Raw genomic sequence first — 125,463 nt, 5'->3', positions numbered from 1 at the left:
AGAGACACAGACACAGACACACAAAACCCCAGACAGAGACACACAAACACACAGACAGAGACACACAAACACACAGGCAGAGACAACCACATTACATAGGGATTGTTGAAGGCATTCCTTCACATTATTACTATATAATTCACTTTAAAGATTCTTCATCTTTAGTCTATAATGTCCTCCTATGCCTGACTATTGTTGAGTCACGTGTCTCGATCTCCTGCATGCCATTTCACTGACTCCTGAACACATATCCCAGTGACATCACAACCACCGAGGGACATCATAACATCTCAGCGATATCACGCCCAAACCAGTGACATCACATCCTCCCAGCAGGATCAGATGGTGTGTCCCAACTGCTACTTGGCAATCAGTGTAAGGGTGGCAGGGTGGCATCCACCTCTTTCTCCCTCTCTCTTGTTCTCTTTCCATCTCTACAGACAGAACCGTTATTGACTCATCCTTTTCCTTCTGCCGCAAATACAAATGTTTTTTTAAAGACACACACACACACACGTGTACACACACGCATAACTGGTGTACTTGTTTGGGTGTGTCCTAGTTTATGTTGACTAAACTATTGTATTATCACACATGCACGCCTACTGTAAAAGATAAGAGGTAATCATCGAAATGTAGGTCTGTTGTCCATGTGTTGATATGAAACCCATTAACCTGGATTGCAGAGCCAAGAGTCAAAGCTAGAAGGAGGAGACAATGCAGACATCTCAAAACAGAACCAGTTGATGGGTGATTTAAAAAGATCTACGTCCGCAGTGCGTTGTGTGTAGTAGTTGATAGAGTCAAGCTAAAGACAGTCAGACAATGAGACACCACAGAGCTGAACTGTGAGGTAACACCACTATAATATTAATGTATAGTGTGTTCATACATCAGAATGCATCATGGGGATCTTTGTTTCTTTCTTTTTTGTTTGGTGATTCTACGTCATTTTACGCAACGACTGGAGAGTTATAGTCATGTTATTTTGCCACATCTCACATGAGAAATGCTGTGTCAGTTTTAAACACAACACAGTCACCCAATAATGAAAAAATACTTGAGGAGGTAACAAGGCTAAAGCTAGAGGGGTTGAAAAAGGCTTAATCTATAGTAGTTGAACAAGGCTAAAGCTAGAGTTAAACTAGGCTAAATCTAGAGGAGTTAAACAAGGCTAAATCTAGAGGAGTTAAACTAGGCTAAATCTGGAGGAGTTGACCAAGGCTAAATCTGGAAGAGTTAAACAAGGCTAAAGATAGAATAATTAAACAAGGCTAAATCCAGAAGAGTTAAACAAGGCTAAATCTAGAGGAGTTAAGCAAGGCTAAATCTAGAGGAGTTAAACAAGGCTAAATCTAGAGGAGTTAAACTAGGCTAAATCTGGAGGAGTTAAACAAGGCTAAATCTAGAGGAGTTGACCAAGGCTAAATCTGGAGGAGTTGACCAAGGCTAAATCTGGAAGAGTTAAACAAGGCTAAATCTGGAAGAGTTAAACAAGGCTAAATCCGGAAGAGTTAAACAAGACTAAAGCTAGAGGAGTTGAACAAGACTCAGACGGAAAGATTGAATTCTGACTGTAGCGGAAAGGGAATTCAAGCGACCACTTATTGGCCTACCACGGCTCAGTTCGAAGCATTCTCTTTAGCTGAATGCCACCTTCTATTAGTCTCTGGGATCAGTAGCAACAGGAGGAGGTACCAAATCCTAGGAGAGGGAGACGGTATGCCGGAAAGTCTTCAAACGACTTGCTGGCACTGGTAGTTGGAGGCCAAGCTGTGATGTAACCATCAGACATGTTCTCAGAGCAGGGGGAGATGGGGAAGTCCACCCAGAGAACCGCAGTGCCAGCACAAAGACAAACAAGAAGCACTCAGACTGGAAAAGATACTCTGAGCTTTAGCGTTTGCACATTCAGTGCTTTTGCTTGAATAACTGTTCTGTAGTTCTGTTTAATGTTGACAGACACATTATGGTCTTATAATAGTGTTATAGTGTTTTACATTTCAAAGCCCAAAACTGAACAATATCAAGGGGAAATTGTTTTAAATTCAACTGTAAGCATGTGCCTTCTGATTTCCTTTTCATATTAAAGATACATATAGCTTTTAAGTTTTGCTTTAATCATAAGGAAGATATTTCATCCCAACTTGATATAGAAAGAAATCACAGTCAGCCATTAAGGAACTCAAAACCAGTATTAGCTAGAACCTGTGAAAAGGGAAGAGACACTGTCCACATATTCCACAGAGACAAGCGCATGCAGTCAACAAGAGAGTGATGTTAATGAGCTAATATTGAAGGAATACCTACCAATCCAACATCTCATATTGACAGTGACTAAAGGACATCAATAGAGACATGACATCCCACGTTATAAATCCCTCCTGGTTGAGTTTCCAAGACATAAACAAACCTAGTTACCCTGGAGACACCGAGGCCTACCTGTTCTGCATGCGTTCAGCAAGCATCTCAAACAATCAGCAAGGCAACAGAGAGATTGTATTGTCTGCTTAGTGATGGAGAACCCTGACCTAAAGGAGCTTTGTCCAGCAGTCAGCAAGCCTGAGGCTGGCCGGTACCCCCGTCTCCAGTCTGGCCACATGGGGGGGGGGGGGTGGACTGTACCATTGGTGGTTGAATACAGGGGATGCTAGGTCTGGGCCATGCAGCAATAATCATCATATTATATGGTTAAATACTGGCAACAATTTCAACCTTTGACTCAGATTTTGTGTCAAAATGTTTTCAAAATGCTGTTGCAACATGTGATTCAATTTTATTTGATTAAAAGATGTGAAGAACTTAGGCAGATAACCGGGCAATGGTTTCTAAAAAAGAATTGTCTTATATATACCCTTAGATACCTACGTAGTATACTGTACACTTATATACCTAATCATTTATAGTACGACTAGTCTATACCACTAGACACCTAATCTCCTATACCACTAGATACCTAGTCTTATTTAGCATTAAATACCTTGTCTATGGCACCATTAGACATCATGTCTATGGCACCATCAGACAGCTTGTCTATTATACCACTAGGTACATAATCTACAATACCACTACACACCTAGGTAACTATAGCACTAGCTACCTATAGCACCATTAGACACCTAGTCTATTATGACACAAGATACTTAGACTCTCTTGAACAAAAAAAAGTACTTAGCTGTGTAGCATCTCATCCTAGCTAGCTTTGTTGTATACAGGGAATGGGTTAACCTAGCGATTGTTAGTGCTTTGACCTTGGTTCTAAGAACCTCCTTACTGTTCCAACAGTGACATGTTGTTTGTCCTTCTTCTGACAAATATACTTATTGTAAGTCGCTTTGGATAAAAGCGTCTGCTATATGCCATAAATGTAAATGTAGTGTCTCCTCTACCACAAGATACCTAGTCAACTATATTACCACCATATACCTAGGCTACTATACCACTAGATACCTAGTCTACAATATTACCACTAGATACCTAGTCTACTGTACCCCAAGATATCTAGTCTACTATACCACCTATTCTACCTATTCTAGTATACGTCGATACGATATAGATTTATATTTGGGGCATAAAGCAGACACTTTTATACAGCGACTTACAATAAGTAAATTAATCAGAAGAAAGAGAAACAACAATATATTGCATACTTTACCACTAGAAACCTAGTCCATGATATCACTAGATACCTACAATACCACCATAACATACAATTCAACTAGATAGCAAGTATATTTATCCACTAGAACCTACCATACAACTAGATTTTTTGTATACTTTAACACTAGATACCTACCATACCACTAGATACCTAGGATACTTACAACTAGACACACAGTTAGTGAGTTTAGTCTATACCACTAGATACCTATGCTATACCACAAAAGTAGACAACAATACCACTAGTAGAGACCTAGTATATTGTACACTTAGATATCTAATCTACTATAGTACGACTAGACACCTAGTCTATACCTCTAGACATCTAGTCTACTATACCACTAGTATAATACATCTCTTATACCACTAGATACCTAGTCTACTTAAGCGCTACCAAGTGTATTTTCCCACTAGAACCAATAATACAACTACAATCCTTGTGTACTATAACACTAGATATCTATAATACAACTAGACACCTACTATACCAATAGATACCTACCATATATATGCATCTAGTGGCAGTCAGTTTACCTTAGATCTTGCAGAAATTGCCAGAGGTGAGAGTTTTACGCATGACTGCTGTGTGCCATCTCTTCAGGTCCACAGGCTAACAGTAGGCTAACAGCAGCGTAACCGCAGCTAGGCTAGATGAAAAGGAAGGTAGCCACAGCACTAGCTGCAGCGCTAGCTAGGTACGAGCTTATCGATACAGACAGCCACATAATATATATATGGTCTACCAATGTACACGGCCACATATTGCATTCAAACGCTGTAAAGTGATCACTGATTCATAGCATCAGTGGTATTCATTATAATATTATTGCAGGCTAACAGCAGCGGCTACGTGGCTAGATTAAAAGAGACATCGCTAGCTAGGTATACACAATATAGACAAATACTCGAATAAATACTCACTGGTGTGTATATATTATCATAGTAGTATTATAGTATACGATCCTACCGCTTAAAAAGGCCAATGACTCAAATTAAATGCTAACAAATATACATATTTATAGACAACATCATGAGAGTATGATGATCTTACAAAAATAGACTAATACTTAATACTCTTGGAAATACTGGTGATATATATTCTGTATTAGAGTCTGAGTTCACCAATATGCCAGTCAAACGACACTAAATACGTAGATGATCATAACAGTGTTGGACTAACGTTGCGATTCTACAGCCAGATGCAGCAGTCAGACACTAAGGAACATGAACCGATAGGGTATTACAATAACCATATTCCAGTATATTCTTACCAATAAAGACCAACGATAGGTGTTAATCCCCGAGTGTGTCCTTAATGTCGTCGTTGTCTTCTCCTTTATCCATAAGTCACTAATGTGTTCCTCCTCCGTGTTTTGCCAGTGGCCATCTTAACCATCAGCATCCCAACAAGCAGACTGGTCCCGTGTTGACGCTCCCAGCATCCTCCCATCGTCACATTTCATACTGTTTATGTTTCGTAGTTTAGTTCAATGTGCAATATCGCAGCCTTTTAGACACTTTATAGATATGGTTAAAATATTTGTATTAATATGGATATTTTATGTCCGTGTGTGCGTGTGTGCGTGTGTGCGAGTGCATTTGTTTCTACATCTCATGTTGGTTCCTGACTGCATTTTGGTGTTCATTATAATACTTCTATCTTCAGCAGAGCGGTTCCATATATACCATATATTCCCCTCTGGTTTATTACAGTGTGCAACCCTGCGGATCACTTTTTTTTTCAGGAGAGATTGAAATAAACCGATCAATATATCACACACACACACACACACGCACACACACACACACACACACACACACACACACACACACACACACTAACAAATATATATATATACATATATATATATATATATATATATATATATATATATATATATATATATATATATATATATATATATATATATATATATATATATATATATATATATAACTATCTAGAAACGAAAACTGAAGTGAGGGGGAAGAGTGACTATACAACTGTAATATCAAATGTCAAACACCAGAGAGCAGCAGTTATTTTCTGTTTTAATCATAAACAAGGCAATACACACACTGAACTAGAAGGATATGCATAGTTAGTTAATTGTGTTTACTGTACTGTATTTAATCACAGTGTCCTGGCCTAGGCAAGCATCAGCAGTCAACAACATGTTTCAACATTTAATTTTGCACAGTAAATAATAATTGATAAGTTTGTAAATCCATGTAACCACAGAGTACCGTTTAAGGATGGACAGGGCAGAAAGGCTACCTCTCGTTACTTCACAATTTATTTAAAGACATTCACTGACACTAGTTTAAGTTCAGACTGCAAAGTGTTCCTGGTGGAAGGGTCAATAAAGCGAAATGCCTTTTTTAACGCTTCAGAGTATAAATTGCGGCGGCACCTTTGAGCCGTTTGATTGGTGATAAAATGTAGTGCACCAGTTTATCACGCACGTAGTGCGTGATAAACAGTTTCAATTGACTCAAGATATTTAAAAGACACATCAACACAATCTTAAACTTGCATGAAGGTTGCCGTCACAAGTGTTTTCCTTGCCTCAAAGAAATAAATATTGATTTACCTTATAATGCTAGCATCATCACCTAAGAGTTTCAGCAGACATCTTTCTCGATCACTTGTAGGGTCCGTTGAAAGAATCAAGGGCCACCATTTATTCCTGGGAAGCAACAATAATTTAGTTTTACCCTCAGTCAGAAGATCCAGCCTATCTTAAATTCAGTTTGAGTGTATTGAAACCAGTTTGAATGGTCTCATTTGACACAGAAAGAGAAGCAGACCTTTAAAATAGATCCAAGGAAAAAACAAGACAAAAGTCAGACCGGTGACATTTGACCACTGAGTTCTTCCTGACAAGTCGTTCTCAAACTAAGCCATGGCCTGATCTGAGAATCCAATGCGAGTCGATCTCTGTTTCAGAATAGAATGTTCACTATATCAAAGGGTTTCGAAAGATCAATACAGAGTGCAACCCAATGTTCTTCTGTTCAGCGCTTCAGTTATTATCATTGATTACGTACATTTGTGGTGACAGCAGATGGTACATCTTTCTTGCAAAAACCTAATTGGGCGGGAGATAAGATGGAATTAAAGTTAAAAATTCCGTTAGGTTGGGAAATTAGGAAATTGAAGATATTATTAATTACAGTTTACCACCTTTTAGCAGTTACAGTTTTTGCCCATTGCTTGAAGACTATAGACACATGCTTAGAGCAACGTAACACAACTTGAAGTTTGTGTTACTATACCTTAAATACATGTACCCATACCTTAGACAAAAGCGCTGCTTTGCACTTTAGTTGCAATTCTAGAACACACTTGCTCCTTTCTGCAACACACTTCGCTCCTGCACACTATTTCATACATTAGTGTGTAGTGTACAAACACTTGGTTAAAAAACTGAAATCTCAGCATACCATTGGGAAAACATATCTATTCAAAATACAAAACACATTGGGTAATTGAAAATGCTTTGATACACACCTGAAAACACTTACTTACAAAACTGAACACCAATCAGCCAGCTACAAAAAGGCCTAAGGGCAATTGTGTACGTCCCGGGGCAGCGCAGGGGAAGTATATATCATTGTGTGCCGCCATAAGCCTTCGAGGGTAACTGCACCATCATGCAAAAATAGGTCCCTACAATATCCAGCATATCAACACACTTCTAGATGCACTTCATGATGCAGCTGAACAGGACAGATGAGAGCAGCCCAGGTTTGTTGTTGTCTGTAAGGGCGTAGGAACCGGGGGGGACGGAGGGGACGTGTCCCCTCCAATATCGGAGACAGGCGCACCTTAAAATTATACCGGATCTGTCAGGTTTCCGATATGTGTCCCCCCCAATGTTAAACTCATTCCTACGCCCCTGGTTGTCTGGGATAATGTTTGTTTCCATCGGGCTGTTTTGGTCCGGAACTGGTACACCAACCATAAACAATTTGAAGTCGTAGGCCTATACTCGCCATTTCTAAAACCTATAGAAGGTTTTTTTTCGGCTTGAGGATGTAGTGTATATGACCGCCAACCACATGCTCGCATGCCTCTTCTGCAGGCAATGGAATTGGCCTGCGGAGAAATTGAGGTAAGGTCAATCCATGGATGGATTCAGCACACAAGGCGAGGATCCATAAGCCAACCAACGAACAATTGCAGTGTTTTTCTGTGTTTACAGTTGTGTATTTTTGGTTAATTTTTGTTATATTATAGCTTAAACTGAATTTACTGAACTGTAAAGTACTGTACTGCAATGTACAGTATTGAGTATTTGATTCTGTGGAACTGAATAAAAACAGTGAACATGGAAGACTGCAGTGTTTTATATAAAGTAGACTAGTGTGTTGCTGCTGATCTGAAAGTGTATTCATATGATGCAAGTGTGTATCATTTTGTGATCAGAAGGACATTTTGACAAAGGATTGTTAAGTTTCGATAGCAGAGTTTAAATTTGACATAGATGTGAATGGTACATTTCCCAGTGTTGTGTCTTATTTGCTTGTGTGTTTTGTTTTGACACAATGACCCAAGTTTTGCAAAACATGTTCAAGCAACGGGCAAAAACTGTAAAGAACAAATGCTGACTCCCAAATCTTCGGGATTTTACTATGTTCGAGGGAGAGATTATGGACGAACAGTAGGTCAGTGGCTCAGCAATGAACACAGCTGCTGAGTTCATTCAGCTTTCTGTTTCAGTTATATGAAGCTAGGCTCAAGAACATCAGCACCACATTTTTTTCTAGCACATGGTTTTTAATTGCATCATAAACATCCTGAAGAGTGACAAATACACCTGTTTAGTCAGTGTTTGTGTGTGTGTGTGTGTGTGTGTGTGTGTGTGTGTGTGTGTGGGTGTGTGTGTGTGTGTGTGTGTATGGGTCTGTATGTGTGTTTGTCCATGTGTGTTTCTGTGTGTGTGTGTGTGTCTGTCTGTATGCAGTGCCTCAGTGTGTTGTGTGTGTGTGTGTGTGTGTGTGTGTGTGTGTGTGTGTGTGTGTGTGTGTGTGTGTGTGAGTGTGTGAGTGTGTGTGTGTGTGTGAGTATGTTTGTTTCAGTTCCTACAACAGGTTTTTTACAGGAGTCAGATAATTGCCCAATACCCAACAGATCACACTTCACATTAGGAGTTGCTCTCTTTCTACACAGTGTGAATAGATGTTTTCAGACCATTAACTAATTAATTTCAACTGCTGGGGTTGGAGAGCCTTGAACCATTGTTCCATGTGTAAAGAGGGACACTGGCAGGCTGTAAGTGATGGAGTGGCTATAACTATGACGTGCTTTAAGTACTGGGGTGTTGTGGCTTTGCCCTGGTTTAGATAAGAGCGATAAGATTAGATTCATGGCCATAATCACAAAAGGGAAATTCCAGTGTTACAGCAGGAATGAAAGTCAGAGCAAAACAAAAAGCCTGCATTTGCCAAGGCACTGTGGTGTGATGATGAGGCAAGTCCTTCAGTTAGGAAAGGAAATGGGATTAAATCAAAAGATACCATTTATTTATTATTTAAATACAATGAGGGAATGCATGTAGGTTGGGTTTACAGGAAAAGCAAAGCTTCTACCTCTTCCCAGAAAGTGTCCCAGAAAGTGAAACTAGGAGTGCATGGAGCAGGAGGTGTGGCAGTCTGTGTGCATAAATACAGCCTCTAGCTATTGACTCTTGCAGATCTAGAGACTCAACTGAAGACTTCCACAGCAGAATGGCAACCACACACCTCGTGCTTCTTTTGGTGGCTCTCATCTCCAGCCACTGGACTTCAGGTAAGCACCAAACACACACACACACACACACACACACACACACACACACACACACACACACACACACACACACACACATACACACACACACAGACCCCTGCCTGTGCTCAGCCGTACCTATGTGTGTCTGGTTCAGGAGAGATCCCAGTGGACTGCTGTCCGGGGGTGACCGACAGAGCGTTACCTTGCCACCGAGTGAAGTCTTACCTGGTGAAGGATGCTTCTACAGGCTGCCACCTCGACGCCACTGTGTAGGTGATGACCACCCGTGTAGGGTTAACCCTCACCATGTCAGCCTTGTCTTCTTTGTGTTAGGATTGTACTAGTTGTACTAGTACTAAATATCTCTCTTCTACCTTTCTTACAGTTATATAACAAGGAGAGGTAAGCAGCTCTGCGTGCCACATCCCACTCAGAGACTCTGGGTGAAAGCATGTATATCTGCTGTGGATGCCAGAGCAGCTCGGCACTAAGGTAGGGTATTTCACGCTATGCCTACAGCATTATTGTATATAACACCATATTCTATATTTATATTTGAATATTACATCAACTTGGAATCCAGGTTATTCTCCCAGGTTCTTTGTGTTGAGTTTATCAAGAAGTGTTTGTAATGATACAACTAAATAAAAGTCCTAAACTTTTTTATAGACATAATGTAAATAATTATATGATTGACTAGAAACTAGAAGAGTAGGGCACAAAACAACCACAATCAACTATCAAAGCCATGAATAACTTTTCTGAATTTCTAGAACATATCTGTTATTAGGGGTCCGAGCAGCAAAGCTGCTTGGTCCCCTATTGTTTCTGTACCATTCATTTTTTCCCCAACATTCTGTAAAAGTCATACTGCAGCCTATACTGTGAGTCAGAAAGCTTTTATTCAGGTATAGTTAACAATAACCCCCACTACCCATAAACCCAAATTGTGGTACTGCAGCCAAAGGTGGCGCTATTTAAAAAAAAATATGAACTAGCCTTATTTCTCTAAAATCAGATGCATCTTTTTCACCCTGGTCTTCTGCTCTAAACATGTTTACTTTTCCCACAATTTCATAGAAAGGCCAATCATTAGGTGGATACCATTAACAGTGCAAATGTTCATGTAGTGGCTAAAACTCCCTTCTTGTGCATTTGTAAATTGCTCTAAACATATTCAGTCGATTAACCACTCTTTGACAGAAAGAACGAGATCTACGCGTGTTTACGGTTGAAACGACGGTCGAAAAAACAGCAAAACTATGCAAAACAATTAGTTAATCAATGTAATAAACAATCACTAAATATTAATCTAAATATATAATGTCTAAATCCTAATAATATCTAAGTCTAAATTACAATATGGCAAAATGGCACTAACAGTTCAGATCTGTACTCTTTTAAGATATCCCTTAATTATCTTTTGAAATGTGTGCTTGGAGTTGTCTAGATGTTGTGTACATATCAATAGACATTTTGACCATGTGAAAGAGGCTACAGTTCAGCTTTGTCAGTCTCTCAATGGGATAATGCCTTGTACTGGTGATCTTTAGGTTGAGAGTTTGAATCCTGATTAGAGCATTATGAACAAGCTCAACATGACATTCAGCAATTGCTCTGCAGCAGTGACATTTCATTTTGCTCGGACCCCGTTAATCACCGCTTGCGATTATATTTTAATTATTTTTGTACCTTGATATAGTTTTTATTTTCTGTTCTTCCACATCCTGTATGGATGCTTCCAGAAGTTACAGCAGGGTGATGATGACGATGGCAATAATGATGAAAGAAATTACCATGATGGCGATGACAATGAGGATGACGATGCAGAAGATGAGGATGTTGATGATTGACGTGAATGCTAAACTACATCAATTTACCTACCATGCTGTAACAGTGTCAAATATTTTGTAAATGTGCACCCTGTCTAGTATATGCTTGTATTTCTGAACCATGGGACCAACACAACAAGTGTGGGGTTGAAGATGTTCATCTTCTCTCTGATTCAGCTAAAATAAGGTTTTGTCATATTTCAATATATTTTAAATATTGTCAGTCTCTCTAAGGTCTCTGATTCAAGACTCTCCTGTTAACTATATCATAAAATGGTTTTCCCCTTACTTCCCTCCTTAAATTAAATCTACATTTCTCCTGTTGTATACGTACAGTTTTTTCATTGTTATTTACACTTTTTTTATTATTATTACTGTTTTTACTTTGTACTGTGAATTTCCTGTCTGGGAATAATAAAGTGTATTCAATTCAATTCAAGGATTTAATGACCACACAGCCAAGGCTGGTGGAGTTCCAAACGGTACATCAGCTTATTGTAAGAACAACATAACAGAACAGGAGAAGACAACTGTGGGAGTGGATGATGGCTGGTTTAAGCAGCCTCACCTGGCCCAGTTTGACTGGACTCTGGGGCTGGCTAAGGCTGCACACCTGTTGGGGTGCGCATAACTGGTACGCAAGTACCAGTTATGCGCACCAACCATGGTGCGTATAACCATGCACCCTGTTTATAAACCATATTTATAATTGTCTTCAGCTGTCTGAGGTAGAAGAGTCATTGATTGTTTGTTGTAATGATGATGTCTGTGTTGGTGGTCCATTTGTGGGTGTTGTTTGTCTGGACCCACTGGCCCTGTCTGGCCTTGGTTTATGGGTGGAAAGATAATTTAGCTTGGCTGCTCTGGAAATCTCTTCTCAGACAGATTAGGGAGGCCACCTCCACCACCTCACTTAAATAATTTAACTTCCATGTGAGGGAGGATGATGCCTTCAATTAGCTTCAAGACCACCGAGGGCTACTAGTCTGTAGTGGAAGAGGCAGCAGGTCTATGTGGTGCTATCATCGAACGGGGGGGAACCCAAGACACAGACATGGAGGTTTATTGTAGGGAGGATGTGAGCAGTAGGAAATAAACAGGAGGTGGACAGGTGAGGGGGGATGACAGGCAGGCAACACTAGTGGGAGGTAGAAAAGCAAACAGGGTGGATGGCAGGCAGGTACGGAGTTGGTGATCCTGGTACGGGGTTGGTGATCCTGGTACGGGGTTGGTGATCCTGGTACGGGGTTGGTGATCCTGGTACGGGGTTGGTGATCCTGGGGCAAGGAGAAGGAGATTAAGAACAGGAGGTAATATGGAACACAAAGTGTATTTAGAAAAACAAAATTCACTAGTGCTGAGACTGGTTAACTAGCACTGTGGTTGAATCAACAATCTAGTGATGAGTTGCTGAGGAACCAGGCTTTAAGTAAGGCATAGACAATGACTGGAGATGGAGGGCAGGTGTGCAAGTCGAACAGGTGTAGAGCCGGGGAAAACGAGGGAACACCTTTCCCAAGAGTGGGAGACGGAGCAGAGCATCTGCTGGGTACGGCCATGGCCGTAACAGGGGGTTTTTGGGGACAGGGATGGTGGTGGTGAATACTGTGAAGCATTCTAGAAGGGAGCATTGCTGAAGGGAGCTGTTGGTTAAAGATGTTGGTGAGTACATGCGCCAGATCAGCAGCACTGAACCGAGTGGTGGATCACAGCGGGGCTGATTCTGTCAAGGCCTGTGACTTCTTGACCTCTTCTATGTATCGTCATGGTAGAAAGGGGGAGGGAGTGCGAACAGGCAAAGGCTCAAACAGGTTTCATTTGTCTGGGAGATCAGTGTAATTACCGAGGAGGTGTGTGGAGTTCTGCTTATGAGATTTGTTTGAGTTTTTGCCTAGTAGTTTGTAGGTCCTTGGATGGGATTTGTTGCTCCTGTTTTTTTTAATACATAGTAGTTATAACCTCCTTATTGAAGATCTTAACTAATTATTAGAAGCTATTATTAGAAACATGTTCACTGTTGCCATTATTGTAGGTATCATTTTTTTCTGATTCGGTATAGTGGAGAAAAAACAATCACTGGGAGGTCAACATGTTGCATCCACTTCTACTTATTGCAATGATCTGGTCTGCTGCCTTGCCTGAGGGCCCCTTGATTCTTACATAATCCATGATATGCCCTCAGGTTTCACAGACTTGTTGTGCTGTTTGTGGACAATGATTTCCTTGATCTGAAGAGCAAGATTCATGCTGGCTCTTGTTTCTTAGTAAACCGTTGCTTCCTGCAGTGGAGGGGGCGTGAAAACGAAAGAATATTTTATAAGAAGGTGAAACCAGATCTATATACAATATGTGAACTTTTAAAAAGTCTGCTGCTTAAGCTCAGTTTACAGTTTAATTTAGCTCATCAGTCATAGGATCGCATGAACCAATGAGGATGACCCTGGTGAAATGTTTTCTGCTTACTGAGTATAAAAGACAATGAAATGGCTTTTCAAAAACACACTGTACACTGCATTTCAACACTGCTTCCCAAACTGTCCTGATAACTAAAATTGTTGACCAGCCTGCTTGATTTTGCACTTCTCCGGGTGAAATATCTCCATATCCCCCTTCTCTCCTCTAAACCTCCTCTCCTCTGAACCTCCAAGCCTCCTTTCCTCTAAACCTCCAGGCCTCCTCTCCTCTAAACCTCCAGGCCTCCTCTCCTCTAAACCTCCTCTCCTCTGAACCTCCAGGCCTCCTCTCCTCTGAACCTCCAGGCCTCCTCTCCTCTAAACCTCCTCTCCTCTGAACCTCCAGGCCTCCTTTCCTCTAAACCTCCAGGCCTCCTCTCTTCTAAACCTACTCTCCTCTGAACCTCCAGGCCTCCTCTCCTCTGAACCTCCAGGCCTCCTCTCCTCTAAACCTCCTCTCATCTGAACCTCCAGGCCTCCTTTCCTCTAAACCTCCAGGCCTCCTCTCCTCTTAATCTCCAGGCCTCCTCTCCTCTAAACCTCCCCAATAGACCCAAGTCAAACAAGACTTGTTTGACTTAAATCAATCAAAACTCCACTCGTTCTAAAAGCTGGACCAACATGGACACATAGTGGCTGGGAAGAAAACAAAAATTCCCACAAAGCATGCACCCTAAGACAATCCTTTACATCTGTCAACACTGTACCTCATACATTTATTGGTGTCTGAGTCTCTCTGCAGGTGGGGTGTGTGCTCTGCAAGAAACAACAACATATATGTATCAGACCCATGAATCAAACTTGACATTCCAAAGAAACAAAGTAAATATATAAACCAACATGTTTCAGGAAAAACCCATGGGGCAACTCGACAAACATTGTCCTACATACTGGAATAGCATTTGACCTATCCGAGGTGGTGTAATGAATTACCCAGGGTGTGGTGTCCAAAGTAACCTTTCTTTGTTTGAGACCAATAACTTTTTGGGTGTGTAAGACTAGCTATGGAGACTCGGATATAAATCGATATTAATTTGCATCAGAAATATGTTCAATTCCCCTTTTGTTTTGGTGTTTTGTTTTCTGTTATCAACAACTCAAAATTCCGCCTTTTGCGCAAACGTTGCAATCCTGGATTTTGCAATATCTTCGGTTGAATTCCAAAATAAAATAAAAATATAGCTGTGAGCAGCAATGTGGGGGTCAGGTAGAATAGGACTCCGTAAACTAATTTTGCTGGACAGACGTAATCGGTTAGGTGGCTACATGATGACCGTCTCGGTGATTTCACCTACAAATATAGCTGCGAGCAGCAAACAGGTTTCATTTGTCTGGGAGATCAGTGTAATTACCTAGGAGGTGTGTGGAGTTCTGCTTATGTGATTTGTTTGAGTTTTTGCCAAGTAGTTTGTAGGTCCTTGGATGGGATTTGTTGCTCCTGTTTCTTTTAATACATAGTAGTTATAACCGCCTTATTGAAGATCTTAACTAATTATTAGAAGCTATTATTAGAAACATTTTCACTGTTGCCATTATTGTAGGTATCATTTTTTTCTGATTTGGTATAGTGGAGAAAAAATAATCACTGGGAGGTGAACATGTTGCATCCACTTCTACTTATTGCAATGATCTGATCTGCTGCCTTGCCTGAGGGCCCCTTGATTCTTACATAATCCATGATATGCCCTCAGGTTTCACAGAATTGTTGTGCTGTTTGTGGACAATGATTTCCTTGATCTGAAGAACAAGATTCATGCTGGCTCTTGTTTCCCAGTAAACCGTTGCTTCCTGCAGTGGAGGGGGCGTAAAATGAAAGAATAGTTCATAAGAAGGTGTAACCAGATCTATATACAATATGAGAACTTTGTGAATAACTCAAAATCCCGCCTTTTGCGCTAACCTTGCGATCCTGGATTTCGCAATATCTTCGGTTGAATTACAAAATAAGATAAAATTATAGCTGCGAGCAGCAATGTGGGGGTCTGCCACGACTCAGAGCGGGAATCAATTGCAGATCAAAAAGGATTTATTTCCAAACAGTCCAGCAGGTAAATCCGATTCCAGGTACAGGCAGGGTTCGTAAACAGGCAGGCAGGCAGACAGATACAGACGGACAGGTACGGGCCAGAGATCCAAAACCGATAGGCAGAAGACTTAGTCCATAACAGGCAGGGTTCAAAACCAGGAAGAACAGTAAACTATAGCTTCTCCTTAAAAAGCTTCACGCTAGTCTCACTCACGTGGCAGTCAGGTAGCAAACAGTACATACCGTGACGATCTGACAAACTGAACAGAAAGGACAGTGTTTAAATACTCCACCAATCAATACCCAATGAGAGACAGGTGAACAGAGAAACAACAGGTAGGGGGAGACAAAAACAACAGTCCATGCGAGAATCCTGACAGGGTCAGGCAGAACAGGACTCCCTAAACTAATTTTGCTGGACAGACGTAATCGGTTAGGTGGCTACATGATGACCGTCTCGGTGATTTCACCTACAAATATAGCTGCGAGCAGCAGTGTGGGGGTCAAGCAGAATAGGACCCCATAAACTAATTTTGATGGACAGACGTAATCGGCTAGGTGCAGGGCCGGAGCTAGGCATAGGCGAACTAGGCGGTCGCCTAGGGAGGCAAATGCGTTGGGGGCGACAAAAGCGTTGGGGGCACCCCCTGGTGGCAGCCTTAATTAATTAATTAATTTTAATGAAACAAGCGAAATAAAACATGCTGTCCAAACACGTTTCAAAATAGAACGGAGAATGGGGTGAACGGGGGAACAACAGCTATTGAATTGTTATTGAAACCATCACTGAAGGTTACAAAATGGAAAAATTACCCCACCTAGTTGCAAGGGCGCATTATCGTCTGCCTGACAGAACAAATCACACAAATACATAGGAGTATTTGGAACAATATCCCTAACAGAGACACAATGAAAACAAGCATCCGTTCTGGAGGTGGTTCATGAAGCATCTAATCCAGTAAGAATTGCAGTTTATATTGTAAGTGGGCGAAATGGCAAACCAAGTCATTGTTGCATTATACATGCAGTACCGCTTGTCGCCACACTAGTGCGGTGTCTACCTTTTAATGAGCGCTGTTTAGCGCAACTAACATGTATATAAATGGAGTAGTGTTCTGATTGTATGCTGTATGTCAGATTGACATGATGATTTAATATGATTGATATGTTATCAGTTTTATATTACACAGTATATGATGACCATGACAAAATGCATATGATTACATATAATTTTACTGACAATGAAAGCTAATCTCAACGAAAATATATTGAAGTTGCTTTCTAAGGGCTGGAATAGACATGCTGCTAACAACGCCCCCCTAGGCGTTGATGATGCCCAATTATTTATTATTGGATACTTGAATGCCTTGCAGATGTAGCGGGGTTGGTGCTTCCCACTTGCCATTGCCAGTAGGACCCTTGCGCGGCTGTGGTCGTGGGAGTGCTAAAGCTCCCTCTAGTGGAATGCGGGGGTTATTAACTGGGCACGCGTGACTCTCCTCAGTCGACGTGTACCCCGGCTGGGAGAGGCTGCTATTTTAAAGTTTCTCATCCGTGATTTTCTCCTGTTGAAAATATAACCAGGTATGCCACTATGTTCATTCAGATACATATTTTGTGGGTCGTTATGTTAGTGTAACGTTTAGTGTTTTGTGTGATGCATTTATTTTCATGCAAATGGTCAGTCGACGTGTACCCCGGCTGGGAGAGGCTGCCATTTTAAAGTTTCTCATCCGTGACTTTCCCCTGTTGAAAATATAACCAGATATAACCAAGAACCAGAATAAACGGCTGGCTGCCAAAGGTTTCATCGTGTCATTCACACAACGCAACGAGAGAAGTACCCAACCGCTACACAGAGATATGAGCTCACTTCCTCTTCGACGTTCCCCTGAAGTCAAAGGTCACCAAATTGTTTGGGTGTCCCCAGAATGATGTCATGAGTCTATGTACCAAGTTTGGCTATGATATGTTAAAGAGTTGCTGAGAACAGGCTTACTTCCTGTTTGGCGGCTTTGCCGTCAAGTTTGATTGGCTGTCACGGTCAGACGGTTTTGAATTTGAAAAAGCTCTTTGACATATTTGTTCAGCTTGGTACGAAGATCATATACGGCAAGTTTCATGAAGGTTGGACAGAATTTGTGGATATGTACTATTGATTTTGACGACTTTCAACATGTGCGGCCAAATTCTGATGTTGCCATGAGAAATAATTTATTAGCAATATGAAGAGGTCTGAGTATCACCAGACATTGAAAATTAGTTTGAAATATACTCATGTGAAGAGAGAGGAGATAAAACACATCTTCATTAATTACAGCGCCCCCTAGAGGTCCACGGTCACCAAATTGAGTGTCCCCATGATGATGTCATGGGTCTATGTACCAAAGCCGTTTGTCAATACCAAGTACGCGGACTGCGGACTCGTGGACTTGGAAGTTCGCACTTGGCAAGTCCGGACTTCCAAGTACAAACCTCCGAGGCCGGGAGTACGCACCTGCAATTGGAACAGCAGTGGACTCGATGACGTCACCACCTCAGCTCGTCTGCTAACTGTGCTACGGCCTCATGTATATGGAAGTAAATCTGTGCCTTCGGATTTTGAAAATAAAAAGCCATTGAATTCTAAGCACTGAATATTTATGCATTGAAATAACGTATCTGGATTGTTTGCCTCTGAATTTAACTCAATAAATCATATTCAACTTTATTTTTCAATGTTAAAAATTCAAAATCAAATATTCAACGTTAAAAAATTAAAAGTAAATCCCCAAAATCAACATGCCAAATTGAGCATCAAAATTCAATGTTGTAAAATTCAGTGCTAACATCCGGGGACCCAAGGAAGAGCAATCGATCCTAGATAGATCGCTGGTTCTTTTTTCTTGATACAAACGTTAATTTTAAACAGCATTGGGGAGAGAAGCAACGGTGGTGGACCTTACTAAACGCCCTATCCATTGTATCGGTCCGTAAAATGCTAATCATATCAAAGCAAATGTATTTATTAAACACATTTAATAACAAGGTGAGGGGGATCTTATGTTTTATTTATGTTATTGTTATAATGCACACCGTTTTTTGTTTTTTTTTACTGCAGTATGAAGTAAACGCTGAACTGTATGTGAAGTGTGTGTGATTGCAGTGACTTGGCTGGATTTACATGCAACGTAAGAGCAATTGTAGTGGGTCAAGGAGCCCAATTTATTAGGGCACCAATTTGGGGCAATCCGCCGAGGTCACTTTGCCTACGTTTGTTGTGATGCTTGGTCGATCTGTGATGTGATGCTGAAGCCCGCTGCCCACTGTGGAACAAGAGCGCAGAGCCGACAGTATTGCGCAACTGAAGCGGCAGCAGCCTGTAGTTCCAGTGGAAGCACGGCGTGCCTCGGGAAGAGGCGCCCGACAGCAACCTGCTTTTAATTTGTCATCCTCATATCTGTATCATGTCACTCGGTGCGGAATAGTGTTGGCTCTGCGCGCTCGTTACGCTCTTGTTATGCCACCACAGAGGCATATCAACCGTTTTGCTCCAGCCACTTAACGTGCATTCGGTGTCATAAAAAGAATACCCCCAATCCAAGTGATCGATGACGATACAAACGTTAAGTTTTAAGCTTGGGCATGTTTCCGCACGTGAACGACTTCATGCCTGTCTACGCTTCAAACTCGTGATTGTTGCAGAAAATGTGCAACAGCGCCCCCTAGGGTCACACTTCGGTAGCTTCTCCACATAAAAAGCTACAGTCAGTGTTTAATGATGTTCATTTACCTTTGAGCATTTACTATTATAGGCTACTGTGTAAAATGCTGTTTAGAATTAATGTTTGCATCAAGAAAGAAAGAACCAGCGAGTGACGCTCTTATTCCCGCTCTCCTTGCTTGACCACGATCTAGCATCTAGGATCGATTGCTCTTTCTTGGCTCCCAGGATGTTAACACTGAATTTTCAGACATCGAATTTTGAAGCTGAATTTGGCATGTTGAATTTGGGGACGTTGAAAATATTTACATTTAATTTTTTAATGTTGAATATTTATAATTCATTTATATTCATAATTTTTGAACATTGAAAAATAAAGCTGAATATGATTTATTGAGTAAAATTGAGATGCAAAAATCCAGATACGTTATTTTAATGCATCAAGAATTCAGTGCTTAGAATTCAATGGCTTTTTATTTTCAAAATCCGATGGCACAGATTTACTTCCATACATGTAGGCATATACTACTGAACAATATAAACAAATTATATAAAACAACACCAGCCTCTTTCGTTTTAAAATAGTATGTTAATATTTTTAATGAATATAAATGAAAAGTTATGCGTATTCACACGGCACGCTAGCAGTACCCTACATATAAACAATCAGTGGCTTGAAAAAGATTGTGTGAGATTGCCGTTTCTCAATGTTCCTATATAGCCTATTATTATATTATTGGAGAGTTGGCTATTGATATAAGAATTACGAACGAGCGAGAATATAATAGAAACACACACACAAACGATCGGATGGACGACTTACACATATGTTGTTTGTGGACTCAAATGATAATTTTTCATGCAAAGAAAACAACATTTTCGTGAAGAAGTTTGATAATGTTAGTTTTTTTCCAAGGGGAGGATAAAAGCATCGAAAGAGGTGAAGACCATTATAAGTTGGGGCATGTGGAGAGTTTCAGTTATGCCGATGGGGAGATTGTCGGTCTTGTCCACGCCAGTCGCAGGGAGCGTGACGGCACATACGAGACGTGTAGTCTTTCTCATTGTGGTTTTGCTACAGCCTTTAACTGAACAAATGCACAATAAACGGTCAAACTCTTGGCATGAAAAATTATCATTTAAATCCACAAACAACATATGTGTAATCCGGGGCATAAGACTGAGACCAGAAAATAATAACTTTCTCTCCATTGAAACACATTCATATTTTTCGATCTCATAGGTCCCATGGGCTCTACCGAAAGGGGCGTGACTTCGCCGATCTATAGCTTTTCAATTTGAATAAAGGAACTCAAAAAAATTGACAAAATGTTATTCTATTTTTATTGTTATAACTTTTTCACATTTAATGGAGGATATTATAGTCACTTTGCAGATTAAAATACAATTTTTATTACTTATTTACAAATTGCATTATTAAATGCATAATGAATTGTCAATTGCATAACGTAAAGCCTATTGAATTGCAAATTGCATTTCCATTTGAATTTTGATACATATATACTTTCATAACATAGGGTGCGTTGAACTCGGCCTGGCCCAAGGATTAAACGATACCTTCTTTATGAATATTGGATGATTGGGTCAAAAGTTATAAACATGAATGCATGTCCAACTTTGACCTGATGGTGGCGCTCATGGGCTAGCGACCACAAATTTGCTGTAAGGGATCATGGGACTGTCCTGAATCAGTGTGCCGAATTTCACAACTTTTGACCATGATGTTCTATGGGCTGCCTGCCATAGACTCCCATGGCAGGAAAATAATAATAGGAAAACGTACAATAACAATGGTTGTTTTTGTACGTTTCGCTGCTTGACCCCAAAAAAAGTTAACCGATGCCACACACAAAGGAACTGAATACCAAGAAAGAGTCCAGCTGCAGGGATGCATGCAGCTGTAGAGAGTGACCATGTGACCCTCACCAGGAAGGAGCGGACAGTGAGTCAGAGATCCGAGCTGCAGCGCAATGTCTTGCAGACTTCTCACTCTGTGTCAGTACGAGACAAACAAACTGGTCCGAATAAACAGCGTGAGACTCGGTTCGCTGAAATGGACGCTGAACGTGGTGATCTTGATGTTCATCTGGTGAGTAAAGTAAGAGATAAAATCATATATAATATATATCATGTATAACGGAACGCCTCCGCTGCTGCTCTCCAGACTCCAGGAATGCCACTTCTCCGCCACATGCTACTACCAGTTTCCTTTTGGTGTTACGGAATGTGTTGATATTCGGTTGTTATAACTTTAACATATTGACACTTTCCGTAAAATAACTTTTATGAAGTAAAAAATATACACAGCATTTATTGAATAGTCCATTCAGAGAGCCAGCAACAAATGTCGTTAACCACTGTATTGGTTGACTAATTATTTATATATGTATATATATCCACTCCTTTTCTTTACCTAGACAAACAAACAGTGATGTGCTGAATTACAAAATTAAAATAAAATAAACTACACAGCGAGACACAAAACCTTTGATGTGTGTGTGTTCTTGTGTGTGTGTTCTAGTATCATGATGCTGTGGAACAAGCAGTACCAGGAGTTGGACCCTGTGGTGAGCTCCGTCACGGCAAAGCTGAAGGGGGTGGCGCTGACCCAGGTTCCCGGGCTGGGGGATGTAGTCTGGGACGTGGTGGACTACAGCGGTCCAGCTCAGGTGGGTCTTTGTCCTGGACCCCACCCCTTGCCACTGGACTGTTTAAAACTGTTTTTTAACAATATTTTTTTTCTCTTTAGGAAAAGAATTCATTCTTCGTGGTGACGAATGTGATAATTACAAAGAACCAGAAGCAAGGGAAATGTGCTGAGGTGCTCAGAATTATTCATATAATTTTATAATATAACATCATATTCATTATTTCATTATTTTTGATATTGTGATTATTGATGACATTAAAATGATATTGTATTTATAAAATAACAAAAACAATAATAAGCAATTACTTTTATTATTCTAAATAGTTCTAGACATAGTATAGTATATCAGTATTACATATCTAGCTATAATGTTACTTATTATGATGTTCTGGTAGGTTCCTAGGGAGGACAAGGTCTGCCGGATGGATAAAGATTGTTCGAAAGGAGCCTGGGACCAGCATAGCCACGGTACTCCGCTCACTCCTCCTTCTCTGCTCCGCTCACTCCTCCTCCTCTGCTCCGCTCGCTCCTCCTTCTCTGCTCCGCTCGCTCCTCCTTCTCTGCTCCGCTCACTCCTCCTTCTCTGCTCCGCTCGCTCCTCCTTCTCTGCTCCCTTCACTTCTCCTTCCCCCTCCTTTCACTTCTTCCCTCCTCCTCTCACTTCTCTTTCTATCCTCCTCTCACTTCTCCGTATCTGCCACTCTTATGTCATTACAACTCGTCCTCTCTGTCCTTCTCACCCCTCCTCTCTTATCCCCTGTATTCTCCTCTTTTAGTTTCTATTCTCCAGCCTCCTGGCTCCTCTTCCCTCTCTCTTCCCCTCAGTCTCCCCCTCTCGCCCCTCCTCACCTAGGCGATCTCCGTACCAGTTGTTTTTGTATTCCAGGGGTGCAGACGGGCGCCTGCGTGAAGTTTGACATGAGGAGGAAGACCTGTGAGGTATCGGCATGGTGTCCTGTCGAGACTAGGAGCAAACCTCCTAGGTAGAGACCTCCCATCACCTCACCTTTCATACTCACATCCCCTCATCCAAACTCCCTCACTAAACAAACATCCCTACATCTCGCCTTACATCACCTCCCCAGCCTTTCCCCATCCAAATCACCCTCACTCCCCTCTCCTCCCTCCAACTGCCTCACTTCAGCTCTCCTCCCTACAGCTCACCTAACATACATACCCCTCACCTTGACTCCATCGACCCCTCCCTTCCCTCACCTGATTTCCTCCCTTCATGTTCTCTACTTCCTGTCCTCAGGCCAGCTCTCCTGGCAGCAGCAGAGAACTTCACCGTCCTCATCAAGAACAACATCCGCTTCCCCGCCTTCAACTACGTCAGGTACGGCCATGTCTCTTCATTCACACTGTGGTGACAGCAGCACCAGCGCTGGAACTCAATAGTACAACAAAATGTGACCCTCTGTCCAAGGTTGTTGTTGTTCAGGGGGCACTGGCTTCCCTCAGAACCACCAATGCAGAGCTAATATGCAGCTCTGTGGCGTGGACAGAAGTGCTTTCATGAAAACGCATGAGGAAATGACCATTCAATTACCATCGGATAAAATTAGCAATGTTCCAGCAAAATGCTAGCCTGGAAATCCAGAACCACATCTAGAAAGCTGTACGGTCTGTATGGAAGTAAATCTGTCTAATCTGGTTTGGAAAATAAAAAGCCATTGAATTTTAAGCACTGAATATTTATGTATTGAAATAACGTGTCTGGATTTTTTGCCACTGAATTTAACTATTTTTTCAACAAATAATTTCACCACTTTTATTTTTAAATGTTCAAAAATTCAAAATCAAATATTCAACGTAAAAAAAAAAAAAGTGCAAAATTCAGATGCAAAATTCAATGTATAAAATTTGGCCTGAATATTTTCAACGTCCCCAAATTCAACATGCCAAATTCAGCTGCAAAATTCAATGTACGAAATTTGGTGTTAACATCCCAAGGAAGAGCAATCGATCCTAGATCGTAGATCGTGGTTAAGCAAGCGTGAATAAGAGCGTCACTCCTTGGATACCTGTCTCTGATACTGGAAGGCATGTGCAAAGCAGGTTTTAGCCATGTCCAACGGCAACAGCTGTGATGATGAGTCTTTCTTTCTTGATGCAAACATTGATTCTACACAGCATTTTACACAGTAGCCTATGATTGGAAATGCTCAAAGGTAAATCAACGTCATTAAACACTGACTGTAGCTTTTAATGGGTAAAGAAGCAACAATGGTGGACTGTACTAAACGCCCTATCCATTGTATGGGTCTGTAAAATGCTAATCAAATCAAATGTATTTATTAAGCACGTTTAATAACAAGGTGAGGGGCGGGGATCTTATGTTTTATTTATGTTTTTGTTATAATGGACACCGTTTTTTTACCCTTTTACTGCAGTTTATGAAATAAACGATGAACTAATGCCTGTATGTGAAGTGTGTGTGTGATTGCAGCGACTTGGCTGGATTCGCATGCAGCGTAAGAGTAAGTGTAGTGGGTTAAGAGCCCAATATAATAGGGCACCAATTTGGGGCGCTCCAAGGTCCCTTTGCCTACGTTTGGTGTGCTGCTGGGGCGATCTGAAGCCCGCTGCACACTGTGGAACGAGCGCGTAGAGCCGACAGTATTGAGCACTGAGTGGCACTGGCCACTGAAGCGGCAGCAGCCTGTAGTTCCAGTTGAAGCACGGCGTGCCTCGGGAAGAAGCGCCCGACAGCAACCTGATTTTTATTTGTCATCCTCATATCTGTATCATGCCACTCGGTGCGCAATACTGTCGGCTCTGCCCGCTCATTGCGCTCTCGTTATGCCACCGCAGTGGCATATCAACCATTTTAATTCAGCCACTTAACCTGCGCCAGGTGTAACAAAACGAATGCAACCATTCCGAGTGATCGATGATGATACAAACGTTAGGTTTTAAGCTTGTGCATGTTTACGCACGTGAACGACTTCATGCCTGTCTACGCTTCAAACTCGTGCATGTTGCAGAAAATGTGCCAAAAATTGAAACGGAACTATTTAGATAGCAGCACCTTGTGATTGACGGTGTCGAAAGCTCTTTTTAAATCTAGAAATACGGCACCAACACATCTTTTTCTAACTGACATTTGATTTTTTCCATGAACATGGCCAATGCAGTCTCGGTTGAGTGGTGTGGCCGAAACCCCAAACTGCATGGGATGTAAAGATGTTTGGCTATTGCTGAGGAATTCAATGATTTGTTTAGTGATCCATTTTTCAATTATTTTGGAAGTCATAGGTAGAATGCTGATTGGTCTATAGCAGTCACCTTTTTTGAGCAAACGCCCCCCTGAAGTTACCCTGATCCTCTGCCCCCCCCCCCCCCCAAAAAAAATAATTAAATAAACTAACAACCCCACTCACACTCGTGTTATATTGCTTAAAGCTGTCGTTTTTCATTGATTTTGCGGTGGTCACTAATACAATGAATGCCCTTTGAGTCGGTTTTGGTGAAAAAAATATTTTAAAATATTAATGAATATTCATGACATGCAAGAGAGAGAGAGAGGGGGGGGGGGAGGGGGAGAGAGAGAGAGAGAAAGAAGAGGTGATGTAGAAATGGTTGGATTGAACATTAATTCACCGTGACCGCGGCGCAGGCACTACAGAGAACAAATTTCAGCTGAGCCCCCCCCCCCCAATTTTCTTTTCTAAATCCCTGTTTTGAAAGATCTTTTAATTATTTTACACATTTTAAACATCTCTGATCATATTTTAAACATCGCTGATCATATTTTACACATTTTAAACATATTTTTGAAACATTCTAAACATCTTTGTGTGTTTTTAAACACATTTCTTAAAACATTTTAACATCTTTATCTAAGCATGTTTTTGCTTAACGTTTTTGAAATACATTTTAACATCTTAATCTGTAAACTGCCAGTTTAGCCTCCTTTTTAGCTCACCTCAACTTTAGTGGGAGCAATGAGTGTGTCTTTAGCTGTGTTCGAAATCGTTCCCTATCACGGATATAGTGCACTATATAGGGTGCTCGCCATTTTGTAGTGGTGTTCAAATTCTCAGTGGTAAATTTCACGCACTATAAAGTGGACTTAAAACACCCAAAATTTGAGTGAACATACGATGTTCCCTACATGTTACTCCCGTATACCACAATGTAATGCAGTCGTGTTTTTCCGGAGGAGAAGAAGCTGATTAATAACGAAAACGAATACATTTAATGATGAGTCTCCGTCTTTCGTTTAGAAATGTCAACAATTTATTTGGGATTTAACATAGAAAATGTAACATTCAAAATTAATAAAAAAAAAACCTTGATCAACGTCGATTTAACATCAATACGACCTCCAGCTTTCCTCGTGGGTGCCCGGTTTGTTTGTTTACATGATGTGGGCGCGTCTGTCTGCATCACACAAATACCCGGCGCATTTACTGACGCAAATGACGTTTAGAAATGTTCAGCGTAGTGTCCGAAATATCGTTTGTTCGTTCCCTATATAGTGCACTTTATCATAAACACTATATAGGGAATAGTAAGTGAATGAATAGGGAACGATTTCGAACACAGCACGTCTTAGTCTTTGTGTTTTTTCTGTTACTTTTTCTGGTTTATTTTTTTCTCACGTCGCGCCCCCCCCTGAAGAACTCTGGCGCCCCCAAGGGGAGGCGCGCCTCACAGTTTGAAAACCACTGGTCTATAGTCATTCATGTCAATTTTTCTTTTTGGGGGCGCTAAAGCCTCCTTATGTGATTTTATAAAGCTAGCGTTGAGTCCATAAATATCCTTGGCTTTAGAGTTGTTCAAAGCCGTAATGATATCAATTACTTCTGGTTCTGTGATTTCTTCAATGTAAAATTTGGGATGAGCGTTGTCAGATAGAGCAGGAACCTGTTGATCAGAATCCTCATAAGATGTGAATTGTTTCACCACATCATCAATTGATTTAATGAAGAAGGAATTAAGTTCTTGTGCCAGAACAACAGGGTCTCTCACCAGCTGATTGTTAATTTTTAATTCCAAGCCTTTAGTTTCCTGCTTGGGTTGTTTCCTTGTCAATTTATTCATGTTCTGCCATATTTTTGTTGCTGTTACCTCTAGCGTTTTCAATAATTTGGATGTCAATAATTTGGATAAAAAGTTTGCTTTGGCCTTGCGCAATTCGGAAGTCACTTTATTTCTGACTCCTGTGAAGTTGAGTCTGTCTATATTAAGTCCAGATTTAATCGATTTTCTGAGTAACTGATCCCTATGCTTCATTAGCTTTAAACAGGCAAATTTGAGCTAGGGGAGAGAGTTGGACTTTTCTCCCATGGCGCCCCCTCCTGGAAAAAAAGAGGATGACCTCTTTGATTTTTGAAATAAGAAAAAATAAGTCACTGCCAGGTCTGCATCCTCGCATTCCATAAGGCCAATCCAGTCAATATCTTTCAGAGCTCTATCAACATTTATTTTGATAGAACTCATTGATTCTTGGGGATTGTTATATTAATAGTATGGTTGGTTGACGTATGACATAGATTTTCTGAGCATTTGACCTTTCTAGAGAAAAAGATTGCATTATAGTCTGAGAGACCTGTCAACAGGTTGTGGGTGAAAACTAAGTCAATTCTGGAGTGAGTGCGGTGTGTAATTCTGGTGGGTTTTTCTATTAGCTGAGTGAGGTTGAAGTAATCAGTTATAAGCTTGAGGGTTTTTACTGTCTTTTTTGTTATCCCAATTGACGTTGAAATCGCCAAAGAGGAGGATTTCTTTTTTTATGATTACATAACGTAAGGAGTGCTTTAAAGATAAATCCAGATTAGCAGTCGGTTTGCGATAGATGAAGATAACTGTCAGAGACATCTCTCTCGAAAGGGAGATGTGTACACCAATGCATTCAAGTGTGATGTTGCTGGGCCATTCAATCTGATTGCATTCAAGTTGTTCTTTACATACATAAGAACCTCCCCACCCCTCCCCTGACCCCTATCTTTCCTGAAAGTTTTGTATTCTGGTAGTGACACAGCAGCCTTAGGTGAGGAGCTTGTGAGCCACGTTTCAGATAAACCCAAGCAATCAACGTTAGAATTACATAATTAGAAATACATCGCCGCTCAGTTGAGGCCACCATCCACCTCAACCAAACTACCCCTGTTGGATATTCTTACCTAGACAACCCACGCTCTGAGGGCAGAGGAGGGGGTATTGCTGCTGTTTACCATCAAGACCTCCAACCCACCCCACTCTCCATTCCTGCCGCCCCATCATTTGAACACCTTGCTTTCAAACTACCAGGCCCCAAACCTCTCATCATTTCAATCATTTACCACCCCCCCCAAACCCAACCCATCATTCCTATCAGATCTCTCTGAATTCATCACTGCACTATCTTCAATCTCGCCATCTGTTTTACTCCTCTGCGATTTCAACCTCCACATTGACTCCCCGGAATGTATAAATGCTATGGACTTCCTGGACCTACTCAACTTCTTTAGCTTCATCCAACACATCAACTTTCCCTCCCAACCGTAGGCACATCCTAGGTCTGGTTTGCCCCACTGGCCTCCACATCCACAATGTCTCCAGCACCGACCTCTCCATCTCTGACCACCTGGCCATCTCACTTGTTATTGACATTCCCGCCCCCGAACCCAAACAGGACCGCAAAATCACTTTCCGCAATCTTAAATCCATCTGTCCGGTTTCTCTCCACCTGCATATCAAACACTCTCTCCGGCCTCACCCTTCCTGTAAATCCCCCTGAAAACTAAAACTGTCACGTTCACTCACTCGGCTCCCTGGTTCACCCCGGAACTTCACAAACTCAAAAAACAACTTAGACAACTAGAACGACTACACAAGAAAACCGGTCTCACAGTACACGCCCTCGCCTACAAAGAGCACATGCACCTCTACAAATCAGCACTCAACAAACCCGTTCTGTCTTCTTCTCTGGCATCATTCATTCTGGATCCTCCAACCCACACACTCTTTTATGCACCATAAATAAACTCCTCAAACCCCAGGATAACATCTCATCCTCATTCACCCCGGAGAAATGCAATAACTTCCTATCATTTTTCCACTCCAAGATAGAAATCATCCACAACCAGCTTGCCACCTCCTCTGCCACAAGCCTTGACTCAGAACCTCCACTTCCTTCAACCCCAGACCTGGCCTTGACTCCGATGACCCCAACAACTTCAGACCCATCTCCAACCTCACATTCCTCTCAAAACTACTGGAAAGTGCCATCGCAACACAACTCAAGCAATACCTCCTCTCCAATTACCTGTACGAGACATTCCAATCCGGCTTCTGAACCCACCACAGTACTGAAACAGCCCTACTTGAAGTCACCAACAACCTCCTTCTCTCCTCTGACTCCGGCTCCCTCACCATTCTCCTCCTCGACCTCAGTGCTGCCTTCGACACTGTCAATCACTCCATCCTCCTCAGCCGTCTGCAATCCATTGGCATCACTGACTCCGCCCTCTCCTGGTTCACCTCCTACCTGTCTGAAAGATTCCAATACATCTCCATCAACAACCACAAATCCCACACCATCCCTGTTTCACATGGAGTCCCCCAAGGCTCAGTGCTTGGCCCCATCCTCTTCATCCTCTACATGCTCCCACTAGGTCACATCATCCTCCGCCATGGTCTTCAATTTCACTGTTACGCCGACGATACCCAATTATACATCACCACCACAGCCATTACTCCTGCCATCCTATCCACTCTCACCAACTGTCTCACTGACATCAAAACCTGGATGGACCACAACTTCCTCAAACTCAACGGCAATAAAACTGAAATGATCATCTTCGGCCCAAAAACCATCATCCCCACCACCCAGAACTTCTCACTTTGCATCGATGGTCGCTCTGTCACTCCCTCCCCCCTGGTCAGAAACATCGGCATCATCATGGACCCCACGCTCTCCTTCAAGTCACATATAAACAGCGTCAGGAAAACATCCTTCTTCCACCTCCGCAACATTGCACGCCTTCGACCCACTCTTTCATCCTCAGCTGCCGAAACACTAATCCACGCCTTCATCACTTGCAGACTTGACGATTGCAATAGCATTCTGTATGGCCTCCCATCACTATTCTTCAAAAATTGCAATATGTACAAAACTCTGCTGCCCGACTGCTTACTAATTCCCCCTCCAGAGAACACATTACTCCCATCCTCCGTCAACTTCATTGGCTTCCAATAAAACAACGCATCAATTTCAAGATCCTCCTCACCACCTACAAAGCGCTAAACAACTTTGCACCCTCGTACATAACAGATCTCCTCCATCGCCGCTCCCCCACTCGCCGCCTACCCTCCGCTGATGCCAACCTTCTCACCTCCATCACCAAGACCAAGTATCGCACCCTGGGGGACAGAGCCTTCGCCATTGCCGCCCCTACCCTCTGGAACTCCCTCCCTCTGGCCATCCGAACCTCTGATACACTCTGTTCATTCAAAAGTCAACTTAAAACCTTTCTCTTCAGGACCACCTACAACATTTGACAAATCATCCTCCGCCATCTTCCACTCTCTCCCTCTCTCTTAATGTGTTGCCTATTGTTGTGGTGTGGGAAAAAATTGTTAATTTTTTCCCTTTTGTTTGATTGTCTGTACAGTCTGTATGTATTCCTTTCTTATTTGTAAAGCGTCTTTGAATATGTAGAAAAGCGCTATAAAAAACTGATCAATTATTATTATTATTATTATTATTATACATTTTTTTCAATCTGTTCATGTTTTGGCACCAAGCTGCGAACATTTAAATGACCTACTGTGTAGTAAAATAAACAATACAATAATTATTCCAAATAATATTCTAAATCCAAAACGGAAAGATTTGCAAATGTGGTTGTGAGCATATCTGCTGCTTATATTAGGCTGGTTCTGGACTTAAACCTTGAGGCGATGAACTTGGACGATTTAGGCTGGCTTCACAGGGATACAATCTCTAGTAACCATAATCTTCTAGGTTAATGTTAAACTTGGCTGAATTAGACTACAGAAAGCGAAACTAGGCGTTGTTACAATCAATAAATGATACTAGGTTAGGCACGGCTAAAGTAAGCTAAGATAGGCTTATCTAAGCTATGCTAGTTTGCTAAACTATTATTGTCCTCCAGGAGGAACATTCTCCCCCAGATGAATGACACCTATCTGAGAGGCTGCCACAGGGGGGATGATGCCCTGTGTCCCATCTTCCGTCTGGGCGACATCGTTCACCAGGCCCGGGAGGACTTTGCAGTGCTAGCTGTGGAGGTGGGTTTGATGGAGGAGTTGGGTCTGGTGGAGGAGATGACTCTGGCCTTGGAGGTAGACCTGATTCTGGAACTGGATCTGGAGGTGGAGCTGGGTCTGACCATGCCTTGGGTGTAATCGTGGGGTGGGTCTTGCCGTGGAGGTATGTCTGGTCGTGGAGCAGGGTCAGCTATGTAAATGTACAAGTTTACATAGTTGTCAATGATGAACTGTTAATTAGTATTTTGATTGCAGCGTGTTTAGTGCACAAATGTAAACACATCTGCGATATCTGGTGTGATTTTAAAGGAGGGGTGCTTGTGTTGTCCCCCCTCCCACCACAGGGGGGCGTGATTGGCATCCAGATCAACTGGGACTGTAACCTGGACCGCCTCATGGAGCGCTGCCTTCCCAAGTACTCCTTCAGACGGCTGGATGAGAAAGAGAGCAACCGAACCCTCTACCCCGGCCTCAACTTCAGGTGGGAGTTCCAAAGCTTTGCTTTAGGAAAGTTCCTCACTGAGTGAAATGACCGAGAAGGATGCAAGGGGCAGCCATGCTGAGAGCTGTTTGAATTGTATAAATGCTAAGGAAAGGTGCTTCTATGCTTTCTTTCTTATCTCTTTCAGCAGAAGGTCCACTGGACAATCCTTCACCAAAGGAAATAACATAATTACAATTCCTAGCGGCAGCAAAATTAAATTAACATACGAATCATTCCATTCATGCAAACAAATGATCAAAATGAAATTATTTTCATACAATCAAGGTATTCATGTCGATAAATATAAGTGGATTCTCTATGGGACATCCATTTTGCTTAACTTTTGTGACTGCTAGCCTATATTCCTTTCTTATTCAAATTCCAACCTGATTTATTACTGGGTTGCCCAAGCTTATAAAGCCTGCATGAAACAACACTGTCAGAACGCACGTGGCGATGTATCTACGATGAACTTTTAATAGTCCATCTTCAGAGGTCTCATCAAGGCTGACCCACGTCCAACATACGCCGTCACATAATTACATGGCCTACTGTAAATGCAGTTGGAATATTTTGGCATTGCAGTTGTCTTTTCCTAAGTCTTTTCTCTTTCTCCTTCACATATTCCCTTGACCTCATGACATTTTACATCAAGTTCAAAGAAAAGGGGTTAAGAATGTAAATAGCACCACATATTTTTGACTATTTGACCGGAGCCCTAGACCAACAGTCTCTTGTTAGACTTGCAGTCTCACATTAGCTCGTTGTCTCGCTTACATTTTCTCATACTAGGTTAACATTGTCTCACGCTAGGCTATCCCAGTGTCATGCTCAGCTAACAGTCTTACGTAAGGCTAACACTGTCTCATGCTAGAGCAACACAGCTTCATGGTAGGCTAGCACTGTATCAAGCTCTGCTAACAAAGCCTTACATTGGCGCTGTCTCACGCAGGTTTGCGCGATACCACAGCGAGAACGGAGTAGAGATGCGCACGCTGTACAAAGCCTTTGGAATCCGCTTCGACGTCATGGTGTTTGGAAAGGTTGGATGATTTCCTCCTGTATCGTCTGTTTCTCCAATTCCATAATCATAATGGACTGAACTTCATTAGTGAAATATTTATTTTTAATATATATTTAATATTCTTTTTTTTGTTTGTTGTTGTTGTTGTTAAGGCAGGGAAATTCAGTTTCATTCAGCTTGTGGTCTACATTGGATCGACACTGTCATACTACGCCCTGGTAAGTAACAGCTTGAGATCAAATGACAGATACTTTCATCCCATCACAATGACAGTGGTTTCTCTGTATTGAACCAGCTAGCCTTTATACCACTGCAAGCTAGCAAGCATTGTTCCCAAGTAGTGATTGTTGGCTTAAAAAAGCATAATAAAAAAACATTTTACCCACATACACAATGTGAAACAGTGGTTCTTGTAATTCATACCGCTTTAATTCCCTTTTTCAGACGACCATCTTTATCGATTGGCTGATCGGGACCAGCTGTTACAAAATGGAAGCCCGACAGAACTACTCAGAGCGCAAGGTGGAATCTGTCCAAGATAAACAACAGGTAACCCCCCAGCTGATGGTTTTGGTGTCTATAACGGGGTAATCTATTGTTGTGGTGCAGCTGTATGAGCATGTCCTGGGTCCTTGTTCCAGTGCATCCTCTCTGTGTCCTTCGTGGACGAGGACCACCTCCGCCTCGTCCGCAAGTCGCGGAAGAAGAGTCTGCAGAACGTCAAGCCCCTGTCTGTGCTCCCACGCAAGGTTAGACCTCCGTTACCATAGAAACCTAAAACTAGTACGCTAACACCTCATATAGTGTTGTATGTTATCATTGTTTTAGTCACTCATTTCACCGCACATTAAACGTGTCAAATGGCGGCAGGTAAGAAATAAATCGTTGTATCTCAAATCTCTTCTGCACATTGCAAATATTTTTAAACACAATAACAACATTGAATATTTGCATGTGCGACGGTCATTTTACACATTCCTGCAGAACTGTTTGGCTTCATTTAAATCTAAAACAAGACATCCACTTTTTCTTCCTTATAACTTACATTTTCCTAAAATGTTATACATATTTTCTTTTTTTGTAAATGTTTCTATTTTCACTTTTATATATTTATGTTTCATCGCTATTTGTGGCACCTAATTCAAAGAAAAAATTCAATACTTACTATGCAATAAAGCGAATTCTGATTCTGAACTATAATGACACTATTTAGGTCTGACCAATCTGTGATACGTACCACAGGCTGTGGTCAACGTACTTAAATGGTGCCATTATAGTGGCCAGAGTCAACGGGCTTCATGACAAAATACATCTGTTTATCATGCAGGAGAACAACGGAAGTCACCTCAGAGCCATGCTGGAGCTGACAAAGCAAGGTAGCACCCCAAAATTGGCCCCCGTCAACAGCAATGGCTCCAAACCCTGGCCCCAGCCCGGGCCAGGTGAGCCGGGGTGGTGCCTGTGCGGTGGCTGCAGTTCCACTCCCCTCCGCCAGGAGGAGCTGTGCTGCCGGAGGTCCAGGGGTCCATGTATCACCTCCTCTCCTCTGTTTCATTCCCTGGTGCTGAGCCGCCCCCTGCTGGAGGCTCTGCTGCGGTACCGGGACCCACTGGGTGACCCGGCCGGCTCCACGGATGCCCTGCGCCACTGTGCTTATGAGCAGTACATCGCCTGGAGGCTCGGGGTCCCGCCGGCCGACAGCCACCCGGTCGTCCCCCGCTGCTGTGTGGAAAAGATCAGGGAGGAGTTTCCCAGCCTGGACGGAGACTACCAGGGCTTCAAGCCCAGATAACCCAGATAACCCTGTTTAACTGGCTTCAGGCCCAGATTACCCTATTTAACCAGCTTCAGGCTCAGATAACCCAGATAACCCTGATTAACTGGCTTCAGGCCCAGATTACCCTGTTTAACCGGCTTCAGGCTCAGATAACACTGATTAACCGGCTTCAGGCTCAGATAACACTGATTAACCGGCTTCAGGCTCAGATAACACTGATTAACTTCTAAAGACTAGCCCACATTGGCCCGCTGAACAGCAGCAGGGATTTGTGATGCCCTAACAACACTAACACTATGGATTATGGAGGGATTTAATAGAAACTCTTTTCAATTCAATTTGCCTCAGTTTTAAAGATGCTGAATTGTAAAGACAAGAAGCCTGTGGTTGTACTGGGCAGCTCCCAGTGTCCAACAGTTAAAGCCTGTGGTAGTGGGCAGCATTCAGTTTCCATCAATAGAAGACTGGTTGTACTGCGCAGCTCCAAATTCTACCAGTAGAAGACTGGTTTACTGGGCGCCTCATTTGTGAGCCAACAATCTGTAATCATTCTACTAGGTCACTCTCAGTGAGGTAGAATACAATCGTTAATGTGTTGTTTTATCATTTGGCATGTTGGGCATGCATTTTGTGTGTGCAAGTGCGCTCAGGACGGGTTACAATATTCGGGCAACTGTAACTACAGAATTGTTGAAAGGCCTATGTTATTTAGTGTTTGCATTGGTTAAAGGCCTTTTGTAACTATTGATGGTTAGTGTATCATTCATCTAAATAGGGTAATGTGCTCTCGTCCTGTTCTTTGAATAGGAGGCGAAAGTGGTTCACTGTAAACTGAAAGTTACTTTGTGATCTTGCTTCTTTCTTTCGGAAGGTGGAGAGAGTAGAATTGCTAGAGCCACAGTATTAGCGGGAAATTAAAGAGAGAAGCCAACTATTGTACTTAGAAGTTGTTAGCTCATTTGTTTCAGATTCACATGCACTAAAGTTCACCAGAATGTAAGACATAAAGTATTTGCAGCTAAAAAAATTCTGGAAGGAGATCCTAGACAACCTGCATAAGAAGGTGGCCTGTCTGGGCATTATCAAGTGTTATACTGTATTCAATGGCTTGAATGATATTCCCAGTTCAGGCATGACTCATTGCAACATTAGCTATTTGTAAAACATAACAGAACACGGTTGGTTGTTCATCCAAATTCACTTTGGTGCGTAGCACTTTAAGGCTGTGTTAGGCTGAGCAGACTGCCCGTTTTAGCTGGGAGACGGTGCTTGGTTTCATCGACTATATCTTGTCAGTTCTGTCCTCCCTACAACCGAAAGGCCATTTACCATCTCTTACGCTTACTTCATGTGTGCTTCATATGTCAGTTTACAGTTTCAGCTGCGAGAAGAACAACAATGATGGCAACGATGAGGAGGATGACTGGAGTTTTTTATTAATTTGGCAAAGCAAAGCATGTCATGGAAACAGTTATCCCTCCTTTTCTTTTGAATGATAGGTTACCTTGGGTAACACCTTCTCTGAACCTGAGATGTCTCATCATGACATACATCCTCATTAAAAAGCCACAATTTGCCTCAATTAGATCCACTTATTTGATTTGACATTTATAATGGCATAATGAACCTACTAAGTTGAGTCTTAAACACATTGTTACGTAAAACATCTTTATCTATTAAAACAATTTTTTTTTGTTGATTGTATTTTAATGCCCTTATTTATGTATGTTTACCCTTGGTAATTTCGTTGAAGAGAATGGGTCTCACAGATTAGTTCTTGTAAAAAAGTAAAGAAAGGTTTTCGTAAAATATCACGGTACGTGCACAAAACGTTTTAAATTAAAAGTTTTATTTTTGACAACAAACAAACTTGATTTGGTTGCTAAAAACTCAGAAATCATATTGAAAAACGCAAGCAGCAAACAACAGTGTTGGGGGCAGGGGGGACGCGTGGGCATGTGGGGGTGTACTTTCTTCTGAGTGCTTGCCAGGCACCGCTTTTCACACACACAAACACAAACATACCTAGCAGGTGGCCCTACAGCATAGTTTATGGAGGGTCAGATGGCTTGGTGAGGTTATATAATGCTATCATCAGGTCTCCAAGCTGATCTAACGCTCAACATATGTAATTTACAAATGTGTTTTATAGATATTGTTTTATATTATGGTTTTGGATGTGTTAATGCAGTAAGGTTTCTATATTTTCTCCCCATCTTATCAGACTCTCGGCCATACAAACAAAAAAACAATAAAATACAGGATTTAATTAACAAGATTGCATTTTATTTCAGTGTAAACATACTATTAAACATTTAATGTATACATTTCTTCTTCACAACGATCTTGGCAGACATCATCAGTTTCTAGGTACATATCATCAGTGTCTGGCCAGTGGGGATCCCGGTTATTAATAGATTTTAGACCTAGAGTGATGTCAATGTTAGTGTCAAGGTTGTCAATGTCTTAAGTGAAGAGATATGAATGTGAGGGAACTGCCATTGAATTGGGAACCACATTAAACTAAAGTGGATCCCCGAAATGCATCTACATCCTCCTTTATAGAGACATTAATAATATTTAAGGAACGTTGTTTAATCAGATTATGGTGTCTGACCAATTAAGATTGTACATTCATTATAATGCCATTATGATTTAGGATTTATTATTCAACATTATAACACTAGGCTGCCAATGTGTCAAAGAAATGGGTACTGACGGTTCAGCAGACAGAAACTGAGGACAATAATTTCTTTGGAGACACAGGCAACTGATAGGCTTAGGGGTGAGAGTAAGGGGATACAGGGAGCCGATAGGGTGAGGGGCCACAGGGAGGTGGTAGAGTGAGGGGCCACAGGCAGCTGATAGGGTGAGGGGCCACAGGCAGCTGATAGGGTGAGGGGCCACAGGCAGCTGATAGGGTGAGGGGCCACAGGCAGCTGATAGGGTGAGGGGCTTCAGGGAGTTGGTAGGGTGAGGGGCTTCAGGGAGCTGGTAGGGTGAGGGGCTACAGGGAGGTGATAGGCTGAGGGGCTTCAGGGAGGTGGTAAGGTGAGGGGCTTCAGGGAGGTGATAGAGTGAGGGGCTTCAGGGAGGTGATAGGGTGAGGGGCTTCAGGGAGGTGGTAAGGTGAGGGGCTTCAGGGAGGTGGTAAGGTGAGGGGCTTCAGGGAGGTGGTAGAGTGAGGGGCTTCAGGGAGGTGATAGGGTGAGGGGCTTCAGGGAGGTGGTAAGGTGAGGGGCTTCAGGGAGGTGATAGGGTGAGGGGCTACAGAGAGGTGGTAAGGTGAGGGGCTACAGGGAGGTGGTAAGGTGAGGGGCTACAGGGAGGTGGTAGAGTGAGGGGCTTCAGGGAGGTGGTAGAGTGAGGGGCTTCAGGGAGGTGGTAAGGTGAGGGGCTTCAGGGAGGTGGTAAGGTGAGGGGCTTCAGGGAGGTGGTAGAGTGAGGGGCTTCAGGGAGGTAGTAGAGTGAGGGGCTTCAGGGAGGTGGTAGGGTGAGGGGCTTCAGGGAGGTGGTAAGGTGAGGGGCTACAGGGAGGTGGTAAGGTGAGGGGCTTCAGGGAGGTGGTAGGGTGAGGGGCTACAGGGAGGTGGTAAGGTGAGGGGCTTCAGGGAGGTGGTAAGGTGAGGGGCTTCAGGGAGGTGGTAAGGTGAGGGGCTACAGGGAGGTGGTAAGGTGAGGGGCTTCAGGGAGGTGGTAGGGTGAGGGGCTTCAGGGAGGTGGTAAGGTGAGGGGCTACAGGGAGGTGGTAAGGTGAGGGGCTACAGGGAGGTGGTAAGGTGAGGGGCTACAGGGAGGTGATAGGGTAAAGGTCAGGGTTCCCTGAATCATTGGGCCGGGGTGGAGGGACCACTTCTCTTCTGGCTTGTCTTCCTAGAGAAGAAAAACACAGCAGATCTCACTTCACATACAGTTTTTTTTACCCATATGTCATCATCATTTACAGTATTTTAAAACAGTAAGTAACCTTTTATAAAGCCCTTTGGAAACTCTCTGTCTGTTTAGAGATATGCAGAAAGACGCTGGGGTTGACAAGTTACCGGACTACTTGCGGAGTGATACCAAAGACGTCAATAGAGGCAAAAAAACCTTAGTTTTCCTTGACAGCGGTCAATTATACTTAGCAACGGTGAGTTATCAAATATAATTCACTGCTGGAAGTTGTCAAGGGCCCATGCAAGTGAACAGAGCATTCCATGGCATTGAGAAGACCTGTGTAATAAGCAGATATAATGTTTGGTAGATGTTGACCTCTAACATGGCAGACCACTGACCTGGGGTGCTGGCTGGTAGTAATGGGATGGGAGCCCACGTTGAACTCCCTGGAGGTCTGGTTCTGCCGTGGCACCAGTCCCAGGTCCCCCGGCCTGTAGTTGGTCTGGTGTTGAATGGCCGCGGGGGCTGAGGTCAGCTCTGGGTTCCCGCGACCATTGGCCCCGAGCCGTGCAGCTCTATCCAGGACGGCCAGGAGCTTCTGCATGTTCTGGTTCCTGCGGACCACAGCCTGCACCTCCTCCTCCTGCTCCTCCAACCCTGGCCTCTCCTCCCACTCCTCTGTCCTCTCATCCTGAGCAGGATACAAAGGGATACATCACATTGATTGACTAATACTGCCTTCAGGTCACACCCATCCCCACATGAACTGATAGTCAATAGCTCTGCTGCCTCGGACATAAGCCAATCGGGAGTAACGCACTCAGTTGCATTGTTTTAGAGACCACACACTTATTCATCTGACAGCTGCTTGCGGCATGGCTTCAAGTGCACAACGCCCACCACTGCCCCAGCTCCACCATATCTCTCTTTAGCCCTTGAGACATGGCGTGAGGGCGGTGGGCACAAAATGTAGCCTGTCAAGCATTCCAAATGTGATTAAGGGCTATACAAACAAATGTACTTGATGTGAACATCATGTTGCTGCCGGCTCTGTTCTCCAATGGTTGATTGGCTGCTTGGCTCCCTGCCATTCCCTAAACAGAACCAAACCCTCCAGACATACCGTCAGTGCCTGTCTGAGCGCCATGGCAGCCTCACTCAGGATGACCTCTGTCTGGCCCCGCCTCCTCCGCTCCTCATCTAGCTCCGCCCCCAGGCGCTTCGCCGTTATTGCGTCCTCCCGGCCTCGCTCCAGGACGAGCTCATGCTCCTTCCTGTCCACAAGAACACTATCCTATAATTTGGGGTTTTCATCAGCTGTAATACATAAACATCAAGATTAATACAAATGAAGGCTTTAGATGTTTCACTTTTGGTGGAATGAATCTATGTAACAAAAAAAAATGAATATACATATATTTTTAATTTAATATAATTTAATTAACTTTTCCACAATATTCTAGTCATATATATCTAGAATTCTAGTAGGCATCACGGCCTGACTAAGGTCAGGCCGTGATGTGTGTGAGTTTTGTGCAGGTGAGCTCATGTTACTGCGATTTGAATTTGGAAAACCTCAGCAACTACAATGAGTACGTCTATAATCATTCCCCTTGTTTGGGGCATATAGTGTCTGCTAGGCTCCATTATCATGTCAGAAGATGCAACAACATTTTCTATCGGTGCGCTGCACATAGCATTGTTTATGATGTCCTTTTTGTTAGGTATATATAATAGGTGTTGTCTTCTGTTTCTCCCCCAACCCACCAGACCAGCAGAATCTCTCTGTTTAGCCACCTCCTGATTGACAAATGAAGCACTGGTACATTATTAAGGGATACCCGGGGATATGGGGTACAGGGGGTACAGGGGGAAAGGGGAGAGGGGTATAGGGTACACGGGTATAGATGACAGGGTTCTAGGGTGAAGGGGGTATAGATTCCAGAATTATAGGGTGCTCGGATATAGATTCCAGAGTTATAGGGTACACGGAAATAGATTCCAGAGTTATAGGGTACATAGGTATAGATGCCAGGGTTATAGGGTACACGGGTATAGATGACAGGGTTAAAGGGTACACGGATATAGATGACAGGGTTACAGGTTACACACACAGGTATAGATTACAGGGTTCTAGGGCACATGGGAATAGATTCCAGGGTATTAGGATGAAGGGGGTATAGATTCCACATTTATAGCGTGAAGGGGGTATAGATTCCAGGGTTCTAGGGTAAAGGGGGTATAGGGCATACCTGAGGGCCTGAGCCTCAGCCAGCAGCAACGTGTGTCGGGTGTGTATATGCTGCAGGCCCTTGCAGACAGAGGACTGCTCCTTAAGCTCCACCCCCAGCTCCTCGCACTTGTCAGTCAACTTCCTTATCACCTGAAGGAGGGGTTGAGTGTCATACCGTCTCTCTCTCTGACCATCTCTTTCTCTGTCTCTGTCGCGCTCTCTCTGCCTCTGTGTGTCTCTCTTACTCTGTCTCTCCCTATCTCTACGTCTCTCTCCCCCTATCGGGTTGGTTTAAATTGTTTTGTTTAATGTATTTTTTTTACCCATTGGTCTTGGGGGCTATAAGCCATGAACACAATTTCAACTTTTTAACAACAAAACATGGCATAAAGATTTGCATTACGTTTCCCTTCTCCGCAGAAGACCAGACCATACTCTGGAGAATGTACAGGCAGTACTGTTCTAGGCCTGAGATCACATTGTTTCATACAGAGGCTGCTGGACCTGTGGGTCCAGAGAGTAACCGAGGGGCCAGACACAGCATCATCTACTGATGTACAGGAGTATAGTGCTGGTCCTGCTTTGTCGGACCAAGAGGACTGTTTTGACTTGATTTGAGTCTTCATTACATTAGCTACCCACATGAAGGTGTGTCTTTAACTGACACAACAACACACTCATTATTGTATTAAGTACATTTGTTTCAGACGGATCACACAGCTATATCCTCGAGGATGAATTCAGTTTGACGTTCAATAGGCGATTTATTTCATGTTAGTCTTGTTTACACAAAGTCCATTCTTTACAAGACTAAAATAAATTAAAAAATATATTTCTACAAGCAGGCCTATATAGTCAAGAACAAACAAAGGATGACGAATCAAGCTGTTGAGAAGTCTTAGACACAAGAATGCATAGTAATTGAATTTTTATATGTGTATATTCCTATAATAAACTGGGGATGACAACGCAAACAAATGCTGCATGGTTTGAATTGGGTTCTTTGTAGAAAAGCAAAGCCAGCATAAAGACATATCATCTTTAGGGGCTTATGTCTCTCCGCCTCTCTGTCTTTCTAAGTTTGTGTTTCATTCTCTCCCTTTTTTCCTATCTGTGGGTGTGTGTCTCTCACCCCGAGGTTGCTCTTATTCTTATGGCTGAGGTCTCTCATCAGGGGCTGAATGAGCTGGTCCTTCCTGCGGGAGACGGTCTCTGAGTCCCTGAGGGTCTGGTTCTCCCGGACCAGGAGCTGGTTCTGCTCGGCCAGGTGGGCCAGCTCCTCATGCAGTGCCTCCCTCTCCCCCAGACACTGAGCCACCTCCTCCGAGACGTCACGCCGGGCCTGCAGCTGGAGCTCCACCGCAGCCTGCTTCATGTGGTCTGCATGCTTGGTTTTCCCCCTGGAGAACATCTTACTACTATAATAGCAGGCCTGTCGCACCAGTTACTCAAGTTACTCATGTGCGCATGTGCAAAGCAGCCTGCAGCTCAGACACACAGCCCGCACGAACGCATACATACACCGCAAGCACGCACATACAAACTGCATACACACACGCACATGCGCACAAACATTCATTGAAACGCACACACACACACGCACGTGCACACACCGCACGTCAAGACAAAGGCAGCGACACATACACAGAAGCGCAGACACACGCATGAACGCACGCGCACAAACAGTTCGTCAAGGCTCGGCTTAGCTCAGGAGGTAGCGCAGTTGTCTTGTAACCGAAAGGTTGCTAGTTCGATCCCCAGCTCCTCCTAGCTGAGTGTTGATGTGTCCCTGAGGAAGACACTTAACCCTAACTGCTCCTGACGAGCTGGCTGTCACCTTGCATGTTTGTATACCTTGCATATGTTTTGTGTGTCTGCTATGTGTGACTGTAGGCTACTGCTGCCTGTCTTGGCCAGGACACTGGAAGAGATGTTTAATCTTAATGATGATTATTATTTTCAACTAACCAATAGTATTTGCCTTGCATTTTAAAATGTCAATGCACTTTTCATCCCTGAATAACAGTAAAAGCTATTTAATAATTGAATTGCATGCATAGTATACTACACTTTCCATTGAACAATTACCCCTGTTACCATAAATTGACTAATTTTATAATGTAATCAAATGCTCACACACTAGCTTCTTTCAGACACACGTGTAAATCCTGATATTCTCCTGATGGGTCGTATGTGTGAACAACATATCCTGACATTTGTACCTTGAAAATCTCCTGAATAATACTACCACTGAGGTAGTATTTTCTCCGTAGGAAATGTAAATTACCTTATTTGTGAATGAGGAGTAGAAAGTCTGTACTTCTCACACCACTTCATTGGGCGTGTTGATGACGCTTCTGCATGTCATTGAGTGGCCCCCTAAATGATAATCAGCCTGTTGCCTTTTGTTCGCGGAGTGGTTAAAACATATTTAAATGTTGGCACTGCTTTTAAGAGTCATTTTTGGTGAACGAATGTTATACGTTGTAAAATTATAGGCAAAATTTTATATTATGCGCTCAGAAATTTGTTACATTATGGACTGGGCTTTCCACATTATTGCTATGGGTTTAATTACAACTAGAGGTAACTGTAGTTAATATAATAACCGTTGTGCACATATAGTATCCTACCTTAGTATCCTACATTCCACCTTCTCCACAAAGTCCTGCCTTAACCCATACAACAATAACACGCTATAATATGCTGTCATACACTATGATATACTTTATAGTATAGTATATTACAGTATACTATACTGTAATATACTTAATACTAATATAGTATAAAATATTACAATATAGTATACTATAATATTTTTTATGCTTATATATTATAGTATATAGTAAAGTTAAGTTATCCTTTGTCCCTTTTTTGGGGCTATGCTATCTAATACATAATATTATACCATAATAGATCTAAGATAGTAAGATTATACTTTACTAATATAATAGATCTAATAAAGTCAAATTAAACTATACTAATATGATAAATACAATATAGTATTATAATACTTATAAAATACATCTACTATAGTAATACTACTACACTAAATATAATAGATCTTATTTAGTTATATTATACTATACTAATATGACAGATCTAATATAGAAATATTATACTATACTTATATAAAAGATCTTAGAAATGAATACTATACTATATAACCTATAACAAATCTAATTATATTATACTATCCTCATATAATAAATACAATATAATATTATACTATTTTTATATAAAAGAGCTAATAAAGTAATATTATACTAAACTAATATATACTATACTAATATACTATAATTATTTAATTGTTCTACAATAGGCATATTATACTGTACTAATAGATCTAATATAGCAATATAATACTATACTAATATAAAATATTGAATATAATTATACTATACTAATATATTAGTATTAGTACTTATATATCAAATATAGTCATATACTAAACTAATATAATACATCTTATATAGTAATATTATAGGATACTAATATAATATAGCAAATAAAGTAATTTTATACTATGCTAATATAGTACATCTAATATAGTAGCATTATGTTAATACTAAGTGTAATGCACCTAGCTTGTTCCAGAGCAGCTTCCATATGCAGCTCATAAAGTTGGTTGTTGTGCGCCTCCTTCTCGTTGGCTAATTGTTTCTCCAGCGAGGACAAATCTGACATCAATCTCTCCTTCTGCTCCCCAAACTCTTCTAGAGATGCTAGCTTTCCGGCTGGAGGACGAGGAGAGAAGAGAGGAGGAAAAGAGAACAGAGGTGGACAGAGGAGATAAGGGATGTGGAGAGAGGGGACAGGAGATTAGAGAGGAGGACAGGGGAAGGAGGAGAGGAGGAGTAGAAGGGAGGATGGTAGGATTGGTATGCAGACAAACAGGGTTTTAGCCGGAGATCACGACATGCTGCCTGAAAGTTCATTCACCCCTGGAATAAACTAGTGCCTTCTATACCTCAGATGGTCTTCTCATTAGAGATCTCACAGGTAAGTCATGTTATAATGGTACCAGTGATGTTGTCGCCCATATTTTTATATACACATCCTGTCCATAGTCCATCAATAAAACATCACAAGTAATCAATAAAATATAAAAATATTACCCATGATCAATAAAATATCAGAGGTGATCAATGACACATCCCTTGTGATGGAAACATCATGACAGGTGATCAATCAACCCACCCAGCATCATGTTCTCAGAGGAGAGCTTCTCGCTCTTCTCCTGGTGCTCCTGTTGGAGCTTACTGAGCCGGAGTTCCAAGGAACGGTTCTGCTCCGCCCCGGTGCGTTGTTCAGACTCCAGTCGCGCGGCGCATTCCATCAGCTCCTCCTCCAACTGGGCAACGGAGCGCTTCAGGTACTGGACCACGTCCTTCATCTCCTGCTCCAGCTGGGAGTAGCGCGACAAGGAGTCTGCTTTCTGCAGCTCCGCCTTATCGCACTTCTGTTGATACCTGGAGGACGGCAGCATTGTCATATGAATGTTAATGTAAAAACATGAGTAGTAACAATGTTTGTTAAAGGGGACATATTATGAAAACAACACTTTTCCAGGGATTTGGGGTGTTTTTTTGGGTCTCTGGTGCTCCCACACGCATACAAACTTTGAAAAAAGTCTGTACATGATTTTTTGAGTGAGATATGCATTTCTGAAAGTACCCCGCTTACAGTTACCAAACAAGCGAGTCAGTTTCGGCGCCCCCTCCTACGTAGGACGGGGGCATAGTTGAATATTACCTCCCACTTCCCCACTCTCCTCCATTCAGAGCATAGCTAAGATTTTGTGGACAAGCGGACGAGCTGCTCCGGTGGGGGGAACTCGGCGGCAGCTCAGCTCTGGGAGTACAATCCCTTTCTCTGCCGGACTGCCGCCGAGCTCCCCCCGCCGGCGCTGTCGGACGGCCGCCTAAGCTTCGGCGGCAGTCCGGAGGAGGAGCCATGGAGGAGAAAGGGATTGTACTCTCGGAGCTGAGCTGCCGGACTGCCGCCGGAGCAGCCGGAAAGCTTCGGCGGCAGTTCAGCTCCCGGAGTACACCGTCGGAGCTGCCGGACTGCCGCCGAAGCGTCGGCGGCGGCCGAACGGCTTCGACGGCGGCAGTCCAGCAGCTTCGGTGATGCCGCCGAAGCTTCGGCGAGAGTCCGGCAGCTCCGGCGCAGGGAGCACGGCGGCAGTCCGGCAGCTCAGCTCCCGGAGTACAATCCCTTTCTCCTCCATGTCGCGGTTCAATATGGACTTCAGAGGGTCAAGGCAAAAGTTCCTTTCCCCCAATTCTTTTCAACCATGTCCGAGATATCCCCCACTAGAGTCTTTACTTGTTGTGGAAGTGCCAGAGACGTCAGACGCAGTCTTTATGATTGATAATATCATCCGAGGCACACAAAGCTTTTGGCCGTGATATTAGATACAATATTATATAAATACCCATATATAATAATATTATTATTATATCATATAGATATAGAGCTCCAGGAGTCCGCAAACGGCAACAATCCCCTCCTGTCCATGCTGTGGTTCAGTCTGACAGCTCATTGGTCAATGGGCAGCAGAAACAGCGCATTCTGAAGGGACTGAAACAGAGGGGAATAGCTCCTAGGAGATTTTTTTCCCCTAAAAGCTATATCCAGCAAACAGCTTCAAAAACATGGTTTCTGGAACTCAAATGTTTACTTGTTGTGAAAACGCCATAATACGTCTTGTTTAATGACACGACAGCGAAGGGTTAGACAGACTATTTTTACCTTATATTCAACTGTTAGGCATTGGAGTCCGAGAATCAATGTTCTTTTTTGAAAAAGTAAAAGCACTGAGGTTGTTCCTACCTCTCCACCTGACCCTCTAGAGCACTAAGGTTGTTACCTCTCTACCTGTCCCTCTAGACTCTAGAGCAGGGCTGCCCAATTTGGGGCCCGATTTAATTTGGCCAAAAGCTGTGTGCAGCTTTAGTGGCTCTTTTTGCTGGTGATGCCTCAGGCTGTTACAGACGCCGAATGCCACAACGGCAGCCTGAATGTCCTCATTTAAAGATGGCCAGAAAACACTTTCCCTTGCCCTTCTCTTAGTGGATTCAACTCCTGGGTGTCCCATGTGTAGCACCTTCAGGTATTCCGAGTGAAGGGCAGTGGGCACGACCACCCTGTTTCCTTTCATGATGACCCTGTCTTCGACGGTGAGTTCATCACGGAAACTGAAGAATGGTCTCACCTCTGTAGGTACGCTGCATGGACGTCTTGGCCAGCCCCGTTGAATGAAACAGGTGAGTTTCTGCAGCACTGTGTCTTCAGCAGTGTATTGACAGAGTTCTTCAAGACGCCGTGGGGATATTAGTTGAACTGTCATCACCTCAAACTAATATTAAAATATTGGAGGCAAGCAGCCCCTAAACCATATTGTGATGCATCGCAGATGAGTGTCACTGGTTGCCTCACATCATAGTAATGGAGTACGTGGGCTGCTGATGCAGGTCTTGAGCCTTTCAAAAGCATTCTGTTGATGCTCCGTCCATTTCCACACCACTTCCTTGTGGAGCAGCTAACGTAGTGGTGTGGTTAGTTCACTTAGGTTTGGAATGAAGTTAGAAGACTGTAACTTAAAGTTAGAGTCTTCTTTATTGATGACCAGGGTCTAACAGAGAATCCATGCGTACCGAGTTCCGGGTAATCGCATAACCAAATCACGTGAAGTTAATCCCGCAAGACCCACTCATAGTACGGTAACACTTTAGGGTCAAACAGTTAAACAGTACAGCTATCTACACTCACCAGTTCGCAAAATACACAGGCGAGGACCGAAAGGTGAAGGTAGGAAACTTGCTAATGAAGCTAGACACACAGCAGCAAACTTTACTCCAGCCGTCCACTGCACAAGAAAGTGCCACCCTAGCAAGTTATCTCATTGGCAACGTCATTGTCAGAAGTGGACACGCTTTTGCTGCGGGTGATTTTGTCAAGGAGTGTCTGACATTTGCTGTTGAAGCTGTGTGTCCAACTCAGAAGCGGGCTTTTTCTCAAATAAGCCTGTCACGGAACACGGTGACCCGCCGCGTTGAGAACATGGCCGAAGACGTTCGGGGCCAGAACTCTTAGAATGTTCAATGTTCAACCCAAATTTGTGGTACTGCACCCAAAGGTGGACTCAAAGGTGGACTTTCACAATATTGATCTCTAGAATCAGACGCATTTATAAAAAACCCTAAAAATGTATACCTTTCCCACAATTTTATTCAAAGCTAAACATGATGAAAAGATTCCCAGGCTACAGAAATAATCAAAAATTCACCAAAATCGCCACATAAAATCTTTAGACCAAGCCTCACAAAAATCATCAAACAGAATTTGTTTTAATTAGTTCCATTTGAGAAATTGTGGCCAATAAAGGTGGCACAGTTAGCCCATTTTTCTTACATGAACATTTTGTTATTGTATAAAAAACATAGGACTATTATTAGGTGGATACCAGTACCCTCCACTACTAATAAACCCAAATTGTGGTACTGCACCCCAAGGTGGCGCTATTTTAAAAAAATATGAACTAGCCTTATTTCTCCTAACGAGATTGACCTGGACTCAAAATTCTTTCATCATATTAATCTCTAAAATCAGATGCATCTTTTTCACCCTGGTCTGCTGCTCTAAAAATTTTTACTTTTCCAACAATTTCATAGAGAAGCCAAACATCCACAGTCTCAACCCATTTTGCCTATATGACCATTTTGTAATTGTATAACTACCATACGGCTATCATTAGGTGGATACCATTAACAGTGCAAATTTTCAGATCTGTACTCTTTTAAGAAAGCCCTTCATTCTCTTGTGAAATGTGTGCTTGGAGTTTTCTTGATGTTGTGCACTTATCAATCGACATTTTCACCATGTGAATGAGGCTTCATGCAGTTCAGGAATGGCAGTCGCTCAACGGGATAATGCTGTGTACTGGTGATCCTTAGGTTGAGAGTTTGAATCCTGATTAGAGCATGCTGAACATGACATTCTGTCATTGCCACTCATTTAAGAAACACAACATTGAACAGCACCTGAAATTCATCAGGCAATCAACATTCCGACTCATTCGTTTCCAATAATCTGACTGCCAAGACACAGTATGGCATTAGGGGAACTTCTTCGTTAACCATTTTTATTTGTTTTCTTTTTGTAGCTTTAAATAAAGCCCCTTGATAAATTTAATTACTAACTGTACATTAAAAAGTACTTCTGCTCAATTTAAAGGTTGAATCTCCTCGTGACTGAATGTTTGTATACAGCGAGCAGGCTGTATGCGCACAGGCTTGATGCGCTCCACTTTTTTCTGTGTAGAACCAGCGCATTGAATATTTACTACAGCGTTTCTACAGCTCAGCGGTTTCGCAATGACTCCGTCTTTACGGAGATATTCCTGAACCACATAAAACGAAACCGGATAGTTTTCGCCCGTTTCTGCTCCGTGTCGACGGGGCCTAAGAGACTTGTAAAATCCAAGGACAGGCTTCAAGTCTCCTACTGATAGGCCTATTGCAGGCAGAATGTGTAGGCCTGGACCTCGGCCGTATTACAGAAACTCCCTAACTCGAAAATCCTATCTTATCTGATGGGTAACTATGGGTTAGGATCGGATTTAGGAAAAAACTCATTACAGAACGGCCAATCCTAAAGTCAGTGTTCTTACCTTAACTCCAGATAGGAAATGTGTATTACAGAAATATCCTAAATTACCAAAATCCCAAATAAACTGTCCTAACTTTAGGATGACCCACCAGCTCTCCTAACTGTCATTTACTGTTACAAATTAGCGAGATGGCACACACTTTCGTTACATGTAGCGCAGCAAAATCGTAGATGTGGGCCTAATGGTGATCGACGAAATATGTTTGTTGAATGGCTTAATCCGTAATCTGACTCTGTAACTACAGAGTCCTCTCGAGCATTCAAAGTTCTCTGTCGGGATGTCGGATACGCAATGCAATTCACCGCCTGATCCATCTTATATGTTGACTACAAACAATGTAAATAGTGTTGTAAATAAACTTCCAAAGCTTTTCAAAACTTATTTGGTGTTTTATTGGTCCTTAATGTGCAAAGTAAACAATGTACAAAGTAAATAAGGTGCAAAGTCAAACCGGAGAAGTGATAGAGTGGCGAAGTCACTCCCCTTCCGATATAGGCCATGGGACCTATGAGATCGAAAAATATGAATGGGTTTCAATGAAGAGAAAGTAACTATCTTCTGGTCCCAGTCTTTATATCCCCTGGATTACACATATGTTGTTTGTGGATTTAAATGATAATTTTTCATGCAAAGAAAACTAAAAAAATTCGCGAAGAAGTTTGATAATGTTATATTTTGTGTGAGGCCACTTTGTGAACTGCAGCTCTTCGCTGCTCTCGACGCGAATGATATACGTCACCACCCGCACTTGGAACTCCGGTACAGACATGGCGATCTCTCTGCTCCACTTCACCACTTTTTTCTAAGGGGAGGATAAAAGCATCGAAAGGTGAAAACCATTATAATTTGGGGCATCTGGAGAGTTTCAGTTATGCCAATGGGGAGATTATCGTTCTTGTCCATGCCAGTCGTAGGGAGCGTGACGTAACATACGAGACGCGTAGTCTTTCTCATTGTGTTTTCTCTACAGCCTTTAAAGATGAACTGAACTGAAATTTGAAGTTTAGTTGATACAACAGATGTATTTTCTGCCTTCTCATTGGTGCAATAACTAAAAATGGCTGAACTTGCTAAAAGGGATTCAATTGTACGGTGAAAGTGTTACAGGGCTCCGCCATGTTGGATTTCAACAATCAGCTACGTCACTGGCATGGTAACCTACTCCTACTCTGTGGCTCTATAAGCCATAGCAGGTAATGAGTCAGGCTCCGAGGCTCGCTGAAATGGCTACGGAAAAGCAAACAACCACGTCTACAGGAGGATCATCTTATTGCATTGCCCTTGGCTGCAGTAATAAATTATATAGGGCCAAGGCAGCTGGGGTAATCATACATTTCCACAGGCTACCTTTGAATAGGAAACCAGCCCTTAATACATGGCTGGCAGCCTTAAAACTGACTAACCCTCCGATAGCCCCTGTCATGTCAATCTCCACAAGCTAGCACTCCGACCATAAAGTGTATAAACTATTACTCCGACGATATCACAGATCTATGTTTCCAAGCTGCTAATTAAACCACGGCGGGTCTGTAAACAGAAGTTCCACAAATGTCCCTTTCTACTCACACTGATGTGCGCCGACTAGCCGATTGCTGATGCAGAGGGAGTTAAACTCAAAGCAGTTTCATAGTAAGACGTATCTGCGTAATATCCATCAACATCCACCTAAAGTAAACGTGACACTCGTGAATCCGCCTCGCATCTATGCTCATCCGCGGGTATATCTCCCAAAGTGCATCTAACATGTCTTTCAAGTCCCGTCCATCCGGAGCCGATTCTTTTGTGAAACCATGTCTTTAATAACCATGTTATTAGGCAGATAATAAACCATGTTCTTTAATAAGTCCATGGTCCCAGGGTGGTTTCAAATAAAACCGGACCTATGCGGTTTCGTGTTAGGATTTGTGTGGACGCCTGAAGCGACGTTAGAGTTGCGTTGAAAGTTACAGGGTTTTTTTTGTATTATTTTTGTAGCTTTAAATACAGCCCCTTGGTCAATTTAATTAATAACTGTACATTAAAAAGTATTTCCACTCAATCTAAAAGGTTAAACAACTACTATCTCCTCCTCGACTTTTATACAGCGCGCAGGCTGGATGCGTGCAGGCTTGATGCGCTCCACTTTTTTTTGTGGAGAACCAGCGCCTTGAATATGTAGGTACTACAGCGTTTGTACAGCTCTTTGCGTTTCCGCAATGAGCCCGTCTTTATGGAGATATTCCTGTAATGCATCAAAGGAAAACGGAGGGGGAACGAACGTTTTCGCCTTGTTACTTGGTTGCTATTTATGGGGCGCTCCAGTGACTCCGCACGGATACCCCTTAGAGAGAGCATGGCCACTTCCAAAACCTCTCTCTCGCCACACAGCATCGGAAATGCCCTATACATGGTTATGCAACCTAATCCCACCATTAGATGGTCATGGTTGACCGGGACCTCTCGGCAGCAGACCGATTCAATCAGTGTCCATGCTCCGGCAGCACCCACACGTACACCAGTCACACCCACACGATCCGAAGGTGGAGCTGGAGCCTGAAATTGATCCCTCTCCATCGGGTGGCAGTCGGAAACTACAGGCATGTCCCTCACAGGCTCAAACGCGTAACTAGCCATATTAAAATCACTATTTTAAAGCGCTATAAAAAACGGATCAATTATTATTATTATTATTTTCCGCCATGGAGTGTAGAAGACGTTTGCGTGTCTGCAGCAACAACCTAGTCCTACCATGCCAGTGACGTCATCGGCGCTCTAATACTAAAAGACGCATTTTCTTTTGTTGCTAAAAAAAGATAGATTTTTTAAATATTTTATTTTAGTGTCATTTTCTTTATAATGGTCATAACTAGCACGTTATCGATGTTGATTATTCCAGTTCAGTTCATCTTTAACCGAACAATTGCACAATAAACGGTCAAACTCTTGATATGAAAAATTATCATTTAAATCCACTAACAACATATGTGTAATCCGGGGCATATAAAGACTGGGACCAGAAAATAATTACTTTCTCTCCATGGAAACCCATTCATATTTTTCGATCTCATCAGTCCCATGGGTTCTACCGGAAGGGGCGTGACTTTGCCGCTCTATTTAGTTAATTATTTTGTTAGAGGACCAATCACAGCGCTTGTTGTCTCCGTTGCGTCGACGGATAGTTAAAAAATATTGGATGCGCGCGTAAGTTTCATCTGTTGCTAGGTAACAGACATAAAAGCTGAATGTCAATGCTAGATCGCCTACTTAGGATATCTTAACCTGAGATGAGATGAGATTCCTAAATTAAGATAGGATATGTTTCTGTAATAATACACTTCTCCTATCTTAACTTAGGACTTAAGATAGGAAGTTTCTGTAATACGGCCCCTGGGCCCGTATTACAGAAGCTTCCTATCTTAAATCCTAAATTAAGATAGGAGGGTCTAAGATAGGATTTTTTCTGATTTGGTATTACAGAAGCAAATTCTAACTTACTTTAGGAATCCTATCTCATCTCACCAAATCCTATCTTATGTCTGTTTAGGATATCCTAACTGCTAAATTCAACAACCGTACACAACATTTATGTCTATTGCTTAGCAACCGCCACTTCTCCGTTACGACTATCATCTATAAACATGGACGATAATAATAGGAGAGCTTAAAATTTCAAAACAGAGTTACACAACTGCTAAGATTAGACAATTTCACATTCAATTCAGAATTATTATTAAAATATAATCCTGAGCAACGTAAGCCTAATGATAAAGATAATAGTGATGATAATAATAGGCCTAATAATAGTAAGTGAGCAGAGAGTCTAACCTTACTGTAGCCTATTAGCCTATGGATCCACTGGGTGGCGCTGCAGTATCGTAATGATGATAAAGTTACAGTCTAGTCTCATAAGGTTCGTCTTGAAACACTTCTACTACCTTGTGTTAAAAATGAAAGCATCATGTGTTGAGCCGGGCCACCTAGCTACCAAATGTCGGATTATCATCCTGTGGTCCCCTATTGCCTGGATGTTTACGGCATGGTAGCCTTTGCGGCACACGTAGGCTGCCTCAACCCGTCCATTGGGGGCTTTGACGGGAAACAACGACCCATCAACCAGCCAGATTACACCGGGCATCCGGCAGTCCCGGTAGAAAGTCGTCTTGATTTCCGTCATTTCCTCCCCTTTCGGAAACACAATATATTGAGGGGCCAGTCTGCTTATCGCTGTTGCCACCGTCGTCACATTACGAGAAATTGCCGGCGGGGACATTTTCGCCATGTCGCCAACCTCGCTCTGAAAATACCCTTTTGTAAAAAGCCGTAGTGCACTGGACAGTTGAACGACAACCGGGAGAGCCCCGTGTCGCCTCGTTGGCCTCTCCAACACTGATCGCAGCTGCTCGGCTAGCTGAAGTTTCTATAGCGGTTGATGAGGGTTTGGTCGTCAAAACACAGCACATCATCCGGGTCGCTTAACAGCCTTTCTATGCATAAATTACGGCTGTTCTGGTTGTCTTCATTTTCTAAAATGCAGAATAAATTTATCGCAGCCATCACTCACACTGATAACTACAGCTAGATGATGTCCGACGCAAAAGTTAGGATGGCCCAATAGTTATCCTTAAGTTAGGAGACTTTTTTAAAGATTTTGGCAGTTAGGATGCTTCTGTAATACACTTTTCCTATCTTGAATTAAGATCAGAACATTGATTTAGGAACTGTTAATCTGTAATGGCTATTTTCCTAAATCTGGTCCTAACTCTACAGAAACATACTGCTACACAACATACTGCTCTGTATGTTTAATGGGGGCATGTTTTGTCCCATGTTACTTTAAAAACGAATGACAGGCTTCATGTCTCCCACTGATAGGCCTACTTCAAGCAGAATGTGTAGGCCTGGACCTCCAATGTGTCAGAGTATGTTCTGCTCTGTATGTTTAATGGGGGCATGTTTCGTCCTGTGTTACTTTGCTTATTGCACAACAAATGTCTTTGTATTTGAAAAATCAGTGTTGGGATCGTTACTTTAAAAAAGTAATTAGTTATAGTTACTCACTACTTGTTGCAAAAAGTAACTGAGTTAGTAACTGAATTACTCTATAATAAAAGTAACTAGTTACCAGGGAAAGTAACTATTTGCGTTACTGTAAAAAAAAGAAAGTTGCTATATGTCAAAAAATTTGGATTTTTCTGAGCAGTTTTCACTTTGCCTAAATGTGTTAAATGGTTGAACTGCCCATTCAAGGCCCTGATATGCTTCCAACTGAGGCCCCGTCCACACTAACCCGGGTAAATCAACAAATGCATAAATATTTATCCGCTTAGCCCTTAAGCCTAAATGTCCATTCAAAGGCAGAGGAATGAACAACCACCAGGCTGTGCCTACAAAGGCCACACCAAGACAGGTCCGATGTTTTAGGTGTGGGTCATGTACTCATCTCATGGTCTGCGAGACTCTTGTGCTTCACGTACAACGTGGAGTACCTTCCTGGCTCACAAAATCAAGTTGCTGATTGTTTTTCCCGTCTACCCCTCCCAGCAGAAGAGGATACAGAGCCAGTAACAGAGCCAGAGCTCGTTGCTCTGTTGGACACAGAACCCAAAGCTCTCTCAGTGAACAAGTTTAAGGATGCATGTGAGGCGTGCCCTGAGCTCACAGCCCTTAGAACGCCGATACATAGGGGCTGGCCTAAGACAGCAAAGGCGCTACCAGATGAGCTCAAACCATATTTCGCCACAAGAGATGAACTCTCAATCCAAGATATGATTATTTACAGGGGCTCTCATCAACGACTTGTGCCAGTGGCCTTAAGGAAGCAGCTGGTGAACTTGGCACATGAGACACATCAGGGGATCGTCCGCACTAAACAAATGCTGTGGGACTTATACTGGTGGCCCGGTATGGACATGTCTGTGCAGGAGGCTATCCGTGCATGTGGACCATGCCGGCTGAATGACAAAAGTGCCAAGACATGCCGCTCCTCTCCAGCCCATCCCACTACCTGATGCCCCATGGCAGAAAGTGGGCATGACATTGTGGGACCGTTTGAGTCAGCCAGCTGGGTCTGTCGCTTTGCAGGGACGTTGATTGACTACTACACAAAGTGGCCAGAGGTCGCTTTCACTGCTACCATCACAACGACAGCAATCACTTCCTTTCTGTCTACCGTGTTTGCCCGGTTTGGAAACCCTACAGAACTAGTGAGTGACAATGGAACTCAGTACACTTCCAGTGAGTTTGCTGAGTATCTTAAAGCGAGAGACATCAAACATAGGAAAGTGTCCCTCTACTATCCACAAGCAAACGGAGCCGTAGAGCGCTGGAACCGCGTTCTAAAAGAGACATTGCTTTCTGCCGAACAAGAGAAAAGACCATGGAAGCCGTTCGTACAGGACTTTTTGCTCACTTACCGTGCTACTCCACATGGCACCACAGGAGTGTCACCACATGAACTCATGTGCAACCGACCAATGCGTACCAAAGTAGACATTGGCCCTGCTAGCAAACCAGATCCACTGCCAGAGGAATAACTACGCAGTCGGGTCACTGCCAAACAGCAGGCATCGAAAACATACACTGATGTGAAAAGGTGAGCACGTGTGCCAAAGATAAAAGAGGGAAGTTTAGTCAGAGTGAAGAAACCTTTCCTTGTGAAAAAGGTTCAGAAACCTACCAGAGTGATGGGCAAAGCTGTTTCTAGTGCCTTCGTACTGGAGGATGGGCGCACATGGAATGCTACCCACCTATCTCTGGTCCCTGAGAGTGAAGTAGACAGTGATGCAGACTCAGAACCAGCCCTGCCCTGCCCCTGATCCTGTGCCGGAGTCGGCCCAGCAACCTGAGCCGCCCCAACAAGCAGTTGACCCTGGGGTCATGAACAGACCTGTGAGAGGGAGAAAGGAGCCTGCTTGGCTTCAGGAGTATGAACACTAATTGTTCTGATGGACTGTAAGGTAAAAGAAGAGAATGAGTTAAAATTAAAAAAAAAAAAAATTCTGCTGTGAAAACATGGGAAAATGCTGTTGTTTACTGAAATAAATACTGTTGTTGACTAATGAATGTGGAATAGATACTGTTTATGTTGGACACTGTATTCGATTGAGACAAGGCTGTTGTGATTTACATACCTGAAAATGTCATGTTAAGTTTACATTATATATGGGTTACAGGGTTCAAGAGTTTACCTGCTCCAGTTTATATGCAAAGGGAAAAGTGAGATGACAGTAAAGCTGCTGGTTATATTTTAGCAACATTTTCTAAGGTGAAGTTTTGTGTTGAGGCTGATAAGATGGCACTTGAGTTATTGCACTACTGATGAGTTACTGTACTACTGAGTTTTGAATTATTACAACTCTGCTTATGTCAGAGGTGGCATTGTTCTTTTGGTTACGTTTAAGCTTCTTAAGAGAGGGGGAATATGTTGTGTATTCAGTCTTATTATGTGCTGTTCCCGTTACTCCACTACACCACCAGATGGCGCACTTACCTAGTGTTATACTGAGACTGTGTAATGTGATGTTGAGTGTGGGAAGAAGAATCCAGTGATACTCTTTGAGTGAACCTACAGTGCCCGTCTCGTTCTTTATTCCATTATATTAACAAGTATAAGTTTAGTATAGAACACTGATCAACTGTAAATATCAGCTGATCGCGTCTGTAATCTAAACAGAGGGGCGTGGCGGAGTTACGTAACCCCCCACAACTTTATCAAAATAATTTCAGTGTGGAACGTGGATGCAAAACGATATGAAAGCGATAAGATCCATTTTCATTGCGGATGTGCGTTTTTACATTTACCCGAGTTAGTGTGGATGGGGCCTGAATTTCAATTTCCTTGGTTGCAAAGGCTTGTGGAACATCTGCCAAATACTACAGAAAATGCCAACTTTTCATCGGATTGCTCCGGACTCGCCATTTCTGCTGCTTCATCGAATCTTTTTGGTGTGTGCGTTTGCGTGTGTGTGGCGCGGGTGTCCTGGCATGTGTGTAAAAACACTGGCTCCGATTGGCTACCATTAAACATGACTCTGCCTTAGCCAATCATAATCAATTATCTCGTTGTTAACCCACCCGGTCTCCTCACTAGCAGTTTGTGTTAGGAGCCAGGGGTGCGTTCGGATTACGCAGTTTATTCAACTAGTTCATAGTAACGCACCGCATTTATCGTACAGTAACGGTAACGACGGAAATAGTTACTAGTTAGATTACTCCGTTACTGAAAAAATAACGGCGTTACCTAACGCCGTTCTTTTAAACGGCGTTATTACAAACACTGTTGAAGATACGGGCCCAAGATCTAGTAATGTTCCATGTCTGTCTTCAAATATTTAATAGTGCTTCAATTATTTTTCTCATTTAAAGAAGATAGATTTATGATTTTTTTTTTAACATTAATGTGAAGCAAAATAAAAAGTGTCATTCCTTTTCAAAATGACCTTGTGATAGTGTTGATTTTGGACACGCATGCTATTTATACCCATATTTAACTTAATATACTGACATTTTTAAATTTTGGCCCACGAGCCTCCCCCCGATGAAATGTTGGCCCTCCACTGGGAAGAATTTGGGCACCCCTGCTTCAGAGCAGTTACCTCTCCACCTGGCCCTTCAGAGCTCGGACCTGCAGCCGGTAGAAGCCATCGTCCCGTTCAGACCTCTCCGTCGGGGCCGCGCTGACGTTACTTTTCTTTTGTGGCCTCTCTCCGTCTTTTCTGTCATTCTTTTTCGACATGTTAGCGTATTCAGCATGTGTTTCTGGGTGAGGGAACGCTTAGTGAGCCTAGTTACCGGGTAACCAAAACACACGCGTTACTAAGAGATGACGCTCCACACTGGAACAACAGAACCAGATTTAAGCCATGTTTGTATAAAAATACTTGATCATGATAATAACAATAGTAATGCAACAATAATAATAGTTATCCATATTATTATTACATTGTTAATGAATGTTTTCATTCATAAACATGGTGAAAGAGAAGACAGAACACGGCCATTCAGAGTGTTGAGTGGTGTCGGAGCATGCGCATTGGGTCCCCCCGGTGTCGGCTGAGAGACGCGCGGAGCGGACAGCACAGTGAACCCAGGACGCCGACACTGAGATGAAGAGGTAAGCACACTGTTGTCTTGGTTAAAAATAAACTAGTATTAATAGTCGTTTTCAGATCAATGTGAACAACGATCAAGATGAAAAAAGTTGATCACTTAACGACCATTAGTAGATAGGGACTTCGGTGAACATGCATATTTAAATAGCCTGTAGGTTGAGAAGGTAACGAATATGATTAATACCAATACGATTGCTTTGGTTTAAACGGATCCTTTTAAAAAATATTATCTTGCTGGTGATTTGCATTTAAGCATTTTATCATGTATATTGGGCATTGTGTGTGTGTGTGGGGGGGGGCTCTTGCTGGTGAGTGTGTGTGTTAGAGGGTGCCTGTGCGCGTTTATGTGTTTTCTTTAAGCCGTACCGCAAGAGACGAGAACTGAACAGAGAGTGGTCTCTCTCTCTCTCTGTCACTCCTTCTCTCCACACTCATTTTCTCTGTCTGTCTTTTCATTCATGATGTAATCTTTGTTTGTTTGTTCCATTGACAGCGTACACTGGGGTCTGTCTGTGATCAATGTTTGCTCACACAAGGGTCCAAACATTTACATTTATATGTGTCTGTGTATTTGTTGGTTTTTGTACGGTACAAATACAACTACTGGTACTATAATTACGGCTACGCTTGGTTGTGAAATAGACTGAACGAATCTCCCAGTCACTCACCCTCTCACTGTCCACTGTTGATGACAACCCCCCCCCCCCCCCCCTTACATTTATCCATGTTAGTATCTCTTTTCTCTATAACTTTCTTTCCCTCTCTCCCCTCCCATCTCTCCCTTTCCCTCTCTATAATTTTCCCTCTCCTCACACTTCTCTTCCTATTGCCCCCTTGTTCCCACTGTCTGCTCAATCCCTGTCCTCTCTCTTTGTCCTTTTTCTCCCAACCCTCTATTTCTCCAGTCTCCTTTCTTTCTATTTTCTATTTTTTCTTTTCTCCCCCCTCTCTCATTATACCTCCCCTCACTCTCTCTTTCCCTCTTCTCTCTTCTTTCTCTCTATTTCTTTCTCTGTCTCCCCTCACACCCCTTGTTCCATCGTCCTTCTCTCTATTTCACCCCCTCATTTCACCCTCTCTTTCTTCAGTCTGTCTAATCTTCCAACACACAGGAGGTCAGAGGTCACCCAGGCCAGGTTGGAGGGTGAAGAAGAGTCTCTAGGTGAGGATTATAACCGCTTCCTACTTTTCCACTCCTCTCATTCACTATGACCCAATCAACAATCAAAGATTCCTCGTGAAACCAGAAACTAAAGATAGGGCAGTGTGGCAATATGAACAGATTTATTTAGGTAAGTCACACAGGTAAATTATATTATATTTTTGTTTTACATGATTTAAATTAGAATCCCATATCTTAACAATCCTTCTGAAGTAACGCCTGTTCGAATGTTTGCATTATTCCTGCTTGCCTTTACTCCTGCGCACCACCCGGCGCCATAAGAACCTGAGTGTAGCGCCGGAGATGAGCAGGACCAGCAGCACAACCGACAGGAGGAACAGGGCCACGTCCACACAGTAGTACTGAACTGTTGACATCTTGTAGGAGTCCGTTCTGAGGTGTGGCGCCCCCTTGTGTCTCATCACAAACTCTATCCAGAACATGGCTCTCTCCAGGGGTTTGGTGGGCTGGTCTCTGTGCAGCGCAGACAGACGCTGCATCTTGTCCCGGTAGGTGGGCTGGTAGAGCACCTCCTTCAGGGCCGACAAGAAGCTGTCTCTGTTCACTGTGGAGAGGTCCAGCACCTTGGCCACGCCTCTGGCTCTCACCCTGGAGAAGTTGTCCAGCTGGTCGAACATCAGCGGCAGGCCCACCAGAGGCACCCCGTGGTAGATCGCCTCCTGGATGCCATTGGTCCCTCCGTGTGCCACAAAAAGTCTGGTGCTGGGGTGGCCGAGGAGGTCATTCTGGGGCAGCCAGTCCAGCAGCAAGGTGTTGTTACCCACAGTGGACGGCCTTTTGCCGGTGTGCCGCCACACCACCTTCTGGGGCAACTCAGCGAACGCTGCAGCGATCTCCTCCGTCAGTTCCTCAGGCAGCCCTCCCACCAGCGTCCCCAGGGTCATGATGATGACGCCGTGCTCCCCCGCACTCTGGACGAAGGCCTCCAGGTCTGGGGAGAGGGGCTTGGAGGGCTTGCACTGGAAGCCGGCCATGTAGACGATGTTGGGCATGGTGGGCCGAGGAAACTCAAAGGTGAAGTCGGTCCTCATCAACCAGATGTCTGCAGCCTGGAACAGCTCCATGTAGTGCATGCCGAAGTAGCGCTGCACCAGGGGCCCGTAGTTCGGGTCAATGATGAAGGCGATCTGTAGCCGGGTGAATAGATAGAAGAGGGTGTTGCTGACCCGCTGGGTGAAGCTCATCACGTCCGTCAGCTCTGCCCCTGGGGTGGGAACATAGGAGAGGGGGCTTGGGCCTATTGCTCCATGGCCCTCCCCCTGGACGGTCCACCTGACATTGAGGACCAGAGGGAGACCCAGACGTCGGGCCAGCAGCACGCCGGTCCCCATGGCCGGGTCTGTCAGAACCAGGTCGTACCCGGCCTTTTGGAAGCTCTGCATCAGCTCCCCGTCTTCAAAGATTTTCTCAATCATGTTGACGGTTACCAAGTGAAACTGGCGGAACATGAGTAACATCTCCATCTCCACGGACATGCGGTGCCATACGGACCCCCCAGCACGCCGCAGGCTGATAATGCGGGCAGCCATTGAACCAAAGTCCTCCTCGTTGAAGCCAGAGGAGAAGTCGATTGTGACGCTGCGGTAGTGAGGAGAGTTCTCCTTGATGTACCAGGCATCGTTGGGCCGCAGCACTGTGATTTCATGACCTCTGGAGTGCAGCTCCTCCACCAGCACCTTCATGTTGATCCAGTGGCTCCCATCGACCGGGACAACCAGGACCTTACCACCGTCGATGGGGCCCACGTAGCAGAACAACGCGGCCAGTAGCATCCCAGGCAGCATGGTGGAGGTGGAGGTAGAAGAGCTGGTTTTCCGAGCTGGTTTTCCGAGCTGGGCGGTGGTTATGGTGGTGGTGGAGCTAAATGATTGAGTTGGTGGTGGTAGATGTGATGGTGGGTGGTGGGTGTGGAAAGAGGCGCTGGTACTGGGAATGAGGGGGTTGGTGGTGGTTGAAGGGGTAGCGTTGCTGGAGGTCTACGGGGGCAGAAACCATGAAACATCAATACTGACAGCACTATCACAGGCATGTTAATACTTTAACTAGAATATACTGTATATTAATACGTAGGTCATGTACGGCCTACTGTAATGATTCTGTGGATGGTAGTTTGTGCCCTCTGCTTGCAGAGTGCAAATGTTCACACAGGGACAGTAGATTAGGCTTTTACGTAAGTTCTGAGCAGTGTGACTGTGCTCTCAAACAATGACGCAGGCACCTACCAAACGTATTATCTCTAAAGAATGCATAACTGGAGGTATTATAACAGGGCATGTTCCCTCCCTACAGGCTGAAGCTTACCTGACAGCCCTTTGTCCAGGGGGTGGGGGGCCTGTCTGTGCAGAACAGAGAGCCCCGCCTCCTTCCCCCCCCTCCACAAGAGGGCTCTCTAGTCTTTACTTCTCTCACTCTCTCTCGCTCTCTCTTTCTATCTCTCTGAAGATTGACATAACTTACACGTCACTACACATACACTAAATTACCTTCTGCAGATGTATCTTCTAGATCAGAAATGTTAAATTTCATAATTCCTTGGTAGATATTTTGGCATACTTTGAGGAGGAGAACCTTACTGTTTGTTGCACCTTATGATCTAGAGGCTAAGTTGGAGAAGTAGGATAACTGTTTGTACTAGCTTGTTGTATTCTACATTTGAGTACTGGCCTCATTTTGTATTCTACATTTGAGTACTGACTTCTCTTTGTATTCTACATTTGATTACTGGCTTCTTGTAGTGTTCTACATTTGAAGACATCAGAAGTCCTACAGGTTTAAGAGTGCCTGTGGTGAATTCACTGTGTTCACCATGGGCACAGAACACGATCTGGTGGGTTAAGATGGGTTCTTGATTCATCCCTGGAGAACAAGAACAAATACTATACTAAACACAATAACAACAACAACCATAACAACTACATCGTCACAAATACCTGCTCTAGATGACTCTCATCTCTGAGGACAGGAGAGCAGTCTGTTGAAGTCCTCGCTCCTCCTCAGCAGAAAAGGGACACTGGGAGCGAAGCGAGGCTGGCACTTTTACCTCTCCGAACCTCAGGGAAAATCCCAGAGGGGAACGCAGGATGTTGGGTAACTGGATCAAAGGTCTTTCTGGTTACACAAGAAACTACACACAGGTTTCCTCCCAACAGGGGCCTCCCACTTTCACACCAATCGTGTAATACTCTTCCTTGTTCAGAAGGGTAGAAACTGTAGATACACACCTAGGAGAACAGAGTAGAATATGATCAAAAATTTTTATCTACACCTATAAGTAGAGTAGAATATAATATAAACAGTACATACACACCTATAGGTACAGTAGAATATCATATAAACAGTACATACACACCTATAGGTACAGTAGAATACCATATAAACAGTAAATATACACCTATGGAAACCGTAAAATACCATAGATACACTAAATACACACCTATAAGTAGAGTAGAATACCATATAAGCAGTCTATATACACCAGAGATGGGACAATGTCACTGTTTGGCAAGTCCCAAGTAAGTCCCAAGTCTTAGCAGTCAAGTCAGAGTCGAGTCCCAAGTCAAGACAGGGAAATGCAAGTCGAGTTCAAGTCAAAGTCACACCAAAGCCAAGTCGAGTCCAAGTCCAAGTCCCAAACTTTTTCAAGTCTTGAACAAGTCACCATGTATTTTTACTTAATAATGTCATTATTAGGCTGTTGATCATAATTTCAACATATCACTCTAATGTACAGTCATTTCTTATCAATACAATTATAATATGTTCATTGTTTGTCTTCAAATGTGTCATGATATGCGCATGTGCCAAAATCTTATGTTGTTAAAAGTAGAGATGAGACCAACTGAAACGAAGCCGATATGAAACTTAAACTGTGATTCTGAAGAAAGCATAAATGATATCGAAATTCAGTTTAGATATTATTGAAGATACGAGTGTGTAGATTTGTTTTATTAGACAGACAGATTTTGTTACAATGTCTTAAGTGTCAGAGGCTGGCCAGACGTATTCAATGGGACCAACTCAAAACGCAGCCCATATGAAACTAAAACTGTTATTCTGAATAAAGTATTAACGATATCGAAATTTGGTTTGGATATTATTGAAGTTTAGATTTGGCTCCGCTCGCTGTTTTTTTCCCATCTTCACGGAAGTGAATGCGTCTTGGGTGTCTAGCCCTCTAGGCGGGAAATAGGTCGAATCATTACAAGTCAAAGTCGCACTCGTTCGTCTCGTTCGTTCTCAGACTCTACTCCTCCCAGACCCACTAGTGGCTGACTCGCTGACAGTTGGTTCACTCACTGTGTGAGTGGTGAGGAGGGACCGACTGAGAGACGTCACGACTCACGAGAGCCAGCCAATCGTATGCTGTTCTAGGACTGAGTCTAGGACGCTCTCGTTGAAGTTTAGTCAATGAGAGACAGAAATCAACCGGTTTAAAGCTAGTGTGGGTAATTTGGGAGAAAACAGCCGTTGAGATTCCGTTGTGTTCTCTCTGGTCCCTCCCTGCCACGCTCTACCTGCTGTAGCTCCTCCCTCCGAACGTCAGTTATGCGCATTGATAGGAAGACGAAACACCATGTCCGATTCTGAGGTAATTAAACATTAGTGCTGATAACTACATAAGTACATATTGAGCATCAACATCTTACTCACAGACATACCATGTATGTTATCTTAAAATCATTTTAATTGCGCTGGTAGGCCTAAGAAAAGTAGCTGTATCAGCCAAGCAAGATAGCAAACTAATTGCAACTGTAATTCGTTATCATAAGCTGCCAGAGCTAGAAACCTGGTCATCGATATTATATACTGACGTTTTGAAGTGATGAATTATACTACAATAACGCTTATTTTTTGCATTATGAGAGTGTACAAGAAGAGAGCCCAGATGGCTCTGGGGACGATTATGTCCCAGGTCCTAGCAGCACAGGACGTGGGATATATAGGGTCAGCGGACGGCCTGCTGCTAGAGGCAGGCAGCCTAGGGGCAGAGGAAGGGGACGAGGTCGCGGTCGGGGAGGTCTTGACAGGGTAGGGCAAGAGGACATGGCCCGTGTGGAAACACGGCCGTGTGATTCAACGAATCACAAATGAGCAGGTATGTTTATTTCATGTCATACTTTAACAAAAAAAAACAGGGGAGCCAATTGTCAGTATAAATGTGTAATAAGTAATTGTACATTTCATATGGAACATGGAATATCATATGCTACACTTCCCTCGCTGTGCTTATCTCGGCAGTTGTGTCAAAGTAGCTTCTACACAAACGTGACTCGGACATTATCCACAGTTGAGTTGAGGCGTAGGCTACGTGTGGGCACAATCTCTGTGTTATTCCGACAGGTTAGTGGGACCATAACTAAAATATAAAATGGACCGGAAAAGAACCATGGGCCGATGCAAGACATCCTACGGAACCGTATTGAAACGGTTACATTACAGAACCGTAATGTAACGGTTATCGTGGCTTTGCCTAGTAAAAAAAAATACCAGCCGACACTTTACATTCTTCATTATATACCATGGAGAGATAACACTATTCCTTACCTGTCTATAAGAAATGTAGCCATCTCAGCGTCCGATTTTAAGTTTCTCAGGTCACGTAACTCTCCATCGCTCATAAGCCACGTCAATGTTTACTCTGGTTTAATTTCGAGCTCTCTCCGCCTCCCTTATAGTAGCTGTCCTTTCAACAAGTGTCTTTCCTCTTTTTTTCCGCTGTCTTAGCGGTGTTAGTTGTTGGTATCCGGGGAATGGGAAATTTAGGGGCCGTTGATGGAGACATTGCTATTCATTTGTTGTCCGCCGTAGTAGTGCAAAACTGTCAAGACTGCTAGGCTCGTGAACGCTCACGCAGGGACGCACCAACCTCGTTGCCAAGGTGAACGGACAGTCCTACAGCCAATAAGAACGGAGAATCAGAGCCTCGCTCTGATTGGTCAAAGTGTACATGAGCGGTGGCAATTTTTGGGGGCGGCACACAGAGGCAGGGGAGAGCAAAGTGATGAGCAGATATTCTCAGAGCACTTCACCTACATATAGCTGACTGGCTATTATGACAGTTTTGCCAAATATTACAGTAAAAAAATTACCCACCCTAGCATTAATGGGGAAAAAACAAATGGGCTTAGTGAGCGAGCTATCTATTATTCACATTGGCCATCTGTTGCATGGACGTATTTAAAAGATACATTGTACATATTTATAATTCGAAATTCGTCCCAGCCTTTATACCACATTTTTCACAACCTACCAGCTCTCGTTGTGAAGACTAGTCACTGCGCAATTCGTTTCAATGGGAATTGCGACAGTATACATTCAACATAAAGTGTACATATTTATCATTTGAAATTCATCCCAGCCTTTATACCAGAAACTCTAGAGTCTATAGTGTAGCGACCCTGGGACATTTAAAGAGTTTGTGTGTTATGTGTTGCATTGTATTTCTTTGTCCGTTATGCCAGTTGTTCTATGTGCAGTTTTGGAATGTTCTTCCTGTCAATCATTGTGGGGGGCGAATCATCAGGTCAGCTGGGGGAGGGCCTTGGGAGAACAGGAGGGTGGGGGCTTGCACGTTGAAGGGACCGGGTTGGGGGTTGGGGGGTTGCCCGGGTAACTGGTTGTTGTTAGTGTGGCTTTTTGCCGTTGGTTACGGGTTTTCAGTGACCTGGTTTGTTAGTTCCTTCAAGTACTCATGACTGGACATCTTTTTGTCACCAGCGAGGTCATTACAATAGCATAATATAACCGCGTTGTCTGATAACAGTTTAATGCATTTTTCACAATTAACCAGCTCTCGTTTTGGCAGTGGGCAGTGAAGGCAGTGTTAATTTTGGCAGCTAGATTTAGTCTTGGGCTGCACATGGTTCTGTTTATGAGAGCCTAAAACACCCGGGACCCCCATCATCATTGCTAAATCAAGTCTATTATTTAGCTGATATGTTTAACATCCAATAAAGAACTACACCCCCATCCCGCTGCGTTTGGTTAAAGTTGTAATGTTGACGTATGAGAATGAGAACGAGGGAGGCGCTGAGTCTGAGAACCGTGCATTACTTAATTCGATTCACCGCTACCGGAAACTCGACTGAACGAATGAACAAGGGAGGGGCTGAGTCTGACTGACTCAGAGAACCGTGCATGATTAGATTCACCGCTACCGGAAACTCGACTGAACGAACGAACGAACTATTCGCGAACGACTCCTCTTGGCGAACTGAATGACGCGAACTGAATCGCGGAAACGAATCACTAAATCCAACCCTAGTCTGAAGTCATCAAAATCATGACTCGAGTCCAAGTCATGTGACTCGAGTCCACATCTCTGATATACACTATATGTAGAGTAAAATATCATAGAAACAGTAGATATACACCTACAGGTAGATTAGAATACCATAGAAGGAGAACCTTAAAAATGTAGAGATAGCATATCTTTTGCTAATGTTTAGCCAAAAGATAACGGCGACTTGCTGTAACGGCCAACTTGCTATAGAGGAATATCTGACCCCCCACCTCTTCTCTTAATACACAATGCAATTGAATCTAATTCCAACGCGACATATAATGAATAATATTTGACTTGAGAACATTTGCAAAAAGTAACAGTAATAGCATTCTCATGTATTTTATAACATGTTTCAACATTTTATGTTTTGTAGGGTTTAGCCACTGTTACCAGTGAGATGATCACATCTTCTTCATCCACGAGATTACTTTGTATTTTACAGCATCTTCCTGCAAAACAAACAAAACAATTACAAGATTTGATGATATTACAAGTATTATAATCTGCATGTTGAGAGGGCCCTCCCAGGGACACTCTGTCAGCAGGCCCCTTCTAAAAGTTTTCATTGTACTGTTAATCATCCGCAGACCCTGACCCTTGGACATCCAGTGGCAGTCAAGGTCCTTCTCCGGTCCGGTCAGCCCCTGGTCCCCCCTTGATCACCAGCCTCCAGACGAACTGGGACCACAGGACCGCAAGACCACGAGACCCCCTAAACCACAGCATAATACACCAGGATGCTATAAACCCAAACCTCATACACCAGTATGCTATACACAATGACAACCCCAACACTGTATACCAGGACCCTGTAAGCCACAACATGGTGCACCAGGACCCTATAAACCACAACACTGTATATCAGGACCCTGTAAGCCACAACATGGTATACCAGGACCCTGTAAGCCACAGCATGGTATACCAGGACCCTGTAAACCACAATACTGTATGCCAGGACCCTATAAACCACAACACTGTATACCAGGACCCTGTAAGCCACAACACGGAATACCAGGACCCTATAAACCCTAACACTATATACCAGGACCCTATAAACCACAACACTGTTTACCATGACCCTAGTAACCAAAACAGTGTATACCAGGACCCTTCAAACCCCAACACCATATACCAGGACCCTATAAACCATAACACCATTTACCAGGAGCCCATTAACCAGGACCCTATTAACCACAACATATATCAGGAACCTATAAAGAACCCCAACCCGATATACCACAACCCCGTTTGCCAGGAACAAATAAGCCAGGACTCGGTTGCCTTCCTCTATCAGGACTTATTAGGAAACAGCTACACGGCGGTCCGCAGGTCAGCGCTCTGGCCCACTAGGTACCGGTCCAGGCTGCTGCCTGGGGAGAACCAGCCCCTGGATGTGGGGCTCCTCCGCAGAGTGAAGGAGGTGCTGGAGGGCGTGGAGCCCAGGACCGCTGCTCAACACATCACCAGGGCCGACTGCATGGTACTGTTCTCCTTATTGGTGTGAATAACATTGTATTATCGACCGAAGCACAGACCTCTGTTTGGTTTGTGAAGCAGATAGACAGGTGTGTGTGGTTTGGACTGATGGATGTTTTTGTGTGGTGTGGTGGTGTAGGTGGCGGGCATTGTGGAGGTGAGGGTGGAGGACCAGAGGAGGATGGGTGTAGCGTCGGGGGTGGAGTTGCTGACCCTAGCCCACGGACACCAGCTCCGCCTGGACCTTCTGGAGAGGTAGTCACGCTCTTTAGGCTAGTTTCATGGTTTGTAATACTATAGTGTAATACAATAATAATAATACTATATAATCTACTTTGATATCATTTATAATCTCAACAAAAAATGTCAGTATTCCGACTAATCTCTTTTCAATGATTATATTTTTCCTGAACATGTGCAAAAAGGCATATCCAAGGGTGGAGGAAGCTCTATTAAGGTGTGAAGGACAGTCTATAATATCCTTTACACCGAGAATTGTTTACACAATGTTTTCAGTTTCCTGCAGTTTTATTCGACTAAGGAGCTTAAAGCTTAGAGTTTAGAGCTTAAAATGCAACACAAATTGAAATTCTTCCATGAAGTTTAAGGCTAGGCTAGTTATTGACCAGAAATGTGCTTTATGGACCATGTCAAATAAAAAAGAAGCACAATCAACTTCCATTGAAAATATACTTCCTATAGCCCAGTAGGACATAAACCATTTTCCCTATTTCAGTAAATTTCACTTGGATTGCTGCCCACATTGAATCATGGATGTAACATTTTCTGGCCAAATGTTATGTAATAGAATCTAAAATAATCTGATCTGATCTGATCTCAAGTAAACGGATGTCTTTGGGAGCTCAGGTACCAGACCATGTCAGTGGTGCTGGCGGTGTTTATTCTGGGATGTACAGGGAGCCCCGAGGAGAGGGCGGCTCTGCTGCATAAAGCCATCCAGATCGCTGCCCAGCTGAAGAGCAGCATGGGGAACATGTTCGGGTTCTCTGCTGTCATGAGGGCCCTGGAGCTCCCTCAGGTAACCACGGAGACCGCAGGGCCCTCCACTACTGTGCTACCTTGATGAACAGCAACACAAAGGCAACGCTATCAGAGAGAGACACACACACACACACACACACTATTTAGACCTTTGTATGGTGATGGCAATTTTCCATCACTCACTGGTCACCTTGATACTTAGCTAGGAGGAGCTTGGATCAAACTAGCAGCCTTCGGGTTACAAGTCAACCAGGTCTACCTCCTGAGCTACTCCAGTCTAATAACTTGAATGTACATTTTGTATGATTATTAGTCTAAAACCTTCAAGAATGACCTACAATAATCAACGGAATGGGAAGAAATATCAGTGTTGACATTATGCCAAAGATCTCTGATGTCAATTAGACATTGCAGAGGTATTTACTTAATTTAGCAGCTTACCCAGCTAGCACTAGTTTGTAGGTTCTCGTATTACCACTTTGTACCACATGGGGCCACTGCCGTCACTGCAGCGTCCAGCATACCCCCGGTCCAAAATGAGAGGATGGAGAAGGAGAGGGGGCCCACCTTCTGTCATCCATGTGGAAAGTACACTGCAACATGTAGGTCAGGCTCTAACTCACCAGAAAACTTAAAGGAGAAAAACTTGTCACCATCGCAGAGATTCATAACCACTCACTAGGGAAATAATGTTTTAGTTTGTTTGGAAATAGCAACAGTCTATTATTCAAAGCAGTTGCCTGTTAATCAGAAATAACCGACATCTGAATGCTGTGGTTATCAGAAAAGAGTAACCATCATAGCCGTGTAATATGTATTTAAAGCATACTGTTACATCGACAGAAAATATAAATACACTGCTATATGCACAGAGTAATAGTGCATTTTTGTCTTCAGGTTGCTAGGCTAGAGCAGACGTGGACGGTGCTACGCCAGCGGTACACAGAGTGCTCCGTTCTCTACCAACACAACCTCAGACCCTTCCTCAAGGCCCTGGATCAAGGGAAAGGTAACCTTCACTCTCCTGGGCACTTCACGCTCCTCCTCTTCCTACTCCCCCCCCCACCTCCGACGGTGGACATTTCTGAAACCACCCTCGGAGGTGGTTTCAAATCTATCCGGACCTATGCGGTTTCGTGTGGATGGGGCCTTATTATGAAGCCCACAGAAAACATGTTTTAACTAAGGCCCCGTCCACACGGAGCCGAAGCGGGCAAAAACGATCCGGTTTCGGTTTATGCGGCATCGAGCTTTTAAATTGAGCAGAAATACTTTTTAATGTAGAGTTAGTGATTAAATTCATCAAGGGGCTTTATTTAAAGTTACAAAAAGAATACTAATAACAAGAAATAAAAAATCCAACGCAACTCTGACGTCCCCCAGCTGGTGGGGGGCTAATGATATCATCGTTTGCGTTTCAGGCGTCCACACGAATCCTAACACGAAACCGCATAGGTCCGGATAGATTTGAACCAACCTCCGAGGGTGATTTCAGAAATGTGCGGTTTCGAGCACCGGATTCGCCGGCTCCGTCTGGACGGCCGAAACGCACAAGACTTAGGCCCCGTCCACACGGAGCCGAAACGGGCGAAAACGATCCGGTTTCGTTTTATGCGGTTCAGGGAAAAGCGTAAAGACTGCGAAACGCATCGAGTTGTAGAAACGCTGTAGTAAATATTCAAGGCGCTGGTTCTCCCCTTGATGAATTTAATTACTAACTCTACATTAAAAAGTATTTATGCTCAATTTAAAAGGTTGAATCTCCTCGTGACTGAATGTTTGTATACAGCGAGCAGGCTGTATGCCCGCAGGCTTGATGCGCTCCACTTTTCTATGTGGAGAACCAGCGCCTTGAATATTTTCTACAGCGTTTCTACAGCTCGATGTGGTTTCGCAATGACTCCGTCTTTACGGAGATATTCCTAAACTGCATAAAACGAAACCGAATCGTTTTCGCCCGTTTCGGCTCCGTGTGGACGGGGCCTAACCTGGTAGAATAAAGGTTAAATAAAAATAAAAATAAAATATGATAAGATGCTGTTGCTGATGAACAAGACCATCTTGTTGAACTCTCTCTCTCGCTCTCGCTCTCCCCTCTCTCTCTCCCGCCCCCTCTTTCTCTCCAGAGAGCACCCAGCTGACAGGGACCTCCTTTCCCCACATCATACCCCTGCTGCTCCTCCTCGAGAGGAGAACAGCCTTAGGGGAGGGGGCGTGGCAGGTCGACGTGGGGGGGTCCTGGGAGGGGGAGGAGTCTTGGGAGGGGGAGGAGTCCTGGGAGGCTGAGGGATCGGGTGTGGACGCGGTCATGAGTCACCTGGCGGCGGCTCGTACCATAGCACAGCTGGGCAGGATCTACTGCGCTAATGCTGACATTAAGATTATGGGTAAGGACACCCAGTTCAATGGTAACCAGCTATATGACCAGGTTTACCAGCAGCATTAACTGGTTAGCAACAGTGTAACCAGTTTAAATGTGGTGACCAGCCGTGTGAGTTGTAGCATAGTTCTGGGGAAAAGTGACATGCAGCTTGGGCCAGAAACCTACCAGTAAAAGGCATGAAGTTTAGCCTTGTATCCTGCAGGGATATTAATAAGTGTATTGCTACAGGACCAGTCTACAATGTGTTGATTTTAATTCTTTACAGGAATTTCTTTAGCAACGTTGTTGACCAAACAGGATGTCTTAGCTTGTCTTCCAACCGGGAAACTTTGACTGCCTTCTGAGTTTGTGCTTGTGGTTAGCCCATCACGTGCTCACAGATCCCCGCCCCCAGAGCATGATTGAGCACAATGAATATGAAGCAAAGAAAATGATGCACCCTGTTCACCCAGATCTGTCCGCTATCATATGAACAGCAGCCCAACTTAGGCAGTGATACCATGATGACCGGGGATAAGGTGACCGGCTGTGCAAACCTGGTGAATGGCTGTGTAACCATGGTGACCGGCTGTGTAACCATGGTGACCAGTGGTCTCTCCCCCCAGGTCTGCGGGAGCAGGCAGAGGTGTCGGAGGTCTTCCAGACTGACTTCCAGACGCGGCTGCTGTGGGGCAGCGGCGGGGCGGCTCAGGACCCAGCCCAGCGGTACGCCAAGTACCACTCTGTCCTGACCACTCTGTCCCACCACCTGGAGCCCCCCAGACACTGACCCCCTGGAGCCCCCCAGACACTGACTCCTTGGAGCCCCCCAGACACTGACCCCCTGGAGCCCCCCAGACACTGACCCCCTGGAGCCCCCCAGACACTGACCCCCTGGAGCCCCCCAGACACTGACCCCCTGGAGCCCCCGGACACTGACCCCCTGGAGCCCCCGGACACTGACCCCCTGGAGCCCCCGGACACTGACCCCCTGGAGCCCCCCAGACACTGACCCCCTGGAGCCCCCCAGACACTGACCCCCTGGAGCCCCCCAGACACTGACCCCCTGGAGCCCCCCAGACACTGACCCCCTGGAGCCCCCCAGACACTGACCCCCTGGAGCCCCCCAGACACTGACTCCAGGGGGTCAGTGTCCGGAGGCTCCAGGGGGTCACGCCTGGAAGCACCGACCGACTGCTGTGTTTGGATATCTACACAAAAGATGGCCTACAGCTTTTAGTATAACTTTTCACTGTGTGCGTGTGCCATATGTCCTTTGCCAGCCTGATCAAATCACCTCACAAGTTCAAGTCAATGTCATAAGAGTGGTTTTCTCCCTGGGTGTCGGCCAAGTTTGAAGAACAGTGTGTGTGTTTGTTAAGTCATGGTGTGTTCAATGTAGGCCTACAGGGTAACTCTTTGATGTGGCTCTTGTGTTTAGCATCCCCTGCATGCCTTTACGATTGCTAGGTTTTCCAGCATGGCTATTAATTATGTCTGAATTATCCAACGCACCATTAAATGTTTAAATGAAGTACATGTCTATGTTTTTGTCTACTTTTGTCGTTGTTGTGTATTTTGTTGTTCTCAAGTGACGGACAAGGATGGACACCTACAATACGATGTCATTCAGTTGGTTAACTGAATTAAAAATGTTGTTAAATACAGTAAAACCTTTTTTAACTAAATCTTCCAGCTTGGGACATAAAAAAAAAGCTTACTCCTTTCAATTCCAAAACGGATGTGTCCATGAGCTAGGCTTATTTTGTATTTAAAGGTCCCATGGCATGAACATTTCACTTTATTAGGTTTTCTACGATTTCGAATATGGCCCCATATGGCCTCATAAGGGGCCAAGTTACCTCCCCTTTCTCTGCCTTGCCCGCCCAGAGAATTTGGCCCGCCAATGAGACAATGAGCTACGACCGTGCGAGCGCCACGTGTGTGTGTGTGTGTGTGTGTGTGTGTGTGTGTGTGTGTGTGTGTGTGTGTGAGAATACACACACTGTAACGCAAGTGTTGTACACTTCTTTGTTATTTGGATAACCGTTCTGCTGTTGGTATTATGGCCATGACCAAATCAGTTCAGCACAGATTGAAACTTATGACACAGGAGGTCTGGCTTGCTGACTAAAAAGCATTGCGATCATAAAAGCGTGACAATCTGACAAAAGCGCAAATCTGACAATAGATGGATTCGATCCAACATCCTCTAGCTCAGGGGTCTTCAACATTTTCCAGGCCAAGGACCCCCACACTTATGGAGAGATGGAGCGAGGACCCCCTACTTATATATTGTATAAAATTGTGTTTTAAATTAAACTGGTCCTATAGTGCCATGTATAAATGTACCTTGTTATTTTGCATTCAATACTAACATATTCAAATAATACACAGGTTCACATATTCATGTTTTTATTTTAAACATGTGCAAGGCACAGTGAGTAGGGTGGCCATGCCACTGCCATTCATAAACATAACATAGCATAATAAAATGATACCTGCCAAGATCAACAATGTCTGTCAATTGCATATAATCATGCATAAAAGCTATTCAAATAGACATTTTTAAAACATAAATGTGGAAACGAAAATGAGTGATGTTTGTTAGTGTCTTTCATATCACTCGGCAATAGTCCGGTAACTTATCAACCCCAGCGTGTCTGGTTTCTAAGCGACGTCAACGTCTTTGGTGGACTATTTCTCTGCTGATCGCTTATTTTCCCGATAATGACCGGCGTTCTGTACATTATCCCTCACATAACAGCACTCTCTCTCTCTCTCCCAACAGTCTCGGCTGCGCACTCTCATCCAAATACATATTGTTTGCGGCGGAGGAGGGGGTAGATATAAAGACCGGACGAGAAACTGACGTCGCTGTGCTGTCTTTCTTAATTGAAGGAGCAGGCAGGGAAAAGGTCTCTCCTGCTGGGCTTTCATTAAAATCAAATACATAAAAATGTCGCAGCCAGTCCTGATGTGTCAGGTGTGTGCGACCCCCATACAGTACCTCCGCGGACCCACTGTTGAAGGCCTCTTCTCCAGCTTACATAGCAAGCGTCGCTATCGTTACGGCCACGGTGACCACACGGTTGACTTTGGATTCACATTCAGGTAAAAAAACTTATATCATACATGTTGATGAACTACCAACATATAAAACCATGTGATGATGCTATCTGAAGATCAGCCTGAATTACTAAGAGAGGTCGTTCATTCTAAAATGGTGGTGATGTATCAGAACAGTCTCATTAATAATGAATGCACATAGAAGGATTCACAAATGTATTTTGTGATTTATATATAAATGACTCTCTTCACACAAATACATTTCAATGCACACACAAATGGATATCGGTATGTATAAATGTAAAAAAAATCCATAAACAAAAATAAGTTTCTCAAACACAATTCTGATCCACACACAAATGTGTCTTGTCTTAAATAAATGAAATATAAATCCATAAATAAATTAATAAAAAATATATTTTGCAATTATCATAAAAAATGTATTTGGATGTTGTTACATTTATATACAAACTGTTAAACTTGAATTAACACGACGCTTTTCATTTGTGAACTTGTTTGCATTTGTGTGTGAACTGTTCAGTATTTATATGCGGATTTTTGAGACTCCTGACGTGACTGGATTCACAAATGCATTTTTTTCAACAAGGAACTCTCTGTAGCCAATCAGATGCCTCCCTCGTTTTCAACCAATGAAAGTAGACTGCAGTCCCGACCTCTGAAGAATAAGTCCAGCCTCCGAGCCTCCCTGTTCCCTCGGTCAAATGTCTATGGGAAATAATGGGTTTTTTGAATGATCGTACATAACAATCTCTAGGTGGCGAAGAAATAAAAGCTGCGTTTTGAACTACACACTTTTTCCATCTAGTTTCGACTGGGTTTGGCATTGTCGGTGCCGTTAAAGTAGAAAACGGCACCAACAATCTAAAAACTCAGTCACTGCAGTCATGTGATTGGCTGAAAACGAGGGAGGCATCTGATTGGCTACAGATAGTTCCTTGTTGAAAAAAATGCACTTGTGAGTCCAGCCACGTCAGGAGGGTCTCAAAAATCCACATATAAATACAGACCAGTTCACACACAAATGACAACAAGTTCACAAATGAAAAGCGGCTTGTAAATTCAAGTTCAACAGTTTGTATATAAATGTAACAACATCCAAATACATTTGATGAAAATTGCAAATATTTTTTAATTCATATATTTATGGATTTATATTACATTTATTTAAAACAAGACACATTTGTGTGTGGATGAGAAATGTGTTTGTGAAACTTATTTTTGTTTATGGATTTATTTTACATTTATACATACCGATATCCATGTGTGTATGCATTGAAATGTATTTGTGAGAAGAGAGTAATTTATATATAAATCACAAAATACATTTGTGAATCCTTCTCTGTGCATTCATTATTAATAAGACTGTTCTGACCCCATAGTGATGGGGTACATTGAGACAAATGCTGTGGGGTAAAGTGAGACAGGGTCTCACTTTACCCCACACTGAGGCACAAGTTAAGTTTAGTCTTAAACATATTTTAATGTAATATTACATAAAATATGTTTTATTTTTAATGTCATAAACATTGTAGAAAAGCCATCATGCCAAGGCAATACAGCAGGAAGACAACCTGGGGCAAAGCACCCCTCGAGATGGAGAGTGCAGCCGCTGAGGGTGCAAGCTGCAAGGGACAGAAATATTGACAAGTCAAGCCTCCTAAGATTCATGAAGAAAAAAGAGAAAGGGGAAGTAAAATCAGTAGCCTGGGGTGCAGTAGCTGAGGCAAAGAGAATATTCACAGATGAGATGGAGGAGGAGCTCGCCCAACACTTGAAGCAACTAGCTGACCAGTTCCATGGCCTTCCTTCAGTTAAGTGCCGTCAACTGGCATTTGGATATACAGAGAAAAACAATATCCCTGTCCCTGCCAATTGGACAAAGACACAATGTGCTGGTAGGCTAGGGTGTGCAAGAGATCACATGATTCTGTAGGTTAACTAAGGCCAACTGACCTTGGCACAAAGCTAAATCTTATAATAATGAATTGTCTACTCTAGGTGCAGATTGGTTTGGCAGCTTCCTGGCACGTTGCCATCTCTCTGTCCGAACTCCAGAGGCAACATCCCTGGGAAGGGCTACAGCCTTCAATAAAACTACAGTCGGGGAGATCTTTGACAATCTGGCTGTAGTGATGGATAGGTGACAGAATTAATTTTTTAGTTGCAAATGTTTTATGGAGGTTTTATCTATAAGATTTGGTTTTGATTCTGATAAGGTTCTTCCCTTGCGTCTCATCTTTAACAGGCATACAGTCCCTCCACACATGATTCACAATGTGGATGAAACAGGCGTCTTTACAGTACCAAAGCCACAGCAGGTAAGCTACACATGATACACTAGAGAGCGTGATGTGGTGAAGAAGCTGCGTCAACCTAAACGGCCTGGAGGAACCACATGGAGAGAGCAACTCCTCATCATTCGCTGTAACCTTCAGGGCTGGAATGTAGAGTAGGACAGTAGGCTGATGTTCTAATCCAGGTGGATCTTGTCCTGTGTTCTGAGTCCCAGGCTGTTTCTTTTTTGTGTTCTGACCCCCAGACTGTGTTCTAATCTATCTGGTTCTATCTGTCATTTGAATGTTAATTTAAACATTTTGAATTATACTATGTTGTATTTGATTTTGTTCAGAGTTACCTTCAAGTGTTTAGAAAAAAAAAAGTGCTTAATTGACCAATCCCCATGATTCTGTTACTAGTCCGAAAATAGTCGTGGAATGTGGGGTTGTCAAGCTAGCTGTCAGGATTCTAACTGTTACAACATGTGTTGTTATGGTAGTTTCAGAGTGGATAAAGTAAGTGGATCAGTTTACCCCCAGCTGATTCACTTTACCCCCTTGATTTCTCTGGTCTGACCCAGTTTACCCCTAAGATGGGGTAAAGTGAGACACACACACTTTTTAAAGAACATATTTTCACTGCCCTTCGTCCTGAATGCATTCTGATAATTCCCATTGCTAGGAAACATCCTGAATTAATGGGAAATGTGTAGATTTTATTGATATGTCATGTTAGCTCGCTTAGAGGGGAGCAAATGTAAAAAAAATATCTCACTTTACCCCACTCTCCCCGAGCAGGCCTAACGGCACTTGTGTCGGACAAAGTCCGTGAGTGTTGTGTTTCGATTTTTAAACATCATTGCATTTTGCATCAGGAGCAACTGTGCGCTAAAAATATTGGCCTAAAGATGCAGGATGTCGGTGGCATTGTGAATAATATTCGCTCAAAGGCGCTCTCACACCGTCAGTTCAAAGCTGTTGTTGATGAGATCGATGCCCAGTATGGTGATGTATTGTACCACCAGGAGGTGCGGTGGCTGAGCCGCGGGAAAGTTTTACGACGTATATTTGAGCTGCGTGAGGAAATCAGGGTGTTTCAAGCCACAAAGGAGAACAGCATCCAAGTGCCCCCGAACAATCACTGGCTTGCAGATCTGGCTTTTCTTGTGGACATAACAGAGTTGCTGAATATCCTCAATCTTCAGCTTCAAGGGAGAGACCAGATAATCACTCAGCTGTACGACCATGTCAGAGCCTTCAAGCAAAAGCTCCAGTTGCTTAGCAGACATCTCTCAACAGGTGAGATCTAACTTGAATATGTTATTGAACACAAAACAATGTAGTAGGCTTGTTATTGATCACTACCATGTTATTATATTTGTTACATGCATACTTTGTGTTTGTGGAGAATAAATGTTCTATTTAAATCTAGGCATTAAATCCAATAACAGTAGCAGTATTTGTTTTTCATACTGCAGCCATAAACAAAAACCAAAAAGTTTTTTTCTCATTTGATTGATGTTTGGTATTTAATTGAAAATCAAATGAACAACCTTGCATCTTACATTGCTACTTTTGTCTTTGTGTCTGTACATTTAGGAAATTTGACACATTTTCCCAGCCTCAGAGAAGTTGGGTTGATGGAGGAAGACACACCAAAATACCTCAACATTCTCAGAGATATTCATGTGGTGTAGTTTGACCTTCGCTTTGAAGATTTTCGTGGAAACAAAACAGCATTTGTGCTGTTTGCGCAACCTTTTTCTGTAAATGTGGATGCAGTCAGTGAGGAGCTTCAAATGGAACTTTTGGAACTTCAGTCTGATTCAGACCTCCGTTGCTGGTTTAGAGAGCTTTCTTTACAGGACTTTTACAAATTTGTTCCTGCACACAGATATGGCAAGATCCGCAAACATGCACAGGTGATGTTATCCCTCTTTGGAAGTACCTATGTCTGTGAGCAGGCATTCAGCCTGATGAATCATAATAAATCCAAACTGAGAAATGCTTTATCTGACTCTCACCTTCATAACATTCTCAATCTGTCAGTTAGGGACAGGCTTCATGTCTCCCACTGATAGGCCTACTTCAGGCAGAATGAGTAAGCCTGGACCTCCAATGTGTCAGAGTATGTTCTGCTCTGTATGTTTAATGGGGGCATGTTTTGTCCTGTCTTTGTATTTGAAGATACAGGCCCAAGGCCTAGTAATATTCCTGTCTTTAAATATTTCATAGTGGTTCAATTATTTTTCTTATTTAAAGAAGATAGATTTATGAATCTTTTGAACATTAATGTGAAGCACAATAAACAGTGTCATTCATTTTTCAAAATGACCATGTGATAGTGTTGATTTTGCACACGCATGCTATTTATACCGATATTTAAGTTAATATACTGAAAAATTTAAATTTTGGCCTACGAGCCCCCCCCCCGATTAGATTTTGGCCCTCCATTGGGAAGAATTTAGGCACCCTTGCTCTAGAGGCAGGTAGTCTGTGTCAGAAGATGTGCAGTGTTTCAGCTGCCCTGGATGGGGGAGCTCGTTCCACCATCGTGGAGTCAGGACACGAGTCAATCCCATGTGTTGATCATGTTTCACCATGATGAAGTCTACAAAAATGTCTACACTTCCACAAGTGGATGGAACATGACAATTTATACACCACTTCTGATCATACTAGGCATTTTACCCCGTTTAAACACTATTTTAGGTTCACTGCCCCTTTTAAGAAACCAGTTCTGAAAAATAACAACTGAACAAACTGGCATGTTTAGAACAAAACTTTATTGAACAAAGTATCAACATTATTTACACATGAAACAAGCAGTGGGAGGTCTCAGCTTTTGTCTGCTGGAGGAGGTTGAAGGATGTCCTGGCTGCTGAAGCGCAGAGCTTCACTGGTATGACTCGCTAGGATGGACCTCTCAATGAACGGACCTGGAGAGTGAGGACCGGAGAGGAGAAGGGGGTAGAGAGAGGGAGAGAGGAAGAGAACAGAGACAGGAGGAGAAAGGGTGAAAGGGTAGAGTGGAGTGGAGAGCAAGAAAACTACATTAATTACCGTGAATGATTATGGTTATATTTCCATCCCACTGTGCAGCTGGATCTGTCTAATGATCTAAAGGGGACATTTTCTGCGCTTGTCTGCACACCAGAACTGTTTTAAACCCAAGTGGACTAATCACCCTCCTAGACCCATGTTTTTCAACCTGTGATAGTTGAGGGTACTGCAAGTGGTATAAGGGATATAGTGGTATATTAAATTAGTCCAATTTACAATAATAGAAAAAGTAACATGGATCATTTAAAAGAAGTATATTATAAATATTGTTCAGTAAATATAGTATTATGGCTTGGTTATTATTTAAACAATAGGGTTCCGCCGTGCATTCCGCCATCTTTTCCATTGTAATAACCTTCATTGTTATTTGCATTAGTTTGTGTTTGCTAAATAAAAACACTGGGACAATATCAGCGTTGCTGACTTATCTTTCCACTGTTTCACCCTAGCCATGTCCTGCCTGCAGCAATAATTGTTCATAAGGGGCGCGCTGGCACTATTTGCTCAGCCACTGCATGTGTGTTGATTGCATATGAGGTTCACCATGACAGATCTTGATAACAATTCTGTGGTACACCTTAAGTAAAAGGTTGGGAACCACAGATCTAGACTACTAGACAAACATTAGGCTGAGGCAGAATAAATAGACCCCAGACCCAAAAACACATGGCTCAGCTCTGCCTACGGTGAAGAAGTGTTGATGGATTGACACGGTGGCGGATTGAACTAGTATGTACTTTACACAAAACAGGGTTTAGTGCACATTAAGATAGTGTGTCAGAGTTTCTCAACCTTACCATATTCTGCAGGGCGGTGGGAACACACGTCTGTTAGGATGGACTTCACGTTGGCCAGGATGTGTTCTGTAGGCATGTCCAGCTATGTGCGCACACGCACACACACACACACACACACACTTATTCAATAAATAACCAAGCCATAGCTGATTTTAATCAGTTTCATTTTCACCCATTCACAATTACATGTAAATGTGTACAGGAGGAGGAGCTCCTGCCTATGGGTTGGTCTGAGAACAGGAACTTTCTATTGGTTGGTCTTAAAACAACAGAACCTTTCTGTTGGTTTGTCTGACAACGGGAGCTTTCTATTGGTTGGTCTGAGAACAACAGGAAGCTTTTGTTGTTTGGTCGTTCAGACCTTGCAATGTGTGTGGAGCAACGTTTGTAACGTTATGACCTGGAGAAATCAGGTGCACAAATTTGTCACATAGACAAACCTCCAGGGTGGAGGAACCACCTGACAACAAAAAGTTGATTTATTTCAGCAGGCCGTGACTGAAGAAGTCCTTTGCAGACAAACTGGTTTTATACTCAACCGGGTTCCGGGTGGTCGCTGAATGTTTCATTACTTAATACCTTTGGGGTTTCCATGGAGATGGGAAATCTGATAAAACTAATGACAACCGCCCTCCTCTTGTGACTCATCACACAAAATGTCAAAATTGCCGTCAGCTGCACAGATATTAACAAGTTACAAAAACGTTTGTTAAGGGTCAATGTAATCACGTGTTCTTAGAAACTCGCAGAACTTTAATTCCACGTTAAGTATTCTGACTTAAGGTGGTGGACGATAGACCCTATTAGGAGGGATGGATGGTTACCGTAGCAATCTGTGTCCTGACGTAGCAGTCCTTCTCCACCTGGTACTCGAAGCCCGTCTTGAACATGGCCATCATCTTGGGAATGTTCACACCCACTGACCCTGCAAACACACACACAAACACACAAATTATATTATCATCCTGTTATCATCTTAACTGAACATTCCCACACTAGACTATTGGTATCAGTACTGTCAGCACGTAGCTCAGGAGAATTATATTCTATTCTATTCTAAAGGTAGAGTGGGTTGGCTGGTAACCGGAAGGTTTCTAGTTCGATCACCGGCTCCTCCTATGGAGTGTCGAGGTGTCCCTGAGCAAGGCACCTAACCCCGACTGCTCCTGACGAGCTGGCTGTCGCCTTGTATGGCTGTCGCCTTGCATGGTTAACAGCCCCATTGATATTTCATACTTTTTTATTCTTCCCATGGATGCTGGTTATTTGATGCGTCATGAAATCACCGGAAGAAAAATGCATGACTACAAGTTCTGAATGGGGACGGGTCACAATGAATCGGGCCGAGATGATTTACAGTACAGATAGTTGCGCTCCTTGATTGACAGCGGTAGAGGGAGAGAGAGAGGAGATGGAAGACTGATCCACGCTGACCTGTCTTCCATTTATGTTTTTAAAGGTTTTAAAACATAAAGGGTACAGATGAATAATGGCCTGCATGAGACTCATGTGGTCCTACCAACCAAAGTAGAAAAATATAAACCCGGTGGACAAGGATCATTGTGCAGTGAACCATGGCATGGAGGAGAAGTGATTGTTTCCGTGTGCGGACTCCTGGAGCTCTATATCTATATAATATAATATAATAATAATATTATTATATAATATTTAGGCAGCATATAATGTTATATCTAATATCACGGCCAAAAGCTATGTGCGCCTCGGATGATATTATGAATCATAAAGACTGCGTCTGGCGTCTCTGGCACTTCCACAACAAGTAAAGACTCGTAGTGGGGGATATCTCGGCCATGGTTGAGAGGAATTCGGGGAAAGGAACTTTGGCCTTGACCCTCTGAAGTCCATATTAAACCACGACATGGAGGAGAAAGGGATTGTACTCCGGGAGCTCAGTCCAGCAGGAGGAGCTCGGCGGCAGTCCGGCAGCTCAGCTCCCGGAGTACAATCCCTTTCTCCTTCATGTCTCCTCCTCCGGACTGCCGCCGAAGCTTCAGCGGCAGTCTGGAAACTCCGGCGGGGGGAGCTCGGCGGCAGTCCGGCAGCTCCGGTGGAGAAAGGGATTGTACTCCCGGAGCTGAGCTGCCGCCGAGTTCCCCCCGCCGGAGCTGCTCGCCTGCTGGTCCACAAAATCTTAGCTATGCTCTGATTGGAGGGGAGTGGGGAAGTGGGAGGTAATATTCAAATGTGCCACCTTCCTACGTGGGAGGGGGCGCCGAAACTGACTCGCTCGTTTGGTAACTGTAGGCGGGGTACTCTTCAGAAATGCATATATCACTCAAAGAATCATGTACAGACTTTCACCCGGGCAGCGTCAGGTGCACCAGTGGGACCTAGAAAGATGCTTAGTCGCACCCTTAAATATTTTGGTCGCACTCTGGAGCCCTGGGCTTTCTCTTATTACCATAGCGGTGAATATGGGTAATACCAGTATAATATAGTTTAAAATAAGTAACGGTGGGGTCAAAATAATTACTGTGACAAGCTTAACACACGCACACTGACCAAGTATACACATATATTATCACACAATCAAATACACACATTACCGCAAACACAACATCTCTCATAATGAGGAGTCACCTCTCTTGCTCTTGGGGAACTTCTTGCGCAGTTTGTTCTTCAGCGGGACAATCTTAGGAAGCATCTCAGGAACCGAGATGTAGAAGTCTGCCGACACCTCATCCTCCAGGATCTGCACAACAACCCGGTCAGTATATATTACACACACACACACCCACAGTCCAGTCTAATGCACTCGTACTACACACACGCCGTCTTACTCACTTATACTACACACACGCAGTCTGTCTAACTCAATCATACCTCGCACACACACACACACACACACACACACACACACACACACCTGCTCCACCAGTTCAGGTCCTCCAACAAACTGGGCTCCTTGTTCCCGGGCGACCTGAGCCTGCTCCGGGTTCTAAAGGACAAACAGGCCCCACAACGTTTAACAACACATACATATAATATAATATAATATAATATAATGTCTACAATACGGGAATCTTTACATTTACATTTACATTTAGGGCATTTAGCAGACGCTTTTATCCAAAGCGACTTACAATAAGTGCATTTGTTACAATATCTTCTGAGCTTACCTCAGTGAAGACAGCCACCGTGTTGAGTCCTGTGCTGAAGGAGTGCGGCAACTGGACCGTACTCACGAAAGCATCGACCGTTTTCTGCAAGAGAACAAATAAATAAATCCAAATGCCACTGAGATCTAAAAGACAAGAGATGGCTTTCGACTTCTCGGAGCAAACACAGGAATCTAGTCACTAGGGACTTGGGGAGTAGATTATGGCACTTAATGTATGCACTTATTGTATGTCGTACATCCTGGCACTCAAAAAAATAAATTTAAAGTACATAGATGTGAGGCATCTTATCGCAGTTATCTTTGTTGTTTACAGGGAATGGGTTAACCTAGCGTTTGTTAGTGCTTTGCACTTGGTTCTATTAACATCCCTACTGTACCGACAGCGACAGATTGTTTCTGTCTCTTCTGACAAATGTACTTGTAAGTCACTTTAGATAAAAGCATCTGCTAAATGCGCTAAATGTAAATGATTATTCTAGGATCCTAGTGTGTGGTCCTGGAGGGACCAGACCCATCGTGTCACCTTCTTCTCCAGCTTCATGTCCAGCTTGAGGTCTATGTAGACGGGCTGGTCGGGGGCGGTGGCGTCCAGCTCCTGGTACAGCTTGAGCCTGAGGAGCGCGGTGGCAGGGGCGAGCACGGGCCGGGGGTAGAACCGTGCCACGTAGACGTCGTCCACGGGCGCCCACGCCGTCAGACCGTACGGCTTGTGCCGCGCACTGTCGTCGATGACCCGCTTCTCCTTCTTCACCTCCTTCTCCACCTCCTTCTTCACCTCCTTCTTCTTCTGGGCTCTGGAACACAGCAGAGGTTTCAATCAGGCTGACAACAAATCTCAGTTATGCCATTGACCGTAACTATCTGCTATTCAAACATCTGCTATTATTATTTAATATCCATTACTGTCCATCATTACTGTTTACTATTGCGTTAATGTTTACTTTGTTTAGCAGAGAATATAGAAGTCAGATCGTTAAATGGATAGTTTTAGTTTGAAACCAACTTAACCGGCAGGGATTAAATGGTTAAGTTGTGAGTTTGAAACCCACCTGGCGGGGGCGGCGTAGGACCGGGCGGGAAGGTGACAGACCCTCGGGGTCCTGGAGGTCAACAGGTAACCTCCTGACAAGAAAGAAAACAGAATCACACAAGTCACATGTGGCACCTTGGTGAAGAAGCAAATAACTTCTCATCTATTCTCGCTGAGTTTAGAGAATACTTTCTGTCGCTTTTTTCCCACTTTGGTTAGGAAATTAAATTTAAATATTATTTCACTAAATGGATACTTACTAGAAGTTGCTAACCTACTTTGTATACAGACCCCTATACTTGAAATGGCTATTGGTTTAGACTTATGATTGCCTGCTCAAGAGTTGTATAAAATGATTTGTATTTTGGGAAACTTCAGCTTGTTCAGAATGCTGCTGCTAGAGTTCTAACAAAGAACAAAAATGTGAATATATTACACCAATTCTTAAATCATTACATTGGCTTCCTGTAGGTAAGAGAATTCATTTTAAAATCATGTTGCTAACCTATAAATCCTTACATGGTTTAGGACCAAAATATTTTACTGATATGCTTCCACTACATAAGCCTTCTAGACCACTAAGATCTTATGAAACCAATCTGTTAATGAACCCCAGAGTAAACACGAAACATGGGAAAGCAGGATTTAGTTACTATGCAACAAATAGCTGGGGACATTTTTTGGAATAAACTGAGGATTTAAGACTTGCCCCAACCCTGACCACTTTTAAAACAAGACTGAAGACTTTTATGTTTGCTTTAGCTTTCAGCTAAATGTTAAATACATTGCATACTTTCTAAAATGCTTTTTTAACTTTGCCTTTATTTTCTATTTTATTACTAAAATGCCATTTTCACTTTGCCTTTATTTTCTATTTTTACCAGAGAGATACATGATGTGATACCAGAGAGAGAGGAAAAGGGTTTGAGACCCGAGTTCTGTCTGGGTAAGAATCCTAGAATCCGGGTTGGAGTCCCAGAATCTTGGTTGGACTCCCAGAGAAAGTTCCTTGAGGTCGGGTTGGAGTCCTGACGTGGGTACCAGAGACATGAACTTTGAAGGGTTTGAGACCCGAGTTTTGTCTGAGTTAGAGTCCTAGAATCCGGGTTGGAGTCCCAGAGAAAGGACCAAGTTTCTTTAGGTTGAGTTGGAGTCTGGACGTGGTTACCAGAGAGTCTGTTGATCTGATCTTAAATACATTGCAATTTTTATTTTATTGTATGACAATGTTTATATGTGAAGCACTTTGAGTCTGCCTTGTGTATGAAAAGTGCTATATAAATAAAGTTGCCTTGCCTTGCCTTTTGACTAATCGTTAATGTTTATGATGCATTGCTGATGCGTTATAATAAGGCCGTTTTTTTTAACCGTTTGACATTATTGGTAGACCTGTGGTAGACTCGGATAATAATCGAGAGAGGGATTTCATTTATTGTCATGAACTCAAAATAATGTATAGTCCTTGTTGCAAAGTGGTTATAGCTGAGCACAGATAGTATTAAATAAGATTGTATATAAACTAAAAGCGGTATAAACTAATATAGAAAGCAACATATACAGTTCTAATGAATATGCCGAATACTATCATAGCCAGCATGAGCTGTGTTTCACTGTATGCAGCGGATATACATGTAACATTATTATTAATAACATTATTGCCTTAACACCTTTCATCCCAGTAATTTAAAATAATGTAAAATATTTCCACTGACCTTTTAATAAAGTCCTCACGCAGGATGCCATGTTTGAAGAACAGCCTGGTCCGAATGGAAACAGAGATCACACCGACAGTTCCGCCACCAGCCTGGAATAACTATACTACTATAGGGACACAGACTACTATAGTGTATGTTTATAACCACATAACTATTGATCAAAATAAAAATACATGATAAAACAGACAAAGGACTGTATCATAAAGAGTAATTGATGAATGGCAAGGGCACGATTGTATCATCAGTCAGTTGAACATAAAAAGGGCATGGTTCAGTTTAAAAAAAACACCTGAGACAACTAGACCGACCGACCATAGTGAATTAAAGTTACTTTTACTAGAACTAAATAAGAAGTTTACTTTGCCTTGAGACCAAACGCACCGTTAGGCCTAGAAATAATAATAATAATAATAAGAAGAAGAAACCATGCTTGATAAGAAAACACTAAAGGTGGATACAACGTTATAATACAATCGCTTCAGTAGAAATTCATAATAACAAATGATTATTGCGTCAGAGTGCTAAACTTAACGTTATTCATACAAACTGTAGGTAGCATGGACCTATTAAGGTAGGTAGACGCGTGCATGGGGACACGGACGCGAGCGGAAGCCGCGTTTGTTGTTCTTCCTTCAGATCCGCAGGTCCTTTTGGAGGTCTAGTCGGGACCAGGTCAGGAGGTCTAGTCGGGACCAGGTCAGGACGGTCCACCTCGCCGTCTGGAGGTCTAGTCGGGACCAGGTCTAGTCGGGACCAGGTCAGGACGGGTCCACCTCCTTACCGACCATATCTCTTAACTGTCTTCTCTGCCCCCGAATGCAGGTGAGCGGTACCGGAGCTCCAGTCCTACTGTCAGACTTGTCTTGGTGTCATTAGACCCCTCTCCGATACGGGAAGTAAACTAACATAGATCAATGCTGAATAACTAACGTTAACCATACCATACTGTATGACTCAACTAGACCCATGGTGTAGTTCTAGCTAACCCATACTTACACTGTAGGACCTGACTAACCCAGAGCCATGATGTAGGTCTTACTAATCAAGGCAACTAACCCATGCTCACACTAACTAATCCAGATCCCTGCTGTTTTGCTATTTAACCAATGCTGTAGGACTGACTAGCCTATACCCATGCTGTAGCAATAACTAACCCCTATCCCAGCTGTAGGACTAAACCAGACCCATGCTATAAGCACTATCTAATTGTGTAGGACTTATTTAGCGAGATCAATGCTGTAAGACTAACTAACCCAGACCCATCTAGTAGGACTAACCAAACCATGCTGTATGATTTACTAACCCACACCCTGGCTGTAGGATTAACTAAACCGTTGTCTTGTGTCTACTGAAGTGTTCTGTGTAGTGTTGTGTCTCGTGTAGTGTTGTGTCTAGGTTAGTGTTGTCTCTAGTGTTGTCTTGTGTCTACTGTTGTGTCTTGTGTTGTGTTGTGTCTAGTGTTGTGTAGTATCTACTGTAGTGTGTTGTCCCAAATGGTGTCTGGTGTAGTGTTGTGTTGTGTGTAGTGTTGTGTGTAGTGTTCTGTCTAAGGTTATGAAGTTTTGTTGTGGGTATTGTACTGTACTGTACTGTACTGTGTAGCCAAGCTCATTATAAAAAAACAACACTAATTGTTACACTTCTATAATGTTACTAATGTGAAGTAACAAATGTAGTGTAAATTAAGTACAGTGATTAATGTAAAATAACTAATGTAGTCTAAAGTAGATAATTAATGTAAAGTTTAACAGAGAGTAAAGTTATGAAAAGTAGCAAATGTAGTGTTTACCAGAGCCTAGCTGCTATCTGACCCCATAGTGTAAACACGTTATGTAACTCTCCCAGCAGTCTATTGCAACAGTTTTAATGTGGTGCTATGTAAGGAATTCAGAATGCTCTCAATGCTGGGGTATAAATACATTTCTATATATAATTATATTTGACTTCACTTGGTACCCAGCGGTAGACTAGACCTGGAATAATAACTCCTATCTTACCAGGCTTGTTTTGAACTCTGATAAGAAGAATTCCCTGCAGAGGTTTTTGGTAATGAATGATTCAACTCACTGAAGATCAACCTATGTGATATCCACATTTGGTGTGGTTTGTTGACCATAAGGATAAGTAATCATCCAATAGTAAGGGTATGTTGTGTTGTGGGACATATGGTTATCTTCGTGGTTCCCGACCAGACTGCACACACTTGTGTTCCTTGAGACAAGACTAGGTGTGCCGTTTCATTTTGTAGGATTTAACTCTTAATCCTGAAGTAAGTTACTATGTTAATAATGATTACCGTTTTTCGTTTATTAAATGTTGCATATAAATTATTTATTATTTTTTTACAAATAATTTGGATTTTTATGAACCTTCATCTATTTGACCCTTTTTTGTATGCTGTGTGGGAGATCTTGCTGACACTCCTATAACCTAGTATATATAATAATAACCTGGTAATAAATGGGTGTGTCCCAACTTAGAGTTTAATTCTGGTTGTGGTCCTCAGACCTCCAGGGATGCCCAAGGACAAGTATGAACCCCCCGACCCTCGCCGCTGTTACTCCATCATGTCTGCTGAGGACGCCTCCAGCGGGAAGAGGAGCTACTGGGCCGAGCTCGAGATATCGGGTCAGTAGCTCTGAAACGGGGACCCAAAATCGTCTTTGTGTTGTTTTGAGCAAGTTAATATGTCTTATATGATTGTCAACATAGTAATGTATGTCCTTTTATCACTTTTACTGAAATAAGGCTGTTAGGTGAAAACCAGGAGTCAAATTCTATGTATACGCCGCCAAACGTGTTCGTACTCTGATCAGCGGTGGAGTTGTTTTCGTGACTTCAAAATGCATTTTACTATACTCTTTGACATCATGACCAAAAGACACTTGTGTGTGTTGATTTGTGGAGCTCCGCCTGGGAAGAAGGTGATGTTGATATGTGGAGCTCTGCCTGGGCAGAGGTTGAGGTTGATGTGACACCTATAGCATAACTCAGTGGTGTGCGGCGTATTTCATATACACATTATAATACTCACAACAACGCAACTAAGAAAGTACGACAAAGTTGTCATGGCTCGTAACCATGGCCATAAAACTTTTTTTTTTTAATCTCAGTGATAGAGTTTGAGCTGAAATAGGGTTCCCTTGTACTTTAAATATATCCAATATGTAGCCACTATACTCTACCTACTTCAAATAAACCCTTAATCAATTGCCGAATAAACCATTATCTATTACCAGTATAACCATTTATCTATTACCAGTCAACTGTTTATCTATTACAAATAAACACGTGCTCCTTATGTACCCCTGATCTATTACCTACAACCATCTTGTACCCTCTTGAATCTAAAGATTCCTGGTCAGCCTCGACTGTGAGCTGGTTGCACCCCTTGAGTCCTATTCAGTACATAGAGATCTGCAGCAGATTAATGATGATGAAACACTAGTGTAATATTCTCCTCTTGGTGGTAGATTATTTCAGCCTGCTACATGGGAGGTCTGGCTGTGTTCACTTCACTGCAGGGCGTGTGCGGAGTCTGAGCAGTTCTCTGTGGTCGCTGACCCACCTGACGGCGCTGCACATCAACGACAACAACCTGAGCCGCCTCCCGCCGGAGATCTCCAATCTTCCTCACCTCGCCTACCTCAACCTCTCCTCCAACAAGCTGCGCAGCCTCCCTGCGGAGCTCGGAAACATGGTCTCTCTCAGGTGGACCAGAGTGCCTTCTTATGAGATAGAGCTCTGTACTAGAGCTAGAGCTCTGTGCTAGAGATAGAGCTCTGTGCTACAGATAGAGCTCTGTGCTACAGATAGAGCTCTGTGCTACAGATAGAGCTCTGTGCTGCAGATAGAGCTCTGTACTAGAGATGGACTAGAAGAGATATAATAAGAGATGTGGTTTTGTACTTTTACAATGTGGTTGTCTTTGTGTTTCAGGGAGTTGTTGCTCAACAACAACCTGTTACGGGTTCTGCCTTATGAACTGGGACGACTCTTCCAGCTCCAGACTCTGGGACTAAAGGGTGAGGCATTACTAAACACCTGTAGAATGGTTGTATTTGTATATACACTACCTATGTTATGCTGCATACATGGAAGTTAGATTGCTGCTATAAGTATGCTTGTAGAGAGCAGATCGACCCCAGAATGACAGAAATAGGCAGCGGGTCTCAGAATGTAATTTGAACATTAGCAGCTGAGCGACGGCTTACATGTCATAGAATACCGCACTACCGAATGTGTGCAAGATTTAATTACTTTGCTGAATGTGTTGTCTAGGTAATCCGTTGTCCCAGGATATCCTCAACTTGTACCAGGAACCCGACGGCACCAGGAAGCTCCTCAACTACATGCTGGATAATCTAGCTGGTAACCCTTCTCGACTCCCTTAGAGTCATAGACCACGCCCACATGCCCATAGACCACACCCCCATTACCTCCTCTTGTACTTGAAAATAAAAGTAGTGCAAGGGAAAGTCGTTTTGGGCATCTGAATAAGATGAGATGTAGAGATATACATAGATTCACCTGTCAGATACAGATGTTAAAGTGGCAATCTCCCAAGATTTCCGTTTCATTATTATATTATGGTCATTATAACCCTAGTTCATATCCCTAATCCCTCCCTGAACCATCCTGAGATCACGTTGCACTAGAGAAGGAGCTAGGGGGGGGATGGATTGACTAATCTGTGGAAGGTTGAACTCACTGTCTGTTTGGTTTCAGTGCATCCTGAACAGCTTCCCCAGAGGCCTTGGATCACTTTGAAGGAGAGGGACCAGAGCATCCCTACAGGTAGCTCCACACCCTATATAACATCAGGATTATATAAGGTTATGTATAACGTCCAACGTTAAAGTGCTGCTGCTACAGCCACTATGAAAATCAAGTTGAATAATTAGATTTTCACTAGAAGGGCCATAAACATGCTCATACGCCTTAAGGTGCACTGTATGTTGTGAGTGAGGTTGGATTAAAGACTGTTACCTTTGGAAGGGATGGTATTAGTAGTAAATGTGTTGTTACCTGTGCAGGGTTCCCCCAGACAGGTAGAGATGTAAATAAGTAGACAGATAGTTTTGGTGGTAAATAGTTGTTACCTGTTCAAGTATGAAGGCTCCACCCGAGAGGCACTCACTTTTTCTTTTAAATGTATTCCTCTCCACTCTTGTTCTCCTTACTCCCTACTCCATGCCTCCCCCCCTCTCAGCGGTGTTCACGGTCATGTGCTACAACGTGCTGTGTGAGAAGTATGCCACGCGGCAGCTGTACGGCTACTGTCCCTCCTGGGCTCTGAGCTGGAGCTACCGCAGGAAGGGCATCATGGAGGAGATCACCAGCTGCCACGCAGACATCATCAGCCTGCAGGTGAGCCTTCATCCTCACCTTAACCAGCACTCACCCTTACGCAAACCAGCCTTCATCCTTACTTTAACCACCACAAACCCTAAACCACCTGTTTTAGAAGCTTCTCCACCTGAACTGTTCCAGAAGCTTCTCCACCTGAACTTTCCCAGAAGCTTCTCCACCTGAACTGTCCCAGAAGCTTCTCCACCTGAACTGTTGTAGAAGCCTCTCCACCCGAGCTGTTCTAGAAGCTTCTGTTTGGGTGTGCAGGAGGTGGAGACGGAGCAGTACTACACCCTGTTCCTGGACACGCTGAAGGAGCAGGGATATGACGGATACTTCTGCCCAAAGTCTCGTGCCAAGCTGGTGTCCGAACCCGAGCGCAAGCACGTCGACGGTTGCGCCATCTTCTTCAAGACACAGAAGTATGTAGAGTACTTGGCTCATTAGCAAGCTACTAGATAGCATGCTGCACGTGAGCGTACTGCTCATTTGGGTTCTAGCATAGCTACTAGAACACAATAATTACTCCAAATGCTAATAATGAGAATGAATAATACTATCGTCTGTGTGTTTTTGTGTGTAGGTTCACTCTGGTGCAGAAACACACTGTAGAGTTCAACCAGGTAGCCATGGCTAACTCGGAGGGGTCAGAGGTCATGCTCAACAGGGTGATGACCAAGGACAACATCGGGGTCGCCGTGCTCCTGGAGGTCAACAAGGACATGTTCTCAGGCGGTGAGCATCTTGAGTTATACATGTTATTAAGAAACACTCGCATGTAGTTATATTAATGACACTAGAATGGCCACAAACATGCTCACACGCCTTAAGGTGCACTGTACTTTGTGGGCGACCTTCATGGGCCAATGAAATAGTGAGATTGGATTAAAGACTATAACTTTGAGAAACAGGTAGTGTTGGTACTAAATGTGTTACCTGTGCAGGTATAAAGGGTCCCCCAGATGGGTAGAGAGGTGAACAGGTAGACCTATAGTTCTGGTGGTAAATAGTTGTTTCCTGTGCAGGTATGAAGGCTCCACCCGAGAGGCAGACGATCTTGGTTGCTAACGCCCACATGCATTGGGACCCGGAGTTCTCTGACGTCAAGCTCATCCAGACCATGATGTTCCTCTCTGAGCTCAAGAGCATCGCTGAGAGGGCTGCCACTTCCCTGACCTCTGACCCCGCAACCATCCCCATCGTCTTGTGTGCCGACCTCAACTCCCTGCCTGACTCTGGTAGGAGGAGCCCCCCCCTTCAGGACAGACCTGGAACCACCTTGTCATTTATCAGTTAAAAAAACACGGAGAACACAACACTCCCACGTATTGTATGTGTTGCATGTGTTGAATATTGTAGGACCAACCTGTAGACAGATGAATGAATGGATGGATGGAATGGCAGATACAAGGCGGCATGTGGCTCAGGAGGTAGACCGGGGTCGGCTGGTGACTGGTAGGTTGATAGTTCGATCCCCGGCTCCTTCTAGCTGAGTGTTGAGGTGTCCCTGAGCAAGACACCTCGCCCTGACTGCTTCTGACGAGCTGGCTATCGCCTCGCTTGGTGGAAACCGCTGTTGCTTTGTGAATGTGTGAATGAATGGGTGAATCTTTGGCAATATTGTAAAGCGCTTTGAGTGGCCACTGTTTAGAAAAGCGCTGTATTGCAGTCCATTTAATCTGTCACCTGGACAGTCGTGGGAGTGGTGTCTAAGGGGAGTTGGCTTTGTGTTGTTTTCAGGTGTAGTGGAATACCTGAGTAGTGGGGGGGTGGCCGAGAACCACAAGGACTTCAAGGAGCTTCGCTACACCGACTGTCTCACCAACTTCAGCTGCAACGCCAAGAGCACTCCCAACGGGAAGAGGAGCCCCGCAGATCGGAGCATCACCCACAGCTTTCAGCTGAAGAGCGCCTACGACTGCAGCGCCATGCCCTTCACCAACTACACCTACGACTTCAAGGTTAGGGTTAGAAGGTGTGTCCGGGTTAAAAGATTAGGTTTAGAAGATAAGCAGGTTGGCTGTTAGGGTTTAGAAGGTGTGTCCGGGTTAAAGGTTTAGGGTTAGAAGGTGTGTTGGTCGGGTTGAGAAGGTAAGCAGGTTGGTAGTTAGCTGGTTGTTTTTTGTTGGTTTTGGAAAGGTTAGGCTTAGAAGTTGTTTTAGGATTAGAAGGTTGGGGTTTGGGAAGTCAGTTTCGGTAAATTTTGCTTTCGATAGCTCGACACCCATCAACGGGTAATTAACCGGTGGATAAAAAAACAACAAAAAAAATGTAAAAGTATTTCTCGCGGAGCTGAGGCGGTTGGGGTGATCTGTTTAGAGTTAAAGGTGAGACGGTGTGAAAGTTAAACGGTAATGAGAGGTTCTCCTGGCAGGGGTGTTTCTAGGTTTTTTAAATATCCGGGGCTTAGCCCAGATGGAAAGCAAAAATTTTGTATGCTTTATTGCACATGCAAATTTTTTCATAATACTTTACCTAAATACGCAAAATACGCAGTTTATTATAGCTTTAAATAGCTATCTGACTGCTGTGCTGCTTATGCCCAGACATCTAAAGTTCCATTCAAGTAGTAAGAGTAAAATGAATACAAGTGAGACAGACCTTACCTAAATATATATATATATATATATATGACTGGGGAAAGGATAAGTTAATTCACTTGAGGTGGTAAACAGTCTGGTTATGTTACTAAATCGTTTATTCTCTTGCCAGAAGGACCATCTAGAAGGACTAGGCTACTTTATTTTGAGATGCCCCTGGAATCCAAGGGGGGTTTGTTTGTAGTGTGAAGCAAGATAAAAAATAATAGGATTCGGGGCTAATTAAATAATATCCTTAGCCCCGCATGAAACAGCCGAGTGACGCCACTGTCTCCCGGTCTCCACAGGGGGTGATCGACTACATCTTCTCGTCCAGGACCCACCTCACCACGCTGGGTGTGCTGGGCCCGCTGGACCCCCAGTGGCTCCAGGAAAACAGCATCCTGGGCTGCCCCCACCCCCACATCCCCTCAGACCATTTCTCCCTGCTGGCCCAGCTGGAGCTGGCCCCGCCCCTCACACACCCCCTCAACGGCCTACACATGCCTGTACACAGGTAGTGAATCTAGACCTCACCTCCTTCTCCTGATGTCACCTTACCACCACCCTGCTGCTACAGGACGCTGTCAGCCAATCACTACTCTCCCCCCGGACCCCCCTCCCCCCTCTACACACATATACACACAAATACACACACTCTCACACACACCGCAGGAGTCGAGTATGGGCCTGTTTTGCACATTGACGGATTGTTTTTGTATCTGATTGGACAATCATCATCCCGTTGTCATGACACTGGATGTTCATGTGGGATTCTGTTGCCTTGGTAACCAGCATCACCTCTCAGTTCATCCTCCTGCGTCCTAGGAGCCCAAGTTCATGGGGTCACCACCAGTAGATGCAGCTGTTCTTGTGCATCCGGGCGTGGGGTTAGGGCGTGGATTCTGGTTCCTGATTCCTAAACGTCTCTAAGGTTCCTGACCCTTATCTTTCATCTACCATGGCAAGCGCTTCCTTTGTTTTGCTTAAATTAAAAAGAGATGTAATTTAAGGATTTGTGTGTATAGATGTATAGATATATCTATATAGATATACTGATATCGATAAGAGAGATAGATGGAAAGATAGAATTTTATATATATATATATATATATATATATATATATATATATATATATAAAATATAGATAGATAAAGTGCTGCTATGGCAATCACTATTAGCTTTAAAATGAGCTTCCTGGCAGTTCATTGGCCAAAGGGTCTTCTCACCAGGAGGTGAAGAGTTTAAACCAGGAAATGAGGACTGAGTCTTATAACAGGAGGTTAAGATTCTAAACCAGGAGGTTAAGTGACTTCTAACCAGTAGAGCGTCTTCTAAAGATAATTTATTGAATTGAGAAACAGAAGAGATGGGAGACTGTTCCCTCCTGATTTATGAATGTATGCAGGTTGGTGGATGTTGGCGATAACCGTAAGAGCCGTAAAATAACCTGAGAATGGCTGCATCTGCCCAACCTTGATCTGTTCCCACAGTAACTCAGGGCCTACTCCCAGTGGTGTCTTCAACCAACAGTGACCGTCCAAGGATCTCTACCAGTACACCATCGAACCAAACATCTGGTTTTAAACCAGATCTAGACTTACACCTGGTTTCAAAACCAGATATAGACCAACACCTGCTCTTATAACCAAATATAGACTCACCTCTGGTCTCCAAACTAGATCTAGACTCACACCTGGTCTCCAAACCAGATCTAGGCTCACACCTGGTCTCCAAACCAGATCTTGATTTACACCTGGTCTCCAAACCAGATCCAAGCTGACACCTTGTCTCCATCCAGATCTAGAATAACACCTGGTTTACAAGGCAGATTTACTCAGACTCAAGTTTTCCAAACGTAAACAGAGGTCTCCATTACAGATTATCACTTACACCAGATTATACAAAAGATGTAAACCGAAAACAGATCTCTACCCCACAGTTACACTGACTCCAGCTCTCCAATTTAACTTCCCCTAACCAGAGATTTGAGATCAGATCTCAAAACCAGATTCTCACTAAGACCAAATCTCCAAACCAGATTTACATTGACACCATATCCACAAACCAGATTTACACTGACACCTGATATCCATGAAAACGTGCAATATATCCTGCATTTGATCCAAAACTAGCCATAATGCTTTCTCCCCACCTGACCTTAAAATGTGAACTTTGTTTAAAACTCTTCAATCCAGGGGGCAGAAGGCTTCATGCTCCGCTTTAAATTGCACACTGATTGTTTTTGTTAGCAGGTGGTTCATAACGATTCAGCAGCTAAATGTAGCTTGTTTCATGTTAGCATAGAGCTTGCGTTTCATGTTAGCATAGTTAGCGTGTGGCTATGGCTAATGTTTCAGCTGCTGCCAGGTTAACCCTTGAGGCCAGCCCTCCAGGCCTATACCCTACTCCCTAGAGCCACTGAGTCGTGTTAAGTGAAGCTTGTTTCATCTGTACCCTCCACCTGCCAGGGAACCGACTGACAGCCACTGTTTTTTATCTTCTTGATGATCTCAATATCCACCAGAGGCTGAGGGAAAGTTCCTATCCAGACCAAATGGTTATAAATCCAACTTCAGCTGATACTTTGTACAATTCAACACCACTTTTGAAAAACATCAGTACAAAAGATAAACAGAATTGTTGTAGATTGCAAAGTAAACGTTGTCTGGTTTCATTTCTGATTTCTGGTCATCAGATACTCTTGTTTTCTCCCACCAGCCACATCTAGCGTCACTTCGGTTTTTTTCATTAGACCGGTTTTAGGCCTTTGTATGTAGCAGGCCAATATGAAATATATATATTAAAGACTAGAAAATGTGAATAAATTGTATGCAATATGTAAATAGTATACAATAGGCCTAACCGTATATAATGGTATCAAATACTAGTATAGATCGTGTATAATGGTACATCATATAAAATGTGTTAATCTGAAACCAAGATTGACTAGGAGCAAGTGCTCTTATTCACAAATATTAATATAACTATTTAGCCGAGGAGGTTAATGATAATACATGGATTTGCGAGGAGAAGTTTCTAACGAAATTTGGGGTTTTCATGTGATTTAGGTTGTCTTTATTTGTACTTAATTATTCAGGGAATTATTCAAGGTCGTTTCTTGAGATGAGTAGCTCAACTCTTCCAGCTTCACTCACTGGCAGGCTCTAAAGTGTCTGGTTCCTTCTTTATACAAATAGATCACAACGATCAATACGGTTTAGTGTTTGGAAAGAATATCCAATGTGATGTAACAAACTATTATACACTTTAAGAAATACAATTAACTTGGTATAGGATCCATTTACTTACGTCCTACTGCTTAGGCAGTGGTTCCACACTTTACCACCAGAGGTCACTGAACCCCAGTTGATCGGGATCCACAACAAAAAGACACAATCAACACGAGGCGTGTAAGTTAGGCTCTTTAATATATAGAATACATTTGTGGGAACAAACAAAAAAACGTTTTAAGTAGTGGTCTTACACAGTACAAATCTTTTAGAAATATCGTTTCTAAAAGTCGTGCAAGATTACGAGTAAAACAATGTTAGAGCTTTTAGAAACGAGTTGATATCTGTGCAAGGTGTGTGCATTGCTTAGACTTCTTCAGACGAGCATTAAAACCGAAACTTCTTTCAAAGGATATTAAGGGCTGATATCAAACAATGTTATTAGTGGTTTCTCCCAAATGTGAATATAGCAAACCTATCGCCCCTGTGATAAATACAAATGTGAATAAGGTTGCCATAAAGTAGTGAATTGAAGAGATGTCAGAAGTCATCAATAAACATCATTATTCACACTAAACCAACAGAGTTTCAGATTGCTTACAGTTTGGATGTCGCAACTGACCAAACAATTGAAAACATTGTGTCTTTGTAGCAAACTATAGTTTTAAAACTAAAAGGTTGTTTCTTACATCAAGTGACTGTGAGGTCATTTTCATTGGAAACGTATCTCCCCCTAACAAAAAATGTGAAATTAAATATAAGGCTGCCTAAAAAACTGAACTAGTTTAGTTAAAATGTCTGGCCTTCCAGCAGGTGGGCCGGGATCTACTGGGTTTAGCTTGAAGCAAGGTCGCAAACTCCCTGGGGCTTGGTTCTGCAGACAGGTTCTGCAGAAGAAGAAGGTTCATCGCTCCACCAGGGGGCGATACCAGCCAGAATAGAACTCCTCCAAGACCCAACACTAAAGCAACAGACCACTCAGACCAAGCACCCAGACCAGAGGTCAACCCACCAAGTCCCTCCTACCAGCTGTACCCAGCAGCCATCATAAGGGACTAAACAGACTCAGTTAGAGACTTGTACAACTGAACACCACTAGCCTGACTTAACCCAATGACATCTTCTCTCTTCTCCATCACAAGCACGTCTTCATCCCACCTTAAAACCTGCTTCCGGATCATTCAAGAAAAACGTCCTGCGGGGTTAGAATGCTCTACCCCTCTCCACGCACCTCCCTGATCAACAGGGAGTCTTATGAACACGTTGTGTGATCCCATAGATGAGAAGCAGACTAATAAACAACACACTCTTAACAAAACACACAAACTCGTTCGTACGCCACCTCAGTGAACTGAACCGCGGTCTGTGCAAACTTCTGGTCCTGTTGGATTCATTCATCCTGGAATCCAAGATCTAAAGTTAGTGTTGAATTCGCGAGTGGACTCCTGATAAAACACTTTTGGGTTGAAATGTCAACATTTCAACAGATTAAAGCTGAAAAATACATGACGACTGAGGAGGAGGGGGAGGGGGGGGGGGGGGGGGGGTGTTTACATCAGACATTGACACATCTGGGAAAGATAAAGTGCAAACCGGAACGCCTAGGAACAGACAGAGAGACCAGGAGGAGATAGATGGGCCACTTTCTCCTGGTCAGTATGGAGTGGTTGAAGTTCTGGTGGTGCTGGGGCCCCCTGGGGCCCTAGTGGCTCTCAATCACCACCGGCTCGTAACCTCCAGCTGAGACCCTGAGGGAGGAGAGGACCAGATTTATTCATGTTTAACAGAACTAAAAGATGAAGGTGAGAAAGGGGGAGGAGGAGAAGACCAAAGGTAGAGGAAGGGAGTAAGGAGGAGAAGGTGGAACAAGAGAGTGGAGGAGTTGGAGGAAGAGAGGGAGGAGGAGAAGGTGGAAGAAGAGAGGAGATGGAACAAGAGAGAGTGGAGGAGGTGGAGGAAGAGAGGGAGGAGGAGAAGGTGGAAGAAGAGAGGAGATGGAAAGAGAGAGAGTGGAGGAGGTGGAGGAAGAGAGGGAGGAGGAGGTGGAGGAGGAGGAGAAAGAAGAGGTGGTCCCAACCGGTTTCCGAGGTGTACGCCACTGAGTGCTGTCGTTCCGTCTTTGTTGACAAACAGACGCAAATTGCTGTCTGTAAAGAAAACGGGGGTTTAATGGTTACTTTACCTATCCTGTCATATAACATATCATAAACCATCATAAGTTATCACAACCGACTCTGTGCAAGGTCATTCTTGGGTGCATCACATCATGATAAATGGTAAATGGACTGCAGCGCTTTCCTAACCAGAGGCCACTCAAAGCGCTTTAGAACATTGCCTAACATTCACACACACATTCACACACCGACGGCGGTGACAGACACGCAGGGCGACAGCCAGCTCGTCAGGAGCAGTCAGGGTGAGCTGTCTCACTCAGGGACACCTCAACACTTCGGAGCCGGGGATCAAACATATAAAAAATAATGTTGTGAAGGGACAAGATGCAACCACTTCACACCAACAGGTCTGATCACCTTCTGTGTTGTTGACGTCCTCGAAGTTGTGACTCTGGACTATCTTGTCCACAATGTCGTCAGCGTCCATGCGGGTGTCGTTGACCCAAGAGAGGTGACTCTCCACAGAGTCCTGCTTTCTCCTGGAGAACAAGACACAGCAGCACCCTGTTACAGTCTGCTGGAGGAGAGGACACAGCAGCACCGTGTTACAGTCTGCTGGAGGAGAGGACACAGCAGCACCGTGTTACAGTCTGCTGGAGGAGAGGACACAGCAGCACCCTGTTACAGTCTGCCTATGTAATGTTAAGTTAACTAGGAGATTACTATGTAAGGTAAAGTTAACTTGGAGATGACTATGAATGGTAAAGTTAACTAGGAGAGGACTATGCAAAGTAAAGTTAACTAGATATGAAGCTTATCTTCGGCCCTCAGCCTGTGGTCTCGTACTGACAACCGAAACACAGCCGTCTGAGATTCAGTCAACAGCCCTCTAACTCTAACTAGAGATGAGTTGGTAAGGTGAAGTCGACGAAGAAGGTGAAGATAATCAGGTATGGTTTAAGTTTACAAACTGATGCAAGGTTGGTCAGGTTCATTGAGGTTAACTAGGTATGGTAAGGTTGACTAGGTATGGTAAGGTTGACTAGGTATGGTGAGGTTGACTAGGTATGGTGAAGTAACTAGGTATGGTGAGGTCGACTAGGTGAGGTGAGGTTAACCAAGAGATAACCAGAGATGAGTTGGTTAGGTGAAGTTGACTAGTTCCACCTGGAGAGTCGGCTGGGGGGCAGGCAGGGCCTGGGGGGTCTGGGGGGGCGGTCCCCTTCAGCAGTAGGGAGGTCACTGGTCCCCAGGTTCCCCCCCGAGGTGCTGCTCCCAGTGGACAGGTTCCTGCGGTGGGTCAGGTCAGACACACTGGAGGAGCACGAGTGTTCAGTACTGTAGCCTACACACACACACACACACACACACACACACACACACACACAGTTTAGTCATAACTTAAACACAGGCTAGCGGCCTCTACACACAATGGTGGAAGGAGGAGAGAGAACCGAGGTAATAGGTAGGGCGGGGGAGGAGGTGATGTTGTGGAGGAGGTACAGGAGACGTAAGAGGAGATTTGAGGAGGTGGTGTGAGGAGGAGATTGAGGAGGTGATGGAGGAGGGGGTGTGAGGAGAAGGAGGAGGTGATGTTGAGGAGGAGTCGATGGCGAGAAGGAGGTGACTGTAGCGGAGAAGCACCTGAGATGCGGCTCTGTTGGCTGGCGTAGCTGGAGTTGCGGGAGTGTCCTGACTGGAAGACCTCGGCCAGGGGAGAGAGGGGCAGCTCGGACTCCTCCATGAGGCCTGGAGTCAACACCGCACACATCAGTATCTAAATGATATTAGACTGAACTAGAACTCAACTACAAACAATACTGTAGTGATGCCCCAACATCTACAATCATAGCCAGTGAGCGACTAATAGTTCACAGAGCTGTCATCATTACATAACTCTGGGTCTGTGATCCTACCCGAGCTGATTGGGGGTCTGGGCTTGGTGCCCCGGGCCAGGGGTACTGTGGTGCCCGTGCCGCCCCCCTTACAGTCCAGCTGCAGGGTTGGCTCGCGGCCTGGGACCGAGATGGACTTGGCCGTGCTGGGAGGGCTAGCAGGGGAAAACATGAGTAGTCACTTCAGGGAACCTTAAATTACAAACCTTAACAGGACACCAGAAGCATAAGCAGGATGACCCTTAACTTATCATATCTTAACCACCTTAAAACAAGTACAAGTTTGACTAACTCAATATCCAGCAACAAAACCATTGCTATCTAACATTTTCCACATCTATCTTAATGATTTGTTATCTAGTTTACATCCATAAATCATCAGCATAGTGTTTTTTTTATTAATAATCTATGAACTCCCTATGTCTATTTAGCAGATTAGTTTGCCCTGCCCTTCGCAGTTCCCACGTACCAGTCAATAGTTTTGTCGGCTAGAGAATAGATGCTGACAGATGAAGTTAATCAGTCACTATCTGCAGTTTCCAGACAAGTCAAATAGGGAACTCTTGGTCTTGGTTACACTTTTTATTTTCAGGGACAGGAGTTGAGGTCATAAAAGACCAGCAAAAAACCAACATAGGGGCTCAAAGGAGAAATGTGAAAATCATGAGCAGACTCACGTTTTAAAACACGGATCTCCAGACAGCAGTGTCATTCCGATGATCACCTGACAAACACACAGACTTAAGACTTATATATATGTAGGACGTTTCGATTATATTGGAGACACACATTATGTTATCTGTGACATACTGTATAACTCTTTTAAAATCGTGACATCTTGTTATATGTTGTTATATTGGACGGATAGGTTATGCTAGGTATGTACGTTATACAAATGAACTTATCCTTAAAAGGGGCTTGTGGGTAATGAAGTACCTTACCGCCAGTATAGAGTTGCCCAGGGGCTTGTGGGTAATGAAGTATCTTACCATCAGTATGGAGCTGCCCAGGGGCTTGTGGGTAATGTACCTTATCTTCGGTATGGAGTTGCCCGGGGGCTTGTGGGTAATGGACCTTACCTTCGGTATGGAGCTGCCCAGGGGCTTGTGGGTAATGTACCTTACCTTCGGTATGGAGTTGCCCGGGGGCTTGTGGGTAATGTACCTTACCATCAGTATGGAGCTGCCCAGGGGCTTGGGGGTAATGTACCTTACCTTTGGTATGGAGCTGCCCAGGGGCTTGTGGGTAATGTACCTTACCTTCGGTATGGAGTTGCTCGGGGGCTTGTGGGTAATGAAGTACCTTACCATCAGTATGGAGTTGCCCGGGGGCTTGGGGGTAATGCATCTTACCTTCAGGATGGAGTTGTCCTGGCGGGTGTTCTTGGTATCGTAGCCCTCCAGGAGACAGCAGCGCACTGCCGAGCCTGAGCCAGCAAATTCAGCCATGTTGAGGTCTGTGAAGCCCAGCTGTGGGGGGGAGAGGAGTTGGCTTGGGAGCGAGCTTGGAGGCGTTGAGGTGCACTTACTTGAGACGCAGTTGGAAACCAGCTAGGTTTGGAATTGTGTTCTCAAGCACGGCACTTATAAAAACACACATAAAATCACATTGTGTCTTTATTGACTCTGCTGCAAATCTATTGATCGGCGTGTTGCTTCATGCGAGGAGCAAGGTCAAGGATTAAATGGTTTCAGCTTCAAAGCGAGTCCCCTCTGGTGAGAGTGGCAGAGGTTGGGCATGTTCCCTGCTCCACCCTATTGTACCGTCCTTACCCCTCCAGTGGGTTGTGGGTTCACGTTTTATGGGGAAGTGTGAGCTCTCTACCACGGGCAAATTATTTTAAAATACTTAACTCTCTGTTTCGCATGGAGCAGATTCCTGAGGAATGAGGAGTCTGAGAAACATCGACATCAACTCCTTCTCCTCCACCCGCCCTCTCTCTCTCCTCCTCCTGGTCTCTCCCTCTCCTCCTCCTGTCCCCCTCGCCTCCTCCTGGTCTCTCTTTCTCCTCCTCCTGGTCCCTCCCTCTGTTCCTCCTGGTCTCTCTTCCTTCTGGTCTCTCCCTTTCCTACTCCTGGTCTCTCCCTCTCCTGCTCCTGATCTCTCACTCTCTTCCTCCTGGTCTCTCCCTCTGCTCCACCACCACCTCCTGCTGCTCTACCTCTCCGGATCTCTCCCTCTCCTGGTATCGCTTTCTCCTGGTCTCTCCCTGTCCTCCACCTCCTGCTCTACCTCTCCCTCTCCTGCTCTCTGTTTAAACAGGAGGGCCCATCCTCTTCCCAGAAGGAAGACGGAGGCTGTCTTTATATTTAGCTGAAGGAAATGTAGAAGCAGAGAGCAGGAAGGAGGAAGTGATTCTTTTCCATCGCCGACCTGAAGTGATCAACAAGCCCTCCCGGCCTCAGCAAAGGCCCACCTAGCTCACTACCCCCCACACGGCACCAAGGAGGCTGGTACGAGCTACGGGATGTTTAGGCCATCCCTCAGTGTTGACAGAACACATCTTCAGGGGTAGATGTTTGTCCAGAAGTTCACGGAGATGTGCTAACATTTGGATGTTCGTGTTTGTTAGCGTTTAAGGTATTTGCGTTAGGCGTGCGTTGCCGAGTGATCCACTATGTTTGGAGAGCAGTGGGCTAATAAGCCCCTCAAAGACAAACAATCTCACCTTTGTATACGCCTTCCCTCCCTTGAGTTCCTGCAGAGGAAAAAACACAGAAAAAAGATGAGTTACGGCAATTACAGGTCAATTACATAGTTCTAGTTACAGAGCTCTAGTGACAGAGCTATAGTTACAGAGCTCTAGAACTCTAGTTACAGAGCCCTAGAGCTCTAGTTCAAGAGCTCTTGTCAGAGTTAAGGGCTCTAGTTACAGAGCTTGGAACTCTAGTTACAGAGCTCAGTTGACAGCTCTAGTTAAACACTCTCGTTACACAGCTCTATCACTGGTGATCTGGATACACAGCTCTAGTTATGGTTGTAGGTTTAATTTCCTAAACAGCTCTGACATCAAATTTGCAGCTCCACCCAAGGTGGACCTAATTTCCTGTTGACGTTTGCTACCTTAAAGCCCTCCATAACCAGTGTTTGTAATAACGCTGTTTAAAATAACGGCATTAGGTATAATAACGCCGTTATTTTTTCAGTAACAGGGTAATCTAACTAATTACTGTTTCCGTCGTTACAACGCCGTTACCGTTACTGTACGTTAAATGCGGTGCGTTACTATGAATTGATTGAATAAACTGCGTAATCCGAACGCACCCCTGGCTCCCAACACAAACTGCTAGTGAGGAGACCGGGGAGGTTAACCATGAGATAAGCGTTTATGATTGGCTAAGGCAGAGTCATGTTTCATGGTAGCCAATCGGAGCCAGTGTTTTTACACACAAGCCAGGACACGCCCGCCACACACACGCACACGCACACACCAAACAGATTTGATGAAGCAGCAGAAATGGCGAGTCTGGATCAATCCGATAAAAAGTTGGCATTTTCTGTAGTAATCGGCAGATGTTCCACAGCCTTTGCAACTAAGCATATTACAATATTCAGTTGGAAGTATATTGGGGCCTTGAATGGGCAGTTTAACACATTAAGACCAATTGAAAACTGCTCAGAAAAATCCAAATTCTTACATATAGACATATAGCAACTTTCTTTTTTTACAGTAACGCAAATAGTTACTTTCCCTGGTAACTTGTTACTTTTATTATAGAGTAATTCAGTTACTAACTCAGTTACTTTTTGGAACAAGTAGTGAGTTACTATAACTAATTACTTTTTTAAAGTAACGTTCCCAACACCGTCCATAACCAAGAGACCACCTAGGTTAGAGCCTTTGTGTCCAGGTTTATGCAACAGACATTATGTATTTTCCAGCCACAGATTATTCCTCAGAACCGCCGTCAGGCTATCAGGCTGCTGTAGCGCTCCTGATTAGGTGAATTCCACACGTTGCTGAGGAACAGGCCTCAGTCTTCAGGCATGTGGAGGCGCCGGGTGAGGACAGCGTTGTGCTCTTAGAGACAAGCCGACGCACGCAGGAAAGCCACAGCAAGCCCTCTACACACACACCAAATACACGATAGGCCTTCATGGGATGTTCACGGTCGCGCGTGCATGTCGTGTGTGTGTGCGTGTGTGTGTGTGTCGGTGGGTCGGTGTATGTGTGAGTGAGTGAGTGAGTGAGTGAGTGAGTCCTACCTTCCTAACAGACACTCTGCAGACGGAGGGGTCCAGCACGCCGGTGTGAGGGTTGGCATTCATCTTACACACGAAGGAGAACCTCTTTCTCCATCGAACACAGTTCTCCTGCACCTCGACTCTGCGGAACCAGAGATTCACACGCTTGGTCATGTTCCCCCTCTAACACACAACTTTAAAAACACACAATTAGAGGTTCCTTGGTCTTTGAGGTTCCCCTCTATAAACCGGAGGGTGAAGAGAGACAGAAAAGTGGGTTCTAGAAGAGCATGAACAGCACCAAGTAAAGGATCCCAGGTGGGAATCGAACCTGCCGTCGATACAAGGAATGTTGTCTGAGCTTGACCTCTAATTTGCTTGCTAACAAGAGCTGTGCAAAACAGTAGTTCATGAGTTATAGTGGTAACAATGCAGTTCATAAGTTATAGTGGGAGTACTACAGCACATAAGTTATAATGGGAATACAGCAGTTCATACTCACCATACTGCCTGAGAAGGCAGTATCACTGCGCCGAATTGGAAACGGAACTACGTTTCGTTACCATATTTTCAGTAGTTGCGCGTAACTTTACTTTTTACATGAGAAGGTAGTTATGTTACTTTATAACGCGTTACACACAACACTGTCTATCGATCACACGGTAACGTCAAAATCCATACCGTAGCGCAAATTCACATGGTGTAATTCCTATACCGTTTATACCGTACACCCCTAGAAAACAGCAGTTCATAAGTTATAGTGGTAACACTGCAGGTCATAAGCCATAGTGGGAGTTCTACAGCTCATAAGTTATAGTGGTAACACTGCAGGTCATAAGCCATAGTGGGAGAACTACAGCTCATAAGTTACAGTTGGAATACAGCAGTTCATATGTTATAGTGGTAACACTACAGTTCAAAAGTTATAGTGGTAACACTGCAGTTCATAAGTTATAGTGGGAATACAGCAGTTCATGAGTTATAGAAGTAACACTGCAGTTCATAAGTTAAAGTGGTAACACTGCAGTTCATAAGTTATAGTGGGAGTACTACAGCTCATAAGTTATAGTGGGAAATTGGGAATATAGCAGTTCATTAGTTATAGTGGTAACACTGCAGGTCATAAGTTATAGTGGGAGAACTACAGCTCATAAGTTACAGTTGGAATACAGCAGTTCATAAGTTATAGTGGTAACACTGCAGTTCACAAGTTATAGTGGTAACACTGCAGTTCACGAGTAATAGTGGTAACACTACAGCTCATAAGTTATAGTGGAAATACAGCAGTTCATAAGTAATAGCGGTAATAACACAGCAGTTCATTAGTTATATAGTAATACAGAAGCTCATAAGTTATATATATATAAAAAAACAGCAGTTTAATAGGCCTCTCACACATGCACCACAAGCCAAATCAGACGGGTTCACACCTATCAGAGATACTCTGTATACTTTAGGCAAGGGGTAGTGCCTGGGTCGAGTGTGTAGTAGGAGGCAGGATGTAACGCATAAAGTATGTGTGTTTTCGATGTATTTACAACACATCGAAGGTTGAGGCTTCCAACTCTACACTCTGCATTTTTTTTGCGGGATATCAATACCACAGCCTGACCGATATATCGGGTAGAGATTGCATTTGTGCATATGTTTACTATATGCGTCGATATGAAAACTTTAGGAATGGTGTTGATTTAATAACGTAATTACCCCTTTATAGGTGATTTATAGGTTAGGCTTCACCTTCCAAAGAAATTGCTGGAAGGTGAGCTGCCAATCCCAAGGAGCTGCTTCAGCCCCAGGATACCACGGGATATATATTGAATAACGGCCGATATGTCTAACTTTGAATATCGGCCGAAATATCGATATCAGTAATCTTTTACTCCCTCTGTCGGCATCAGCCCCTAAAGTACAGCATCGGTCAAGCCCTAATTAATACTGTATCTATTGAGACATATCCACAGAAGTGAAGTGACAGAGTGGAAAGTGGAACCTTAAACACAGGCAGGAAGAGAAAAGTACGAAAACCGGAGCGCAAAAACGCTCCGGTTTTGCGCCAGTCGCATAACGTCATTATCCCATATCATTAGTGGTGGGGGAAACATTGATTCTGTTCAGTATCGTGATATTTTGCACGCGCAATTATATCTATACAGGAGCGCAAGGTATTGCAATATTTAAAAAATCAAAATATGCCAATATTCCCAAATTAATTAAAAGGTCCCATGGCATGCTACTTTATGGATGCTTTAATATAGGTATTAGTGGGCCCCTAACACAGTATTTGAAGAGGTTCCCGAAATTCAGCCTTGGTGCAGAATAGGGCTGGGCGATTAATCGAATTTCGATCTCGATTTTACCGTCAAACGATCACAAGACTAATATAATCGAGTTTGATATACACACATACATATATATATATATATTTTTTTAATGTTTTATAGAAGGTGCCGAACAGCTGGATACATATCTGTACATTATTTTAGATTTGAACATTTTCCTTTTGACCATTTTGTGTATTTTTTTAGGGCGAAATTTCAAAGTTCTCAGTTACTAAGTGTTTTTGGGAGAGACATGCTGAATAAATACATCATGTTTTCAAACACAAAAATAAGTTTGAATACTCGTGATTTCAATATTGACCAAAATAATCGTCATTATGATTTTTTCCATAAGCAAGCAGCCCTAGTGCAGAATTACAGCCACTGCAAGCCAGTCGCACATTGAGCTTTCCCCAAACGCGCCGTTTCGGTGTCTGTAGCTTTAATGCAAATGAGGAGGAGAGAGGCGGGTCAAGGAGGAGGGTGGGGGTGTGGCCCTGAGCAGCTTGTGGCCACGGTACCATGCGCTCTGTTTACAGTGGATGTATCGCAATGGGGAGGCGCAAACAGCCTTGGGCTGTGTTCTGTTAATTTTCTAGAAAGATAGAGAACAAAGAAGTTTACAACACTCGCGTTACAGTGTGTGCAATCACACACACACACACACGCACACACACACACACACACACGCACACACAAACACACACACACAAACACACACGTGGTGCTAGCACGGTCGTAGCTCATTGTCTCATTGGTGGGCCAAATTCTCTGGGCGGGCAAGGCAGAGAAAGAGGAGGTAACCTGGCCCCTTATGACGACATATGGGGCCAAATTCAAAAATGGAGCATCTGAGCTTTCATTATTCAAAGGCGGAGCAGAATACCTAGTGCTCGTTTTACACCTAACGCCATTTCTAGCTACTGGGGGACCATAGGCAGGCTAGGGGAAATCATATTAATGTTAGAAAACCTCATAAAGTGAAATTTTCATGCCATGGGACCTTTAACATTTGATTAATGACCACATTTATTTATTTTTCTCAATTTGATCAAAACTCTAAGTTACTCTTAATTATATGATTATTCTCAGATGATTATAGATCAGGCTGCAGGGCAACAGTCTGACAGCCTGCATGAAAATAAGCATAAATGGTCCACTTTTAAAAGAGTGCAAAGGCATCCGTTTAAGACGGGTCTGCAACTAAGTTTGGCCTTGGGCCAATTTTTTTTCAAGCCAGTAGGTGGCGGGCCAGAACATTATCAAAGGCTATTTCATTTTTAATGAAGGTGCATCTGGAACTGCAATGCAGGCCCATCAGCTGGCTTAGTCATATGCCTACCAAGCACTAGATTACTCTTAAAAGACGTACATATAAACAAGTGTATGCCCAAATCACGTAAATATCATGCCTGATTACGTTGGGTAGAGGTGTTGCTGTTGCTGTCTCCACAGAGACAACGCAGCGATATCATCATGAGCATTTCTAACTGGAGAGAAAGTGAAATCCGGGAGCTGCTGATCATGTGAGAGAAGGTGATGCACTCATATTAAACAAAGACGTTGAAAGATGATGCGATCTATGAGAGAGACGCAGAGGAACTGTTCTTACGAGGCTTTTGTCGGGATAAAAAATCCTAACCCGTCCCTAACCCAAAAGTGGTCATCCCCGCCTTCTCCAGTGAACCAAGAAAGCCTGCGCCGTGACGAATGGGGGATTTTACCCCCTCGGTTTTACACAGGAAACTTGAAATAAGACGGTGAAATCGCTGGGTGTGCCAAGCCTCGCCCAAAGCGGCTTGGCAGTGTGGAAAGGCCTTTTGCTGGAGTGTGTAGTGCACACCTAAAAAAGCAGCCAACCACTCTTAAAACACTTCACACAACACAACACACACACACACACACACCACGGCGGGTGCTGATTGACTGCGCGCACAAACACGCACACGCACATATACACACATCACGGCGGGTGCTGACTGACTGCGCACACACATAAACCTCCGTTCCTAGCCTACTCACCGTTAGAAGAGCTGTAGGCAAAGTAGCCTCATCAGAGACTCTACTTGCGTTAAACAGCAAAGTCACAGAGCTTGGCGTCTTAAATCTTTTGTGGACTTTTGTCAACAGCTCCTGCCTTTCTCTACGTGCAGTATCACACAAAAATACGTAATGTCGGGTCGCCATGGTTGTTGTATATAGGCCTATAGAGGGGGGTTCCGTTTCATTTAATATTGCATAGTTTCCAATAACTCCCGCTCAGCCCCTCGCAGCTTACGCGTGACCCTGACGAGTATGTCTCTAACCTTCCGGGAGTAGTAGCAGGATTTGATACAATTAAATTAAAAAAGGGTTGTGAAAGAAAAAAAGTTCACTGTATCCGGCCCTTTACGCTAACAGATATAGATGTTTGATATTCCAAAAACATTTCTTTTAATTAAAACTTCAGAATAATCTGGCGGGCCAGATATTATGTCTGGCGGGCCAGTTATGGCCCGCGGGCCACCAGTTGCCAACCCCTGCTTTAAGATGTCAGCGAGACTACTAGTCGCACGTTGTGAATTCTCCAGCTTCCAATTCTCTGGACTCTAACTCCTACCCTGGTAAACCCCAAAGGGGCTGGTTCTGACATTTGGTTCACAAATACAGCCCCTCCGGTTATAATCTGGAGAATGTCCGGCGCACAGTGCATATGTGTAGGGGTTATACGATTATTTACAGTTATTAATAATCAATAGTTCACCTGAGAGTATACTAGACTTTAGTTGTCACTTAATTGTCAATCAGACATTGAACGACGTGGACAAGTTTCACAGTACACAGACTGGCTGGCTAAACCATGGGGTGCAACAGACCTCCAATGGAATGGAGCGTGTGGCCGTGGGAGTTAAACTGTTGACGTCTCCCTGTAAGCCCAGAGAAACATAACAACAAGCCTGTTGCATAAGACCCCCCCGGGAGACCCCTCAGACTACAGTACCAGAAACACATGATGGAGATTACTCAACTACGATCTGTTAACAGCCAGGATAGGCATGGTAAATGGCCGTCTGCAACACAGTACAACCTTCCTACAAGTCTGTGTACAGGTATCGCCGGTCATGTACAAAACTTGCAGAGCCACAGTACACACACACACACACACACACACACATTCCTCTGTCCAGATGGCTTTATTCAGACGCCATGGCAACAGAGCACGCCTCGTAGCTCTGGCAAGCTTCTGCTAAGAACGTGCACAGGGTGGGAGGGGGGAGAAGAGCGTATGAACACAACTGATCACTCGGACATTGTTGCTATTGTTTTCCTTTGTTTGGTTCCCTCGACCTGTTGCCACAACACACAGCTTGGTGGCTGTAAGGTTTAGTGCCTTGCTAATAGACAATACCCCCCCCCCCCCCCCCCCCTTTTAGAGGGGCAAGGTTTGGATTCCAAGGCTATACAGTCATAAAGACTAACTTCGTAAAGAGCATTTGTCATCGCAGGGAAACAAGCTCAACACCAACAACACCTGAAGGGATTCAGGAGTCTGATTGGCAGAGAGTTGCTGCAAGCAGGAAGTTGGTTTTAACAGGCTGGACAAACAGCAGAGGAGCAGCTCCATGATCCAACCTCTTCCCATATTTGCCAACTCCTCCCATATCTCCAACCTCTTCCCATATCTGTCACCTCCTCCCATATCTGCCACCTCCTCCCATATCTCCCACCTCCTCCAGGGTCTCCCACCTCCTCCAGGGTCTCCCACCTCCTCCGTGGACTTTCGTTTCCTTTCCCCATCTCCCCACCTCCTTGTGTATCTCCCACCAGGGGGAGGAGGTCGGAGTCAGAAAACAGGAAACAGCTGGTGAACAGCCCTGTCACCCTTAACTTTCCTCACTGGAAACTGTCCTCTTTTCACTCATTACATCGCCTCCTCTCCCACCACTCCTACTCCTAAACCCGCTCCCCCTCCTGAACCAACCCAACCTCACACTGACCACCCGCAAAATGTTACTATCACATGTTGTCCACCCCAACACCTTAACCTGCTTCATCACTTGGCTTTACCACCGCCAGCCTCATATACCTAAAGAGAGCTGTAGATACTTACTGTAATATAACCTATAAAGATACTACTCATATACGATACCAGGGGCTTTTATCAGAGCCATATTTAACCAACTCACTGCATATATCCACATATGGTAGCCTTGGACAATTTCTTTGAATTGTGGGAGCTGCAGTTCCACGTGGCACAGCAGTGTCTGTTGGCGTTTTAAGCGATGTTTGACCACACCAGGCGACCACCACCTCACTGTTCTAGCAACACACCAGGGTCACCATAACATGGGTCTTGACCACTTCAGATCACCACATCACTGTTCTAGTAACACACCAGGCGACCACCAACAATCAAAGTCATGTTTCGATCATGTTTTCTAGAATAGAACACTTCTTTCTGGAGTGAGTCAGAAACAGGTCTTACGATAGCATCTATTGAAGTGCTCGCTTGGACTCATGTCACTTGTTATGCGTCAGGTTACTTCTGTGACTTTTTCTCCCGTCCTGTCATTTTAGTTTTTTTACTCTTGACTGGGAATTGGAAAATCCGGTCGAAATTTGAGGTCAGCAGTTTTCCAAACGATTATCATATCAACCTCCTGTCAGGGCTGTTTAGAATGGCTTCCACTCAGAGCTAGTCACCATATATCTAGTTAACCTAGATAAATAAGGTACCATGGGACCTAACCCAAATAGATCTGGGTAATGCTGTCAGATACTTAGCGGAGTCTCCTATCAGTGTCTGCTGTGTACTGATACACCAGAACAGTGGCTATGTACTCCTGTGTGACCGAAGAGAGGGAGAGCAAGTGGCCGGCTCCATGTTGAGGTCTGGGATTCTAGACAAAGGGGAGGACTGTGATGACGGCCTGGTCATCTCCCCTCACACCTCCCCCACTAAGACAGGCACACACACACACACACACACACACACACACACACACACACACACACACACACACACACACACAAAATGTCATGCACACTATAACTAGGATATGTCTGAGTGGTAACATTAGAGTACAATCACCACTGAGTTTAGTTTAGTTTTTTGTCACTGTGTCACATTTCCTGACATTTTTTAAAACAAGACAAATACAGAGATGGTGAAAATTGTTGTTGAATTTGTATAACATAAACAAATACACACAATAACAGCATTGTTTGTGGGAGGTCAACATAGACAAATGAGAATTCCTTTCAATGTTTTTCACTTACTGCCTGATTTAGTTATAGTAAATCCTAATTGACTATATCCCCTCTCTACCAGTCTGTTACCAGTCTGTCCCTCTCCTCTCATTGTCTGCCTCTCTCTACCTTCATGTCTGTTTTCCTGCCCTTATCTTTGTATGGTATCTATGGTACCGGAAGACTCATCCAAAACTCTTGGGTTAGAGGAGGTCACTTCAGTTATGTGTGTGTTGGTATGTTTGTCTGTGTCGCCTAGGATCTCCAGGTGACCTCTGACCCCCAACTCAATAACAATAACACCACTTGCCTTACATCACATACTGGATCCGACAGCCTGGGATTTGGGTAAGGAACTTTGTAGGGTTAGGTTAAGATTCTTTAGTTTGGGTGAACGTTCATTTCAGTTAGGATGGAAACGTTTAGGGTTTTCTAAAGGAAAACATATACACGTCCAGATTCAACCTCAATCAAATGACCAAAATAAAGAAAACTGAGTGTTATAAAGACAGGCCTATACTTTAGACTCCGGCGACGCCCCCGCCAGTAAAAACCTTAAATAAACTATAATTCATCATCTAAAATTACATCATAGTCAAAAGGGAAGAGGGTCATCTCAGTCATGCAGCAAATAAAGGAACTATTAAGTTACCTTCTACTGTTATATGAGATGAAATGCGGTGTGAAGGATAGTTATAGTCATGTTTACCTCGAGGAAGTTGCCACAAAGTCTCCCTCCAGCAGCCGCAGTTTGCAGAACAGAACCCCGTTGACGAAGGGCACCGCCGTCAGCTCCTCCAGGGTGAGCTGCGTCTGGAACTTGAATTTCTTCTTCTTGACGAAAAACGCCATCACCGCCCTGTATTGTTAAAGATGGGAGGCTAGGACTCTGAAAACTACTGAGAAAAAGTGGTAACGGAGCGTCGCTGCTGTCACTTCATGTCTTCATCCGAACAGTTCACGGATGATTCAGCGGGGTGGTTCTGCAAACGGAGTACAAAGTAACGGAGTTACAAACTGAACTGGGTACAAGGAAGCATTGTTTGAAAGAGCTACAGGAGAAAGGCTTAGTGGATTCATGTTACAGTCGTACCTGTAGACGCGGATCGTGGAGGATTGAGGGGAGAACCATGGCAGACGGAGGCGAGATTGGCTCTTTCAGTGCTGACGGGAACTTGGACTCTTCCCCCGGCGAGAGCACACGACGCCCCCTGGTGGCCGAGAGGAGGACACGAAGCCCCCTAGTGGCCAAGAGGAGGAAACGACGCCCCCATGTGGCCGAGAGGAGGACACGACGCCCGCCTGGTGGCCGAGAGTAGGACACGACGCCCCCTGGTGGCCGCAGCCACTCGTGATTTCTTGCTAAATTCATTGATACATACTGTAGGATCACAACCTGCTGGAAGTCAAACAAATTTAATGGGTTAACTTAAGGTTATTTGTTACAGGCATGCAAAATCGGAAAATGGCACAGCATTAGATGCGAAAAGTCAACAAATGATTAACTCAAATTATAATTTATATTTATCAAGGAGAGAGCGTTGGGAGTATGACCATGTGTTCACATTCCGTGTGGACGCCCGGAACGACGTACAGCTGACGGTTTACAAAGCAAATAGGACACCGTCATTCATATATAATTCGGCCACACTTGCAAAATCATTTGGTTTCAATCGAAAAAGTAAGGTTTCCGGTTCCCATCGTCCCATCTTATTTATCTCATCTTTGTTTTATTTCTATAGCCAAGAAAATGCAAGACCTAGCACATATAGGCCATATTTTTATTTCAAATGATTTGACTAAATATTCGACTTAAAGCATTTAAAAAATAAATAAAAACGGATCCTCGTTCCAGAATCGAGCGCATTGATACCATTTAAGTTTCCGGTCTTGCATGCGTGGTGTATCTCTTTAAACACAGCAATGGTGTCCATCTGTCCAACGAGTATAAGGGGCCCATTATGGCCCCTGCTCCTAGTCAACCCGAAACACACCGTAAGGAGGGTGGCCGTCCTATTGTAGTGCACTCGACATGTAGCGACGCCTGTGCGGTGGAAGCCAACGGCTGTGTCGGTACTGTGGACACACGAGGTGCCCAACGCGGAAGATATGAACTCGGTCCCTAGTCCGGTGGCGCTCTCACCGCAATGACTCGTTGCTCGGGCCCAAACCGCTTCACATTCAACTTCTACAAAACCCTAACGGACATCAATTCGAGGTCATTACATTTAGAACAGCAGATGTAGCCAAGGGGTGGCCGACCGACGGGGGCTTCTCCTGGTTCCCGGGGTTAGACTGGACCATTGCCTCACGCCTGAGGTATGGAGCACATCTGGGTAAGTTCGAACCACACAGTGATCCGAACCGGGATAACTCCTGACGACCATGCTGTTCTCTTCAGGATGGGGCTTCCAGCGAGTGCCCCCTGACCGCCCCGGACAGGTTTGACCACTCGGAGCGGACGTTTGATGCTCTGATCACCGATAGCCTGGAGCCTGATCCCCAAGTCCTTCTCCAGCTGACAGCACCGCGGGCAATACGGTTCTCTTAATCCGTTCAACTTGAGTCCCACACATGTATACACATTAAGTTTTATTGTAACAAAGCAAGTTGTACAACTCAAATTTAAAACAGTTTTTCCCCCCAGCGGAAAAGAAAACGTGATTTTAATGCGGATGAGTCGGTGGTCATTTCTTAAGCAGCGGGGGCCACAATTTACAAGCTTGTTTTTTTCTCTTTTTGTTCTCTTTATTAAAAATGTCATTTCAAATCTTATGGATATCTGTAAAACAATACAATGAAAAAAAAATCCCATAGAAATGGTGTCAAAACATCCACCTTCCCTGATAAGCCCATCACATCCCACCCCCACCCCCCCTCCCCAAAAAACATTACAAGCAGGAATGAGCAGGATCTCACAAGGGACAACAGGTCATACAGAAATCATAGGGAACTAAGGAGTTGAGGAGTTCTTCTAGTGCTAGGTAACTACACCAGGTGGTCAGCCTCCAATTCATTTTTCTCGTTCCACTCACGGTGTCACCCTAAAGATATTTTTTGTACATTTTATTATTTTGAGATGATCTTTATTTTTTAAGGGAGGTTTTTCACAATTCAGGGCAAAGTGCCATTGGCCTGGGAGTTAAAGAACGTAACATGGCACCAAACAGGTGGTTGCTTCAGAATGGACAGAAGCACATGGAAATCAGAAAAAACTAAATACTTTGCTCCCGATCACGGTGGATAAAGCCAACGAGGAAGAGAAGTTTGAGGGTCTGGTAGCTTTAGTCGTCCTCTCCATCGTCGTCCTGAAACAAAGCGTTTAAAGCGATCAGAATAACAAATAGACAGCCTGGTAGAATAATGTCTGCACTAGGGATGTGAATAACTCATGGTCAAATAATCAGTGAGTGGTACGAACGAATAGTCAATTATTCAATGTGTGCCGACATTCACAAAGGCAGCCATGGATCATCGGCAAAAAAAAAAATCACTTAATATCTTCAATGCAAAAAAACAACCTGCTAAGTAGTTGCAGTCAAATTGTCTGTTGTGAAAAATGCATTAAAATGTAATATGAAAACTTGGTTATATTACATAGACCCTAAAGTATCTGTGGTATAAAGGCTGTGACGAATTTCAAATTATAAATAGGTACACTTTATGTTGAAAGTATAGAGCATCGCGAATCCCATTGAAACGAATGGCGCGGTGATTCAGTCTTCAAAACGGGAGCTGGTAAATTGTGAAAAATTAATCAAACTGTAATCAGACAACGCGGTTATATGCTAAAGAACCTAGAATATCTGTGGTATAAAGGCTGGGACGAATTCCGAATTATAAATGTGTACAATGCATAACGTTAGCTCTCTGGCTCATAGCTGAGCGGACTAGAATACCTCCCGTTGCGAAGTCGTAGCTAAGATCTGTCCTATTTACTGCTGGAGGAGCGAACAACATTTCTGTTACATAAGAACCTTACGTTGAGGTAATGATTGTTCCAGGTATTAGTCAAACCCTCAGGCGTTAACCAGGGAAACAAAGTTATGGCTTGTGAAAAACATATTTGAATGGGAAAAAATGTTAGCGGTCCAAATGTTAAAAATCTATTTTGACCCTTGGGAACGAATAATCGAATATTCTGACCCATCCCTAATCTGCACCACTAGGCCACGATGCTTTTTCACCATAGGGACCCAGCAAAAAAAACGAAACGCTCTATATTCATCAAGTTAAACTGACTACTTCTGAAGTCTTTATTAAAGCTATCAAAAGCCTAATTTTTAAATTATGACTTTTCAAATTCTGTGATTGATCCCTATCATTTATCCATCATTTATAAAATACAATAAGGGGTATTGATCAATTCCGAAACACACATTCTAGAATTGATTAAACAACTACCTATCCCAACACAAACACTACTTGCAAAAACAAGCTGCTTTGCCAGGAACAAAAGAGGTTAATGGACGCCCTGAGAAGCATTACTTACTGAGTCAACCATGGCCTGGTAGAACATGCATATTATATATTAGTCATATAACAGGTTTCAGTGAAACTGTTTAGCAGCCTTTTTTTTTTACACTTCACCCAGTTGTCCTTATACATCAATGTTGAGCAGCCAATGGAATGGGTGGAAAAAATAAAACTATTAAATACATAGTATATATTTTCCCAATATCTATTCACACCACACGTTGCATTGATTTTAATAGTTTAAACATGGTTTTTGGCGGTATAACATGTCAGGCTTATTTTGGATTTGATGACGTTATATCTACATCGCCGCTAAAACTGGATTGAGATTTCATCTGTCAGTCATCAGAACAAGAAACTGCAGATGTAAGCGATAAGCTCTTCATTATTATGGCTGAAAGATTACCCTGCAGCATTTAAATCATGTGTCCATATTTTGGTTTTGTAAGATAATGCACCCTGCTCCTTGGGTTGAGTCAACATTTATCAGATTTTGGTTCAAATAATAAATAAACGCATTAAGGTTATTAGGGCAGAGATCAGCATTATCCACGGTTAAGACCCTTCCAATTTCAGGCAAAACCGGCCGTGTTCAAGTAATATATAACTCAGCCCATAGGCTGTTCTACCAAATGGAGTCAGGGAGAGGCTGATATTTAAAGTTAATACAACCCGTTTATATATTGGCAGTTTAAAGTGATTTGTGCACGTAAAATTCTACACCTATTCTCTTTCAAGCGCTTTTTATAATAAACATCAAATTTTCTATGGTTCAAAGATTGATATTGTTCCTATGTTTTAATTGTACAAAGTTATGGAAAATCAATATATCCTCAAGAAAATTGCACAATATGACGAAAGAATGGCAACATATTGAATCATGATGATTCAATATGTTATAATCGATATAATCACCCTTATATCGCATCACCATATTGCCAATAACGGCCTAGAGCAGTCGTACCTCTCCATCTTCCCCATCATCTTCCTCATCCTCCTCTCCGTCTTCGTCTCCTTCTTCATCAATGTCTTCCAGCCCCTCTTCATCCTCATCATCATCTTCTCCTTCACCCTCCTCATCATCCATGTCTGGGACCTGCAGATCAGAACAACATTTGCATCCACTGTCAGGCCTTCATCTCTCTCGTCACTCATCTCTTACATTTCTCTTACAGCCAGGTGTAGTATTGGGTTAGGTCATTCTGCAGGGGTCTGGGACAGATATGTGTAGTTAACTAGGTGTATATAGGTTCATATGATCAGCGCATGATTAAAGGACAATTCCGGTATTTAGCACATTTAGCCCCCTTTCTGGTTTGTCTAGGATGAAATATAGTGGTTGACACACCGAAATGCTGACTATTGGTCCTGTCTCAGGTATTTCGCTCATTTGGATTCACCCCTGCCTGCTTCAGAATGGCTGGCTTTGGGCATTCACAAACCTGACCTGAAAACAACCTTAAACGTTTGTTTTCAGAAATGTGCAACTCACAGAGTGGTTAGTGGTGTTCATTGATGTTCCTAACCAAGTATCGTAGTAGACGACAAAAAAATACAGTTTGTCGTCTTTTATTTGGCGTTTCGTAAATCCCATTGAAACGGAAACCGGACCGGAAGCGGACATGGGTTTATATTTGGTTGCAGTCTTTTCGCTCGGTTCTCCGTATCAACAGTAGGACTTGAACCGAGCGAAAAGACAACCAGCCCCCCTTTCTGTTTCCAGTCAACGAGCAATGAGTCTTCCAACAGAAATCAATGGATTTACAAAATGCCAAATAAAATCGACAGAAACTGTATTTCACTACCATTCTTGATGAAAACAAATAAGATGAGGATGTCTGCATTGCCTGGGGCGAGTGTAGACTTTAACTCTCCCCAGGCAATGCAGACATCCTAAATTTAAAGTTGTAAATCCAGGTCTGCTGTGCTTCCTTTAGACACAGGTTTTTTTATTTTATTTACTATCCATGTTAAAAAGAAGAATGCCTCAGATTGCACTTTATTTTGTTTAAAATATTTTCTTATACGTTTTTATTTTATGTGGACACAAGCAATTTTTTTAAAATATTTAGTATGCTTAAAGGAAGCAGGATTACCTAATTTTTCACTTTATTTTGTTTTCACACATTTGAAGATTTTATTTAAAGTCACATTTGTCTTGTTATCTTTTTTGTTGTTGTTCATCCGAAAATGATCCGACCTGTGACTCGATCCGAACCCTGAGTTTTGTGATCCGTTGCAGCCCTACCCCTTACCAGGTAGTACTGCAGGGGGTTAGGCCAGATGTCATCCTTGATGACCTCTCCCAGCTCGTCGGCCCCAGCGTCAGCATGGTCGGTGAACCAGGTGAAGAAACTCTCTGGCTCCTCGTGTTGTCGCTTCCTTCCAGCCTTGTTCTGAGTCTGGCTGGAGCGCTTTGTCAGGTCCTGGACACAGATACAAATTCAAATACATAACACACCACTACAAAACGCTTAAATACGTGCTTGGTCAGGTCCTCTACAAACATTTTGATTCGCAACAAAAGACATATTGAAAACAAAGCCCAAAATGACAAACTGGAAAAACATACTTGTAAACACTAATATACTCTGGCCGAAAGTTTGAAAGTTGGAGGCCAACTTTCAGGCATATCTCCTTGTCCCCATAAACAAAATTTGGTTGGATATAAAATCTCACACACACACACACACACACCTTTCCTGATTTCCATTTGATCTCAGTCGACTTTGAAGAGGGGTCTCCACTCTCGTTGAGGTGGAACTCTTTGGAAAGAACTTTGTTTTCGAAGTACGGGTTTTCATCAAAATACTGCAACACAGAGACATGGTCTTAAGTTAGTTAGGGAAGAAGGTAGCGGGTATGAGGAATATCGAGAAGGATGACTGTACTTACAAAATCTATTCTGTAGCCCGACTTGATGTCTTCGAACTCTGTCACCTCCACCCGGCTCAGGTAGTGAAGCGCCTCTTCATCTTCCTCCCCGAGTAGAGCAGAGACTGGAGACACAGAGCAGTCATGAACATCTATTCAGCCTGCATTACCCCTCAACCCAGCCAGTAGTAGAGTAGAAATTGAATCATTATTTTACGACGACAACGGTAGCCCTATTCCCACCAAGTATAACTCCTCCACCCCCCGGCCAAGCATTGGTGTGGATGAGACGCCCACACAGAGCCCCTCTCACCTTGCGGATGGTTGACGAACGTGGTGACCCAGAAGTTTGGGATTTTGGCGATCAGTTCTGACCTCTTCTGGAAGAAGGGCTGGCGAAGTTTATTGTATTTCTGTTCTACTTTGAGGATCTCCTCGCTTGCCTGCTCATTCAACCTGATGGAAGCAGATGGAAACAGATTAATCTGTTATTAATCTGGTCGTGTTTGTACTCCAGTTAAAAACACATTGACATAATGCCTTACCTGTCGATTTCGTTTTGAACTTCGTCGATGTGTTCGATAGCTTCCTGTTGCTCTTTTTCTGTGAAAAAGAAAATACATTTGGAAACACATTAGTTATCTCACAATAGTTCTGTACATGAAGTAGTCAGACGCAGTCCAAGGCAACTAAAGAAGGTCTGCATCACTGAGGGTAGTTTCAAATTCTGGGGCTTACACGTTAGCTTCTGAACTCAAGTAAAAGACCTCGTAGTCAACACACTGCATAGACCCACCTCTACCCAACACACTCACAGCGATGACAAGTTGTAAGGTAAAGTCGAACATGGTGATTAGTATAGAAAGGTTAAATAACCATAGAAGCTGACTGAAAGGTAAATTGGCTTTTGTTTATTGGCGGCAGGCAAGAGCAAGATGAAGAAAAGCAGTGTGATTAAAATAGATTAGTTTCAATATCACAGACAGGGTTATTCATAGTGAGTTGTACGTATATCAAATAGTTTATCATAATGGACTTCGGTTTACTGGTGGCGGGATGAGCAACATGAATCAGCTAGCGTAAGACAACGCCACAACATTGCTAATGGTAATTTATCAAATAACACAACCAACTTTAGTCCTTTAGCGCGTGTGTTGGTTTGTGTGGACACAGGTCATTGAAGAACACAGGATCTGGTATCTAACTCAAGCCCCCTGACGTCCAGTAAGCATCTTATAGCATCCTAGGGAAGACATTGGGCTACTCGAACTGGCCATGCTGTTGATGCTACAACAGCTAGCACCCATGCTAACCCTCTACCATGTTAACCTGCCACCATGCTAACATGCTACTTAGCTACACCGTGGCCTCGCAGATACCGGTGTGGACGGAGCAGCATGCTAACAGCTAAGATATAAACACCTATAATCTTCTCCCCAACTACTACGTCCCAGGGCCCTGCAGAGAGACACGATGACCTACTTTACCCCAACACACATTTATAACCTAGTATTGGCTTTTGTGTTGAAGCTATCCGTGCTAACGACGCTATGCCTGCTAACGAAGAGTGAAAATGGCGGTGAACGGGAGGCCTTGCTTACCGGAGGTTTCGTCCGCTCCGTCGTGGTTTGAATTCAGCTCCTTTTTACTCACTTTGGCCGCCGAAGCAGACATGGTTTCGCGAGCTGAGAGTAACCGGCGCCTGAAGGGAATATGCGGTGAGGAGCGAAGGCTGGTTCTCCTGCAGCAGGAGAGGTTTGGGTCAGTGGAGGAGTCTGAACAACGTGCTGCTGCTGTCCACACAATGTAGCCGCGGAGCTGCACGGAAGTCAAGGCGCGTCTCAGTACGACGCGCCTCGGCGAGGGAGCAGGGGGCTCCGCCTCTCAAAATAGGTCTCCTTCTCCGCTCCAAACTGGACGAGAAGCACACGACTCCCCGCCCAAAATGAAATTAGGCATGGAATCAAACACCATGGATATTATGGATATCCCGGAATAAAAATATATATTTATTTGGAGTTACATATTGAATGCATTTAGAGCAGGCCAGTGGGCCGTGAGCGGCGCGGAGCCGCACTTGCGCACTTAGAAAAGATGCTGAATGTCACAGTCCGTCCAAATGAGCACAAAGACTAATGACGAGATGTGTCTATTTAACTATGGTATTCGTTATTTCTAAAGACCGCTGATAACGGAATGTGGTTTTTTTTAAAGAATTGTATTAAGTAGACATTTTATACCAACAATAAACCATTCCCTCCAAAAAAAAATCTTGAGACAATATGGTTTCCCCTTCTGACAGTCTCCAAGGTTAGGAAGCTAATCAAGGAAAGTGTGTGGATGGAAGTGTTCCTGGACCTCTGGACTGGAGGAATCGCCCCTTGTCCTACACTTGACAATACATCATTTATAACGGCCTCCACCCGTACCCTACAACACCCCTCACTTCCACCCCCTGGCCCCCCGAGTTATGGGACAAACAGCTGCTGTCCAATAATGGGCCTATTGGGCAGCCCCGTGTTGGATTACGAAGTGGGGATTGGGCACTATATGTTGTTTGTCAATCATCATCATCATCATCATCATCGTCGATAGTAAAGGTGTTTACAATATACCAGTTCTCCCCCCCCCCCCCCCCCAGGCCAATACCGAGCCAAGAGAAGAGCTGCCCGGGGAGACTGAGCAGGTCCCGTATCCAAGAGCACCTCTACCGTCCCGCGGGGGAGGAGGAGGATGGTGGGAGGAGGAGGAGGAGGAGGAGGAGGAGGGGGAGGATGGGGTGACGGGGGGGGGGGGTATTCTGTTACAGAGAAGAGAGGAGGTGGATGCGGAGCGGGCTGCAGTATAGGACACACAAACAAACCAGGCGGCACATCACTGATCCGGTGCCCAAGATGTAGAGAGCACTCCGCTTGCGCGTGTTCAACAACATCCCGGGACCGCATCCACGTAACGGTACAGCAGACCATAGCGGGACAGCAGAAGAAGGTGTAGCGGGACAGCAGAAGAAGGTCTAGCGGGACAGCTAGCGGGACAACAGACCGAGGGAGAGCAGACCGCGGGACAGTAGACCTCGGCTCTTTCGAGGCGGGTGAAGAAGGCTCCTTCCGGGCAGCATGACGAGTTAGTTGTCCTTCAGTCAGAGCCGCAGGTTGGTCAACACTATTCCAATTTATTACAAGAATATTATTTTATATATTATACGTTATATGTATACACTAACATTAGATGATATATATGCATACAAACACATCAATACATATGATAGATATATTTGTCATAGATATGCAGGCCTATATATCACATCCGTCTTGTCTTCCTCAGAACTCATGTTGTGTGGGGTTGAGGTGGTGACATCAGACAGTTGTATTTGTACAGTATAAATACCAAATGTATACAACTTGATAATAATATGGAATTCGATAATGGCTTAAGTAAGATATATATATATATATATATATATATATATATATATATATATATATATATATATATACAGTTATATCTGTATGCATTCAATTGTATCAGTATTAAAGTACATTCAGTACCCTCACACAGCTATATGTGCTACAAGCGGATGTAGTATTCCAGTAGCGGCTGTGTGTTGGTTCTCCTGTTAACCCCTCTGGTGCAAGGAGCCAGTGGGCAGGGCTGAGAGGTCGCTCCTGTGGTTCACCTGTGAGGGAGTGGCTTTGGTTTGCTGCCCTATAGTGGGGTTACCTTTGGTCTGCTTCTTCATGGTTTGGGTCTTTTCTATTCAAATCAATTCTGTTGTATTTGTATAGCCCTTAATGATAGCTAAAGTCTCAAAGGGCTTAACAGGCCATCTATGTATGACCCCCTCCCCCCTGACCCTAGCCCCCCAGAGGGCAAGAAAATACTCCCTTAACTAGCAAGGAAGAAATCTTGAGAAGGAACGTAGAGTGGGGGATCCCTCCCTCCAGGGATGATCAGGGCCAGAATTTACGTACATATATCCAGGTAAAACATTTAAAATCACTGATGGGTTGCTGGTCGGTTAACCATAAGGAGAGTCCAGGCATCCAGTTGCAGTCACCGCGACACGCTAGAATAGACAGAACTGTTTTGAACTCAGTCCTGTTTTTCTTTGTTGTGAATGCTCTTACACCATCCCCACAGCACAATAAAATCATATTGTTATTACTATACTAAATACAATATGTTAGCCTTTCATCATGTGAGGTCTTCCATCTTTGTGGTGATCACTGAGCCAGGTCCCCCTGGTCCTGGCTCGTACAGGGACTGGTGGACTTGTCCCG

General features: G+C 43.6%; 8 protein-coding genes and 1 long non-coding RNA gene across 11 annotated transcripts; 4 read left to right on the top strand and 5 right to left on the bottom strand.

Moving 5' to 3' along the window:
• The first annotated feature begins 9,308 nt into the window (after positions 1 to 9,308).
• On the top strand, positions 9,309 to 11,702 carry LOC307080651. The gene is made up of 4 exons (XR_013812100.1): positions 9,309 to 9,454; positions 9,591 to 9,705; positions 9,822 to 9,928; positions 11,182 to 11,702. It is a non-coding gene; the product is annotated as an uncharacterized lncRNA (long non-coding RNA).
• Positions 11,703 to 21,432: 9,730 nt separating this feature from the next.
• On the top strand, positions 21,433 to 36,544 carry p2rx7 (purinergic receptor P2X, ligand-gated ion channel, 7). Its single transcript, XM_079754517.1, has 13 exons — positions 21,433 to 21,560; positions 21,993 to 22,140; positions 22,221 to 22,292; positions 22,517 to 22,589; positions 23,008 to 23,104; positions 23,377 to 23,457; positions 31,229 to 31,364; positions 31,688 to 31,824; positions 32,780 to 32,870; positions 33,004 to 33,069; positions 33,296 to 33,400; positions 33,493 to 33,600; positions 34,179 to 36,544. The coding sequence occupies exons 1-13, from the start codon at positions 21,442 to 21,444 to the stop codon at positions 34,641 to 34,643; spliced, it is 1,698 nt and encodes a 565-aa protein (XP_079610643.1). The 5' UTR covers positions 21,433 to 21,441; the 3' UTR covers positions 34,644 to 36,544.
• A 1,790-nt stretch (positions 36,545 to 38,334) lies between these two features.
• cfap157 (cilia and flagella associated protein 157) lies at positions 38,335 to 58,127 on the bottom strand (the record flags this gene model as incomplete). Its single annotated transcript, XM_079747280.1, has 8 exons — positions 38,335 to 38,501; positions 38,903 to 39,195; positions 39,628 to 39,778; positions 40,757 to 40,887; positions 41,870 to 42,137; positions 44,321 to 44,474; positions 44,938 to 45,209; positions 57,988 to 58,127. 8 exons carry the CDS (start codon positions 58,125 to 58,127, stop codon positions 38,456 to 38,458), a joined length of 1,455 nt encoding a protein of 484 aa, XP_079603406.1. The 3' UTR covers positions 38,335 to 38,455.
• A 1,774-nt stretch (positions 58,128 to 59,901) lies between these two features.
• On the bottom strand, positions 59,902 to 62,733 carry LOC307081221 (UDP-glucuronosyltransferase 2A2-like; the record flags this gene model as incomplete). The annotated part of the gene is made up of 2 exons (XM_079744314.1): positions 62,617 to 62,733; positions 59,902 to 61,662 (listed from the first exon to the last, which is right to left on the bottom strand). The coding sequence occupies exon 2, from the start codon at positions 61,468 to 61,470 to the stop codon at positions 59,902 to 59,904; it is 1,569 nt and encodes a 522-aa protein (XP_079600440.1). The 5' UTR covers positions 61,471 to 61,662; positions 62,617 to 62,733.
• Positions 62,734 to 64,544: 1,811 nt separating this feature from the next.
• Positions 64,545 to 72,601, top strand: LOC307081139 (SH2 domain-containing protein 3C-like; the record flags this gene model as incomplete). The annotated part of the gene is made up of 7 exons (XM_079744190.1): positions 64,545 to 64,694; positions 68,227 to 68,451; positions 68,587 to 68,702; positions 69,315 to 69,486; positions 70,347 to 70,458; positions 71,576 to 71,836; positions 72,438 to 72,601. The coding sequence occupies 7 exons, from the start codon at positions 64,545 to 64,547 to the stop codon at positions 72,599 to 72,601; spliced, it is 1,200 nt and encodes a 399-aa protein (XP_079600316.1).
• Positions 72,602 to 79,944: 7,343 nt separating this feature from the next.
• On the bottom strand, positions 79,945 to 86,954 carry mrpl1 (mitochondrial ribosomal protein L1). The gene is made up of 9 exons (XM_079734095.1): positions 86,922 to 86,954; positions 85,229 to 85,301; positions 84,703 to 84,973; positions 84,178 to 84,261; positions 83,925 to 83,996; positions 83,639 to 83,750; positions 81,862 to 81,962; positions 81,038 to 81,119; positions 79,945 to 80,116 (listed from the first exon to the last, which is right to left on the bottom strand). The coding sequence occupies exons 1-9, from the start codon at positions 86,950 to 86,952 to the stop codon at positions 80,016 to 80,018; spliced, it is 927 nt and encodes a 308-aa protein (XP_079590221.1). The 5' UTR covers positions 86,953 to 86,954; the 3' UTR covers positions 79,945 to 80,015.
• Positions 86,955 to 87,611: 657 nt separating this feature from the next.
• cnot6l (CCR4-NOT transcription complex, subunit 6-like) lies at positions 87,612 to 97,481 on the top strand. 2 transcript variants are annotated; one of them, XM_079752900.1, is made up of 12 exons: positions 87,612 to 87,746; positions 89,431 to 89,552; positions 90,449 to 90,635; positions 90,864 to 90,949; positions 91,206 to 91,295; positions 91,653 to 91,721; positions 92,137 to 92,294; positions 92,544 to 92,698; positions 92,860 to 93,011; positions 93,302 to 93,514; positions 94,017 to 94,237; positions 95,164 to 97,481. In XM_079752900.1, the coding sequence occupies exons 2-12, from the start codon at positions 89,441 to 89,443 to the stop codon at positions 95,374 to 95,376; spliced, it is 1,656 nt and encodes a 551-aa protein (XP_079609026.1). In that variant the 5' UTR covers positions 87,612 to 87,746; positions 89,431 to 89,440; the 3' UTR covers positions 95,377 to 97,481. The 2 variants fall into 2 exon arrangements, with proteins under 2 accessions (XP_079609026.1, XP_079609027.1); XM_079752901.1 differs by having other exon boundaries at positions 94,017 to 94,251; positions 95,164 to 95,278.
• A 787-nt stretch (positions 97,482 to 98,268) lies between these two features.
• On the bottom strand, positions 98,269 to 115,014 carry eeig1a (estrogen-induced osteoclastogenesis regulator 1a). 2 transcript variants are annotated; one of them, XM_079736781.1, is made up of 12 exons: positions 114,927 to 115,014; positions 114,543 to 114,816; positions 106,305 to 106,425; positions 104,767 to 104,796; positions 103,451 to 103,567; positions 102,776 to 102,822; positions 102,120 to 102,253; positions 101,848 to 101,952; positions 101,371 to 101,548; positions 100,621 to 100,742; positions 100,167 to 100,236; positions 98,269 to 99,837 (listed from the first exon to the last, which is right to left on the bottom strand). In XM_079736781.1, exons 2-12 carry the CDS (start codon positions 114,683 to 114,685, stop codon positions 99,792 to 99,794), a joined length of 1,113 nt encoding a protein of 370 aa, XP_079592907.1. In that variant the 5' UTR covers positions 114,686 to 114,816; positions 114,927 to 115,014; the 3' UTR covers positions 98,269 to 99,791. The 2 variants fall into 2 exon arrangements, with proteins under 2 accessions (XP_079592907.1, XP_079592906.1); XM_079736780.1 differs by having other exon boundaries at positions 98,269 to 100,236.
• A 1,681-nt stretch (positions 115,015 to 116,695) lies between these two features.
• seta (SET nuclear proto-oncogene a) lies at positions 116,696 to 122,996 on the bottom strand. The gene is made up of 8 exons (XM_079730354.1): positions 122,785 to 122,996; positions 121,729 to 121,786; positions 121,497 to 121,639; positions 121,205 to 121,308; positions 121,007 to 121,120; positions 120,565 to 120,735; positions 119,274 to 119,405; positions 116,696 to 117,141 (listed from the first exon to the last, which is right to left on the bottom strand). Exons 1-8 carry the CDS (start codon positions 122,855 to 122,857, stop codon positions 117,118 to 117,120), a joined length of 819 nt encoding a protein of 272 aa, XP_079586480.1. The 5' UTR covers positions 122,858 to 122,996; the 3' UTR covers positions 116,696 to 117,117.
• Between the last annotated feature and the right edge of the window lie 2,467 nt (positions 122,997 to 125,463).

This window comes from Pollachius pollachius, assembly GCF_949987615.1.
Source record: "Pollachius pollachius genome assembly, chromosome: 1".
In the NCBI taxonomy this organism is placed as follows: domain Eukaryota; kingdom Metazoa; phylum Chordata; class Actinopteri; order Gadiformes; family Gadidae; genus Pollachius; species Pollachius pollachius.
Note: the sequence above shows the minus strand (reverse complement) of the source record. Positions and strands in the feature narration are given on the sequence as shown.

What these genes read in the sequence shown, in the direction of transcription:
- p2rx7 (XM_079754517.1), top strand. Translation starts at nt 21,442, where the DNA reads ATGTCTTGCAGACTTCTCACTCTGTGTCAGTACGAGACAAACAAACTG. An exon ending in TACCCCGGCCTCAACTTCAG is followed by an intron (nt 31,825 to 32,779) that starts GTGGGAGTTCCA and finishes TGTCTCACGCAG; the next exon opens with GTTTGCGCGATACCACAGCG. An exon ending in TGTCTGTGCTCCCACGCAAG is followed by an intron (nt 33,601 to 34,178) that starts GTTAGACCTCCG and finishes TTTATCATGCAG; the next exon opens with GAGAACAACGGAAGTCACCT.
- mrpl1 (XM_079734095.1), bottom strand. Translation starts at nt 86,952, where the DNA reads ATGGCATCCTGCGTGAGGACTTTATTAAAAG. An exon ending in CGGTGGCTGTCTTCACTGAG is followed by an intron (nt 83,997 to 84,177) that starts GTAAGCTCAGAA and finishes TTTGTCCTTTAG; the next exon opens with AACCCGGAGCAGGCTCAGGT. An exon ending in TCAGGACACAGATTGCTACG is followed by an intron (nt 81,120 to 81,861) that starts GTAACCATCCAT and finishes GTGCGCACATAG; the next exon opens with CTGGACATGCCTACAGAACA.
- cnot6l (XM_079752900.1), top strand. Translation starts at nt 89,441, where the DNA reads ATGCCCAAGGACAAGTATGAACCCCCCGACCCTCGCCGCTGTTACTCC. An exon ending in GGCCGAGCTCGAGATATCGG is followed by an intron (nt 89,553 to 90,448) that starts GTCAGTAGCTCT and finishes ACTTCACTGCAG; the next exon opens with GGCGTGTGCGGAGTCTGAGC. An exon ending in CCAGACTCTGGGACTAAAGG is followed by an intron (nt 90,950 to 91,205) that starts GTGAGGCATTAC and finishes TGTGTTGTCTAG; the next exon opens with GTAATCCGTTGTCCCAGGAT.
- eeig1a (XM_079736780.1), bottom strand. Translation starts at nt 114,685, where the DNA reads ATGGCGTTTTTCGTCAAGAAGAAGAAATTCAAGTTCCAGACGCAGCTC. An exon ending in TTTGTGGCAACTTCCTCGAG is followed by an intron (nt 106,426 to 114,542) that starts GTAAACATGACT and finishes CTGGTTCCGCAG; the next exon opens with AGTCGAGGTGCAGGAGAACT. An exon ending in GGAGATCCGTGTTTTAAAAC is followed by an intron (nt 102,254 to 102,775) that starts GTGAGTCTGCTC and finishes TTCCCCTGCTAG; the next exon opens with CCCTCCCAGCACGGCCAAGT.
- seta (XM_079730354.1), bottom strand. Translation starts at nt 122,857, where the DNA reads ATGTCTGCTTCGGCGGCCAAAGTGAGTAAAAAGGAGCTGAATTCAAAC. An exon ending in GTTCAAAACGAAATCGACAG is followed by an intron (nt 121,640 to 121,728) that starts GTAAGGCATTAT and finishes TGCTTCCATCAG; the next exon opens with GTTGAATGAGCAGGCAAGCG. An exon ending in ATGATGGGGAAGATGGAGAG is followed by an intron (nt 117,142 to 119,273) that starts GTACGACTGCTC and finishes GCTTTGTTTCAG; the next exon opens with GACGACGATGGAGAGGACGA.